Here is a 144179-nt window from a genome sequence, read left to right on the forward strand (position 1 = left end):
TGCTTTTAGAACCACATGGTGGTGACAGGCATGATATCTGTCGACATTCTGGCGAAAAAAATGAGTATGCTGTACCATGCACGACGTACGGAGGGACACACAAAGCGAAGAATGCGTCAACGTCAGAGTCGCATGATCTTTGGCAAAGGAGAGGGGATGAGTCTGCGAAGGGTCGGTTGATGCACCTGCTCATTCCCAATATTAGGGTGTGGCTTGAGAGAGGGGAGACCAAGTACCACATTACCCTGTTCCTCACAGGACAGGGAGCTTTCTATAGGCAGTATTTGCACTGTTTTGGGTTGGATAATTCTCCGATTTGTCCTAGATGGGGTGGTATCCTGGAGAATTCAGAGCATGTGATGCTTCACTGCCCAAAATTCGCAATGGAGTGAAGCAACCTAAACCGAGCGTTGGGCAGGAACATGAATCCGGAGAACTTACTTGTGGTGATGCTGACATCTGAGGAGAACTAACTTACGATTTGCTCCGTGAAAATACAGGAGGAGTCGCTGAAGAAGCAAAGAAGGAAGAAAGCTGAAAGGAGGAGAAGGACGGGTGCCTATGGACAAACCCACTCCCCGAAGTAATATCTAAACGGTTATCCCGCGGGACTAGGGCTGGAGAGACCGGGGATGGTTTTTAATCGGTGCGAATCCCACACGTGCCCACTCCGGCGTTTGTGCGGCGGAGCTGGAGCGAATTTGTCCTTCTAAGATTTTTCACCTCCGTATATGCGTAGAAAAAAGATACAAACCTAAATTGGTATTGCCAAATATATGGTAGTAATGATGCCATTCGAAAATAATATGAAATGAATGTTCAAATACATACTTAGGTATAGTACTTCCCATTGTTATATTTCAAAATTAACATAATTTGGTCGGTTGATTTCAAGTCAAAAGTCAGATATCGATTTAATTCATTTATTTGATTTCTGGACGACCTGCCAGACTCTATTTATTGAGGGGATTAAAACGGGCTTTTCATGGATCATTATATATTTTTGGGAATAAATTTGTTATTTATTCAAAAAGTAACAAATCCGAAATAAAACAGAAAACAATTAAAATATTTCCATCAAATTAGTTCAGTAATGAAAATAAAAAAAACTTTTCCTGGTCCCAGTAATTATTTTCAATGCATGTAATTAATACCCTCAGATAATGTTAAGTGCTTTTTAATTGCTGCTATTTGATTCCGTGGAATACCATTAAATTGATTTTATTTTATTGGAAAACAACAAATATACATTCAATTGTATAGAAATCTGGAAACTTTGTAGATAAATTATGTTTTGGAAATGCATTCAATAACAAAAACATCTCCCATCTATTCTGATTGAGTTTGCTAACAATGCACTGAAGGCAATTGACAGAATGTCCTTCACAACTAATTTAGTTGGAAAATATTGTGCTGATATCGTTGAATATCATTTTAAATTATCATCATTCGAGTAAATTGATTTTTGTCGAAATATGACCATCATTAGCTACAAAATGACTGCAACATAAAATCAAACTTGACTGTGAAAATGCTCATCCCTCTGGGAACATCCTCACCCGCATTGTCTGCACGTCTATACACCAAGTGGACGCACCATCATCTGTATGCAACAGTAGTTTGACAGGACCACAAAACCCCATTTGATCCCCATGCCATAAGTACATGCCATAGTGCATAAAACTGAACACATTTTGTTTTGTTACGTGCGGCCAACCGCAAGCGTTAATGTAAAATGTGTCAGACCACATAATATAGCGGCCATTTTTTCGGGCGTCCATATTCGCAACAAAAACCGTCTCTTCGTAAAATCTGGAATGATAGCCATGGCGGCGGACGGAGCCGGCCAGGTATTCAATAAACTGATTTAGTATTAGAATATGATGCCGCATATAAAATAATACAACCTATAAACATTGAATTTATTGCGTTTTAGGAGTGTACCCGTGTACCAGCCTTGACGAGGACAATATGATGATTTTTGATAGGACTTATAAATCACTCTGGCCTTTTTACAGCCCCCATGGCCACCGCTATCATGCCAAATTTCCAGAATTATTTGGGGACAAATTTCATAAATGGGACCACATGTGAAATTTATGATTGAAGTTATGACTCTTACAAAATGCTGTAAAAGTAGATACAGTTTCATGAAAATGTAAGATGCCGAAGTGAAAGGAGCATTGATGCTTTATGGGCCGGGCTCCTTTCAACGGAAATGAAGATATTTTGATAAAGCCATATTTTCGGCGGTTGCAAGGGAAGCTTAATGTCGGATGTAAATCAAGCAGAGGTTTTCGCCTTAAAAGCTAAACGACATTTAATTCTGTTAACAACATAGTAAAAGGCATTGGAGTGGGACCAAGCCATTTATTTTTATTATTATTTCAAATAGCCAATGAAATGACGAGTGGATTTGCTATTCATATCAGGTGATGATTTTTTATATGACTGTAAAATCCACCCTCGGTTGTGGTCGCTCAAAAAAATGGGGATTTTAACTGAGTTTAACATTGCACACGTGCGATGTATTCCTGAAATAAAAAGACTCGATCAAATTCCACAGGATTAAACTTTTCGTGAATTCAGAGCATCCTTTAATCGTTCGACGAACAACACTTAGAAAAATTGCTGAAAATTTATAAATTTCAAGGAACATCCTGCAAAAAGCAGTCTTTCATCACTGTTTATCACGTAGGCGGACGCGGGAGAATTTCTGTGGAAAGCTTGATATTTGCGGAGCAAACCCAAGGATAAAAACAAATACGTACTGAATCTTGATGCCTATGTTTTAAAATGTAGCGCACGAAAGGAAAATTTATGATATCAGTACCGTCATCGTTATCATCATCAGGTTGTTACAAAGCTCCCATTTTTACTCCTTTTTTCCATTTTATTTTTGCCTCCAATGTTTCGAACATTCCATCAAATGAGATTAGGTAGGATCGCGAGCCTTCACCGCGTTGTACACACTTCATAAGGTAGCAAGAACATGTAAGCAATAAATAAATATTTCATACGCACGATAAATCCATATTCGTAATAATGATGAGGATGTTTGCGCTTAAGGAGAGAAATTTATACTCTGACAGTGATTAAAGCGTTCTGCCGTATTTATGGATAAATATTTGCTCATGTTATGAATCATCCAGTTTGAAAACAGGTGAGAGTGATATCTAACTTAATGACAAGCCTCAGTGGGAAACTACATCCCAGTCCTCTACTCAGTTTTTTTTATTTTCCTTTTCCACCGTGGTCAGCCATTAGATACTTGGATAACCCATGCACATTTCTAACCACGAACGTCGTGCCTAGTGTTGACCGATTCAGTTTATTTTTAGCCTTGTGTAGGAGATAATAGTGTACATGTTACGGATATTTGAATGCACGAAAGCCAATATCCCTAAGTGGCTTCAAATTGTGAGAATAAACCTGGTAATTTCTGGATAGTTTGGAAAGTCAATTCAAGAAAAATAACTCATCTGCACAATAGTTGTCTGGACACGCTAAGTTGACCAATATTATTATGGTTTGTTTTCTGCCGCGTAACACACGCAACAAAATTATTTCCCTCTATTCCTTGACTAGCATTGTCGACAGTACCTCAGGGGTTTCTACCCTTAATTTGGACAGGTAGCCTGTGTCTGCTGTATGTGCTTTAAGAATACCTAAGCCTTTTGGCTGTACTTCCCACCCGTAAGAGACGGAATTTTCCACGCGAACCAGGTGCAAAATTTAGAAGATCCTACCGAGGGTACAACTCCAGCACCACAGCTCACTCGAGTTCAATGCCACCGTTGGGTACATTCCGAAGCATGTCTGGAGCATCGCTCAACCCCAAAGTATGTGTTCGCTTTCCTTTACATTGGATAAGGAAGTTGACTATCTTAATATAGGCGAGCTCTTCTCTACTTCGACTACAGTAATGGATAAGAGAATTGCCAGCAATAGCTGCCCGCCTTCTGAGAATCCTAAAAATATCATGGAGTCAACTTTTTCGATCGACTATTCAAAGATTGTAGACGACGCAACGAAAGATCTAGTATCAAGGTAAAATAACCCAATTTTATAACGAGCAAACGCAAAATCAAGTTAAAGAAAATACTTCCGTGGGGGCTCCGTTAGAGGAAACCCCCAGTCCTTAGCCTGCTGGAAATTTAACTATCAATCAAATAAAAGCAATCGTGCTGACAGACAATACTATATCCCAAAGCAACAGAACCTTCTGTAATGATGAGAAGAGGTCTCTCTACCGTCCAATTTTTATGCATGGCATCTCAGCATGCTATTTGGCAGACTCGTTAAAACTAAAATCTCGGGCGAGCGCAATGCTGACCACATTGCCTCCTAGTGTACCGTTACGGTCTTGAATGAAGTGCTCTAACATACTTCAAGGCCCTGATCCAACATGGATTGTTGCGCCAACGATTATTATTTCCGAGTTATCACAATCTCGGCAGATGCCGGATTTTACCTAATACTAGCACTAAGTGCCAAGCATTTAGGCTCGGACGATCCTACCTACTTAAAAACTAAAAGGGGCACTGGTGGTGGTGGCCGGTGGTAGGTCAGTGGGAGAATCCGTCGAGTACTCCCCGCAACATCGAGCACGTATGCAGAATGGTGTACTTCTGCATGGTTTGAACCAGACTGTGCGAAAGTCCCAGGACATCAAGGGAAGCCGTCAGGGATTTAGGTACAATACCTGTAGCTGACAATATTATGGTAACTACAACCACCCGCTCGAGACGCCAAATTTCTTTGATTTCCCGAGCCAATGGCTCATAGTTCACCTTCTTCTCCACGTATTTCCGTTCAATGTTGCTATTATGGGGGATAGCAACATCAATAATATACGCGGAGCGACCCGTCTTGTCAACTAACAGTACGTCAGGCTTGTTAAAACTATAAATAATCAAAATCACAACGCTGTAAGGTTTTCCTTGTATCCCCAATGAAGAGAGGAAGCCTACTCTTTTTCACCTTCCATTTCCTTGCAATTTTCGGTTGACGAAATACTTAATGAGATTAAGATACGAATTGGAACCAGCCAGTTTCTGTACTTGATCTCTCACCATAACATCATCATCAACGGCGCAACAACCGGTATCCGCTCTAGGCCTGCCTTAATAAGGAACTCCAGACATCCCGCTTTTGCGCCGAGGTCCACCAATTCGATATCCCTCTCGCGATCTCAGGCGTCCTGACCTACGCCATCGCTACATCTTAGGCAGGGTCTGCCTCGTTTTCTTTTTGTACCATAATATTGCCCTTATAGATTTTTCGAGTGGGATCATCCTCATCCATACGGATTAAGTAACTCGCCCACCGTAACCTATTGAGCCGGATTTTATCCACAACCGGACGGTCATGGTATCGCTCATAGATTTCGTCATTGTGTAGGCTACGTCCATCCTCATGTAGGGGTCCAAAAATTCTTCGGAGGATTCTTCTCTCGAACGCGGCCAAGAGTTCGCAATTCTTATTGCTAAGAACCCAAGTCTCCGAGGAATACAGCAATACAGAGCTTTAACCCTATGGTGAGACGTTTCGAGCGGAACAGTTTTTGTAAGCTGAAATAGGCTCTGTTGGCTGACAACAACCGTGCGCGGATTTCATCATAGTAGCTGTTATCGGTTGTGATTTTCGACCCTAGATAGGAGAAATTATCAACGGCCTCAAAGTTGTATTCTCCTATCTTTATTCTTCCCGTTTGACCAGTACGGTTTGATGTTGTTGATTGGTTGGTTTTCGGTGCTGACGTTTCCACCATATACTTTGTCTTGCCTTCATTGATGTGCAGCCCAAGATCTCGCGTCAGTCGCCTCCTGCTCGATCTGGATGAAGACAGTTTGTACGTCTCGGGTGGTTCTTTCCATGATGTCTCACCATATTGTCTCGCTTTAACAATATCACTCTCGGCCTACTCAGAATTACTTCCTCTTTGAAGCTAACGCACCTAAAGCAGCCGCAGTGGTAAGCTGACTTAAGACTGCCTTCTCTACCAGCCTATAAGATGATCGAGAGAGGAGGGGGGCGGGGCGGCAGGAGTTTTCTACTCCCAACGCTTTGCCTATGTTTCGGCGAAATGCGGGCGCTGTCCTCATTTTGTGCAATTCTGCGGGCCACACATTTTGAAAAAGCCTTCCCCGCTTGTCGTAATAGGCGACTAAAAAGAGTATGGGCAAGCAACCTGAAAATTTTGAAAGTTTATTGCTACCCAAACGTCAACAACACTTCAGATTGGGGTGACCTCATGCCGAAAGCCCATGACTAACGAAAGCAGACAGTGATTGGTTTCTGGAATTTGCACACTCTCCTCAATAACGGTAGCAAAAGTTTTCACAATGCTCGCTTTCTTCAACTCGTGCGGGAATTTCAACGATATTAGCTGCACATTCTGGATTAAGCGAAGTAAAATTGTGGGACTCTAGTAAGTACTTCTCTCTCCCTTGTGGCAATGTGCTTTTGTACTCTTAAAAATCAAGTGATAGTAGACCTGAACCTGGTGTCGAGTTGTTTAACATATGTCTGGCTACAAGGTTCCGGTCCAGGTTAGGTAGCATCACAATTGTGCAGTGCTGTGGACCATCGAAAACTTCCAATATGCTGAAGAAGGATGCCTTCTATGATCAAATACATGCATTTCAGGAGAGGCTTCCTAAAGGTAACATGCTCGGAGATGTAATGGGCACGCAGAGCCTTGGCGATTTTGACGATGATGATGGGAAGTTTGTGGCTTTCTGCAATTACCACCGCCTTATTATTGGTGCCACATTGTTTGAACACAGAACTTGCCATAAGGTTATTTGGGTTTCAATTGACAGACGCCGCACGACCAATCAGACCAACCACTTGACAATCAGAAGTAGATGTAGGAGTTGCCTCCTGGATGTGCATAACAAGAGAGGCGCTGATATCGGCCTCAAAAGGGATCACTATCTAAGGTTCGCTTACGTTTGCTTGTGTGTTGCGTCCGTCACTTCTTGCATGGTTGGAGAGCTGCGATCTCGCAAGTTCAACGTCGGCCACTTGTATGATCCAGCTGTCACTCGACAGTGGAAGAGGTATTTTCCCGATCGGAGGCAAATACACAAATGTGGAAATCCGGTATTTCCGCATTTCTGCCCATTTATCAGTATGTTACGATCCAGAGGCCGTGAAAATTTTCAATTTTCTTGGATTTTGTTGAGGCCCTTCGGCTACCGATTTTCCGCGATATCTCGTGTTCCCGGTTTCGCATCGTAAAATTTCTTACATTCCGTGAATCTGGGTCTCTTTGTCGTTCAAACAAAGTATCGCACGTGGAAATTCGGCGATTTGGCACTTTTGGCCACTTTTAAAAAATTTTACGATCTTGGGGTCGTGAAAACTTTCAATTTTCGTAGATTTGGTGAGGCCCTCCGGCCCTCAATTTTCCGCGATATCTCGCATTCCGGATTTGGTACAGTGAAAATTCTTCTATATCCTGAATCTGAGCAGTCTCTGAATTCGAACGAGGTATCGTAAGTGGAAATCCGGCGATATCACATTTTTGCTCATTTACAAAATTTTTTCCGACGGTCGTGGAAATTTTCAAATTTTGTAGATTTTGTTCAGGTCCTCCGGGCGGCGAATTTCCTCGATACCTCGTATTCCCGGTTTCGCATCGTAAAAGTTCGGTCATTCATTCTTCGATAACGAGCGAAATCCAGAGAAGTGTGCACCGTGACAAAAGAAAATCCTCTATTGCTAGCGGAAGATGCCGCACAAAGCAATGATGTCATAAGTTTGAACCGCATCACAAAAAAAATTTGCATGTGGTCGCAGGTCGACGGTCCTGTGAAGGACACTATGGTCCTTAACCTTACCACATCCGATGAAGTTCCTGCTCTTCAGGATATAATGGCTAGTCACCATATCGTACGCATAGGACTGTTCCTCCAAGCAGAAAAGAAATCATCTCGTCCATCAATGCACTCATGTGAAATAACGTTTATTTATCTCTCCACCTGCAGTCACTGCAGATATGTTACTTAAATTCGTACAGAAATTCACAAAATTCGAGACCTTCCTTAGAAAGTAGATGAAGGGGGTGGTCATTCTGATTCCGCAAAAAGGTACACGTTTTGAGTGTCAAAGAACATCTCGAAAGCTTGATCGGCAGAGAGCAGGGGAGCTCGGGATGCTCCTGCATTGACCACATCAACAGCCTACCCTGCTCCTCATTAATTTCCAAGAAGCTTCCGGCAGCGTGACCAGGGACTGCGGCTGGCACGCATTACCCAGGACGAACATCCCGAAGAAATTTATAGCTAAAATTCGAGCGAAATATGATGCACAAATTGTTACATGCTGCATCGAGGTTAAATCCTAAAGTAATTTCAAGTCCAAAGCGTAGTCCGTCAAGGTTGTATCTTGGCGCAGACATTTTTTTTTCTTGTAATTTTTTACTTCTTCTCTTCACCGGGTCGTGGTATCACACCCTCCCTATCTACCTTAATGGCCAGAGAATCGAAGTCTTTGATCAGTTTGTATATCCAAGAACCATGGCGGGGAGCTGCTATATGGGAGTTGTACATGGAAAGTGACCGTAACTGTCACCCGAAAGGTCACAACCTTCCAAGCATCGTATCATTTGATTACGCTAGCCTAATATAATTTTAAACGAGAATTTGAACAGCGCACAAGCATCGTTACGAGATGTGATCGGAAGGCGGAAGCGGGAGTAAATAGGTCACACATTAGGGAGGGGCGATAATTGCATTACTAGCTACGCCATGCAGTAAACCCACTCTCCAAGATACCCAAGTAGTGGGTAGCCCAAGAGAATTTGCCGCAGAAGAGTAGAGGAGGAGTGCAGACATTTTTAGAAGTCCGCGGATTTGGACCGAGGATGCTGCGAAGAAGGAATTTTCCCAATTTTACCGTCCCAACTGGGACTATGGTCAGTGCAAGATTCAAATATTCTACGAATACGGAAAGCTTATGTTAGGACACACTGCGTTAAGAAGCTTAGCTTTGGATATAACGAAAGAAGTCGATATCAAGGATAGATTCGTTTGAAAAGATGCTTGAAAAAAGATGCAATCCAAAAAGTTTTACTGTCCTACATCACAAATCCTAGCTTTGCCGCAACTTCAAGGGAAAAGGTCTCATTGCTGTAGATGCCGAAAAAATAAAGTAGTGTGCTCTTCCGGGAAAAAAACGACATCAATCAAATATGAGCATATGTATGTGTTCTGCTTAGAAAATCGATCAAAATTATTTCCAAAAGAAATTCTTACAGTTAAATTTGAACCATTACAACCGGTCCAAGACTTGCTCTCTCCGAGTGTAGAGAAGTGTAGAGAAGATCTATCACAGAAACTAATGCAGATACGAGCAGTTACATGAACTTTACAATGAAACGTGGAAAAATGGCGTATGAAACTCTTGAAAAGTATCTGTGGACATTTGAAAGCTTATATCCAGATAGATCTCGTCAAAACTCCAGTGAATGCATCTGGTCTGGATAGTATTGTCATAAATACTCGCCATTACCTAGTTCATACCTTCTGCACTTATATGCTGTGATTCAGATCACGGGCCGAAATCATACCGAACAACATACGGCATCCCACAGGGTTCCACCCTAGGTACACTTTTGTAGATGTTGAACTTGAACTGGATCCTAATATATGCTTTCCCAGTGTAGGCAAATGAACTGAAAAACACAACAAACAGAAGACAAATGTGGGCTGCCTATAATCCAAGCGCACTCTGAACATATCGCGTTTACCAAACAATATCTGACCAAGGGGTATATTCCGACAAAAGATTGACAACTTCTTCATGATCGGGCATATGCTTTCTGCCCGCTGATACCAGTTTTTTGAGAGTAAAGAATATGGCTGGGGCAAGAGAGATGGAAAGATTTCGAAAAAGATTCCTAGATGCATAAAATCATATGGGATATTTAGGGATGGATCATCCGATGTCACAGCGTCGCTTCTAACCGTTTGTCAGAAGTTACTATAGGACCTGAAACGTCAGCAAACACTGCACTGACAGATTCATTAGGCAATCGTTTTCAACAAGCTCAGGAAGAGGAAGTACATTAGATTGGTCTTTGAAGTAAACATTTAGAGAAATGAGACTACACTAACCTTCCATACCAGGGAGAGCATTGCGATAGTACATAACTGTTCAATGCCAAAATTTATAGATTAACCAATACAAGGTGCAACTGCTGGTGTTGCTATCTAACCATTACTGTACACTTTTTTTACGAATATAGTCATTTGAGGTATGAAATAAAAGTCCTCCGTTAGTGCTTTTCAATTCTGGCATCAGTTCTGACATTTAATGCAGAAGGGGGGGACGGGTTCACGGACACTTTCTCAGAACCTATCCAACAAACAAATCTGAAAAACTTCACAAAGCTGTGACTAGGCAGTGCCTAGGCTCCGAAATATAAAGCATAACCACCCACCAAGTTTGGTGCAAATCGCATAATTATTAACAAAGTTTTCCCTTCAGCGGAAATTTTAACATTGTTAATGTCACGCTAAAGTGAATATTCCGACATAATATGTGCACATACATTACGTGCTAGCTGCGAATGTCCACTAAAGTATTTTTATATAAGAAACACACAAAACCTTTCATACCTGGAGCGTCTAGCTTCCGGTTTTTCCGACTTGTTTCCTTTTATTTCAAGATCCCATATTCTCGGAGCCAATTAAAGTGGCATCTAAAAAGCTTAGGTATTTACCTCCTCTATTTTTGTCAACTGAATTTCATTCTATCGCGATTTTCAGCATAATACTGATTACAATTTTAGTCAAAGCTGGTTCGCATTCCATTGGCCAACAATAATATACTTATTTTGGGGGAAGACAAACAATCAAACAGAAAGTCACTAGCTTCATTCGTTGGTAATCCTTATCCCGCTTAGTATTCCTTCCCTAATAGTAAAGCATACCAAAAAACTCCACACAAAAAACGGCTTATTCTGCACTATTTTCAAACTCTCCAGGATAATAGAGCTGTTGCTAACGAAAAAAAGGAAGTGAAAAATGGTGAAAATGAAAAATTATGCAAATCAGCAACCATCTTCCTCATATCATTTACACTCATATCCATCTCCTGTTCCTATCCGAAATAACAAAATGATAGCACTCTTAAATAAATTTCGCAAAAGACGCTTAATGGACCGTAAAATCTCGATAAGGACCTCCTCGATAGGAATAACCTTGTTCGTTCGCATTCTGGCTGTAGCAAATGCTGCGGAATTTGCATAGAGCTCGTCAGGAAATCCATGGAAGCGTCAAGGTTATGTAGATTGTATAATACTCGTAACAGGAGCATTGCTTAATGGGGTGGTAGTGGCATTGTGTTTTGCACATTGAGTTGAAATGATAATCGTGTTTTGCAGTTATGAATTTTATGATGCATTCAGAGCTATCACGGTCTAGGCAAATGGTTGCGGTTTCTGACGAGGAGACGGAGTTCTGGATTTACTGAAAATATATTCTGGAATGTGGCCTTTATTACTTACCTGCAGCTGGTGATAGCTTTGTGACGACACCCCATCGAATTTTCCACTGAAAGAAGAAGAAATTATTCCGTTACTTTTAGGTATCTGCCTCTTGAAATCAAGGAAAGTCCTTAATATAAGAAGAAGGATTTTAAAATATTTTATGATTCAAAAAATTTCATAAGATTAAAATATTGCCGATGGTTGTTTTCGCCACAGTAAGATCTTAATAATGCTCATAATTTAACTAGATACTCATATTTAGGCCCCTTCAGGCCATAAACTCAACAGCATCCAATTTCATCCATGTTGGTTTTTTTCCAAATCAGATACTAATAGCAAAGGCTATGAAGAGCGTGAAAGACAAGACTTCCAAACATCGTGGATGTGTGGCGGAGCAATACCCTTTTGTAGGAGTGCGGGATGGACAATGTTTTAGAAATAATAGGGAGAATGTTGTTGTTTGTGCAGGTTAAAATTTTCGCACACGACCTAAAGGGGGTTGTGAGGTCTATCAGAGACCTATGTTCTATATCCACCAGCAACCCAAAGTGACATAGGAAGTCTGCCTTTAATATGTGGACACTGATTCGAAGGGCCTCAAAATTCCTAAGCAAGCCAGGACTCATATAAATCTGCCTGTAGCTGTAAGTTGAAATGGGCATAGAGTTTCTTGCTGCTAAGGCAACATTTTGATGGGTTTTCCAGACCTCTAAATCTAGCAAACTGCTACCGTCAATTACACCCAAAGTTACTCACCACCATGTCCTACTTAACGTCTTCCTGTCTGGTCATAGGACCATAGAATCGAGGGGTCTAAAAGCGCCCCAAGCATTGGAAACCACCAAGCAACAGGCAGTAGACGCTACACTTTTGCTATTCCCTCACCAGGATGCACCCCCAACGTGTTCTCCGATGTCTCCGATATCACAGTAGGCTCTGCTCCTCAGCAGATGGTGAACCAAAGCAGTTGAATCTCGCTCAAAGTGATTACTGCACCTACGACCGTGAATTACAAGACACGTACCTTAGCATTAAGTACATCTGTTTTCAGTCCTTCTGATTTCAGTCGGTTTTTTAGTAGGTTGAAGTAGTTTTTCAGAACCAAACTCACCGGCTCATCTTCCTCTATCTGCTCTGCTGACCTAAACCATATATTTCGGTCGTTATTCGTAAAGAAGTGTTTTGCTTGGTGCGTGATGTTACGTATACCGGCTTTCGGAACAAACCGGCTAGCTTCCAGAAAGTATTTGTAACCATCCATGAACAAAGACGCGAATTTTTGGATCAGAGAGTACATATATCACATACCAGAAGTATCAGGTCACCAGACATGCTGGGAAGAAAGTAAGAGTTTTCCTTAAGCCAACAGAGTGCTTCCGCAAGTATTATAATAATAATAATAATCGTTGGCGCAACAATCCATGTTGGATCAGGGCCTTGAAGTGTGTTAGAGCACTTCATTCAAGACCGTAACGGTACACTAGGAGGCAATGTGGTCAGCATTGCGCTCGCCCGAGATTATTACCCTGATTTGACTCAGGTACTCATTCACAGCTGAGTCGACTGGTGTCCGACGTCAAATCACGATACAAATTCCACTGCCACCAGCGAGATTTGAACCGCGACCTTCCGTACGACAGCCTTGTGCTCTAACCACTCAGCTATCCGGACACTCCGCAAGTATTGCTTCACCATAATTGATCGCTTTATGGGGTGGTCTGAGATGCGCAGTTATGTGCTGAAGCCCTCTGCCGAGAGTAGATTTCGCGCTTCGGTGTTCCCATCATCATAATAACCAGGGAGTGCAGTTCGAATCTGCTCTCTTCTCGGAGATCAGAAAGCGCCCCGGCAAAGAAAACATTTTTGATAGCTGCCCAATCGATAATCTCAGGTGGCATACTCAGGGTGTTTGCCGTCCGGTTAGCGTCAATCCATCGATCGAAGTCCTTATTTTGAATCAGAGTTTGCAATGGATGTTACATAAAAGTAGGGAAAAGTTCGTGAAAATTAGTGGGAATTGGAGATGTGTAATTAAAAAAGTCAAATTCGAGATGTGACTAAAATTAGGTGGGAGTAAGTTGCTCTCCATTTGATCCGGTTCAACATTAAGTGGATGTGGAACAAAAACCTAGCTTTAGCCCAGCTTGGCCTCAAACAATTGGCGGTTTAAACTTGGATATCATACGCACCCTTTCGTGTTTTTGCGATTGTATAAAGGAGCGTTTTCCACCTGCTGGTACTTTCAGTCATGCTGCGCTTCTCCCAGGGCAGAGAGGAGGCAGCGTCTGATGAGTTGCCTCTGCCTAGGACGAAACCATCAGCTTTTCTTTCTTTTTGTCTCCTTACCACATTTTTGGCGTTTAACTTTTAGAATTATAGAATGTAAGTACTAAGGATGTGAGCGACTAACTACCGAAACAAGAGTTATCCCTGATTAAAAAATAATCAGCTCATTTTATTTATCATCATGTTACGCACTCTTTTTTCTGCGATATTCAGCTTAACAGGCACTGATCATCGTCTGAGTTTTGAATGATGCTTAGTTCGATGACACACAACTCTTTCGATTCTGTCTGGGCGACTTATTTCCGGAAGCTGTGTCATGATGTAGGGTTCCTCCAGTAACTACCCTGATAATCGATATTGAACATTCTGCCATCTATCCTTTGAAGGTGAGATGAATTGTTGCATCTCGAAGACGTGCTGATGATCTACAAGAAATCCGCCGTGTGCTGCCCAAAGTATTGGTTGAGAAACTCCTGCTATTATAAATCTCGAAGTTAAATCTCGTCGAAAGCTGAGGTTGAAAATAAATTTGACGATTTCCTATGTATCGATTGGTACCCCATTGGATGCCAAAGGCTCGAATCGTATTTTTTACATAGTGTTTGGAATATAGAGCCTGGGTAAATGCACATATCGTGCCTCTCTTTGTAAAAACTGTATCTTGGTATATTACAGGAGTATAAACTGTGCCAATGCCTCAATCAATGCCGTGATAATCCCTCAACTAAATGCAATAAATTACCTATGCATGCCCTACGATAGACCACTAACATGGAAAAATATGAGCATAACTAAAACTACCATGAAACTTGCACAGCGGAGGCCACCCGTGAATCACCAGGACGAAAGCGCATCCTCCTGAAATTACCTTCGGGTATATGCTGTCAGAGCACCTTTACATTTCTCATAGTTGCAGATAACGTCCTGTAAGGCTTCATGACAAGAGCAGCTCTAAATTGGTACCTTGCAGACTCGAGGTCGTTCTCTCTCCTCGACTGCATAGGAACGACACTTCCGAACGGCTTAACAGAAATGAGCTTTGTGCGAAGGACCGTAATCAAACTTTTCCGCCAATTATATGCCATACCTGCTCATAACATAAACCGATACCAATACAAAATACCTGGAAATAGTGTCTGTTCACTGTGACCACTATGGCAACTCGTCCATCAAACTGCAGACGAAGCAGCGTCCGTCTCACGTTGAAAGGCACCATGACCATACACATTTTTGCATCGAAATAATTCAGTGCTAGCAAGGCATTGGGCAACATCCAAATTAACGTTCACGAAAGCCAATCTCGTCAAAACACGATGAGCAGACACAGAGGGCATGTCACTAACCCTCTAAATATGTCCCATGCAGAGCACAACCTTGACTGTAGACAACGTTTTACGGAAAGAGAAATTCAACCAAGCTACCATATCCAACCAGGATAAAGCCCATTTCAAGCCGAGAAACCACGATAGAGGTCCGGTAGACACACATTTGACGCATTCATATTTAACAGCTTTCGTTCAATCTAATCTTCCACTTAGATGTAATCTCTTCATCTCAATACTACTTAGAAGATCCATTTAAGCCCTTCCTTCATCTTGTAGGCTATATATATGGCTCTAGCTGTTTTGCTGCTTTTCACGACCCATCATATATATAAGCTTAGTTAGACGCATCCTGAACTCTATCAACTGGGAGTATATGTATATCCGTTGCGCAATGGTTATTCACAAATAGTGAACTTGCTGTTGATATTTTGAACATACTCTGTTTAACTAAGGCGTTGCTTCGCGGTGTAAATTGCCTTTCGGCATCTTGGCACCAGTTTTCTCCGTTGAAACTGCGACACTTTCTCTGACCATACGTTAACAATGTTCATGTACTAAGTAACCCCTTGCTGGAGCTTATATCGACTGTTCTCCTGAACAAGAATGAGGGGGTCGTGTGAGCAATGTTTTCAACCACCGAGTTAAGCTCACCCAACAGTTCATCGAGAAACAGTGTGAATATAAATTGACCTTAACTGTTGGAATATGGACAACAGTTGCACCATCTGTTCATCGACTTTAAAGCCGCCTATGATAGCATAGCCAGGGTAAAACTGTACACGGCCATGAGAGAATTCGGTATCCCGACGAAATTAATAAGACTGACTAGGCTGACCCTGACCAATGTGCGAGGCCAGATAAAAGCAGCAGGATCACTCTCAAGACCATTCGACATCAACAACGGTCTACGACAAGGGGATGCGCTATCATGCGTCCTCTTTAACCTGGCCCTCGAGAAAGTGATCCGTGATGCTGAGGTAAACGCAAGAGGTACGATCCTCTTCAAGTCCACCCAACTACTGGCCTATGCTGACGATATCGACATCATGGGAAGAACCACCCGAGACGTACAAACTGCCTTCATCCAGATCGAGCAGGCGGCAACTGGCGCGAGATCTTGGGCTGCACATCAATGAAGGCAAGATAAAATATATGGTGGTAACGTCAGCACCGAAGATGAATCAACCAACAACATCAAACCGCACTGGTCAAACACAAAGAAGAATAAGGATAGGAGAATACAACTTTGAGACCGTTGACAATTTCTCCTATCTAGGGTCGAAAATCACAACCGATAACAACTACGATGATGAAATCCGCGCACGGTTGTTGTCAGCCAACAGAGCCTATTTCAGCTTACAAAGACTGTTCCGCTCGAAACGTCTCACAACAGCGTCAAAGCTCTTACTGTACAAGACTATGATCTTGCCAGTCCTCATGTATTCCTCGGAAACTTAGGTTCTTAGCAAGAAAAATTGCGAACTCTTGGCCACGTTTCAGAGAAGAATCCTCCGAAGAATTTTTGGCCCCCTACATGAGGATGGACGATTCCGTAGCCTACACAATGACGAAATCTATGAGCGATACCATGACCGTCTGGTTGTGGATAAAATCCGGCTCAATAGGTTACGGTGGGCGGGTCACTTAATCCGTATAGATGAGGATGATCCCACCCGGAAAGTCTATAAGGGCAATATCTATGGTAGAAAAAGAAGACGAGGCAGACCCTGCCGAAGATGGAGCGATGGCTTAGGTCAGGTCGCCAGACAGCTTTTAGGGATATCGAATTGGTGGACTTCGGCGCAAAACTCGGATGTCTGGAGTTCCTTATTAAGGCAGGCCTAGACCGGATACCTGTTGTTGCGCCGTTGATGATGATGATATAAATATACCTGCGATAGATCTCTGTGACCAGCCGCATTCTTCTTCCACATACGCTCAGTGACATAGTGGCTTTTCTATGAATGATAATCCGTCCACAGAGCTAACTCCTGGCAGCCATACTCAGGAAGTTTCGAGCACACAGACTACCGAATATTTCAAGGACGTACAAGCTAACAAAACGGACATTAAAGTTTTTCACATCTAGAAAGGCCCTCGGATGTCCTGAAGTCCAATCTCCAAGATCTTATCGAAGGCTTGTAGAACATATATACGCTGTATTATCATAGCAATGGCTGAACCTAACCTCTCCCAGTTTGCTTCCGACCCCAGTATCTATTCCACGAGATTATGTATTCCGATGAATATTTAGTCGCCCAACCTTCTTTTTTCATCTACAAATGTGTTTCGCCTCTCGAGTATAGTAACGCATTGGTGATAGTTACCAGACTTATCCAAACTGAAAGGATGGAAATACTTCCTATAACCATCCGTAGCGAACTGTATCAGACAGTAATTGAATTCTATGGATTTACGACTTATCTCTCAGTACATGAGATCAGCGTGTGTGTCCAGCGGGGGTTTTCGCAATGATCTCAGAAGTTCGTAGCCGCCTCGATCACCGGATATTATTATTTTCCTGCGATTTGTAATGAAGATTGCCTCCGCCTTATCGTTCCCCAGGTCCAGTTTAACGATTCGTAACGACGATTTGATGGCATGAATAGTTTTGCTTCCAATAGTCCCAGGTCCGCGGGAAGCCTCGCAACTATAATCGCCGCGGTCGTGTCTGCAACTTATTTTTTCGGCCTGTTGCTTGCTTCATACCAAAGAAGCCTTTCCGTGATGCAACTCTCGATTAGCCGAGCTAAGTAGCCTGTAATATTCGTGGCGAGGATATCTTAATGCGAAGAACCAAAGACGGTGAAGACGCGTGACAAAAGAAAAAGTATCATAATCTGACTCTAACCTCCTTAGAAAAATGTAAAAGGTAATCAATCATGCAAGGATCCCTACTCAACAGGATTTGTTGAAGTTAAACAACTTGTTGTACCATCTACACTTTATCCGAACCCTGGTGTACTCCTCCTTGTGATCAGTTTGAAGACGATTCAGTAATTCGTCCTCGGAAGCTGTAAGTATACGCGTAGCCTCCGGTTTAATTATAGGTAAAGTCACATCAATATTGGCGAAACAATGTCACTTTACCCGTGACATTGCCAAAAAGCCATCTACCCACTCTTTATATGAGTGTTTCTAAACGGAATTCAGAACACCAGCAGGGGAGAGCTCCACCAATCTCGTGAGATACGAACCCAGAAACTTATAAGCCTCTACATGGGCAAGTTCATTTAATAGGTTCCCCGCATGATCCGTACACCGGACAATTTTCAGTGACTCAAAATAGGGGTGAGAAGCAAGGGCATGTACTTTCCCTGAGAGAATCTGTATTGATAACAACCTTCTCCTCCCCCATTTTGAAAGCCACCTTCATGGAGAGTAAAGTTCTGCCACCAAAACCGAACTAACATTCGAGGAAAGCGTGAGACCTGGATCCTGAAGGCAGCATCCGATGCCAGGATCAAAAAATCTCTAGATTTAAGACCATCGGCCAACCTACCACAAGAAGCCGCCACGTGGGCCCTGCCACAGGTTCCACCCAAATCACAAAACAAAAAGACCTGAACCTTACTTGAAATCACGGGAACTTCATTACAGTGTCGAGCCGGCTCCGGAATGACCTATAGATCAAGAATAGACCATTGGCCGGGGTTTGTACCACCAAATTGTAGGTTTTAGGATTCGTTTCCTTTTGAAGAAGAAGTTCTTCGGCCGTCAAAAAGGGCCTTCTGAAACGCAGCGGGGGCTCCTGTGCCAAAGCAAAAATCTGGTCCAAGGGGTGGTTTCATCAACCCCGGGCATCTTCTCAGAATACTTGTAGATATAGAGTTAATCTTGGTGCAGGAAAATGGAAATGTGACATTAAGCCTCACAGAGTCGCAAGATCCACCTTATCTTAGGCATTCTTCACATCCAACACTACAGCCAAAATCGGCTCACCCTTCGCTTTAGCTATCGAGATGTTCAGCAGAACATTATTAATGCAAGCAGACCTAGTTCCGCCTGCAAAATAGGCGTAAAAGTTGGCCGGCTGGACTTTGTATTCACCAATGAAATTATTGATACGAACCTTGATTATCGAATTTAATAGTTTGGCAGACACATTAATGAGGGCGATAGGGCGGTAACTCATCAAAAGTTCAGGGTCGTTAAGAGTTTTAGGGATGAGTACCATCCAAATAATAGACCAATCCTCAGGTGGAATCAAATTGCAAAAGATGAGGTTAAGCCCCTGTATCCAAAACGAAACGGCTTCCGGCGCCAACCAGCGTGCATATTGATAAGTGATTTTGTCAGCACCAGGGGCAGAGGCACGCTTGGGATTGAGCAAAACGGCAGCAAGCTCTGTTGGATACCTGAAGATATCAAAAAGAAAGGGGGGAAGGGTAGCTGTACTGCCCGGCTAAATAATCAAGATATTCCGAATTCTTCCTACGATCCCAAGCTGGGGGCCTATTACTAAGTTAGCCACGATTTCCGTTTATGGATTTCAAGAAGGATATAACATCTTTTGTCTCTGATAAATCAAACCAAATTTCACGCCAACACTTCCGTTTCGCGTTCACAACCACCATCTACAGTCGTTTGGCCTCCTCAAAAAGGAGACCTAGTCCTAAAACGCATATACGTGATTTGTTTTATTTCAAAGTAAAACCTAAGCTTAAGTGATTTTTGGCGGCGTGGTTAGTGCAAAGTCTAGTTCCATCAGCAATTTTCCTTTTCAAAAGGTTCGGAAGAGTGTGAATATCCTTATGTGGCGCTAAGTTGCTACCCTGCGCCTTTGACCTACTCGAATCAATATTGAATCTTGAAGAGACATTGAGCACCTGCGTAAAGATGCAGATGGGAGTCTGGTGACTATTAGATATTTTGTTCGTAATCGTATTCCACTGCCAACATTGACTGGTAGAATTAGCAAGAATAATGTCCAGAACCGAGTCCAATTGGGTTGACATTGATGGTGGGTGGTAAAAGTGGGCATACCATTACTAAGAAAGATAAATGAGGAATTGAGGACCGCAGCCTCTAGACATCTTCCTTTGCCATTGCTGAGGTATTCACGTAGATTGATGGATCTGGCATTACGACCCTCGTAATGAGAATATTGTTATATTTTTCAAAAAAAGTGAGGAACTTCCGAACACCCGTGTTGAAATTCCTGTTGAGGATACAGGGAAGGAGATAAACCGAAACAATCATAAAATTTGAAGAAAGATTAGGCATTTCTGCTATGACGATATCATAGTCCGAAACTTAGCTGACTTGGCGGAAGCTAATGGATTTACGGAAAGCCAAAATGACACCACCGTAGCTGGCCTCTCTAAACTTAGCTATAAGGTTCAATCCAGAGGTGAATTTGGAATGTCGAAGCTGTTGCATAATACTCTTTGTTTCATTTATTTGCCCTAAGGTTTTGAACGTTATACTGCAGTATTTGCCCCAACGCTACAGCGAGAGATTAGGTTATCATATTCTGAGTCAGTCTGATTGAGTGTCCTCACTATTTCAGCAACTTTACTCTTAGTCCTTGATCATCCAGTCTTATAACAGCTCCATTCAGCATTAGCAATATTTTGCTGATTTCCCTCTGGTATTTCGATACCACCCCTTATGGAGGGTTCTTATAAACAGGAGCGTGGTGAACTTTTACTAACAAAATAAAGACAAGGTGACCACTGACAGATCAAATCAAAGGATATGAATATGGACAATATCCCTGGAATAACATAACACCATATACCATACAGCTGGCTTTTCTATCTATTATTATTATTATTCGAGGGAAAGTCGCACCGCGTCCTTGAAGAACTATTGTGATCCTTTTACTGGTTATAGTGTACCTATTAATCATAGTATCTCAAGCAGGCCTATAACCGTTAGGAACTTTATTATGTTCCCTACTTCCAGATCTTTCAGCTTTGCATCTGGTGTTAAGTGTTCTCCCAGATGCCTTGATCTACTTTACACAAGTGCCGGACACTGTTCCAGGACGTGTATAGAGGTTTCGTCCTCCTCCTCACAAAACCTGCAGGCAGTGTTCGTAGATATCCCTAGCTTCCGTAGGTGATAGTTCAGCCGACAATGACCAGTGAGAATTCCCGCTATGATTCGGAGGTTCTTTTTGGTGAGGTTTAAGCAATCCTTTGTGCGTATGGGTTCGTATCCCCCAATAAGCATCCTGGACTGGTCCATCCCTGGTAGGCCCGCCCAGTATAGTTCAACCGTTCCTCTTCATTTCTTAGATTCATAGCCATGAAACCGTTTCCGATTCCACAGAAGTATTCTGGCCCGTGTAAAGACGTCCCTGCTCCTTTTCTCTACCTATTTCGATGTTCTAAATTCGTTTCGGGATGGGCCAGTAGTTGGAGCACAAGTATGTCGTAGTGGAAGATGGTAATTCAAATTTCACTGATGGCAGTTGGGTTTGTATGATGACTGGATGTCGGATACCAATTGACCCAGCTATGAATGAGTACCTGAATCAAATCTGGGTAATAATCACGGGCGAGGGCAATGCTGACCAGATTGTCTCCTTCAGCGTACAAGGATTATTCTTATTATTCTCCGCTGAGTTTAGGAGCACAAAAATCCTGACACTTTTTCAGAATATTGGGAAATAGCTCCCGGTAGACAATACTCATACAGACGCTAGACAGAGATGAGGTGTCATTTTATCTTACCTAGCAACTAGGAAACTTAGGCTCTCTAACACTGCACTGCTTCATCAGTTCAGCACGACCACCAGAGGCCACCGAAGAACCGAATCTCGGAAACAACCCGCGAAGCAGAGTACAAGTACTATCACATAATTGTATGTCTGAAATTAGCTTGTTGGGGGTCTACGATGCTGGCCTCTGCAACCTCTTTTAGTAACCAACAACTGCATCCTTCTCAACAGTTCACTTAGTTTCCCGGCTAGTGGTCAAATGCGTGACAATTCTTTATTTAAACTTTCAAGTGGTTGTCGAACTTTATAACCAAAATTTAATATTTATAATACTTTTGAACGTAAATTGCGGTAATTAAAAATTTAAAAAATAATCTATCTTTTATATTAACGTACGTAATTCCATTATATTGTTGCATCACAGTGTCAACTATGTTATTCTAAGGATCTTTTTTACCAACATAAAAATTATGCCCAGTTTCTAAGAAAGGGACGAAAATTGTCCAAATCAGAGGACAAACATCTTAAATGGCTTTACGGCTAGACTCATTTATAGACGCTCTCAATCTTCGATTATTTCGCTTCATAGACAATCTCTCTACTACCGTGAAGATACAACCACGCTTCCGTGAACACTATCTGGAGGAGACCACCCTGATTATCTATACAATGCAGCCTCGAAAAACATCTTTAATGAATGGAACAACATATTTTACCATTTCCCTGAAGCACTACATAATTGGTTTTCTCAAATTCAAAATCAAATATCTCATTCCACCCGAAGCGAGCGACAAACTGCCACCTTTCAGATACAAAATAATGGTTGCAGGTTGTCTACGTGCAAAGCATACAAAGAACAAAAAGTTACCCGAGAAGAAGTTCACCTTCATCTTTCTTCGTCACGACTTTCACTCATTCATCTATTCATCGGATCCCCCCATTGCTGAATTAAGAGGGTTTTTAAGCTATACGAGTACACGACAATATTAAATAAAGCGGATCTCCCGATTGTGTCAACCCTAATGAGAAGACAACAGACAGAAAGGACTGGAGGAGGACTCACCTCATACTATTGTGTGTCATGTAATTTTAAACATACGACAAAGATTACAAAAGAAAATGACTTCCACTTGACGTGACACGTCGTCTTGGGTAGGAATCCCTCAGCACAGTTACTCCCTCAGACAGGAAGATTTTAAACGTCGATATGGACTGCGGCGTTTATGGAGAAAGTGGACAGGCAATACGACAATGTTCAAGGGTGCACTGGTGTTCAAATTAAAGCAATTTGACGGATATTGTGCTGTCCAGGCGCACCCCTATTTTCCTTGTGATTGAGTCGCCACCCTAGTGGCAAGGGTAGGATGGAGTTTTCTGGCGGAGAGGGAAGTTGTCTCTGCATTAACAGAACATCTTTTGCCGGTTTTCGCAACTGGTGGAGCACTTTTGCAAGCACCGCATGTTTGGCGAAGTACTTTTCGGTTCGACCCTTGTTAGGAGTGCACGAGGTAGTAGAGACATGTATCAAATATTTTTGAAAATTCCGAAGTATCTAAATTTCAAGGATCTTTATATAGAGAAAAGGGGGTATGATGGGTTCATATTTTGTTAAGATTCTATGGTGTGACCTTTATTATATTAATAATAGATTAAAGCGGAAGTTTTATATAAAAGGACAATGCTGGTCAGGACAATATTTTATGAGCACTTTTGAATGCAACAATTGATTTCTCACCGTTCTGTAGTATTTGGTGGTTGTGGAGATAGTCCTGGCCGTATTAAAACCTGGAGATACATCTACGTTGAGAGGGATCCTTCTATAGCAAGCTCCTATCGATTGCTACTTAATATGAATTAGGGTTCCAGTAGTCTATCATGCACAAGTAATTTACCATGAATGCAACACCCAGGCCGCTATCTATTAAAGGACGAACGACATCCTCCATCCGATATGTTACCAATGAATGACTGACATTCTGACACATTTCAAAACTTTAATTACAATCTCAGTGATCCCCGGTTTTACCGTTTTTCCCTATCTAACAAAAGTTTTACATTATATGCACTCCATATACAATGTCATACGGACATATCTAGAGTGAAATGTGACAAGTGCCTACGCAATCTGTTTGCATTGGAGATTACTTCCAATCAAAGGGATGTTAATTCTATTTGGAAACTTTTCATTGGGGTGCTCACATTCAATAATATTATATACACACGCGTACCCACATTCATTCCAGGACCAAGCAATAGTCTCGTTATGGATGTCATTCGTAATTTGCATGTGATGTTATGGTTAAAATGAGCCCCTGCAACAACAACAGCGACTGGGACAACAGTGCCAGCAGGAGCGGTATACGATATATGACAAGTGTCTAGTTAGAGGTTTTTTGGTGAGTGTTTTTAATTAAATTTAATTGCTAGACTGTTTTCAGGAGGGTGCTTGGGTGACTTTATGGGGTTTTGATATTTTGCCTCCAAAGTAAATACCGGAGCGAAGTATGGAAGTGAGAGAGTAGATATCGGACTACATGCTCCTTCGCAAACTAAAAAGAATTCGTTTTTTCAAAACTCTAATTCAGAAAGAAACGCTTAAAAATCATATGACCGGAAAGATACCCTATTCAAACTATTTTACTTTCATCTCACTTTGCTTTGATTACGTGATAATTTATGGACGTAAGGGTTACATAATTTGAGAACTTTGGCTTCTTACTTATAGGGATACGTCTTTTATTATAGAAGGGTCGCCTCGTATAATATTTGACTTCAACAGACAAAGCTCAAATATTAAAAATCTTATACCTGCTCCGTGATCTTGCTCAAATTGTTGAACCTCTCTCCTTCTAGATAAAAATAAAGTAAAAACCGGTGTCACTTCATTGATATTTCAATAAGATAAGCAAAGCAGGGTAGGTGGGGATAATTGACCGCCCGGAGGATTTCAATTACAGCTGAGCCGATAAAAGGAGCAGAATTTAACCAACTTGAAGAACAACTGCTCTTTCACTAACCAGAGGTCTCTTTGTGATACCTAAAGGACTAGGTAATTGGACAAGAAGTGCCCAAGTGTCTATTTCTCTTCTCCACAATTTTAACAATGCGAATTATGAGGTACACCAAGTTTGGCGACATGGATTCAAATAGAACAGAGTACCCTGCTAACCACATTAGCCCTGTACGCGTTTGTAAACGTTTGGTCCTACAACTGCTGTAATCATTTAGCGCAGATGGCAAGCTTTCGCTATCTAGAATCAATGACTATCAGATAGTCATATTAGATTCAACTTTTCACAGTCGCCAGTGGGTTGCAGCCAGCTAGGAACTATCAAGAGCGGAGGCCCACCCTCCTAAGCAGTCCGTGGGCCCTTCTATATTTCCATGAACCAGAATCCAGAGGAGAGTGAGTTTGACAAGCTATTTAGATTACTAAACACATCTCTGCACCGCCCCACTGTTGTCACTGAGTAAAAGATCTTAACGGTGGTTTGGCTATCAGTTTGAATAACTACTTTATGCTTAGGGCCTGGATCATACTTCAAATATCCATCAAAATATCCGCCATGACATCCGAAATATATTGCTGCCACACCTCGGAATCGGATTGAACTTTCGGCTACGGCCATTTGTTTCTGACAATGATTTATGATTCGATCTTAGAATGTTCGAAAGGTTCTCAAAGGCAGTATTGGGGTTCCCCAGATGCTCCTTTGCTCCAACTTCAGCGAGAATTTGATCAATACAGCCTAGAAATTCTGGAGTTAAGCGAAATAAAATGGTGAGACAAGTCACTTCCACTTGCTGCATTATGCTGCCATATTCTGGCAAGTCTGCCCAAAGGGAGAAATGGGGTTACTGGCCACATTCCGAAGAGAAGTGAAACATAGAGAGCACCGTGACAAAAGGGAATTCATTAATGGACTGATCAGCAAAGCAGAAATTGTCGCAGATAGCAATGATTCCGGAAATGTACGCGGTATCAACAAAGAACTTGCTGGTGGTCACAAATCTTTCGATGGTTTCGTGGTGGTTCATTCATTATTTTAAGAGATTACTTTTGGGGAGTTCAACGTGAGTTCTCGTCATGTAAGTCTAACCCCACAGTCTTGAAACTAGGTTTACGTAATCCGATTGGGAATGCTCTTAGTTCCTGTGGTACTTAGCCTAGGATGTTGCTGTGGCGATTAAGCTTCGCTGACCTAACAGCGACTGCACGATACAGAGTATTTAATATAGAGAACCAGGGATTGAAGGCGAAGGAGTACATTGAAGGTATCTTTTAAGTGGCACTACAAAGCTATACCAGCAGCTGAATATTCGGTTCTTTGGATCGTATTAACCCTGGCTACACTCGATTTTTTTTTATGCGCCGGCTACCACACAATAAAATCACACTTTAGAATGGAACATGCTATTCATGTATTCTTAATCCTCAACTGTATGTTTACTGTCCAATTTAATTTAGGATCCAAGAGCTTCCGGGTGTAGCTTTACGTTAGAAAAAGTGATAATCTTTGCTCGGTTAGCCGTGTTTGGCGAAATTTGGGTACCCTTGGCTTGGTAGTAACAATTATCAGCTCCATTTTGGTTGAATTTATGCAGATTCAGGGTCTTACAGCTCATGTCTACATAATCGTACTCACAATAAAATCACCCCGGTTCTTCCCAGAGCACCGTAGAAAAAACGCCCCTTTGGGACGTGTCTTTCTCTCAGATCAGGTTGGATAATCCTGGTTCATAGAATGGATACCATCCTTTGCGTAAGACACCATTCAAATCCTACTTTCGTTAAGGTCCTCGCGATGAGTTTGGTACTCATATTATTGAATGCTTCCTCCATATCCAGCAGCTACTTTAAGGTATGTTGCTTGTAGTGTAACTATTTTGGGGAGGGCGGTCTCCCTGTAATTACTTTTGAGGTAGACTTGCTGGGATTTGAAGAAAGATGACCCCTTGATGACTATCCCTAAGTAGATGTTCAAGATGCGCCTACGGTCTTCAACATGGAGGAGGTTTGGCTAATTGGTCGAAAGTCTTCCGTGGTCTCATGGTCGCACCTCTCTTTTTTAGGTACGAAAACTACACGCTCCTTCAGAAGTGCAGTACATGTCGGAAGGAGATACATTTTCCTTAAATCTATACAAAACACGACATAATCCTTTCTTCTTCCTTCTAGAGCATGGCTGGCATTATGCCATCTGGGCCCGGAAATTTGTATGCAGGGAAGCTGATGATTACCGATTTGATATTCTCGAGAAACTGATGCTACATGTGGAGTTCTAATTCGCAGTCTTTCTCACCAGCAGGGAAGTGCGTCCGAACCAACATTCCAAGAGAAGGTTCTGCTCAAAAACCATCAAGAGTGCTAATACTTTCAACATTTTGACAATCCCCATTCAAGAACCGCTTTCTAGCAGAATTAATTGCGATTTATATCCCTTCGAGTAGGATCAATGTCTTTTTGTTGTATTTTGTCGGGCACGAGGCTCTAAGGACGATTTCATTATCTCCGCCGTTGCCACGACTTTTGACTCTACTGGACTTGTCTTGTAAATGCCACCACCGGGTCGGCAAATTGATAAATACACCAATTAAAACCCCCCCACCCCCCCACCCCCCCACCCAGTCGATACTTCTCAAGTCTCTAAAAGGGTAGACAGGTCTTGTAATTGTAGCGTATCGATACTTTCCATGCAGAAGGAAACCAGCAAGAGTGGTCTCTCCTCCCAGAAGAAGACCGCTAATTGGGTCGAGGTGCATGGCATGGTCTACTTGGTTAGGAGGACCGTTGTCCGCCTTGCCAGTCAGATCGGCGATCTTCATCTTTTACAACAGCAACTAAGTGGAGTTGACTGTGGTCATTATCCTCTCCTTTCGAGGATCGGAATAAATAGGCTGGGGATTCAAATAGACGACAAATACCAGTCCTCAAAAGTTTATACCCCAACATTCGTAGAAATGGACGCTTGAGCAGGCTATACTTTTGCGAAATGATGACATAGGTGCGTAGGTTAAAAATATGCTAAGAATAAGAAAAACCATTGGCACCAAACCAAGGTATCTGACACTTTCGATTGTAGTACGTCCACATGTTGGTTGTCGCGCATTGACGATGATGAAGAAGTTAATATTGGTTAAGCGGAGAGGAATGGTAAATGTACCTTCCTTCTAAGTCCTAGATTTTTTGATCCTATGGTTAGAATTGCTTCTGAAGAAAACATTTGCTGAACTAAAGTAGATTCTGAATTTGAAAGGGCAAGTTATGCATTTTAGCGGATAAATGATTTACTGGAGCAATGGAAATTATATCGTCTGCAATTGTTTTCTAAATAGCGCAAGTTTTAGGGACTGCAAGCAGTCGTCTTTGTTGACCGATCAGTCGTGGAAGCGGGGCCGAGGTCTCTGTTATTTTTATAAAATCGTTGAACGGACCTGACACAGCTTGCTGAAGAAGTGGATACTATATTTCAAGTGAAGGAGTTTACTATTATTGACAGAAGAATGTTGTTAACGGCCCAGAAAGGAGACATGGTATGAAGCCAGTTCACGTGGGATTGCCACCAGCACTTGCTTAAACTTAGTTAATTGAACGAAAAGTGTTAGCGTCATTATGTAACGATGACTTTATGTAAGATATCATTCAAAGAAAGAAAGAGAGGAAATGGCAAAATTTTTGGCTTTCAAACTAAAAGAAAAAATGAGGCGAAAAGGTGTGTTTGTTGGCCCGGAGTCGAAAAAGTTGGAAAAATTCGGAAAAAGTCTAATGATTTCTAGCAAAAAAATTAAAGCATTTGAAGCAACGCTCTCATGCACTCGAACATGCCATTCTGGGGGACATCGTGGTCAATAAATCTCAGTAAACTTTCAATGCGGATAAGATGCTACCTATAAATAAAATTCTAAAACACCTGAAGAATGCCAAGGTTGATACGAAAACTATTAGAAAAAACAGTGTTCTTCAGGCTTCTAATATGACTAATAAGGTAAGTAGAAAAGAGTGCAAGATCCTCTAAGAATTGAATCGAAATCACGTAGTTTATATACAGGCGAACTAGGGAAATGCCATTCAGATTGCCTTGCGGGAGTATGAAATACTGATTCGGGAATAATTCTAAAACTGCTAATTTCTAGAATGCTTAATAAAAGTTCACAATCCTAGAACCGATCTTATGAAACTTGGGAAAAAAGCCCTTAATAAAAAATATCTCTGCGACTGGTTAATAAATTCACAAACTTTCTGGGATCATGAAGCAAATGCTTCGTAAAAAGTGAGGAAGCAGTTCAATAGATAAGGTAGCGATCATCTTTGCAATGAGGTTACGGTCTCCTTTGATGTAAAGACCCTCTTTCCCAACAACCGAGCAAAAAGGACCGTATCCTCATCGAATATTGGTAGAAACCGAGAAAATAGTGGAGGAGTATTTAAAGTTAGCAACTGTTTATGTGAATGAATATTTTTCCACGTCTAGAGGAGACTTTTTGGTAAACACTCCCTCACTTCGTTCAAGAGACATTGACCTCTCCATCATTCAGTTTTTTCACCCTTCATGGACAAAATCGGTTTTCACGGCAAAGAGTGGTCAGTCTGCAATATGTCTCTCCTCGTCGACAGAGTCGAATCGGACAGGGTGACTTGAGAATAGGACGATTTACTTCATCTTAGCTATTCCAATAGAATAAGGTGATCAGTGGGATCCAAGGTTCCGGTTTATATCGTTCGCTGGTTCCTACAAGCGGCTCGTTTTTTTTGCTATTTCGTGGTGGAGTTCCTTGTTAGTGGCTTTATATTTTGCGGATATGAAGGGTTACCTGATCTTGGCCGTCACCGCGTATTGCTATCTGCCTGTAACCATTACTTCCCAAAATGACAATTGCATTTATCACCTCAATATGGGCGACCCGTAATGGAGTCGCCTGGCACGGGGACATCGTTAGCTTTTCTGATAAACATCACTCTTGGGCCAACTATTGATTTAACAAGGCTTCCTTACCTCTTTCTAGATAGCTTCGGAGAATTTAGTGAATGCCCACTTGAGGGAACATTGAGAAAAGCTGGACAATTTAGTAGATATTCTTTTGACATGAGGACGTTCAGAAAAGCGGTCCATACAGTTTGAAAGGAATGTACTGGTAATCAATAGCCGTGTAATCCTACAGTACCCTTTACCGCTGCACAACTGGCAGTATGGTCCCAATTACAAAGTTTATGTCAGAGATAGTGCAGCCAGGGCCTCGCAATGGCAGAATGCTACCAATATTTAGGGCAATGAGTCCCACTTTGGAAGCCATTTCACACTCAATCTCTCTGGGATCAAAGTTATCTCAAACTAGGACTATCCCTTTGATATTTCAGATCTTGTCCTTCAAAGTGCCAAACATTTCCAAAGAAGCTAGCATAAGTTGAAGTGTTTTCCGTTAGATAAACCCAGACGAAAACAACCTTTTGACCATGCCTCTATATATTTAAATATACTGTGCCAGATTTATCTGAACACTGCAATGTTCGGTCGCTACTTCAATTCTGTTAGCTGAGGAGCAACAAATCAACTCTTATTTCAAGTATTATATGTCCCATCGCTTCGTGAGAGCAACTGCTCAATGCGTACATTGGATTGCATGATGTGGATCATGTTGCACTTCTAACGAAAGTTGGTCCTTAAATCAGAAACGTGAGTCACATCGTTCTACCGTAAGCCATGTTTCCTATAGGGAAGTCAGCGTCCTTGCATAGGCCTTCAGTTTATGTGATTTGAAACACAAAATGCTTCTGTCCTCACCTTGGCACACCTCGGCAGAGCACTTGAAGCAAAAGATCAAAACAGCCCTTCATCGTCCAGTGGAATAGTTCACCGACTTGTTTTTCCACCTCGAAAGGTTCTTTCACTATTTCCCTGAAATTGCTGACTATAGTTACATTTTTCCTTTGGAGTTGACAGATAGCACTTCTACTCCTTGAAATTGGCCACAGCTGAGTGTGACGGCACCCTCCGCACTGCTTAGTAAAACTTGTTCTTCCTGTCGATCCTTGATCTAAGTTCGGGAATTATACTACCAGTTTGAGTCCGCCCTGATATATATGACTTCTACCCTATTCTCTTCCCATTTGGGGCTATTGTGAGTTTCTCGAAGGTAATTACTCCGGTTCTTTGATACCGCTGTTGTTGTTGCGCTCTGCATCAAATTTACTGTCGCGGGATTTTTACGCTGTATTATGCGCACTCAGCTGTGAATGAGTACCTGAATCAATTCAGAGTAATAATCCCGGGCGAGCGCAATGCTGACCACATTGCTTCATACAGTGTACTATAAGTATCCTGGAAATATCGTCATATGAGATAGTCTTGGGTTTCACGCCTGCCCAGACGTTGTTAATGATAGAGATGCACGAATCGCAAAAATCATCGAAGAACTAGTATTTTCATGCTGTTATATGATACCCACAAATTTCCTGGCAGGAACCAAGTAGTGCTTATTGCAGTGTGTTTTTCGGAACGTGTGGTCAAAAGCAAATACATGAAGTTAGGAGCTCTTCAAACTGAAAATTGTTCAGAGAATATTAGAATAGGCTACTCGAATGCCTGCGTAATTCAGGCTCAACTGGTTGTGACCAGCGAGTCGTTTAGATTGAAATGAAAAAAGAAGATTCATTCATAGGCCACCCCTCCGAAACAGGCTCACGGTGCACGATTATGAAGAGGAAAAGCCCTCAATGCCATAACTACACACGGAAAAATTCGTGGTGAATAAATCTAAGCAAAATTTCTGGAAGCATAAGGTGGTATTTCCAAATTCTTCATCCTCCATTTCCTGAGGATGCCTGGAAATTTGGGAACCCCAAAAAGCTGCGCCTCAGTTGCAGGGAGATATCGAATGCCGATGTTACAAACCGTGTGTCTTCCCGCTCAATCACAGCACTCGGGTCTTCAGACTTACGGGTCCACGCGCGCGGTCGAGCCATTATTTTTTTCTTTTATTTGCAGTTTTAGCAGGCGTGCTTTACTTGTTTTTCCAGTTCTGGTGCAGACCCGCGCATCGATTAAAGGAAACTCTCATTCAGAGACTGAAGTGGCCCAATTAAAGAGGCTTTAGTTTACCTACAAGATGATTTAACGAATGTTAACGGATCTCCGTGGCGATGGAGAAAGGCGGAAAGCAGAGAATAAAGTTAGTAAATGAGGATCTCTGCTGCCTGCTTATCAGCACCAACCTCAGAACCTTTCGACGAAAGAAAGAAATACTCTTAGCCAAAAATACATTGAACGGACAATTCTGGCTTGTGCCACAATGACCTTAACACTTCGTTTAGAACACCATGTAGTCTCTGTGGTTTTCTGTCTTCCACTTTTTTTACATTGGAGGATGAGTAGTCTGTAGTATATCCCTCCTAGTCGATAGCGTTGACGCAGCCTGAGTGGCATAGAAAAAGTGCCTGCAAGATTTTTTCCATGAAAGCTGCTTCCATGGATGCGCTCCTAGTTCTTATGCGACCAGCCCCACCCAAAACCCTGTGAGTTGCAGTAAACACCGCTCACTAGTTTCTGCCATCATCATGTTTTTTACCAAGCGATTTCGTAGCGAAGTTCCCCCTCGTGGAAATTGGCAATTTCTGTTATCCACCACGGTCCCTCGGATAGTGCGGTGGCCGAAGGGGTAGAGCGCCAGTTGTTATGGTGGTCTCGAATGTCAGTCATCATGACGGTCTCTATTCGTCTTGGGTTTATCTTACTGTTGTGAGCTTATCCTTGTACAGCGTTAAGTAGATGATAGTGAAACTGAAGCATAGTCCCACTGAAAAATTTAGGAAAAAAATAATGAGACAAAGAGACTGTGTGGATGTGTGGATGCTCCTTACTCCACTAAGGTGTGAATAGGAAATACCAAATTATTTGCCGATAAATTGGCGACTTCTTGAGGCAGGCTTGCATTTTAGATGCTGAGGCATCGCAAGCGCTATGATAAGTCTTTCAATAATGGATAATTTATTTACGTCCGTGTCTTTCAGGTGATATGTGTCTCTCGAAATAGCACCGGGAAATTTAGTAGATATTTTCTTAGATGAGAACATTGAGATTAGTTGGGAAATTTGAGATGTGTCGTCAACACACTTCATTGAAAATTATAGAGATCAATAGCTAGTACTAAGGTCTCCCAGACAATGGTCATGTCAAATGTAGTCTCCTTGCAGGAAGGGGTCGGAATACCAGAAGAGTACCTATATTTAAGACGATAGATCCCATCCTGTTGGCCATTTCCAAGATTAATATTCCTTAAGAACCTTATTGAGACGAACACTGCACTGCGTTCCGTATATTGGATCTTATCCTCAAGGGGCTGCGCTTTTTTCGGTAGGCGTATGCTCAATCAGTGTCAAGTAAACACTAAGGAAGGCCATTCCAGGATAATAATTTCGAAAAAAACCGTCTTCAGAGCCATACTCCCGTAGTGAAATAATCCCGACGCTGTTTGCTAAGGAGCAACCAGTTAGCTCTTCTATCTACGATTATACCATCTGTCCAATCAATTCGTTAGCGATTGCACCCCTGTGTATATTTGCCTCCAGGATTTGGATCATGCTGCTAGTCTTTTAATTTTTTGCAGTTCTTCTTTGAGAATCTGGTATTGCTTTGAACCAGAAACATGAACCACATCGTCTTTTCGTATACCATTTTCTTGTACAGAACTCAGTATTCTTGTAACGCAGAGGCCTTTGGGTCCAGTTTTGCGACACTTGTAATACAAGGTACAAAGTAGGCTTAGTCATAGAATACTACAGTAGTGTGCCTGCAGGCCAAACGCTTAAACCAGCAGATCAAAATCACATTTCTCTGTATTCTGTAGATAGTTTACCAGCTTTTTGTTTGCCTGAAATCGAGAAGTTGCAACGCTGTTTTCTCGGGGACGCTGAGTATTGCCACATGAGGTTGGCGACATCTGAAGGTGATGGCCTCCTAAACCTATTTCTGCAGTCGTAGTAATAGCTGCAGAAACCTCTTTCTCTTCTATAAAACAATCCCCCAGATGCCTTACTGCAGTAGTGCATGTCGGTTTGGGGCAGGAAACTACTCATTTTGTTTTCAAGGTGCTCTGGATTGCTTCGTAAAACGTTTTCTATTTGTCAGTCCTTGATCCAAGTTTCATATGAATACCACCGGTTAGAATCTACCGAATAGATATGTCTCTTTTGGTTTGGTACTAGTCCAGATTTCTTAAAAAAATTCCGCAAAACATCTCCCATCGTTCAGCTGGTGGAAAAATATCTTTGTGCGTGGTCCGTTGTTGTCGCATTTGGCTTCCGTTTCGCTGAGGTGGGTTCACTGCGCTACGCAGTATTTTTGGTCCTGCTTGCTTCATTTTTTTACCAGTTCACGGAATTCTTCTTGTAATATTCTCGGTAGGTATGCTTTTCCTCGACTTTCCTTTTTGGCGGTCCTCCAGGAGCTTCACTGGTATGTAAAAGGATCCAGGAGTTCTTTAATTTTTGTTATTTTTAACGTCTTCAGAGATGGGTAGGTAGGTAGATATCAGTGGCCGCTCCTAGGAGCCCAATCAGCTTTTTGGTGCGCTGTTTTGATGACACAAACTCCTAAAACCGTGACTGTTGTTATGGGAGTAGGAAGGCTGAGTCCAGCCGGCTCGGATCCTCATAGCCAGCCGGTAGCATTCACGAAGGAAAGTAGCTCGGAGTAGGTTTCTTAGTCAGCCAAAAAATGAAACCTGCTGTTATCGGCTTTGAAAACATAAGCGAACGGCTATGCACTCTGCGCTTGCGAGGCAAGTTCAGAAATATAAGCCTCATTGAGGTCCACGCCCCTACAGAGGAGACTGCAGAGTCGGAGAAGGATACCTTCTACGAGGCAGTAGAACGAACCCTCCAAGACTGTCCCACATAGGATACCAAAATCATACTTCCGGATTCAAAGGAGCAGGTATTCAGGCGATACGCTGGTTCCCATAGCTTGCACCAAAATACAAATGATAACGGACTGCGGATTATTCAATTAGCAGTGTCACACGAAATGGTTTTTGAAAGTACCTGGTTTGCGCGGAAAGCAGTCCACAACCATACGTAGGCCTCTCCAGACGGGACCACTTTCAACCAAATTGACCATGTGTGGATTGAACGCCGCCACCTCTCAGTCTTGATGAATGTCAGAACAAATAGGGGGCCAATATAGACTCGGATCACTATCTCGTTGGCATGGTTTTCCGAGCACGAATAACAACACCACCTAAAATCCCATCTGACAATCAGGTGAGAGTGAACACTGAAGCCATCCACAACACAACCCTCCGCGACACCTATAAGAGGGAAATGGATGCCGCAATAACTGCAGTCAACAGAATACCTGGAGATGAAGCATCAACAAATGATCTTCACAACCACCTGAGGAACGCTATCATTGATACGGCCACAAACATACTTGGCCCCAGCCGTAAAAGGAGTCGGAACGGCTGGTTTGACGATGAATGTAAGCTAGCAACGGAACGGAAGAATGCCACATACCGAATAATGTTGTATTCTCAAAGAACGCGAGCACGCGCAGAGGCTTATCACGAACTCCGTGGAGCGGAGAAATGACTTCACAGACGGAAAAGGGAAGCCTGGGATAACCAGCAAATTTGTGAACTCGAAAAGTACAAGGAGCAATCGCACCAGGCGCGGAAGTTTCACCAACAAGTCAGCAGGATGAGGCCTTATACACCTCGATGTTCATCCTGTCGAGACAAAGAGGGGAATCTGATTTCCGACAGAATGAGCATATTAGAGCGATGGGTTGAGTACTTTGATGAGCTACTGAACAACCAGAAAATCGGGGAGTTGGAGGTCCCGCCAACTGAAGACGACGAACAAATACTGCTACCACCAAGTTTAGGAGAAACAGTCTGTGCAATTCATCGGCTAAAAAATCATAAGTCGCCAGGAGCCGATGGAATTACAGCCGAATTGGTTAAATATGGAGGCGACCAGTTACGCCAAGTGGTTCATCAACTTGTGCTCAAGATATGGGACAGCGAATCAATGCTTCACGATTGGCAACTGGGCATTATCTGTCTCATACATAAAAAGGGAGATATCACACAGTGCAGCAATTATACGGGTATCACGTTGCTGAGTACCATCTATAAGATATTCTCCGCTATCTTACTAGGTCGGATAGCCCCTTTCGTCCAGAATATCGTTGGCCCATACCAAAGAGGCTTCACTCCAGGCAAATCAATAACAGACCAGATTTTCTCTCTGTGGCAAGTGATGGAAAAACTATTAGAATATGGAGATCAGTCGCACCATTGTCTCATTGACTTTGAAGCCACCTATGATAGCGTAGCCAGGGTACAAGTGTACGCGGTCATGAGGGAATTCGGTATCCCGACGAAATTGATAAGACTGATTAGGCTGGCCCTGACCAATATGCGAGGCCAGATAAAAGCAGCAAGATAACTCGGAAGACCATTCGACATCAACAACGGTCTACGACGAGGGGATGTCCTATCATGCGTCCTCTTTAAACTTGCCCGTGATGCTGAGGTAAATGCAAGAGGTACGATCTTCTTTAAGTCCATCCAACTACTGGCCTATGCTCACGATATCGACATCATGGGAAGAACCACCCGAGACGTACAAACTGCCTTCATCCAGATCGAGCAGGCGGCGATTGCCACGAGATCTTGGGCTGAATATCAATGAAGGCAAGACAAAATATATGGTGGGAACGTCAGCACCGAAAACGAACCAGCCACCGACATCAAACGGCACTGGCCAAACAAGAAGAATAAAGATAGGAGAACACAACTTTGAGACCGTTGATAATTTCTTCTATCTAGGGTCGAAAATCACAATCGATAACAGACACGATGTGAAATCCGCGCACGGTTCTTTTCAGCCAACAGAGCCTACTTCAGCTTACAAAAACTGTTCCGCTCGGAACATCTCACCATAGGGTCAAAGCTCTTACTGTACAAGGCTATGATCTTGCCAGTCCTCATGTATTCCTCGGAGACTTGGGTTCTTAACAAGAGGAATTGCGAACTCTTGGCCTCTTCGAGGGAAGTATCCTCCGAAGAATTTTTGGCCCCCTACATAAGGATGGACGATTCCGTAGCCTACATAACGACGAAATCTATGAGCGACACTATGATCGTCAGGTTGTGGATAAAATCCGGCTCAATAGTTTACGGTGGGTGGATCACTTAATCCCTGTGGATGAGGATGATCCCGCCCGGAAAGTCTGTAAAGGCAATATCTATGGTAGAAAAAGAAGACGAGGCAGACCTTATCTGAGATGGAACAATGGCGTAGGTCAGGAAGCCAAACAGCTTTTACGGGTATCGAATTGGTGGACCTCGACACAAAACCGGGATGTCTGGAGTTCCTTATTAAGGCAGGCGTAGACCGGATACCGGTTGTTGCGTCGTTGATGATGATGATGGTGATTTTACTAAACGATGGCGGTTCGTACTTGTCATGTGGTTTTCCTTCTTCTGCCTTCGTTTTCCGAATGAGGCCCATCCTCTCTTGTGGAATAACTTACACTGGCGCTGTTCTTTCTGACATCCTTTTTGGCGGCTTCTGCCTTGGCGCTCATCTTCCCTTTTCGGCTACCATAGCTAATTGTTGTACGGAAAATAGAAAATGCAGCATGGTAGAAAACAGGTCGAGACAATTTGAGGGAAAATTGAAAAGATCTTGGCAAAATTTTATTTCATTTGCACATATTTATGAATTTCAGGAACCAGTTGTTCCCTAGACGACGTGATCTTGGATGGGAAAGAGAAATGGGGCAAATGATTCCAGAAGTGTTGTATATGTGAAGCTATAACATAACCCTCGGCCAGAAAAGGGGATATTTTTTGTGTTTTATACATAATTTCTGAAGACTAGCTATTAAACTAACTCCCCAACTCAACAATGTCGAGAAAACTTATTTCTAGCAAGTTTTCCATGAACTCCATATCGCAGGATGTTAGTATGGTTCATTCCGATTTCTTTACCAACTTCTTTCTCCCTTATACATCTGACTCCTGCCTGGCAATCATCTATAAATCACAGCACTCCTTTGTGACCCACTAATTAATTTCCGAAATGAATTCATTCTCTGAATCTGCACCCGCAACTCTCATACATCTCTCTCTCATACATCAGCAAGTCGAAATATCTTCATGTTCTTATTAAGTCAATTCCATTTCCTAATATCTCCGCTGGCTTTGTCTTATTATTTTCCCTATCGTACGGACGAGAATATTTCCAATAAGCTTCTCCAGGAGCATCATCAAGTGCTGCACCCCTAAATCAAATATTTATTGACCTAATCAGGAAGATATGAGAGAAACCCGCTTTGACTTAGGACCCAGGACCAACTGACCGAACGTCAATTTCTCTTAAGATTCCCATTTGTTATTTGTGTACGTATTTAACAGCAATTTCATTCACCAGCACTTTCATTCTGATCCGTGATTCACCCTACGCAAAAAGATAAAACCCAACAAATTACAAACACAAGGCTTCGGGGCATGAAACAATATTCCTGACTTTCACTTTATACTTTTGGCCCCAACCGAACGGAAATTAAAGGCGGAAAAGGATAAAATTTTATTGTTAACACTCTTGTATAGGCGGAAAAGAAGAAAAGATGAGAGAAAGCAACGCTTAAGTACGGAAAAGGAGACTTTCGTCTGACACATAGCCAAAGAATCGCCTCCAGGCATTATCTTTTTTCAGTGGAATTGCCTGAACACGATAAAAATGAGAGAAAAAATTTGGATAGACTTTGGGATAGACCTAGGAGATGTGTTTATTTCGGCTTTATCCTCGACCGAGGCGAAATCCTGGTACTAGTCGGAGAGAAGTTCAAACGAATTTTGTCTCAAAGATGGGAAGATTTTTCTTTTTTTTTGTAAGATAAAGTACCTAAAATCGTTTTAAGGTTCCCCTTTTCAGCTGCTCCTTGGACCTTGTAGATAAAAGTCTATTGTTGTGCTCTTTTATTTGATCTTATGTGCTACATATTGAATATGGCACTATGTGTACAGTTTGAATTGAAAAAAGATTGTTAAGTCAAGCCATGATACGCACGATTTTTGCTGATCAGATACAAAATTTCCTCCCCCGTTTGGAGCTTAACATCAACCGAAATTAATTTTTTGTTAATTGAAGTTATTCCAGTTGAGAAGCTTTCTGTCTGAATTTATAAGGCTGACTATGCTCTGAAGTTTGTGATAGGGTTTTGACATATCCTAAAACTACTTTCTGCCAAAAGGAGATAGGAGCCTAAATTTTAATAAAAATTTGGGGGCCATTTCGATAACTTTCGACTTCAGAATTAAGCTCAAGTATTGGGTCTCGTATATATTGTGCTGTCTTGCATTTAAAATTGCGATTGTGTATTATTATCCTCCTTGAGATCCTTGGTCCAAAATCCACCTGTCACAATAGTGATAAGGCAAATTGTAATTGGAAAAGTAATAAACATAGACAAACGGGAAAAAGAATTCAGATTGCGACTCCTTGCTAAAAACTATAGTTTAAGAAAATTTCTAAAAAACATTCTAGTCACAGACTTTATCCCTTTCTACGTGCATATAAACAGAATATGTATATTCCTATGTCAAGTCCCGTTAACAAAATTTTGGGGATCCTTTTATCACGAAATATGTGCGAAGGACTCGTTTTGTGGAGTATTCGTGCTGAAATTGGTATTTTTCTCTTAACCTAAAGGCAACATTATTTATGTATGCATTTATATATACCCACATGTGGATATGAACATACATATATATGTGCATGCCTCCTATAAACGAGTGAGTATCCTGACATCCCAAATGTATTGTGCGTGCTAACCAGATAGGGATTTTATTGCATGAACTGTTAAAGTTAAACGTGCCCTAATCCTTTTAATGTTATCCTTTAACTGGAAATAAAGATGGAATTCTTTGTGGAAAGAGGGAAACCAGATTAAAATTATGTTTTGCAATGAAAAATGTTCATGAACTCTATAAAGCTTGTAATTTTTATTAAGCCTTGGGTGGTTGGGCTAGTTAAGCTCATGTAGACGGTGCTAGTTATAAAACGTTTATATTTACAGCCATACAGTACCCGGTTCGCTGCAGGCAAGATTGCGACAAAAATCCAGTGAATTAGAAATCCAATTATGGTGTACAAAATGCCTGAATTTTGTATTACCAATTTATTGGGACCATTGAAATAAAAGAGGTGTTCTGCGGAGTATTGTAGCTGCAGATAAAGTACAAGGACAGTCAAACACACGGTGTTAGAACAAATGAAACGAATTCGCAAAGAGTAACTAATCTGCCTTTTATCTTAAAAGTGTAGTCTGGAAATGAATACGGATAAATTAGCAGACATAATTAAAATAAAATCTGATTATTTCTGTACTGCTTTGGATGATTTATCCACTTTCATTATTTAGGACCCCCAGAAAAATTTCCGAAAAATTAGGCCTGAGTCACCTAAAAGTATACCCTAGCCGCCATCATCTCCGGTTTGGTCATACAGTCTCTGTATATTTTGCTGCGGGTATAGTGTTGTAAATGTTTCAAATTTCCCATTCCGTAGCGTGCAGATATCGGGTGGCTTTAAGTGGAAGTGGGAAGACAGGCTGTTTTATCCACAGCTATGGCTTGTTGAGTTGAGAACTTGATTCTACTTGATGCTTCACAACAATGGGCGCAATACGGAACCCTGAGGTATCTACAGAGCCAATATAGGCATTGCAAGTCGAATTCAAAATAAACGAAACCAAATTCAGAATTTCTTAACTAATTTCAGGCGTTTCCGAATTAACTTCAGACTTTTCCAAATCAATTTTAAAGTTTTCTATTTTAAATTAGGAATTTTGCATTTCAAATCCGGACTTTTCCATTTCAGATTCATATTTTTTTCGTCATTTTACTATCAAATTTTATACCAACTTTTTACCACTGGACAGAGGTGGCTGCGATTCTTTTATAAAAAATATAAAGCTTAGCTGCTCATCAATTTTTCTATCATTTAAATGAACGGTGATATTCGGCCCTGGGAAAATGTAATCCTCAGCAAAGATACTGCTTTTATTGCATGACCTCTAGATAACAAATTATGCACTTGTGACTGCAATTAGTTCCGCCGTTTCGTGTAAAACCTCCTTAAGGTCCGCTAACAATCGAGAGGACTTCCCAACTATTAAAAAGTTTAAATTGTAGCGTTCTTAATTACTTTCAGACACTTATCCGGAGTCGGGACCCATCTTAACATGCTGCTCCCAATCCCAGATAAAAGAAAGGGACCTGAAGTAAGTTACCTTACACTCTCCTTGGTAAAACAAAAGTAAAATGTTGGGATCAGGGAAAGAGATAAATAAAGTGTGGTAAAGTGAAGTATTCCACTAAGCCGACCTTTCTTGGTGGCAGGTTCCACGGCAAGCCGATCCAGCAAATGTATCCAATGTCGTTAAAAGCAAAGTTACCGCACTGAGATATCCTAAGCCTCGAAGAAATGCTAGGGAATTCCTCTCAGTCGTCGCGGCCGGACGGGCCCCGGTCCTGTCGAGAAATGGGCAAGAGTTCTTGACACACGAGCGGCGTCAGGACGTAAATAAATTTGGCCGAGGGAAACAAATACGTGTCTGGACGCTAAATATTGACATCATCATTGGAAAAACTTGCAGGAGCTTTTTGCAAAACTAGCATTGATATTTACGCCCTACAAGAAACCCGGTGGTCTGGTGTCAAAAACTACGACATAGACCGCATATGCGGTAAAAATGTCTATAAACTTCTCTATTTTGGTAGCCCACACACTAAATACGGCGTTGGCATTGCAATCTCAGAGGGTTCCCATGATGCCATTAAAGAAGTCAAAGGGATTGATGACCGGTTGATGAAGATAACCATTATATCAGCTGATAGCACTATTCAATTCTACACCGCGTACGCACCACAGACAGGTCGTCCTGATGCTGACAAAGATGCCTGCTGGTAACTTTTTAATGCAATCATCGGCAACGTGCCTGCTGGTGATTATATCTTCATTGCCGGCATCCTTAATGGCCATGTCGGTGCAGCCGACAGACAGTAACAAGTGAAATGGAGCAAAGGGATTTGGAGCACGCAATGAGGGTGGCGAGCATATAATCGATTTTGCGGACACACATGACCTTGTACTTATGAATACATGGTTCATCAAACGATTGTCTCATTTTGATACATTTTATAGCCGGAATAGTAAAACGCAAATCGACTATATTCCACAAGAGGCCGATATTTTGCCATAGTCACTGACTACAAAGCCGTTACCTATGAGATCATCACAAATCAACATCGAGCGTTGATAGCTATCTTGTGAATCAGGCCACCGGAAAACAGCATGAGGAACGCACTCCCCCGCCGTACGTTAAATGCTGACAATTTCGTGAGAACAAAGAGGAAATGATCTCATTTATGCGATTACCAACCATTACGAATGTGGAAGAATTGTGGAATCAAATTAATTAAATTTAAAGACACGATCCACAAATCGGCCTATGAAACCCTAAGGATCAGTAAGTTAGGTAAGTGGTTCAACAACCGGAATACTTGGCTTTGGAATGAGGACATTGGAATGAAGGTCCGTGAAAAGAAACGCCTCCACCACAAGTTTCTCGACGATAAAACGGTCGCCAATTGGCAAATTTAAAAGAATGCCAACCGCGAAGCAGAGAAAGCAGTCACTTTCACCCGAGCGGCCATTACAAAGATCTTTACGATAAACTCGACCATCGGGATGGTCGGTGATCAAAGGGTAGTATAGGTCCCGGGGCGAAACGTGGATTGGTACCCACGATGGAGCATAGAACCTGGGAAATGCCTGCTGAACCAACACCAACAGCTCTACTACCAAACCCTATCTTCACTTCCACGTGGTGACCGCTGGGAGCTCTTTCTTAACGAAAAGCTGCAGACGGAGAAGTATGAAGGCGAGTCTCCGGCGCCTAAAAACGGGACAAATTGTACCAACTGGTCCTCCAGGTTGGGGGTTGGGTAGGGCTGACAACCCTACACGGAAAACAACTTGTTACGAAGCCACAACAGGAGCCTCGGACAGGACGGATTTTAAAACGACGGACCCGGCAATGACAACGGAACAACGATTTGCGCATTTTCTCATGGAACGTGCGCTCCCTGTACAGAGATGAAGCTGACGAGCAGCTAGCAGATACCATGTCCCAATATAGGGCTGATATAACAGCGTTGCAAGAGATGCGATGGACAGGGACCGGTTTCCTGGAGAAGAGCCACTACACCATATATTATAGCGGTCATCCAGTAAACCATGTGCTCGGAGTAGGTTTCTTAGTCAGCCAAAAAATTAAACCTGCTGTTATCGGCTTTGAAAACATAAGCGAACGGCTATGCACTCTGCGCTTGCGAGGCAAGTTTAGAAATATAAGCCTCATAAACGTTCACGCCCCTACAGAGGAGACTGCAGAGTCGGAGAAGGATACCTTCCACGAGGCAGTAGAACGAACCCTCGAAGCCTGTCCCAGATATGATATCAAAATCATACTTGGGGATTTTAACAGCCAAGTAGGGAAGGAGCCCGTATTCAGGCGATACGTTGGCTCCCATAGCTTACACGAAAAAACAAATGATAACGGATTGCGGACTATTCAATTAGCAGCGTCACACGAAATGGTTGTTGGAAGTACCTGGTTTGCGCGGAAAGCGGTCCACAAACATACGTGGGCCTCTCCAGACGGGACCACTTTCAACCAAATTGACCACGTGTTGATCGAACGCCGCCACCTCTCAGCCTTGATGAATGTCAGAACATATAGGGGGGCCAATATAGACTCGGATCACTATCTCGTTGGCATGGTGCTCCGAGCTCGAATAACAATACCACCTAGAATCCCCTCTGACAATCACGTGAGAGTGAACACTGAAGCCATCCACAACACAACCCTCCGCGACACCTATAAGAGGGAAATGGATGCTGCAATAATCGCAGTCAACAGAGGACCTGGAGATGAAGCATCAACAAATGATCTTCACAATCACCTGAAGAACGTTATCATGGATACGGCCACAAACATACTTGGCCCCAGCCGCAAAAGGCGTCGGAACGGCTGGTTTGACGGAACGGAAGAATGTCGCATACCGAGTAATGTTGCATTCTCAAAGAACGCGGCACGCGCAGAGACTTATCACGAACTCCGTCGAGCAGAGAAGCGACTTCACAGACGGAAAAAGGAAGCCTGGGAGAATCAACAAGTCTGTGAGCTAGAAAAGTACAGGGAGCAACCGCACCAGGCGCCCAAGTTTTACCAAAAAGTCAGCAGGATGAAGCCTTATACACCTCGATGCTCATCCTGCCGAGACAAAGAGGGAAATCTGATTTCCGACAGAATGGGCATATTAGAGCGATGGGTTGAGTACTTTGATGAGCTACTGAACAACCAGAACATTGGCGAGTTGGAGGTCCCGCCAACTGAAGACAACGGGCAAATACTGCCACCACCAAGTTTAGGAGAAACGGTCCGTGCAATTCATCGGCTAAAAAATCATAAGTCGCCAGGAGCCGATGGAACTACAGCCGAATTAGTTAAATATGGAGGCGACCAGTTACACCAAGTTGTTCATCAACTTGTGCTCAAGGTATGGGACAGCGAATCAATGCCTGACGATTGGCAACGAGGCATTATCTGTCTCATACATAAAAAGGGAGATATCACACAGTGCAGCAATTATAGAGATATCACGTTGCTGAGTACCATCTATAAGATATTCTCCGCTATCTTACTAGGCCGGATAGCCCCATACGCCCAGAACATCATTGGCCCATACCAAAGAGGCTTCACTCCAGGCAAATCAGCAACAGATCAGATTTTCTCTCTGCGGCAAGCGATGGAAAAACTGTAGGAATATGGACAACAGTTGCACCATCTGTTCATCGACTTTAAAGCCGCCTATGATAGCATAGCCAGGGTAAAACTGTACACGGCCATGGGAGAATTCGGTATCCCGACGAAATTAATAAGACTGACTAGGCTGACCCTGACCAATGTGCGAGGCCAGATAAAAGCAGCAGGATCACTCTCAAGACCATTCGACATCAACAACGGTCTACGACAAGGGGATGCGCTATCATGCGTCCTCTTTAACCTGGCCCCCGAGAAAGTGATTCGTGATGCTGAGGTAAATGCAAGAGGTACGATCCTCTTCAAGTCCACCCAACTACTGGCCTATGCTGACGATATCGACATCATGGGAAGAACCACCCGAGACGTACAAACTGCCTTCATCCAGATCGACCAGGCGACCATCGAGACGAGATCTTGGGCTGCACGTCAATGAAGGCAAGACAAAATATATGGTGGCAACGTCAGCACCGAAGATGAATCAACCAACAACATCAAACCGCACTGGCCAAACACAAACACGAAGAAGAATAAGGATAGGAGAATACAACTTTGAGACCGTTGACAATTTCTCCTATCTAGGGTCGAAAATCACAACCGATAACAACTACGATGATGAAATCCCCGCACGGTTGTTGTCAGCCAACAGAGCCTATTTCAGCTGACAAAGACTGTTCCTCTCGAAACGTCTCAGCATAGGGTCAAAGCTCTTACTGTACAAGACTGTGATCTTGCCAGTCCTCATGTATTCCTCGGAAACTTGGGTTAATAGCAAGAAAAATTGCGAACTCTTGGCCGCGTTCGAGAGAAGAATCCTCTGAAGAATTTTTGGCCCCTTACCTGAGAATGGACGATTCCGTAGCCTACACAATAACGAAATCTATGAGCGATACCATGACCGTCCGGTTGTGGATAAAATCCGGCTCAATAGGTTACGGTGGGCGGGTCACTTAATCCGTATGGATGAGGATGATCCCACCCGGAAAGTCTAAAAGGGCAATATCTATGGTAGAAAAAGAAGACGAGGCAGACCCTGCCTAAGATGGAGCAATGGCGTAGGTCAGGACGCCAGACAGCTTTTAGGGATATCGAATTGGTGGACCTCGGCGCAAAACCGGGATGTCTCGAGTTCCTTATTAAGGCAGGCCTAGACCGGATACTGGTTGTTGCGCCGTTGATGATGATGATGATCCGGATGGCGAGAGAGATCTTTATCGACTTGTCAAAAGTCGACACGAGCGCACACGAACTATCGAACACTTCTGTTGCGTTAATGCCAGAAACGACACTTCGCTTATTGTTAAATGCGAGAATATTTCGAGCAGATTTCAACTGAAGAATTTGTTCATCCTCCTCTTCCACTATCATTGTCGACGTTTGGCGCAGTTCCACTTGTCAGCGCAACTCGGTGCTCAGAGGTGGCGGTGAGGAAGACGGGGCGGCTACCCTGTCGGCCAAACCAAAACCAAGTGACCGAGGAGAACCTCCGTAGTGGTGGCACCGGGAGACGCTGTACTCACTTTGGTTTGCCGGCCGTGATGCAGTAGGCGAATGCTCCAAAGGCCTAATTAGGGTGACCAGATCCGAGTCTGCCCGGGGACTCATCTGAAGTGGCAAATTGGTCACGAAACCTTACCAGGGGTATACTGGTACCATGGGAACCGGGAAAGCCCCTGGACTTTCATACTTCGGGTGAACTCCCGTTCTATGTGAGTACAGCTCGGTTATTTGCGGTTGGCCCCCCTAGTAGGAGTTTCATAGTGGTTGTGGTTGTGCCCAAGCGAGATGAGACCTTCGGGCGTCGGCGTGGTGTTGCGTTTCAACACGGGTGCCGTACTCCTTAGTTCGGTAGAGATTTCGGTAATTCTTGCATCCACCAGTATGAATGCTAAGCCATGCACTTGGTATAGACTGGTACCGTTGTTGCTTATCTCAGCGGGGCTCTGATTGTGGTCACAAAATCAATCCGTGTCTGAAGAGGACCGTAGGATTAAGTCTCCACGACAGGTACTTACGTTAAACACTATGGGCTCAACTGTCAGCGCAACTCAAGTCCAGGCAGCAATAAAACGAATGAAATCGGGAAAAGACACAGGACCTGACGACATCGCATCTGAGCTCTGGAAAGCGAAGAGCTGAGACCCAACAACAACAAACGATGATTTAGCAAGGTGGAACACCATCTGACTGGCAAGAAAGTACCACAGTTCCAATATGGGAAAAGAAAGGTAACCCAGCAGAATGTTCAAATTACCGTTCGATCTGGTTGCTATCCCATACCATGAAGATTTTTGAATGCATTCTTGGCAACCGTATTCGCGAAATCGTTGAAATAACCGTGAATCAAGTCTGATTTGTCAAAAATTAGTGAACTACTGACGCAACACATGCTGTGCGGTTACTCATGGAGCAACACCGTGAGAAGCATCGCCCTCTTTACATTGCATTCCTAGAGTTACAATGGCTGGATGGATCCAGAGAAAGCGTTTGACCGTATACCACATGAACTCATCTGGTATGCTCTACTACAACACCCAGTACCAGAAGAACTCATCCGCTGGATTAAATTGCTCTATCACGATCCGAAAAGTAACTTTCGATGTGTGGCGGGTGTATCAAAACCGCTTCGTACTGTTGTCGATATTCATTAAGGAAGAGTCCTTTCGCCACTCCTCTATTTTCTCGTTTTGGACACTGCCACACTTCATAATTCTTTTGAGAAAACCAGTCGAGTGGTAGACAGAGTGCGCAGCTCATTGAAAACGTAGGTCCGTAAATATAGCAAAATTAATTATTTCCATGCTCCGTTCTTAGGCAAACCTGGAAGTTCTCAGCCTTACATGTACTAGGGAGACCGTATGCTCATCAATGTCGTGGGAAACAACACCGATTACACTTTTCTTCACATGGAAGTTAGGATTTGGTTCATTAGCAACTATATCTAGATAAAGGAGCTCCCTTTTGGTAACAACTGCCCACTGCAAAAGAAATACTGAGGAGCATTGACAAAAGTGGACGTGCTGAAGACTGGATTCGTGTTCTCGTAAAAAAGTAGAAGAAGAAAACTGTTTCATAAATTGGCTCTAGAAATATATGGCTTAAAAGATAGATATAGTATGGTCTGCCCAATTCTAGAAGTATGTGGAATACCGTGCCATAAAAAGCTTGTGTGTTTGAGGTGGGGGGAGGCAAAGGCTCTGAGCACTCAGAGCTTAGTGGTTTATTGTACTCGACGCTACTAATGCCGTACATTTGTATTCCCACAGTTTATCAGAGTTTATAGTAACCATATATATCGGAGTAATACTCTAGGGTGTTATTAACGATCCAACAGGCAGGTGACATAGTCCCTTCTATTCTGCTGCGGAACTCCTCTCTCTGTATTTCATTAATGAGATTCCTAACTATAGTACTGCTGTGTAGCAGCACAGATTACACAAAGCGCTTCCCCTCTAACGTCCGATTATGATGGCTACCTCAGCGCCACAAGCTCACCACCCGAAGGTCGCAACCGTCAAGTTACTGCCTCTATCCGAGGTTACTTAATATTTCGGTAACATAAATTTTCGAAATTTGCACGTGGCTGGTCCACAGATTTCTATCATCACTTTTAGTCGCTTTTTCCTGGAAAGGAGGGGAGACTTTGAGTGTATTCTTAAGTTCCAACTCATATTTTCCCCTTCCAGTCGAATACTTCATTAAGGTACGGTATTTGTAACTTAACCGCTACTTGCCTAAAAGAAAATTAATACATTTCCCTAACGCTCTGCATGATTATCTCTGCACATTAACCTGACAATCATATTTTCGCCAACAATTACCGAGAATTCTTAAAAGATATATCAACGACTGCTTGACTGTTCACATTGACCTTCCTATAATTAGAGATCAACACGGCTTTTAGAACGCCAGTCCACTGCTACCAATCTACTAGACTTCGCCGACTTATTTGCCAAATCTTTAAATGCTCGGTAGGAACTGCATGTTATTTATCTGAATTTCTTCTAGCCCTTTGACCCTCTCTCTAAACTCGCCTCCTTTAACACCCTTTTGCCATTCACTAGATGACTCGCTTCTTACCCGTATATCCTTTACAGCAGTATTTATTTCGACGTTTGCATATACCGTTTGTTTTTAGCTCTATCTATCATACCAAAGGAGTCCATTCTGGGTCCATGTTCTTCATCTACGGCATTTCCTCTCTTCGAACTAACATACCCTGGTTCACTAGCGCTCCATGAGTTGGCAGTAAACATCATCAAAAGCCACTTGATGTTCTACAAGCGTACATTTTTTTCCACTCGTTCTGCTTGACCGCTCTTGCTTCGCACCTCAGCTCCTTTCTGGACCTCGGTATAACTTTGATGATAAGCTCCATTTTGACAGACACTGTGTTCGGACGTCACACTAAGCATCTCTTTTGACTTTAACTCTGTCCATCCCTCCTCAGCCCTCATCAGTTCCCTTTTGGAGCATCCTTCATTATTGCTCCTTGATCTGGTCCTGTTTCCCAAAGTGTGAAGATCCTGTCCTTGGCAAGGTTTGATGTAATTTCATCCGATCCCTCTTCTTTAAGAAGAGCTTCCCCTATATGGATTTTCGGAGTGTCCTTCATGGAGTTCGGACTTTATTTAGATTTTTTGATTTCCCGACTATGTGGAGGCTATAATGCATTATAGCTTGGACTGAAGTTTCATAGAACTTAGACTTAGGCCCTTTATTAGACCCTCCCTCTTACTATATTTTTAAATGTAGACTAAACGTACTACTTTCTTCTCCTTCTGCAGGCAGGATTTATTTGGAAGGAAATAAATGAATAAATAACACGAGATATGTACGTAATTAAAGATACAAATATCTTTTGTCATGAGCATGACCGTCAACAAAAATGTTTCCCAATTTGCCATACTGGAGTCGAATTATCAGGTCGAATCAAATCAAATGGCTATTTTGGCTCTCCGGAAAAATCTTTATTCTTAACTAGTAAATATTGATTTTATTTCCATCGCACTAGCAGAGCATGTTGGGCATTATTGTCTGGGATTAAGCTAATATTAGTCTCTGTCATCGATAAGGACGAAATGATCCTAACATAATGAGAGAATTCCCCTCACATCTCCAACATCGAACATATTATTCCAAGGAATCAATCAAAGTGCAACCAAAGGCCCTTGAGGGCACATGGGGTCTACATCTAATCTCCAAATAAAGGACGAATAAATTATACGAACCGCGCAAATTCCTGCCAAGATTTTCCAGACAGCCAGTATTTGAACTGAGCCGTGGCGGCCAAGGAACCTTCAAGATAGATATTACTCGGGACTTGAAACAATGTGCTCCCATCGTCGGAACGTACAATTAAAGAAATTAAATATTCACCCCTGCAGTAAGCCATAAATTCATTTAGTCAAATTTACAATGGCGCTGGATATCATCCTGGGTTCATGTATGTTAAAAGGAAGGTAGAACCAAGGAAGGAATATTTGTAATATATGCATATACCGCAAACAGGAGCAGGCTCTGCCTACGCGCGCCTTAGTTAGATGATGAGCCCTCGACAAAGGCCCTAAATTGTAGGCTGTTGGAATGTGATAGAATACAGATGACAGAGAGTCATTAAGGTTGATGACGATGACGACTCGTTATTATTGCATTCCTTTATTATTCCGAGATGTAATGAAAAAGACAAAGGAGCCCAAAGGTTCGCATTCAAGATGACGTGTATAATAGAAGTGGGCACATGTTTTGAATAAAATGAAATGTATCATGGGAAATATCGTGATGGGGAAAATCGATTGACTTCGTTGTTCCATTTTAAGAAAGGATGATTCGACTATATTTCGAGTATAGAGTTAGGGCTAGACAATAGTAGTACGAGGAGTGTATTGTTGTAGATGTTACGTCCTGCAAAGTTTGGGTATAACAGGATGAGAGTCATGGTTCGAAAATAGATTTTACTTCATTCCTCTTAGAAAAGAGACCCGGAAGAGACTTGTTATTAAAATAATTTAAATTTCGTTGGTTCAATTAACCAGCCCCAGGACTAATCAATTCAATTTAAGCCACGATTTTATTGCTGGCTTAACGATTTAATTCATTTTTTGCTCTCTCTCCAGCAAACACGGATTTCGATTAAAATCAATTTCTCGTTTACTGTAAACGAATTTAATTTGCTTTCCCATCCCCATGGAAAGTTACCCGGTTGAACGGTAGATTGGATGGGTGAAGCAATCCACTGAAAACTTCATATCTTGGAAGTTGGAAGCATTCCACATGACTTGGTCTTAAAAAGGAAACTACCATCGTTTATTTAAAAGGCCACCATTCTCGTGCGTTATTTATTTTCTCTCATTTTTCCCAGCATTTTCCTGGCATTTTATTTCCAGAGTTGCTTATAGTCCAAATATCGGGGTAGCATGTGTATGACGCTATTGTAAGAATATCTAATATGGTTAGTAGATTGTGTTCGGATAGAGAGCATAACCCTTCATCTTGCGCTTGGCCAGCAGCTGCGGTTTATAAATTCCAGGCACATTTTGAAAGGCTAACGATCAAACGATAGCTTCTAACAAATCGAAACTAAGCGCCATATCAGGGAAGTTTAGCAACAGCTAGCCAGGATACGCTAGCGTTCAGAAATGGGTCAGGACGTTTAAAATTCGACAGGGATATTCAATGAAAGGAAGACGGAATGGTTTATTTTTATGTAAGGTGGGAAGTAAGTCAATTTTATTGGAGCTTTGAGTAGGGTTGGAACTATTCAAGTAAACAAACAGAACGCTTACAGGCTGTTTTCGTCCTTTTACAAATTTTTGGAAAGGATACATCTGTAACAGATTATTGAAATGAAATACTGACGAGGCACATTGAATCACATTAAAGAGGTTTGTGAAAGTGCAAAAAACTGCTACCTTTTCCGCTCCCAAACTACCATCATAAGGACTCAAATTAGCTCCCGATATTGAAACATTTTCCCGTCACTTCCGACACCGGATCTGACTTTAAACTAGACAACGGGAAATGTGTGCCATTGTTTGAGTTACGAAGTGTTTCCTAGTGCAACTGTATTGAATGTGCATTCCCGAGGGATACTAAATAGAAAAGTTTGTTCCATTGCTAGACGAATCCACCGGAACGTGACCTGAGCTTGTTAGCTGATTGGCGTAATCACGAAACGAGTGAAAAGTTCCATTGGCACACTCAGCTCAAGTTGAATGCTTGTGCGGAATTTCATTCCATTGTTTTCCTGACTATCAGGATAAATAGAGTGTGCAATGTTGTTTAGAAGGACAGATACGGTGGAAATCAAGGAAGAATATCACATATGCTGGTGATGCCTTTTAAGGGTTGAAAGTTCAAATCCGTGCACTTACAGTAGATATTGCATCTACGTCGTATGACATTTCTGCAAGCCAAGGTAGGAATGAATTCCACATAACTATGAGCAAAGTGGAGGCTTCATAGGACCAATTATCCAATACGTTGTGTTCAAGAACATCAGTAAAAGCGTAAACATGTACATAGTTTGTTACTCTTCCTAGAAGGGAAAACCTTGACAATTTCAGTATCATATGTCAGCTTCACAAACGTATGTATAAACTTTCTGGTACTCATCTATTGATTTATTAACAATTTTCAACTCGCCCTCGTTTTCAGGACGTTGGACCATATAGGAGGTGGGCTGGGGCTGACAATCCTATTTGGGAAAACTACCTATCACAAAGTTACCGGAAGAGCCCTTGATTGGACTGACAACGGACCTGGGAAAGAAAAAGACCAAATGATTTGCGCATTTTTTCATAGAACGTGTGCTCGTTCTGCAGTATAGGAACTGCTAAGCCCCTGGACGACACCCTGTCCACCAAAAGACTGCTGTCATTGCGCTGCTAGAATTGCTCCGACCCAGGATCGGTTTACTAGAGAAGAGGGCATATACCGTATATTAAAAATGACTGCTGCTCAGTAAACCATCGGTTCTGAGTAGGTTTCCAATTCAGCCGAAAACTGAATCTTGTTGTTCTTGGCTTTGAAAACATAGATGAAAGCCTCAAGCTGCAGGAAACTGCTGAAGTAGAGAGGGATTCTTCACCATATCCCAGATATGAAATCAAAAACATAAGTGGTCGATATCTATTTTATCCGCGAACGAGGCATAGCTCAGTGGTTAGAGCACTAGGCTGTCATACGGAAGGTCGCGGTTCAAATCTCATTGGTGGCAGTGGAATTTGTATCGTGATTTGACGTCGGATACCAGTCGACTCAGCTGTGAATGAGTACCTGAGTCAAATCAGGGTAATAATCACGGGCGAGCGCAATGCTGACCACATTGCCTCCTAGTGTACCGTTACGGTCTTGAATGAAGTGCTCTAACACACTTCAAGGCCCTGATCCAATATGGATTGTTGCGCCAACGATTATTATTATTACCTGCCGTGAAGGCATAATCCCACGGTCCTCTTCGGACACGGATTGATTTTGGGACCACAATCAGAGCCCCGCAGTGCAAACACAGCGGTCCTGGTTTATACTGAGTGCAGGCTCAGCATTCATACCAGTGGATACGAGGCCTATCTAACACCTCTGCCGCAACTAAGGAGTACGTCACCTGAGTTGTACAGCGCAACTCCACGCTCGAGCTCCGAGAAGCTCTGCCCGCGATGTAAGCCAACCGCAAATAACCGGGCCGAGAACACATCCTCCAGGAATTCTCCTGGAGCATATGCTCTCAGAGGGCCATCCCGGTTCCCATGGTACCAGATAACCTCCGGTGAGGCTTCGTGGCAGAGCCACTTTAGATGAGTCCCTTGCAGACTCGGGTCTGATCGCTCTCCTCGAGTACGTGGGGACGGAACTCCCCAACGGGTGATCAAGTAGGGACAGAACCTAGATATGATCCGCGGCTCCCTCTGGCTTTAATGTACCAATAAGAACGGGTTAAGAATCATGCACCTTGCGATTGAATTCACCTTGTGAGTAGGGATTTAAAAATGCTCTCAAGTTCAGTTAGTTTAGTTTAGTGGGATGAGCCGCAACCCCAAGCACTCAGAGCTTTGTTAGGTCCATTGTACTATCCCCGGAAATCGCCTATTCATCGGCATCTCACTGACGGTGGTTCGGAGGCTTGAATCTGAGAACATTCTCCAGAGGTCGAGAATGCGCTGACTCTTCGTTGATGAAAACCTTACCAAGGTATTTTAGTCTGAGGTCGGAGGAGGCCGGCAGCTGCATACGAAGTGCAGGGCAGTCTCTTTTTCCTCCTCGCATTGACTGCATATGGCCTAGACCATCACTCCGAATTTATGCATATGGTACTAAGGGTAAGGGGCAGTGACTTCTTAAAGCCCTACTAGGGTGTTAATGTTAAATTAGCGTTCTGGGCTCCTTCACAAAGATTTTTGCCAGCCGGCGTTGGTTCAAATTTTTCCATTCGGCTGCGTCAATTCTTACCATTTATCCCTTCAGAGTAGACTTTTCAGGTGGACGCATGACCGTATGATTGGCCACGCGTTAGTTGCCTTTTACTTCAGCTCCATATTAATTGGGGATAAATTTAGAATTACTTCGAGTGCCACGATCGGGGTACTACTTATTGCCCCAGTAACACTTAGGCTACCGAGCCTTTGAATCAACGTCTGCAGCTTCCTGATTTTAGCAAAGTTCAGTCTCTGCCACCAGACTATGCATGCATAGATCAAAATTACATATATGTGTTGCATTCAGATGGCAGATCGTCCGCAAATGTTTGTGCTAGGACCTTTGTGTCCGTCAGGAGCCATAGCAAGGTGTCCACTATCAGCAGCCATAACAGAGGAGAGACAACCCTGTGAGTAACCCCTAAGACACCCTGTCTCAATAGACTTCTCTCCGACCAATATGCGGATCCACTCTAGCATGTGGGCCATTTCCTCATCGCTTTCTGTGTATCTCCCGCTCTGTAAACTTAGATAACCCAACGGCTGACAACGTTCTTTAACAAGGATCCGCTTTAGCGTAAGGTGTGAGGTTGCCTCAAGAGAGTTGTGGTCTTTAGAAAAGCATCTCCATGATGATCGTTTGGCCGACCTTATGCTCTTCTTTAGAGCTTTTTGAACCTCTTTACACTGAATCCAGCCAGCGGCTGAATTAAACTTTAAAGCTCATTTGAGAAGCACCCTTATCTTTCTCCTCTGTTTCGCCAATTCGAGTTCCGCAATGGTGTTTTATCCTTCTTTGGCATCATGAGTAGACAGCTGTCATCGAAAGTTTCTTTCAAGCTGATTGTGATCATCTGGGTTGTTTTCTTAATTCCTGCAATGGATTTGATGCGTTTTCCAGGCGTTGGTACTCGGGCGCTTACTTTTGATTGCCGAATCTTCATGAACAGCCTCGGATTCTAGAGGCGTGACGTATGACTCCTCCGAGCTTTCTGGACCAGTTGGTTTGGAACGTACTGGAAGACTAACTGTTCGGTCCGCTCGATGCTCTGCTTCTTTTAGCTTCTGCATTTGCTTCAATTCGTGAAAGCTCTGATCGGTCCGCTGTTTGTCTCCTCTGGATCATCCTAGATGACTGAGAAGAGTTCCCCCTGTTGGGAAACTTGGTGGTGCTCATAGAGAACGAAATGGTTCAAATCCCTCACTCCATTCTTAACAAAGTTTATCACTGACAGTTTCGATACCGAGGTTGGGTTCGATCCCGATGGTCAACTAATTCGTCTTCATCAAGACTTAGTAGCACGTTTCTCTCCTTTGTCTTCTTTTTGAAAAATTCGTTGAAAGTCATTACCCGTTCATGTGTCGTGGGCATGTGGAGCGAAGCAGTATGAGAGATTCATTCGGTCTCTATGACAGCTCACTTCGGGAGAGTACTTTTTTATTGCTACGTGTCAAAGTGTCTGAAGCCTTTGACTGGGGGTTTCCATATCATAACAGCTCTGACAATACCTTCCTCGGACATGGAGGCACGGTTTTGGCGACCGTTACGATAATGGTGGAAGGTTTGTGGATTTTAGCAGTTTACAGCGTCTCATCATTGGTGACGCATTGTTAGAGCACAGAGCTCGCCAAAAGGTCAGTTGGAATTCAACTGATCGACACCATACGAGCAACTAAATTGGGCACTTTGTGACGAACAGTAGATTTAGAAGTTGTCTTCTGAATGTGCATAAAAAGTGAGCCGCTGACTTTGGCCTGGGAAGAAATCACGGTTACGTTCGCTTGCATATTGCGTCCGATCATTTCACTGACCCTACAGTTACTGCAGATCCGCTTTTCCACTCGTGCGAATCCGAAACCTTTCTTAGATAGTGGAAAATCGAAAGAAAGGCACCTGTTTTGAGCGTGATAATTGGAAGGGTATCTGCGTGCTCCATACTCTTCCATAGTTAAAATAATCCTGAAAGGCGGCAAAGGACATTTCTGGAGCTCGATCGAAGAAAGCAGGTTGGTTTCCACTCCAGATTCCCCTACATTCACCACACCGACACCCTACGGATTATTTTGCGGCTTTTCATCGATTTCATGAAAGTTTTCGACAGTATGGACAGGGAGTGTTTCTAGAATGCTCTACGGAGGAGCGGCATTGCGGAGCAACTAAATACAATTAAAAGTGCGTTTTACCTCTACGCACTTTCCTAGAGGAATTTTAGGTTGAAAGTGGAGCCGCCTGGGTTGCATCGTGTCACCGATATTATTTCTTTTTATCATCGGTGACATTTTCATGCTGCCTTGTCCGAAGGACGTGAGGGAGTTCAATGAATGATGGTCTCTTTCCTCAAATACCTGGACTATGCTGATGACAACTGTTTGCTTTGTGGATTTGGAAAAAAACGGAGTAGAGTTGAATTGAAGAGAAATACCAACAAAACCAAAGTTCTCACTTCTACGGCTGTAATGACAAAATGGAATTGGTTGTTCACACAAAGGTAGGGAAGGACACTCTTCAGAAGCGCGGACGGTAATACCTTTTAACATAAGGCCGCAAAGGCCCCTAAATCCAGGAACTTCTGGAAGGCAATCACCTACAAGACACTAAGTCCCAAAGACAAGAAACAGCCAGCTCTTGAGGTAGACTTTAAGTAATCCAATTACTTTTTATTTTAATAATTTCTTTACCGTTAAGTAATTAACACCACTTCTCATTTCAACAATCCTTATAAATATTTAAGATATTTTTAAATTAACAATTCATATGTTATTTTCATTAATGTACACTTAACATTACTTTTTAATTCAACGAACTCAAAAAGACTTCTCTGTTCAATTCCCAACTTGATATCTTTAATTTGTGACAGGTCTCCTAAAACAAAATTATTCATCGCACACTTTTTTGAGATCTTCCACTCCCTTGGCGTGCCACGCAAAGTGGATAGATCCGCGCCATCTATTTGCTCGCACTCGCAACATTCGAAATAAATTTCGAATGCTGCGAATCCTGCCGCGCCACATCACTCCGCCCCCAGATGAAACCTAGGGGTTTCAGCGACTGATCCCCGAACTTCGTTCGCCGTTAATCCACAAAGCGGACACGACGTTGCTTCGGGGCGCACGCGGGTTTCAGTCTGGACAAAGAGACCGCCTTTTTGTGACCACCGATCTCGAGCTGGAAGAAATGTTCTCCCCGCTCGAGAACGCGGTACGGGCCCTCATATGGAGGCTGCAGCGGCTTCCGGACGGCATCCGTCCTGATCAGCACGTGCGTGCAAGTGTCCAGCTCCTTGGGCGAACAGGCAGGTATGGACGAGTGTCGAGTGGGTGGTGGCGCTTTGATGCGTCGGAGATTGTCTCTCAGCAGACGCACCAACCCCGACTCCGTGAGACCCGATCTCTTGTCGAAGACCGGATCGCTTGGGAGTCTCGGGTTCTCCCCGTAAACCAGCTCCGCGGGGCTGGCAGCAAACTCCTCTCGGCGGGTTGTTCGAAGGCCGAGTAGGACGAGAGGCAAGACTTGCGTCCAGGACGGGTCGTCGCGTGCCATAATGGCGGCTTTCAGCGTCCGGTGCCAACGTTCCAACATCCCATTGGATTGTGGGTGGTATGCCGTAGTCCGCTGGCGTTTAAAACCAAGGAGTTTGCCTAACTCGGAGAAAAGGGTGGACTCAAATTGCATTCCCTGGTCAGTGATGACCACTGCAGGGACGCCAAAGCGAGGTATCCACTCTCGACAGAGGGCTTCAGCACATGATTGCGCCGTGATGTCTTTCAGAGGTATTGCCTCAGGCCACCGCGTGAACCTGTCGATGATTGTGAGGCAATACTTATAACCGTGCGAGTCTCGCAAAGGCCCTATTATGTCGAGGTGTATGGTGTGGAAACGCTTGGTAGTGCGGGGGAATGAGCCCACTTCTTTCCTAACATGCCTGGAGACCTTACATTTTTGGCATGCGATGCACTCTCTGGCCCAGGAATTAATATCCTTATTCATGGAGGGCCAGAAGTATTTTCCGGTGACTAACCGGTTTGTTGTCCTGATGCCGGGGTGCGCCAAGTCGTGAACTGCGTGGAACACTTCCTTGCGAAATGTGGCCGGAATGTATGGCCGAGGTCCCTTTTCCGAGTCTTCGCAGCAGAGCGAGAGGTTTGAGCCGAAGATGGGCAACTCCCGAAATTTGTATTTGGGGTTGGACTTGAGGCTCTGAAGTGCTGCGTCATCCACTTGCGCCTTGGCAATAGCCGAGAAATCGAGTGAGGCGGGGATGTTAACTTCGGAGACACGAGACAAAGCGTCAGCAACAATGTTGTCCTTCCCGGACACGTGCTGGATGTCCGACGTAAACTGGCTTATGAAGCTCAGGTGTCGAAGCTGACGAGGGGACGCTTTGTCGGGCTTCTGTTTCAAAGCGAACGTGAGAGGCTTATGGTCCGTGAACACTGTGAACGGCCTGCCTTCTAGGGAGAAACGGAAGTATTTGATGGACAGGTATGCGGCGAGCAGTTCGCGATCGTAGGTGCTGTAGTTCCGTTGAGCGGGATTCAACTGCTTCGAGAAGAAGCTCAACGGCTGCCAAACTTGGTCCACCTTTTGGTGAAGGGCAGCACCTACTGCGTTGTCAGAGGCATCAACAAAAACGGCTAGGGGTGCATCTTGCAGAGGGAATGCCAAGAGCGTAGCGTCAGCCAGTTGTTGACGAGATTTGTCAAACGCGCAGATAGCCTCTTCAGACCACACGATCTCTCGTGTGTCCTTAGTTTTGGGGCCAGACAAGTACGCGTTCAAAATGGACTGGAGATGGGCGGCCTTGGGCAGGAAACGACGGTAGAAGTTCAGCATGCCCAAGAACCTCCTCAGCTCCCTCACTGCCTTTGGACGCGGGAAGCTTGATATCGCTTGCACCTTGTCTGGGTCGGGCTGTATTCCTTCAGGGGAAATGAAATGGCCGAGGAATCTCACCTGTTGTTGAAGGAATTTGCATTTCTCAACGTTTAGGACTAAACAGGCCTCAAGGAGACGTTGAAAAATGCACTCGAGATGGGCTAAGTGCTCAGACTCAGTGGTAGAAGCGACCAAAACATCATCCAAATATACGAAACAGAATTCGAGGTTTCGCAGGACTGAGTGAATGAACCTTTGAAAGGTTTGCGCCGCATTGCACAATCCGAAAGTCATTCGGGTGAACTCGAAGAGTCCAAAGGGTGTGCATATTGCCGTCTTTGGAATGTCTTCAGGAGCTACTGGAATTTGGTGATAAGCCTTGGTTAAGTCCAAGGTCGAAAAGATGCGGCAATTCGCGAGGTGATGCGCAAAGTCATGGATGAGTGGAATTGGATATCGGTCAGGAACAGTCTGTGCATTTAGTCTTCTGTAATCCCCACATGGGCGCCATTCGCCGTTTGGCTTAGGGACCATATGCAGTGGGGAAGACCAACAGCTGTTTGAGGGCCTGCAGATACCCTGTTGAACGAGTTGTTCAAACTCTTTCCGTGCAATTGCCAGTTTCTGAGATGGTAGAGGACGCACCTTCGAGAAGATCGGGGAACCAGTAGTGATAATGTGGTGCTGCACATTGTGCTTCACTGGTTTGGAGAGACTACAGTTGGTAGTAATCTGGCTGAACTTTTGGAGAAGTGCCCGAACACGAGAGTCGGTAATGTCTTCTAAAAGAACGGAAAGATTATTGCCTGGGTGAGATACCATATGTCCCGACGAATTAAGTTTGGTCGTGGAATCTATAAGAGACTTGTTTTGCAAGTCCACCAGCAATCCATAGTGACACAGGAAGTCTGCGCCTAGTATGGGGAAGCTGACATCCGCCAGGATGAAACGCCACGAAAACGTCCTACGCAAGCCAAGACTCACGTCCACTTGCCTATACCCGTACGTGTTTATGCGGGAGGAATTTGCTGCCGCAAGTTTGAGCGGTTGAGGGAAAAGTTGATGATGCTGGGGTACGGGAAGAACCGAAACCTCCGCACCCGTGTCGACGAGGTAGTTGCGCCTGCTGAGGGGGTCAAAAATAGTTAGGCGACGTGGTGCTGCGTTCTGGGTGGCCGCCGCCAAAACCCCCCGCGGACCTAGTTTTTTGCGGTAGAAGAGAATCTACACGGTAGCGTACATCTTGTCGCTTTATCCCCGAATCTGCGGTGGTACCAGCAAATCCCTGGGTCCGTGGACTGTCTTGACGACCTGCTACCTGATCGCCCTTTTCGGATGGCAGACCGCGAGCGTGCTCGCGATCTGGCGCCCGAACGCTGAGCGTCCAACGTCGCCCGCATCTCGGCCATACTGGCTGTTAATGCAGCAATCTCGCGCCTCAATTCACCCACCTCATCCGACGGTGGTTGAACGGCCGCCAAGGTTGGGCGTACGTACACCTCCTGAACCTGGTCGGCCGTCGCTGCCAGTTCCTCCAAGGAACCGGAGACGCAAGCGAGGATCGCCTGGGTGCCCTCCGGGAGCCGACGCAGCCAGAGCGACTTGATCAGGTCTTCGCCGATCTTACTCCCACCCAATTGCCTCATTTCACGAAGCAATTGGCTGGGAGTTCGATCACCTAAGGTTAAACCTGCCAGCAAGTGGTCTAATTTTGCCGACTCGCTTGCCGACAGGCGCCTGATCAACTCGCTCTTGAGCTGCACATACGATGTCGACTTCACCACGTCGGACACCAGAAGTATGGACTCTTCGTCCAGGCCGACCACCGCGTAGTTGAAGCGGGTCGCGTCCGATGTGATGCCGGACATTTGGAATTGTGCTTCCAAATGCACGAACCACAGTTCGGGGTTCCGCCGCCAAAACGGAGGAACGCGTACGGCGAGGGCGGTCACTTGCGGGTTCGATGGGCCCGCCGCGTCCCTATTGTCAAAAGACATCTTGTTTCACGAAAAGTACGAGATTGAAATGCAAACGCGGTGAGTTTATTCTGAAACGCGGTGAACTTTACACCGACACGGCAGGCCGCACCCACAAATGCACGCACGAAACGAGAAAAAACGAAGCGGACGCTATCCAGCGCAGACCAAAAACACCACCAATGAGAATGGAGGACTCGCGATGTTAAACACTTGCACGCCGTCTCTTGCAGCGATTTCAATTTTTTTATTATTATTTATACAAAAAGTTGGGACAAACTCATTACGCTTAAAGAAGAGTGAAAAATACATGCGTGCCACGCGAGCATTTTAAAGTAAAACTAAAGAGAATTTCCTCAGGTCGTTAAGTTGCAGCGGTTACATTTGGTATGTATTTCGTCGTGGGGTCTTCTTATTCCGATAGCCGAGTAATCTGATGGTGATGGTCCGACGTGTGTCGCGTAGTACACTGTGTAGAGAAGGTTTGTTGATGGGGATGATGATGTGCTTGAGTTTTTTAATTATATGACACCTCGTGCACAGCATTGAGGAATTGAGACTTCTGCATTTGGAGCATATCGATCTTCTCGATTTGTTCTTGGACGTAATCCACTTTCCGTTTGAAGTAGTCTTTGGAGTCTTGTAGAATTTGTAGGCCACGAAGGAGATGGCTAGCAGGCCAATGGTAAGGACGATTCCTCCGATGAACGAGGGTCCATCGAAGTGGCGGCAATTCGGAGGAGGCTTGACCGTGGTTGTTGTGCTGGGACTAGGAGGCGTCGTTGGGGTTCTTGGAATTGGCGTTGTTGAAGTTGAGGTGGTCGAAGTGCTAGATGAACTTGAGGTAGCTGAACTGGTGGTTGTGTTTTTGGGAAGTTCCGGGGTCACCAATTAAGTAATCCAATTACTTTTTATTTTAATAATTTCTTTACCGTTAAGTAATTAACACCACTTCTCATTTCAACAATCCTTATAAATATTTAAGATATTTTTAAATTAACAATTCATATGTTATTTTCATTAATGTACACTTAACATTACTTTTTAATTCAACGAACTCAAAAAGACTTCTCTGTTCAATTCCCAACTTGATATCTTTAATTTGTGACAGGTCTCCTAAAACAAAATTATTCATCGCACACTTTTTTGAGATCTTCCACTCCCTTGGCGTGCCACGCAAAGTGGATAGATCCGCGCCATCTATTTGCTCGCACTCGCAACATTCGAAATAAATTTCGAATGCTGCGAATCCTGCCGCGCCACAGACTACTGAGGATATTCTACAAGGTGGGAAGGGGAAAGAATACTTGCTTTTGGCGAAAGAGGTGAAGAACCAAAAACTTGAAAGATGAAGTCAAGTGCACGTGGAGCTTAGCCGGGAAAAACGTAGAGAAATCTTTTTTTAAATTTGACGGACCAAAATGAAATTATGAGCCGGAATAGCCTTCCACTGGTTGAATCGATCAGAATCTAGGAAATTTCGAGCCCCTCATTGGGCTATGAATCTAAGGAATGTTAGGCCAAATCGCTAGCAAACGTTTAGGCCCCACGTTGGGCGCCATTTTGCAATATGTGAAACGGTTATCATTTCCTTGCAGTAAAGGAAAAATTGAACATTTTTTCTTCTTTGTTTGAAATCTAAGAGCAAAGTGAGGATGTATTATCGAGGAGTAAATGGCCCAGCATTTAGCCGACTGCCACTGTATTTAATCAAAGATTCATCTCACCCGTCATTTCATTTTAGTCATCCCACAGTTTTTGATAGCATCAGCTCACTGACCAACAAAGAGATACTATTCAAGCATCTAGTCCGAAGTGAAACAATAAAGGTAATACTAGTGTTTCAGATCCTCATGTGGAGATGAAGGCCGCTGCTAGAGGATGTAGAACTTCAAGGAGGGGTAGGAATCAAAAACCTATAAGCAGTATACTTCGCAGCATAAAGGAATTAGAAGCAAGAAATGTAAACTCGAGGATCGATTTTGGTTTTTAGCACTACATTACGAAAGAATATCGAAGATTCCTATTTTGTTATAGAGAAGTGGAATATACATGGTTTCTCTCCGGTGGAAAAGGATATAGAAATCATGCATGTCAGGGCATGCAGGAAAGTTAGTTGTTAGTCACCAATGTAAATGCTAATTACTAATAATAGGTGAAGTTGGATTACATATCAAACGGCCTCTCAGATGTGGGAAAACATAGTGAAAGCAAAGAAACTTTTTTGTTCAACATGTCCGTCTAATAACCTACTTTGATATATAATTGGCTAAAACGATATTGTTGTAAATTAACACTGTAATAGCAATGGATGGAAGAGTGAACTTAATAAAAAAAATTGGCAGTTTCTGGAAGTCTATTATGACTATACGCTCTCAATTTTCGAGCCATTACCCCTAGTAACTTCAAAAAGTTTGATATCAATGATTTCACCGAAAATGAGTAGGGGTAATAAAAAAAGTAACAAAACTTCACAATAAATGTTACTTACCCGTTTGTTGTCCCGAAATTTCAACCAACCCGAAACAACTGTTTGATCAGGTTGTGGTTGCTCAGCAACATCGTCATCTGTTACAGCAAGTTTGTCTTCACAAGGACTAGGACTAGCACAAATACTACGCACAGGCGAAGCAAACACTCCCGGTTCTCCAATTACACTTTTCGCAGGACTACCAAAACCCGCGTAACTACTATGTTCAGTCGGTCGATGGATAGGTGAACTAAACACACCTGGTTCACCAAGAACACTTTTTGCAGGCGAACTAAACAAGTCTTTGCGTTTCGCTTTCGGGGTTGCGGAGCAATGACATTCCGGTCGTCCTGCTTTGAAATTGCTTCTCCCCGGGTGGCTTTTTCGCATGCAACTGCAATCTGACTCAACTCTTCGCCTCGGAGAGTCTGCCACATTTTCAGGTGATTTCAACGTGTTAGACCCATCTGTATGTCGTCGACTGCAATTGGGGCTATTTTGGTCAATGTGATTCCCGTGGGGGCATGAACATCCCAGGCTGGTGGTATTGCATTTTCGAGGAAAGATGGGTGATGGCTCAATTGAGCTACTACAATCATCGGAATCGATATGACGACGACCTGTTAGTGGCGAGGGTTTATCCCGAATGACACCCTCCAATTTGTCGAGGCGTCTGTGCGGCAATGGTGAATTGTGCGCGCTGTGACTACCCGATTTGAAGAGATTGTGGTGCAAGGAGTGTTCTAGCTTACGCCCTATATTCGGTGTGTTTTTACAAGACTCTGATGACTGTGGCAGGATAAAGCCTGGAGGAAGACATGGATGATCTTGGCAACGTCGCGGTGGTGAGGTGATCGGTGGTGCTGTTGGCTCAGACATTGTGATCTGGAAGGAAAAGATAGATTCCGTTTATTCATTATATATATATATATACCAAATCATGTATACCTGCATATATGCATGTGTATGACTAAGTAAACTTTCCAAAAGCACTCAACACTACGAATTAGATAAAATGGAAAGGAAATATCAGTCGAAAATTGATTGTGTGGAAATATTTTTCCGACGACATGAAAGTGGCCCCTTCTAAATACTAATGACTTACAACTATGCTTAACTTGGGTGACAAGGAGAGTTCCAATTTTCACGCTCAAAGGCTCTTTAGATTATTTAGTTAAATCGACGAATATCTAGTTTTTCTTACAATTTCTTGTTGAGCCAAGATCTAAAATGACTTCCTAGCATTTTTCAGTTAGCAAGGATAGTCCCTTAGTATAGGTGGGGTTAATTATATCAAACTATATACTATGATAATTATATTCTATGATTTCCTGGCGGCACCTAAGAATGGTTTCGTTTCAAATAACTTTATTAAAGATATTCATATTGAGTATGTTAAGGTTATTGGCAACTACTACGAGCAAGCGTTAGCTTTTTTGTAGAAGTGATTCTCATTTCTTCTCAAACCTTAAAGTATTTGCTAGGTGAATACCCTGTACAAGAGTTTCCCAACAACTCGGGTTACTTCCAAGCTGTAAAACCGGTTTAGGGGCGATGATGAAGGATTCCTCTCCTCCTTTCTGCAAATTTTAAACCACAAATGCGGATTTTTTCGACGCAGATTGTCTGTGGAACGCAGGTTCACGACGATATACTTTTCATGAAGAGGGAGGAAATACCATTGAAAGGGGCGAAGCGGCTAGTTTAATATTACCCACCTATGTGATGCTTCCCTTCCAAAGCTCTTGCCAATTTTTGATAGATTGTGCAGTAGCACATTTTTACTAGAGTTGTATGTACAGCACACAAAATCTGAGTTTTTGCCCAAATTGTTTTCACAAGCATGGCTTACAGCTTTGCCTACCAGAGTTAATTAGTCATCTGACACATAGTCCTCAAATGTTGTTGGTATAAATTTCAGGATTGTTTACAGATTGAAAGGGTATGTTAATATTATTATATTAACTTTTTTACATGATATGGTGATCGTATTATTTTGAGGGCTAGGTTTCATATGAAGACATAATTCTACTTTTTTTCCGGATTTTCCTGTTGGGTCGCCTTAGGACTAGAAGCGCCGAGATTTAATCCAACCGGAGGCAAACAGATTTGTATCGGAGGCTGGATCTCTATTATAAGCCAAATCCCGAGCAAACACATCACTAGCAACCTTGCTTCCGAGCGTACTGTAAGGGTTTAGAAATAAAGTACTGTCAGACGCTTCAAGGGCTTGTTTTTAAATTGCACCATCCACCATCACTGTAATGATTTTCTAAGAACACTTGCACTGTCCTTGGTGACCTCTTTCTCCTCGTTTCACAACCCATGGCAAAATTAAGACCTCGAAAAGTACTGGCCAATAACTTTCATCTGGTACCTCTACGACTTTGCTCAAAGAACGAAATTGTACTTCCACTTTTCGTGTATATGGGCAGCTTACCCCATCCCCACACTTTTCTCTGATAAGTTCAAACGAAATCATGTTTTTCTCTTTATGATTGGGATCTAAGTTTTTATATTTCCGCCACACGTATCAGTATGTGGAATCTTTGAAGAAAATGCATAATGGTTGACAAGCATAGCGACAGATATCCCTGCAAGAAATTAACAGATCTGCCATCACGCGCGCAACCATGGTGACGATTACGAGTGCACGCATGTATTCTTGGCAAGATGCTATATACTTCCAGTTCATGGTACAACATAGCTTGGGAACGAAACCTATCGCGTAGAGTCTGTGAACTACACTACCACCGGCTTTTTAGAGCGGGGAAGCAAACTGCCATGGTTTTTTAGTGTTACAATTAATATCGAAAAGGAGCCACTCGAAAGGGATACATCACTGCTGAGGGCTGAAAAAACCTCCTCCGTTCCCAGTCAGATTCATCAAAGTAGCATCAGCTCATCCTTGTGTTTTCATCCGGATCTTGAGGAGCTGCTCGCGCCAAAGTTTCATTAAGGATCATGATAAAATTACTCGATTCATCTTCGCGTCTTTCCACATTGCAGGAAGAACTCGCAAAAAGTATGAAGCAATATTGGGTATTCCAATTGTACCTCAAATTACTGCGGACGAATTTGTAGAGGTTCACAGGAAAATTAAGGCTTTCTTGCCAAAATGAAGACCTATTGGTTTATAAGTGTTTCTGAGCCGTCGTAAAATACTTTTATTCACTTAGAAGAGTAGAATTAAATGTTTTAGTCAAGTAGTGAAGACAATCTCCTCACAGGCAGAGAAAACATAGCCTTTTGTTCATCCCTTTTATTGAACATAGGGTATTCACAGAATTTCTTCTTTTAGATCATTATTTTAATCCTGTTTCATTTCATTAGACAGTATTCCAGTTTCATTACCATAACACTTGACGCTGTGGAGACGATGGGTCCACTCAAGCGGGATAAGCCCACAGAAGCCAAACCTTCGAGGGCAACCTGGCGGGGGGGGGGGGGGTCTGCTGAACATTGAAGCCGATGGGAAGCGACCAAAAGGCCTCGTAAAATAGAGGTGGATTGATACGTTAGATGTTGATTTGAGATACTCGAAGCCGGACCAAATCTATAACCTAAAAAATAGCGAATCTGATCCAAAAGAGTCTTCTCCGAAACTAGAAAAATTAAGGCTTTGGAAGAAGTAGAAGAAGGAGTGATAATATTTACTATAAGTGCCACCGGTGAAATGATACACGCCAGGAGTCGGGCGAGTGGAAATAAGTAGTAATACTCCAGCCGCGTGGGTTCCTACTAAAATTTGGGCGTGGAACGACTCAGTAGAACGTGAACAGTAGTATACAGTGTAGAATAAACACTCTGAACGCTCTATTATATCATGCCGTAATAGTGACAAAAGTGGAAAGCCAACAAAGTTGGAAAAAGATCGAAAAAATACTAAAACTGAACAGTTTACGTTTAGGAGTTTTTCGTGGGTGCGTCAGCCGTTTATAAACCCATTGACATAAAAAAAACTGCTAAAATGGGGGTTCTCCCCAGTGATAGTTTGGTCCGATGTCTCATTCTACGAAGCAATGGAAATCCATTTCTCTGAAAAAGGGGTGAAAACAAGTGCAACAGCTCATCGTGATTTGTTGGACAAAATGGTTCGGCCCTTTTCAGGAATCTTTGTTGAGGTGGAGTCCCACCAGGATTCATTCCTTCCCAGATTCTATTACAGAGGTAAGGTTCTCCTCTATGAGTCCCTTGGATTACGGGCTTTGGACCTAGTTGAAAGTGATCTTCTTCGAACTTAGGCAACCCAATTTTGATTCATTAAAGATGGCTATCGTCAGGGCGGGTGCAAACATCTCAAAAAACTGTTTAAGTGAATTTTATACTTAATAAGTTACATCGATGTCAATTCCGAGTCCATCCCTTCTTTTTAAATAAATGTTAGGGAAACTTGAAACTTTTTCATGAACGGCTCTAATTTCCGGCAGATTCTTTACAATCTCGATGCTTATAGAAACTTTACGACACAATAAAGACTTCATTTCTCGCCCAAAATAGGTGTAAGTGTGATTCATTAGAAATTAGAGTCATTGTAAATAGTTTGACGAAGGCATTTGCTTGTGATTTCAAGTCCTCCGACAATTTCATCAAAGGAAACCTACTTACTTTCTATTAGAAATACATACATCATGCTCTGCCCTGTATTATAACGGGCGCTGGGTATTATGGGGAGATGTTGAAATAAATCAGTACCATAACACAATCACATTTGGAATGAGAAAGTTCGCCATTAGTATTATGTTGCGTCCATTATTGAGAAGATGGAAAGGAGTTACCTTCGATATTGTATTCATGAGCTCCAAGTTAATTACAAGTCATTAGCTGAGAGTAGCCTGAACATTTAAGTCAGTGAGACATGGCTAATAAGCCGCCAGTGGTTTGAAAACCCCTTGATTCCACTGGGATCTAATCTGCGATTAGTCGAACGCGACATTTTCACCTCCATTACCGCGAGGCGTCGTTCATTATCTTTTATAGTTAGCCAACATTCAGAGCCATAGAAGGCGACGGGGCGAACGACACTATGATAAATTTAGGATTTGAGATCAATCATAAGTCGCCAGGAGCCGATGGAATTACAGCCGAATTGGTTAAATATGGAGGCGACCAGTTACACCAAGTGGTTCATCAACTTGTGCTGAAGGTATGGGACAGCGAATCAATGCCTGACGATTGGCAACGAGGCATTATCTGCCTCATGCATAAAAAGGGAGATATCACACAGTGCAGCAATTATAGAGGTATCACGTTGCTGAGTACCATCTATAAGATATTCTCCGCTATCTTGCTAGGCCGGATAGCCCCATACGCCCAGAACATCATTGACCCATACCAAAGAGGCTTCACTCCAGGCTAATCAGCTACAGATCAGATTTTCTCTCTGCGGGAAGCGATGGAAAAACTGTTGGAATATGGACAACAGTTGCATCATCTGTTCATCGACTTTAAAGCCGCCTATGATAGCATAGCCAGGGTCAAACTGTACACGGCAATGGGGGAATTTGGTATCCCGACGAAATTAATAAGACTGACTAGGCTGACACTGAGCAATGTGCGAGGCCAGATAAAAGCAGCAGGATCACTCTCAAGACCATTCGACATCAACAACGGTCTACGACAAGGGGATGCCCTATCATGCGTCCTCTTTAACCTGGCCCTCGAGAAAGTGATCCGTGATGCTGAGGTAAATGCAAGAGGTACGATTCTCTTCAAGTCCACCCAACTACTGGCCTATGCTGACGATATCGACATCATGGGAAGAACCACCCGAGACGTACAAACTGCCTTCATCCAGATCGAGCAGGCGACCATCGAGGCGAGATCTTGGGCTGCACATCAATGAAGGCAAGACAAAATATATGGTGGCAACGTCAGCACCGAAGACGAATCAACCAACAACATCAAACCGCACTGGTCAAACACAAACACGAAGAAGAGTAAGGATAGGAGAATACAACTTTGAGACCGTTGACAATTTCTCCTATCTAGGGTCGAAAATCACAACCGATAACAACTACGATGATGAAATCCGCGCACGGTTGTTGTCAGCGAATAGAGCCTATTTTAGCTTACAAAGACTGTTCCGCTCGAAACGTCTCACCATAGGCTCAAAGCTCTTATTGTACAAGACTATGATCTTGCCAGTCCTCATGTATTCCTCGGAAACTTGGGTTCTTAGCAAGAAAAATTGCGAACTCTTGGCCGCGTTCGAGAGAAGAATCCTCCGAAGAATTTTTGGCCCCCTACATGAGGATGGACGATTCCGTAGCCTACACAATGACGAAATCTATGATGCGATACCATGACCGTCTGGTTGTGGATAAAATCCGGCTCAATAGGTTACGGTGGGCGGGTCACTTAATCCGTATGGATGAGGATGATCCCACCCGGAAAGTCTATAAGGTCAATATCTATGGTAGAAAAAGAAGAGGAGGCAGACCCTGCCTAAAATGGAGCGATGGCGTAGGTCAGGACGCCAGACAGCTTTTAGGGATATCGAATTGGTGGACCTCGGCGTAAAACCGGGATGTCTGGAGTTCCTTATTAAGACAGGCCTAGACCGGATACCGGTTGTTGCGCCGTTGATGATGGTGATGATGATGAGATCAATGCGTCGATCACAAAAGATCGCCAGTTTTGGGTAGGTCATTCCCACTGATGAACCTTAATTCCCTCCAAACTGTTGAATTGGAGGTAACCGTCATCTGCGGTAGGTGGGAAGCTACTACTTATCCTTGCAAATAAAATAAAAATTATGCGAGTCACTATTCCTTTTTAAAGGTGAAAAAGACAAGAACCAATCAGACTTTCCGCAAGCAGGCAGCTCAGGCGATTTCTATAAATTTGTTGCAACTATCTACCGAAAAGAGTAAGAAGTTTGAACGATCAACAAGATGCAAAAGGAGAGGGTAATTTCCAGTACAATAGTTGAAGAGGGCATACATATATTTGAACGGTGATAAATCAAGCTACGTTAATTTAGCAACGAATTCTTGGGCTTCGTCGCGGTTTTACATTTAAAGCGTGGATAAAGCTACCACTCATAGTCAGGAATTTCGGAAAAATGCTTTGGATCTGGGATAAAGAAGACTGCCACCTAAAGTAGATACAATTGGGAAATGAAATTGTTCCTCGTTATTTTCTCGTGAATATCAATGATTATGCAATTTAATATTGACCATCGGCAGCCGCTGCTTTTTACGGATTGGGTGGTATTGTGTGGCGGTCAACGGGCAGTATAGGTGCCAGGGCGGAAACGTGGTACCTACGATGGAGCCTAAAACCTGATAAACGTCTGCTGAACCCATATCAAGAATTCCACTACCAAACTGTCTCGCTATCACCACATGATGTTCTCGGGGAGCTTCTTCTTACCGAGAAGCTGCAACCGTAAATATTACGCCTAAAAACGGGACAAATTGTACCAACTGGTCTTTAAGGTTGAAGGTTACGGGGGGCTTATAAGTCTCAGACTGGATGAATCTGACAACCAATGACCCGGCAACGATTTACGCATTTTCGCATTTTCTTATGGAACGCCTTAATGTGAGGCTAGCTGCAGTTGCAAAATGTAGTGTACGTCGCAGGACTAAATATGGATTGGTACACACGATAGAACATTGAACCTGGGAAGCCGTTGGTGGCCTCGAAGTGCTGATCTCTGGGAGTTCTTTCTTAATGAAAAACAGCACACGCAGAATGATAATGGTAAATTTCCCGCACCTAAAAACGGGACAAATTGCACCAAGTGGTCATCCAGGTTGGGACTTGGTTAGCGCTGAAAACCACAGTTACTGAGCTACGAAAGGAGCCTCGGATTGGATTGAAAATACAGCGATGAACCTGAATGAACCCAGAGAAGAGCCACTACACCATATATTATATAGGCCATCCGATAAAAACTGTGCGCGGAGTAGGTTTCCTAATCAGAAAAAGGTGAAACCTGCTGTTATCGGTTATCGAGGCAAGCTTCAAAATATAAGCCTCTTTGATGGTCATACCTCTGCAGAGCAGACTGCAGAAGTGTAGAAGGATACCTTTTATTAGGCAGAACAATGGGGGTATGGAGGCCTGTCTCAAGTATGGTATCAAAATCGTACTTGGAGATCCGTATTCAGCCGATACGTCGGATTCTAACCTAACATAAAAATACCAATGAAAAGAAACTGGTGATTATTCACTTAGTAGTGTCACAAGAAATGGTTGTTGGAGGTACATGGGCCTCTGCAGACACTTTCAACTGATTTGACCACGTGATAATTGAAGGCTGCCATCTCCCAAACTTGGTGAATGTCAGAACACATTTAAAATTTTATAGCCTACATAATAACGGAATCTATGAGCGTGCGCGACCGTCTGGTTGTGGATAAAATTCGGCTCAATAAGTTGCGGTGGGCGGATCATTTAATCCATATGGATAAGGATGATCCAGCCCGCAAAGTCTATAAGGGCAATATCTATGGTAGAAAAAGAAAACGAGACAGACTTTGCCTGAGATGGTATGATGGCGTAGGTCAGAACGCTAGACATCTTTTAGGGATATTGAATTGGTGCACCTCAGCACAAAACCGGGGCGCCTGGAGTTCCCTATTAAGACAGGCCTAGCCCGGATACCGGTTATTGCGCCGTCGATGATGATGAATATAGACGTGGATCACTATCTCGCTGGTATTGTGCTCCGCGTTCGAATAACAACACCGCCTAGTATCCCCTCTAATAATCAGGTGAGAATGAACACCGAAGCTATCTACACCGCAATCCTCCGTAACACATATAAGGGTGAAAGGGATGCTAAAATAACGGAAACTAGCAGAAGCACCCAAAATTACTTTCACAACCGCCTGAAAAATTTTATTATTGATACGACCACGAACAAACCTGACCCCAGTGGTACAAAAAGTCGGAACGGCTGGTTTGAATGTAGGCTAGCAACGCACCGAAAGTATGCTGCATATGGGGCAATGATACACTCTGAATGAACGCGGACACCCGCAGGAACCTATGACAAACTTACTTGAGTGAATTGAAGCGAATTCACAGGCAGAAAAAGGAAACCTAGAAGGACCAACAGGTCTATAGGCTCGAAAAGTAGAGGCAATATCTATGGTAGAAAAGGAAGATGTGCCAGACCCTTGCCCCAGATGGAACGATGGCGTGGATCAGGAGGCCAGATAACTTTTAGGGATATCGAATTGGTAGGCCTGGGCATAAAACTATAATGTGTGGAGTTCCTTTTAGAGGCAGGCTTAGACATAATAAATTTAATCATTATGGCTTCAATATGTTCTTTCAGGAAGGAATATTTTAAATTTTTAGCAAACAGCAACAACAAAACACAAAACCTCTCATATGCGAAGCGCCCAGCTTCTGGTTTCCCGATTTGTTTCCATCTACCTTGCAGCATTACAATTCCAGATAGGAAAAATAGCCCAATCTATTTTTTAACATCTTCATAAGTGCTGTACACTCAGGTTATATGCAAAGAATTTTCGGAGTTTTCGGGTCGCCAATCAGTACCCAATGCCTTTACTAAGATCTGTACGTGTATCTCAGCAGCAAGATTTCATTGAGTTTCACCCAGCCTATGTTATTAGAACAACCAATATGGACACAATGCCAAGGTGAAAGACAAGCACAAGCCCCATTGAATCTAAGTTGCATATTTAAACCCAAATTTCCATTTTTACAGCCAAGGAATATCCCACTTTATACGTCAGGCGCATTTTCGCATATTCACGAATAATTTAATAGCAATTTCCTGAAAATTGCACAAACATTCTTCAACAACATAAGCGCCCTTAATCATGTAAACGTCTAAACTTTTAACTAACAACTAAAGAACCTTCATGACGCTCTAATTAAATTGTAATTTTGAATCGCAACAAGGAAAAATCGCTTTCCCAGGAAGTCAAAGGAAACACTGCATGATTTACGAGAAACACTTCCGTCGTCCATGTCGTCTAACTTTTCCAAATATTTGGAACTCAAACAACACGTTCATGACGTTGTCGTCTGGGAGCTATCACTTCTTGTATGCAAGGTGCGAAACATACCTTCCCAGTTTTTAGCAGGTGAAGTGAAAAAAATTCAAAGGAAGAACAACAAGAGTGGTAGCTAGACAAGATTCGAAGAGGGAGTTTTCTTAAAAGCTTACGGTATGTCCTTCCTTAGAGAACGTGTTCCAAAAAAATGTTTGAAAGTCACACTTACAACAAGCGATTCCGCTGTGTCTAAAGGAAAAACTGAAGTTGGGATGTCTCATTCTCTTGTACGATGGCCATGTTTACGTTCATATTATGTCCCCAAAAACATTTCATGCTGAATTTGACGTAATTTAACAGCAACATAACCCCTCTACAATTTTCGCAGATACCGGTTATGTTCCTGCTTCAGGATCCTCCTCGTACTTAGCTGAAACGAATGCTCCTATTTCTTCCTTCCTGGCTCGCAATATGCTGCTAACAATGCTCCAGTTACACCAAGAGGAATGGGAGCATGGAAAAAAGTGTAAACATCACTGCAGCAAGGATAAACCATTCGTTTCTGTACGTTACAAGCAAAGGCTCTGACGATGGGCAAAAAAGGAGATAAAAACGAGAATGGTTAGTCCCAGTAAAAAAACTAGGTTGGAGGAGTTCCAGCTTAGAAATGTAGTCAAAAATGTCTACGCGAAATTTATGGAATTTATGCAATTCGATGCTAATGTTTCAGCTTTGTAGGGAAATTTCTCGGGGATGTTGAAATTCTACGATGAAAAAAGTGTATTGTGGTCACAAGGACTTCATCTGCGAGTAACTGAGCACTAAAACTTGTGGCGGATTATCCTCTTGCAGTTTAAATTTTACTGACACATGTAACATGTAGCGTCGTTTCCATGGGGCCCTGGAAATGTTTTGAATTTGAATAGAAATATTGTTTGAAATGGAAAGGGTAAAACTATTTCAGGACAGATGGCTGCCAAGCAGTTTTTGGGACATGTTCTTTATTATGTGAGTTTTTTGTGCTTTACACTTTTCATCCTTTCGTTTATGGACCTATTCCAGTACAGTTGGATTCTGAACTAGTTTTATTGTAAAACTACTACCAGCTACCTCCGTTGCAATTAAATTTGAATATTCCCAATTTCCCTAAATATTTTCATCGCCTCTTTTGAAATATTCAGAAAAAAACCCTACATGGAAAATCCCCACTGTCCTTTTTGTGAGCTGCTTAATTTCAATACCAACCAGAGATATTTGTTGCAGTTGAAATTGTTATCTGAAAACTCTTTTACACAAAAAGCTTAATGTGCCACTTTATTAAAATTTTATGATCAGCTCCGGTGAAATTTTCACATAAACCATAGCGAATCAGGGTTGCCAATAATTTTTCTGCAAACGAGTAAGATACGCCTGTATCTGAACAGTTTTGAAATGTGGCGATAACAGGAGAAGATTGTTTCGACTTCAGGCTGACAAATTCGCATCAAACATCAGATATATAAGAAGTTCGACAGAAATATTACCCCCGACCCCCAGAGTTTCTGTATCCAGGACTATTAAAGCCGAATGAACTCTTGTTGTCGAATCCCGGAATATATTGAGAGATAATAAAGTGCAAAATGCCTTGCAAACATGATCCACCATTGATTGTCTCATGTTCTGTAATGAAAGAAGAAGGAGCAGATCGTCAAAATAGGCCCATCAACGCCTAGCTACAGCTCACCCGTTAAAGAATTGCTTCCACATGCGGTTAAACGCCTCTGCGCTAATCCATTTTGGAGAGGGGGATATCACCAATTAGTGCGGAGATACAATAACAAACATGCTACAATAGAGGGTCAAATTTGCTGGTCTGGGGAACCTGTTTTGGCCTTCGACACTCTAAAAACATGTCCCTCCTCGGCTCTGTTCTTACACAGTTTTCTCTAAATGCTTTGTCATCCACTATTATGTTACGCAACATAGAGAGTAAAATGATGGGAGCGAGCCTGATGCAAAATAGGTAAGAAGTGTGAAGTGAAGTGTGAACCTTATTCAGGTTTATTGGAACTACACTGTCACTGAGCAGAAGTGTTTGGCAATTTTCGATTGTTCGTTGAAACTACAATATTCGAAATACTACGAGTAATCGATCATGCTCTGCTGAAATGGCTAATCAACCAGTCAAGCCTTCACGATAGGTTGGCCAAATGGGCATTGCAGCTTCAACAATTTTCATTCATTACAATATACAGAAAACAGCTACATTTTTAATATGCGAATTATTTGCCATTAACCGAGCTCGGTAGGGAAAGTTCTACCAACTTTCTGATCCGCAGAAATGCGACAGATTGATATACATTCAAACCAAAAGATTGAGACATGTTGCCATCTACACACTCCGCTTTTCGTCCAGGAGAGCACATATCGATTGGCCTCTTCCTATCACATTATTTGTAGGCAAAGAGAGTAGTTACGTCCTTTTACTAGGGCTGCATGCCTTGCATGATGCGAATCTATCTATTCAAAGCAACCAAATTTCAAGGCAGATGGTCAGAGGTATATCTACCAAAATCGCGAGGCACAGCGTGTATATTTCAGGAGTGGAATATCGTGTATAAGCTCTTCAATCCCAGAAGAGTAATACGATAGTATAATGTCAACCTGGGTCGCAAGTTAATTAAAGCAAGAATCATAAAAACTGTCAGAATGGTTCATTTCGAGTTCGAGGACATGAACGGCCGTAATCTGGGTGTCCCCTTGAAAAGCCTCTGTTCTCACTTATCGAGAATGTCTCTAAATCTCGGCTACTTTGCAATATCTGTGGCTTCTCGATCCTGAGACGTCATTTCTGGAACGGGTCCCGTGAGTCCAGTTCTCCTATAACATTCACCGATGTCACAACCCATTACTTAGTTTTTTCAACATTCTCACTACCCTAATTTCCTATTCATAATTTCCATTTCAGAATATCAACCAGCCGGGAAACCGGAAGCTCGGCGCTTCAGGTATGAAAGGTTTTGTTTATTTCCTTTCTAAAGACATTTGAGTGTGAATTTGTCCCATCAGTACGTAACACGCAATATACACATATATTATGTGAGAATATTCACTTTCGGGTGATATTTTGGCCTACTATAACTTTGTTAGTAATAGTGCAATTTCCACCAAACTTAGTAGAATCAAGCTCTATATTATAGCCTACATTTCTGCGTGGTGCTAGGATGAACTTACCAGTACTTCTGCAGCCAATTACTGAAAATTATAGTAATATAGGAGCCTAGCCGCTATATAGTGGCACTCCCTTAATTTTTTTCAGATTTTTGGGTTTGGCAGTTTCTGAGAATGGCCCCGTTAAATAAATGATCACTTTCTACCCTCCGTACTTGCCGACTTTCCAACAAATGTCAAAACTAAAACCAGCATCGGAAAGTACTAACCGAGACCTTTCATTTGATATCCCACATGACTATATTTGGTGAAAACAAATTTACACCCCCCTTTTGCATGTATGAAGACCCTCCTTAAATTCGACATAACAGGATGTAACTTATTATATGAGTCAGCATTCACAGTTCCCACCTTTCCACCAAATTTGGTGCCAATCGCTGCTACAGTCTCCGAGAAAAATGCGTGTGACAGACAAACAGACAGACAGACAGATGGAGCAGATGGACAGACAGACAGTAGCCGATTTTAATAAGGTTTTGTTTTGAGTGGGTAATGCCAGGCACATCATTGGATGACGAGCAGTTGGCGTCCAGCCAGGAGGCAGTAGCCGTTGAGAGCAGTAGACTCGGTGCCAGCCGTAGCACCGCTGTGCTAAAACCAACCGCAGGGACCTCCCGGAGCGAGGACTTGTGGCTTCCAGCCTGGAATCCACTGCCGTCAAACTGGGTGTAGTGAGTACCAGACATAGTACTCCTAACCTAAAACCCTCGACGTCGGGGGATCCCTCAAAAGTAAATAATAATAATAATCGTTGGCGCAACAATCCATGTTGGATCAGGGCCTTGAAGTGTGTTAGAGCACTTCATTCAAGACCGTAACGGTACACTAGGAGGCAATGTGGTCAGCATTGCGCTCGCCCGAGATTATTACCCTGATTTGACTCAGGTACTCATTCATAGGTGAGTCGACTGGTGTCCGACGTCAAATCACGATACAAATTCCACTACCACCAGCGAGATTTGAACCGCGACCTTCCGTACGACAGCCTTGCGCTCTAACCACTCAGCTATCCGGACACTCAAAAGTAAAAGCCGACAAAAAGCGAAGTTCCGCTGGTATCAAGAGGTTTTACCAGAAGACCTTCCACATTCTCAGCAAGATTGCCAAGAATAAGCAGGCCGGTACTGTCGACGAGCGGGATGATAAAGACATCAGTAAATACCAGGCGATTGTCGAGGAATTCAATAGCAAACGCTTGGCAGACGAGCAGAACATGAAGCCCATCGCTCTGAAACACAATCGATCTGAAGACGAGATCGAGCAAGACAACACGGAAGAGAGTGGGCATGAGCTCAGACGCTAAGGAACATCTGAAGAAAAGTGCGCAGCAATAGTCAGCCAACTGACCACGAACTGCGAAACTCTTCAGCGACGTGAACAAGAACCACTTTGGTGTGGGGCTGGCGGATGGTAATTCTCCTAGCGGGAAACTAGCGCCAGAGGTGCGGACCAGGGTTGAGGCTAGGCTTTGAGCATCTCCTGGACACCGAAGGCAAACACACGGGACTCATCCCCTGCTTTGATTCCTCTCAGGTAGTCCGTGAATTCCACGTTGTAGCTTGCGAGAACCAATTCTCTAAGGACTTTCTCGGTTTGTGAGTCGCTAAAATCAGCAATGCCTGGGAGGTTCCTTACGTTCCTTACGACGAGATTCTCAGGAGACCAGTCGCTCGCATCTGATTGCCGAAGATCCGCATGGATAAGGACAGGCTCGTCTAATTCCTGCGCTTTCAGGATTCCCATGGACGAATAGGTTGTTATCAAGAAGGAGGAACTCCAGACAGCCAATCTTCTCTACTCCATATAAACGAAGAGTGCGTGGAGGCACTGAAAAAGACTATGAAGTGCGTTTCGGAGTCAGGAATGCAAAGGTAAAAGTGTTCCGCTCTGCAAAACCGGACGACGACCTAGATCCAATCGACGCCGCCAACGACTTGTTGGAAGAGATGACGATCGACGCTCCGACGGGGACTGACGAACCCGCAGATAAATTTGCAGAACTCGAAGTGCGCATCGGCTAATCGTCTTATCTTCCTCCTAGTGGAGGATATCGATATCGCATTTATACAGGAACCCTGGGTCGGAGGCGACTGAATCATCACAGGGCTCCAAAGCAATTATTTAATTTATTCCACAGCATAGAAGACGCGGATCAGGACAGACTAGTGCATGTATTCTCGCGAGGAAGAGTCTGCACGTTTTTCTTTGTCCGGACCAGGGTTCCAGCAACTTAGCCGTGGTGAAGCTGGAGCCGGCGGGAGCAGAGAACGTGTATATTTCCTCGGCTTACAGCTGGGGCAGCTCGGAAATCAACGAGAGGGGTGAGTCATTCTTTGATTTTATTATTACTTCAAACCTATCGGTGTTCAACAAGGGTGTTACACCAACCTTCCATTTCCCCAGCTCGGAGAATTGTGACGGTTGGGAGGAGGTCCTTAATATCACTCAAATAACCGACAATGGGATTCTTATGGTGGAGGACTGGAGAGTATCTGACCATAGATCCTTCTCAGATCACAGTTGGATACTTTTCAGACTAGATCCCACCGCAGACGTCTCCAAACCCATCAGAGACCCCAAGAGGATTGATTGGAGAAAGTTTTGTCAAGTAATTAAGAACAAACTCTCCAGTGCGCAAATTGGTAAGATTGGCACGACAGACGAACTGGAGTAAAAGGTCGGGGCTCTGGAAAAGGCGTTCGATATCGTGCCCTACTAAGTATAGCAAAAAACACTACCCTCGCGGTCAAATGAAGATCTCTCCAGCCTCAGCAAGCTGATCAGAGAAATCTTCAACATCTGCCACAAGCATAAAAATTGGCAGCTATTCAAGGACGAAGGAAGAAGTACAAGTCGGCCATCAGGACCGCCAAGAGGCGGTCTTGGTTCGACTATTGTCAGGACATCGAAAGCACCAGTGAATCCGCGAGGTTCAGTAATATTCTGTCCAAGAAACTTAAGAACCCATCCTGGAGAGAATCTTCTGGTGAAACCTTGGAGCTGATGGTTCAAACGCACTTTCCCGCCAGCGAGGTGGACTGTGAATCAGAACCTTGATGGGAGGGTTTGCAGCCACCCCAGCTGTGCGAGACTATCAAACCGGTAATTACCGAGGATAAGATCATCATCATCAACGGCGCAACAACCGGTATCCGGTCTAGGCCTGCCTTAATAAGGAACTCCAGACATCCCGGTTTTGCGCCGAGGTCCACCAATTCGATATCCGTAAAAGCTGTCTGGCGTCCTGACACACGCCATCGCTCCATCTTAGGCTAGGTCTGCCGCGTCTCCTTTTTCTACCATAGATATTGCCCTCATAGACTTTCCGGGTGGAATCATCCTCATCATACGGATTAAGTGACCCGCCCACCGTAACATATTGAGCTGGATTTTATCCACAACCGGACGGTCATGGTATCGCTCATAGATTTCGTCATTGTGTAGGCTACGGAATCGTCCATCCTCATGTAGGGGGCCAAAAATTCTTCGGAGGATTCTTCTCTCGAACGCGGCCAAGAGTTCGCAATTTTTCTTGCTAAGAACCCAAGTTTCCGAGGAATACATGAGGACTGGCAAGATCATAGTCTTGTATAGTAAGAGCTTTGACCCTATGGTGAGACGTTTCGAGCGGAACAGTCTCTGTAAGCTGAAATAGGCTCTGTTGGCTGACAACAACCGTGCGCGGATTCCATCATCGTAGTTGTTATCGGTTGTGATTTTCGACCCTAGATAGGAGAAATTGTCAACGGTCTCAAAGTTGTATTCTCCTATCCTTACTCTTGTTCGTGTTTGTGTTTGACCAGTGCGGTTTGATGTTGTTGGTTGATTCGTTTTCGGTGCTGACGTTGCCACCATATATTTTGTCTTGCCTTCATTGATGTGCAGCCCAAGATCTCGCGCCGCCTGCTCGATCTGGATGAAGGCAGTTTGTACATCTCGGGTCGTTCTTCCCATGATGTCGATATCGTCAGCATAGGCCAGTAGTTGGGTGGACTTGAAGAGGATCGTACCTCTTGCATTTACCTCGGCATAACGGATCACTTTCTCGAGGGCCAGGTTAAAGAGGACGCATGATAGCGCATCCCCTTGTCGTAGACCGTTGTTGATGTCGAATGGTCTTGAGAGTGATCCTGCTGCTTTTATCTGGCCTCGCACATTGGTCAGTGCCAGCCTAGTCAGTCTTATTAATTTCGTCGGGATACCGAATTCTCTCATGGCCGTGTACAGTTTTACCCTGGCTATGCTATCATAGGCGACTTTAAAGTCGATGAACAGATGGTGCAACTGTGGTCCATATTCAAACAGTTTTTCCATCGCTTGCCGCAGAGGATAAGATCGCTGGGGTATAAACAGCTTCTACGCATATAAATCTGCATGCCCAAATGGCATAATGGCAGTCATGCTACAGGAGCAGCAGGAAAGGATTGCGCCATTGTCTTCGGGACGCGCACGAGTGGTTTTCGTACCTTAAGCAGGCAGGCGCGGTCATGAGTCCGGAAAGGACTTTCGGCCAATCAGCCTGACTTCTTTCGTACTGAAAAGCCTAGAGCGCGTCATGGACATTCACTTAAGGATAGTTATGGAGACAACGCTTTTCTTTAAGTCCCAGCATGCCTACCTCAAAGGAAAATCCACATAAACTGCCCTCCACAAGGTAATTGGCACGGATGAGCGGTCGCAGCAGTACAAGCAGTATACCCTAGCTGCCTTCTTGGATGTAGAGGGAGGGGGTTTAACAACGTTATTCCCAGCACCATCAAGGAGGGAGGGAGGGAGGATTAGAGGGGTATCCCACGCATTGGATTATATCCATGCTAAGTACTAGGATCCATGCTAAGTACTAGGATCTGGGGGGCAACCACTTGACCAGATCTGTGAACAGAGGCACGCCCCAGGGTGGCTCCATCTTGCCGGTACTCTGGTTAATAGTAATGGAAGAAATTTTACAAACATTCGATAGCAGCGGGGTGAAGGTGGTAGCGTATGCCAACGACTTAGTGATATTAGTATCAAGGATGTTTTCGTCCATTATGAGCGACATGGAGGAAGGATCGTTTGCGAAAGGTCTGCCTGTGGGGCGCAAGATGCAATTCAAAAGGCCTGTATAGTCATCTATGCCTGCAAGAGAACATTTGCAAAGAAATGGGATCTCCGGCCGAGGGTAGTTTCCTGGATGTACACCGCCGTAGCGCGTCCGACCCTATTCCACGGTGGCAGGCTTTACAATGGGATGAAGCATAATAGGATTCCAAGAATCGCGTGTTCAGGTGCTACTGGGGCTTTGCACTTCTGCCCGGTAGATGCTCTCAATGTACTCCTGCATCTCCTCCCCTTGACCTCCACATTAAATACACAGATAGAGTGCGATGCCGTCGGACTACGTGAGTACGGATGCTGAACAACGAAGTCCTATGGCCACAGGAACATCCTAGACGAAGTACCTCGAGAAATCTGGCCATTTCAACGGACTAAACTTCACGAGAAATTTTGCTGTGGATTTTCCAACCAAGGAAAAGTGAACGACCGGCGATGTGTTGCAAGGTTATGACTCAGTTTTCTTTACCGATGGATCACAGATCTGTGGAGTCAGCGTGGGGGTTTTCTTGAATACACACAGTGTATCCAAGTCATATGGTCTCCCAGGTTTTGCCAGTGTATTCCAAGCGGAAGTACAGGCGATATTGGAAGTCTGTAGATGGCTGGAGCGAGATTCGGGCCCCAAGGGTAACATAGCCATTCTGACCGACAGCCAAGTGGCAATTAAGGCCTTGTACTCAGCGACGACATCATCCAGGCTGGTGGGACAGTACACAGACGCACCGAACCATCTGGGCGGCAGAGAAAGAAGGGAAACCCTCTGCAATTGCCCAGCTACAGGTAGAGTCAGGCTACGGACACTGGGCAAACCATTCTTTCGGGACCTCAGAGAGATTTCTAGCTGCTGGCTCTGAAGATCTGAGCCAGCTGGACTCTGCCTCCCTGCACCTGTCTTAGGAATTTGTGACATCAAAACAGCGCACCGCAGCGCTAATTGGGCTCCTCGGAGCGGCCACTGGAAAAAGTCGGAACTATCACCAAAATTTTTTTCATATGGTAGATTAAGGGAAAGTGTCCCGTTAAGGGCCCTACTAGGGTTTTCATGGTAAGCCGCTCTAAAGCGCATTTTTCGCATGCAAGAATTCAAGTTTCTCGCTGCAATTTCACTCTTCAGAATAGACTAGACAGTGTACGAATGGATGCCAAAAACTAGCTCTGCCCCCATCATTGTGGACTCACACCCTTGGCGAGCAAGTCTGTCAGCTTCTTTCTGGCACCCACATCAGGAATATTTTGCTTAGTCGGTCAAGTTCAGCAGCATTTGCCTTTTTAGTAGGCTTGAGTGAAGTAGCAACTTAGCAATATACATATCCCTTGTGAGCAGGACCAATAGTCTTTCCTGTCCTTTTAGTAGAGAAGACGCTTAATAACGAACATAGGCGTGAGGAGATAGCGTAAAGATAATGAAGGCTAGTGTGCTAGCACCGAAGTGATAAAATGTTTAGGAACCAGTAGCTGCAATGGAAACTAAAAAAAAGTGAACCAAGAAGACTCAACAGCAATAAGTCATCAAATGGAGGAAATAAAGAAAGAAGAATGAGCACATAGAATAAAAATACAAACCAGTTATAGTAATGGCAAAAGTTAAACAGAATAAATGAAGCTTTTCTGAAGGTCTCTTCAACTGGAAACGTCAAAAACCATAAAGAAGCTCTTAAACATGAAAAGTTAAATTTATCGCCTAATTGCAAACGCCAATAAAGCCTTGTTGCCGTCGTTCCATTTTACGATAAGGATGTGAAATTTCAAAATATAAAGTTGACATAATCCTGAAATTGACAACACTACACCCATAACCACAATAACGAGAAACATCGCCTTCTGCTGAAATCAATTTAAGCAACAAAAATAATCGGCTTTCTCCAATGTCGCGTGATAGCTCCCGCCGACATAGACGTGCCTCCTTGGGATTCGAAATAACTGCGTCTGGTTTAATAGGAAGATGGTGTGGGAAGAGCGTCCCCCCGACAGGACATGGAGTAAGCCACTCAATGGAACGTTTTATTATATTCAGTGCTCGAAGATATTCAGGTCATTATATTATACTGTTTAGGCTACAACCACAAAGTTAATTGAAGCGAATAATTCGAAATCGATTAAAACAATGTCTGGCCAACTTGTATCTCGTTATAGTTGCTACTGTGGGGATCCTACGTGATAAGGTCTTGTCTTTCAAAAAGGGTTCCGAGCTCATAACACTTGCATAGCTTTTGAATAGTGTGGAAAATAGATATGCCGTGGAAAGACATGGAAAAGGCTCTATTGGTCTACTGTCGAGTGGGTTATTGATTGGGCAGCCTTACTGATCTATTTTAGTTGGTATCCTCGTAAAATGGGTGAATTATGTACAAGCTCTTTCCGCTTTGGCGTCGCTTTCGAAGTTATTAGGTCACTTGGTACTTTCAAAGAATTATTTTCACTACAAATAGAGGAATTTAGCAAGCTAACGGGAGGGTAATGTAGAAGAAAGTGCACTTTCTTTAACTATTACAGTACTTTGAAAAATTATCCGCAAGTGATGCGGTGGTTGCTACCTTCTGCAAAGATGAAAATATTGCTTTTTCTAGTCCAGTAAGAGAGAGCAATTTCTGGAATATAATGACTAGACAATAGCTTCTATGTATGCAATCTCAGTAGTTTCATTGACATGTGAGGATACCTATATATTGATCTATTCATTACAGTCCATTGACCTTTCCTTTCGGAGATTCTATCCAGTATATCTTAAGGTGCAAATTATGATAGGCAATGCTGCATTTCTATAGGATAATGGATAATCGATTTGTAATGCCATTAATCAAGGGTAAATAATAGGTGATTAACATATAGTGAGACCAACACGCTAGGAGTATTAGTAATTATATGGTCGGGCATTGAAAATAGTGACAACATCATTAGTACCATTTTACTCATTGGAATCCACGAGTTCAAAGGAGCTGAGTGGATGTGCCTAGAGCAACGTGGAACGAATGAGGAGCAGCTTAAACTACTCGAGAAATTATATGCGTAGATAGCTAAGATAGTTGTGTTTCACCCTTTCGACCTTGTAACCAGGGTTGAAATTTTTCGGTCATAGATGTTTTCGATTATCTTCGCGCTTATATAGTGATTATATAGGTTTGCTGCTTGTACAACATTACAAAATTGTCAGGATAATTTAACTCAGCAATAAAGTCGGTGATAAATGACAAAAAAGATTGTATGGATCCCCTAGCTCAACAAAAGAGTTAATAGGATAGCCAGTTGACGATTTCGTAACAAATTCGGATCATTTAGCTTAAGGACATGTACATATCTCTGGTAAGTTATCTCTAATAACCCTTAGAGTTGAATCTGAAAGTATAAAACGTCAATTACTGATGCTTTTCTAGAAGCATCACACAATGATTTGTCAAGGTTGTTGAACGTTCGTAAATCCTTTTAGACTCTGTGTATAATATGGTCCCATATTGCTTCATAACTTGCCCGAGTTTCAGTCCCTAATTAATAAATTTAGAAACGGACACTAGGGTGCCATCAACGTAATTATGGTTTGCGAACATGCTTCGACAAATGTCACTTTCAAGGTTTCACCCTATGATTATTAAAATCTCTTTGTTTGAAATGGTGAAATGCTGTTAACCGCGTGCTTTTTGCGGTAGATTCTATTGTATGTGTAATAGCTTTTGAGGCTTTTTTCCAGGTAGCTCTAGATAATCTGATTCTAGCCTACCTTAGTTTTGTTTTTGACTTCTGAATTACATATTTAAGACCTTTCCAAAATTCTTTAACAAACATTTGAAGAATGGAGCCTGAGGAAAACCCGCCTAAGAAAACTCCGGCTGGGAGCCTAAGAAATCCCAAGCAAGGAAAAAGGTGGCCAAAGCCAAACGGGTGGCAAATGGATCAAAAACTAGAATGGCTACTGATTCGCGTCTAATCCTCTGCACGAAGGAAGGTTTATCCTGACACTGTCTTGGAGGGCTTTGCTTCCAATCCAGTTTCTTAGGTTGCGCTCAGTGAGCCAACGACTGCTGCGGTGAATTCTGCGGTGGAGGATGCGTTTCCTGTCAATCCCCCAAAAACTAAAAAGGTTAATACCACTAATAGCTCTGAAATCTCTGTACTTGCCCCTAGCCTGAACACTGACAATGTCTCCTGTCAGGGGAGTATGCCTCCATCTTCGGAACCTGATTCGATGGAAGCTTCAAACTTGAACCCTCAAAATTAGGTGGACCAGACTCCTCGCAACCCCGAGGGAAAGTTATTCAGTCTTAGTGGAAAGAATTAAGATTGCATAAACAACAACTCTTAGCGTAAACTCATTTCAGTTACATCATGAAATCAAACTGCTTAATATTCATAACGTGGTCCACTCTGCACAGGTCAGTTTGAGGACTGTGAAAGTCCAAGATGATTGTTTGACATCCCTGGGTTTAAGAGTCTTTATAGCTTTCAGATGTGTCTACAGATACGGGATGATTAGAAACTTCCCCTTATGACATGCAGACGATTATCAATGCTGAATCTTCAGTAAAAATTGTTAATGCTGAGAGACTAGCTCGTAGAAGTCGTCAGCCGGTTGATGATAGAGTGCCTTCCTGGGGAACGATTTACCTGATCATATCTTTTCCGTCTACATGAGAGTCAATGTGCAATGTTTCAAGTGTGGTTGATCAGACCACATCACATCACAGTTTTGCAAGGCCGGAACCTACAGATGTCTTAATTATGCTGGAAAAAATTGCTGAGGGACCCGTGACGTCAAAAAATTCCTACTGTGCGGGGAGGTTTCTCACAACGTTAGGGATAAGAGATTCCCTAAATGGGTAGAATAGATCAAAAATCTATAAATTGCTTCGTTTACAAATATAATTGTTACAGAAGCTGTTCGGCAGTCAAACAATTATTATATTCCGCTGCAAAGTTCGGATAGCTATGATAGATTTTTCACCTCTCTTCCCAGTAAAGGGAGCTCCAGCACCAAAGCACCCCTCTGTAGTCTAATGGGGATATCGGAGGTTCAGCCAAGTATAGTAATGTTGTAACAAAGACAAGTCTGCGCTTCACTCAGCCGAGGGCTCCAGCAACAATACTTATCAATCTTTTCAAACTAACGCCTCTTGTCTATAAACGAAGTACCAAAGAGAAATTAGCAAAGCATTCCTAATGTTCAATGAATATAGGAGATTAGATTTTTGTCTGCTATTTGTAATCTACCCTAAAATTGACAGACACGGGGTAGCTTCCTCCAAATTACAATTTTTAGTTTTCAATGTAAATATATATTTCGGGGGCAACTAACCCCCTTCATCAGTACAAAGCTATTGAGCTATCATCTCAATGAATCTGTTATAAGATCAGATGATCAGGAACTTAAGAGCTAGGTCTTTGACATCGTGAAGACACTTATTCAAACCGATTTGGAATGTGATCCCCTAATTTCCGTTGGTAGCATTGGTGAAAATACTTCAGTATAATATTCAAAGCCTAAGGGCAAATAGAATATTATGCTAATAGCAACAACTTCGATATTCTTGCCCTGCAAGAAACTTATAGCATTAACAATTCTCCCTGCTCAAAGTCTATTTCGGGCTCTAATTTAATATCAAAGTTTAGGGAAGATAGCTATGGGGCGTCATTTTGGCGTCCCGCAAATCAATTCGTCAAGTCAACTATGTTTCAGCTTATGATATTGTCATAATTGAAACACTCAATCTTACTTCTTATTTCGTGATCGTGCCAGTCTACCTCGCTCCTAGTATCTTTAATAGGGAGTCCAACACGGCCTCTTCTAGACTCCTCATTTTTTGTGGGAAGTAAAATAATGTACTCATCACTCGTCTTAATCTTAGATTCAAACATCTGGGTGACTACCTCAGTAATGGCAAAGAGATGAGATTGGAGGCTGCTGTCCTCAACTCATCATTTAATTTTCTTAATAATGGGATGCCCACTTTTTCAGCCCACCGTCTATGCCTAATCAACTCACCGTCCACCGTCCACCGCGCCCAATCAACCCCGGAGCTTAAATTGTACTTTAAAAGGAAACAAATCGGGTATAAGCGGTTCAAAGCTAGATCCAGTACAGCAAATTTTCTCCTAGTTGAGGAAGCCAAACATCTGTGGAAAATGGTTGCTGATGACGCAAAGCGAAAGGGTTGGCGTGAACTTTGGTCTGACTTATCTGTGACTAGAGATGTCAAGTTCTTCTGGAAATCCATAAAGGGTTTTGATTATCGTGATTTTGTGGCTGTACAGTACAGCCCTCAGCAGCCTCTTCTCTTCTGGATATCCTTAAATATCCCACTGTTTTTCAGCCAAGAAGTTTTCCAACGCCTGAACGTCCAGATGTCTTAATTGTTCTAAAGAGAATTGCTCAGGAACCTGTACCGTCAAAAAATGCCTATTGTGTGGGGAAGTCTCTCACAACCCTAGGGATAGGAGATGCCCTAATGGGTATAATATATCAAAAATGTATAAACTGCTTCTCTCTAGAAGAGCTGATGGCTGCATTGCTAAGGCGCGAGTGCGCCTCCGTCCCTGGTACGGATATTATCACTTATCAACATGTACCCTAGTTGACACCGGAAACATTCTCTGCGCTGCTTTAGGAGCTTAACCTCATCTCATGCAGGTTGAATCCTCAAGAGGACTGGTCTATTATTCGGGTGATACCCATTCCAAAAATAATTACGAACCCAGACCTTTGGACCAGTTGCTGCCTATCGCCCACCATAATGTAATTCTCAAACTGCATGGCCAAGGTTCGTATCAATAATTTCATTGATAAATACAAAGTCTTGCCTGCTAATTGCAATGCCTAGTCGGCAGGCAAATCTACGTCTGCTTGCATCAATGATATGCTTTTATTCATTTCGATAGTAAAAGGTGAAGATTCGCAAGTGGTTGTGGTGCAGATGTAAAGAACGCTTGATATGGCTACCCTCAACGAAAAAATGTCACATTTCCACTTTCCTGCTGAGAGTGTGTTATGGATGCAATCGACGTCTGCAACTAGGTCTGGACAGTGTTGAAATGACAATGGCATTCCCAAGAATGCCTTTTAAGTCCAAACTCGTCTAATATCTACACAACATCCCTGCATAATAAATGCTCTGATAGCATTGAAACCTTTCAATAAGCGGACGATTTCCTCATTTTGACGACTGGAGATGATTGGTTGTCGACTTTCAAATATTTACAAAGCACGCAAATGCGTTTGTTGATGAATCCCGAAGATTGGGCCACCATCAACATAACCAAATCCCAATCTATATCTTCATGAGAAGCAGAGTAACACCCTAGCTCATTAAAATTAATAATCTTACTGTTACCCATGTCAAATCCATCATATTTTTAGGCAGGGAGGTAACGAGGACGAGTTCGGTCAGAGATCACTTGGACTCCATTATACTTAAAACCGTAAAAGCAGGTAGGTTTTCTTGGGGTCTCATATCCCGTCAGACCATCAGTCTTTATAAATCTGGGGTAAGGCCCATTATAGAGTATGCCGCTAAGTCCACTATGAATCCGCCAATAAATTTTGAAAGCAATCTCAACTCAATATCTGCTTGTATCCTGAGAAGATGCTTGGGGTTGATCAGAACCACCCCATTGCACCAGATTTTTGCTTTGGCCAACGAACCGCCTCTCCATTTCAGAAAGCCCCTCCTTGTAGCCAAAGAACTCCTTAAATAAAAGGAAAGAAATCCCAAAACCTAACATTTGGTGGTTCAGAACCCGGATACTGGGAATGTTTCGGAGCTTGTTTGACACTGTAATTCCCAATGTTATTCCCGCAACCTCTAATAAGATTCAGGTTATCCTGTCGTATAATTTAGGGGCCACCTGTGGCAGAGGCCAGGTAGCGGCAGCATTTGGCAGATCGGCTGCGTTCATGCGTGGTGGGTCTATCTGTGCAGTGGTTGATCCGGATGGGGCGCAAGTCTCACGTTTTTCCATGGATGTCAGATGAGTTTTGCCAGTTGAACCTTTTGCCGTGCGTCAGGTGGTGGTGGCTTACAGGACGGGTGAGGAAAATGTTGCCATCTTTACAGACTCTATCCATACCTATAAATTACTCATACAAATTACGCATCACCTAGTGGGCAAAATACTTGGTTCTGACCCCCTTTTTAAGTTTTTAAAAGTTCTATGGCGCCCTGTGCACGCAGGGCAACTATTAAATTAACTCGCTCACGGAAGTGGGCCAACTGAACTGAACTATCACTTCTCGGGTACCTCTTTCCTACAGCCTCCTAATTTTTAATTTCACATGCCCCAACTGATCATTCTAAATCGGAACTATCTATCAGGTTGTAATATCTGAATCATATATCAGGCTGTCTATAATGCCAGCAATAGCATAGCAACAGGCAAGCGTAATGAAATTAAGAAATTTTTATGAGGATTAAAAATCTTAAGCTGACGGTCCAAATGTCATAGATCGTCGGTCCAAATGTCGTAGATGTTGCTTGAAAAACAGGCCTCCTATGGACAAGCCTGACGATGGGGGGTGAAAATCAGGGACGAATTCCCCAGGTACGGAGTTTTCTCGGGGCTCGAACAGAAATTTTAATGAAAACAAAGAATTATAGGGAGCGCATAATTTTCAACCCAGTCCGCGATAAGTTTCACTGCGGGGATTTCGTCTCCGGCCGTGCCCGTCTAACCTTTAAAATTTAATTTTTTGGTCTGAACTTTAGATGATGGAAAGGCTAATATAAAAATTGTGAATGATCCTTTTAGTGGAAGGGAAGTTGGGCTGATCGGTCGAAAGCTTTTTGTGTCCGTAAAGGTGGGTTTCCGTGGTTTAGGAATAAATATCACCTTCAAATCACGGCAGATGGTTGGAATATTAGCATGCTCTGAGCATGCACGGTATTTCTTCTAAATATGTAGACTCAGAGCATCCATTCGAACTAGAAGACTTGTATCTGTGGAGCGAGTTACCCATTTTACTCGCTCCAGTAATACTACTTTGCATGCAAGATTCCCGTACCTCGTTTGAGGGCAGTATGCACCTGTCGACCTCGAGAAGAGATTTTGGATGCTGCCTGGGAAGTGCAATTCAAGCAAATGGTTTGCCGTTTCTTCATCGTTTTCTGTGCACCTCCCGCTCAGTAAACGTAAATAACCCAGCTTCTGGCTACAGTCTTTAACAAGGATCCATTTCAGCTTTGAGATTGCCTCAACAGGGTTCATCTCTTCGCAAAACCGTCTCCATGATGATAGTTTAGCCGATCTTATGATCGTCTTTAGAGCTTTCCGGTGTCTCTTTATATCGATTCCCGCCAGTGACTGACTCAAATTTCAGAGCGCGATTGAGAAGCATCCTTGTTGTTCTTCTCTGTTTTGCCAAATCCGAATTCCACGATGATGTTTTACCCTTCTTTGACATCTTGAATGGACAACTTTTTTCGAAAGCTGATCTGATGCTAGTTGTGATCATCTGGGTTATATTCTCAATTCCAGCAACGAATTTGATGCTCCCCCTGGGATTATGGCTCAGTGGCTCAATTCTGTTTTATACGTCGTCCAATCTGTCTTCCGAGGATTCCGAAATGGAGTGGCCAGAGGTGGATCATTACCTATTACGGGATCAACACGCCTGTGGTCCGAGAGTGTGACATTGTTTAATACTCTCCACTCCCCGACCAGAGCTCCAATGTCAGGGGTTGCCACCGCGATATCGATATCCTCTTGCCTGACTACGTTGAATTAAGCGAGTTTTAATCCAAATTAAGGATCTTCAGATCGGTTCCTACTAGATACTCTACTAGTTTCGGTACCCTTGCATTGATTCTGGAACTTCCCCAAGAGAAGGTGCTTAGCTGCTAGCCCAGTTACTTTCTGTTGCGGGTGTCCAACAGGCAATGCATAAATGCATTTAGCAAAAAAAAATGATGCGAGGATGTAATTGGTTAGCCTGTCACCAATCTCAACTAAGTTGTGATTTAGAATCTGAGTAGGAAAAATCAGAAATCCACCCCAGAACATTTCTCCTTTATTTACAAAAATGGTGCTATTCGAACTAACTAATACATCACCTTGTAAAGTCTCTATTATCATTTTCTCATAATAGCCTCACTCAATATTATCAAGGAACCACCACACATTTTCCATTTAACCATCCATCAGCTAATATTTCGCCTTATTAGAACTTCCATAAACCTGGAAAACCCGCAATTATTCTCCTAACTATACACAATTACGCACAATTACAGGTTATTACTACCTTTAAGGACAGATGTCAACGACATATAGAAGACCACCTGCTGGTAATCGCCGTTGCATTTGATAATTATCCTCAGGCAATCCTGGCTCCAAGCAGAGTCGAATAGGGACTCCAGTTTCTGTTTGTGACCTATTTAACTTAAGAATGGGGAATTTATTGATTATTGACTGAAATTGCCTCCGTTAATGGCTCTCCTCTACCAGCATTGTTTCTTATTGACTTTCCGCTCCTAATAGCAAGGACAATGTGGCCCATTCACCGTCAGTCTGCATTTCGAGGGGCATATTCGAATTGGGCGCACAGGTGTGGTGACAATGACTGTAGGACTTTTGATAAGGACTTCCAGTTAGTGCCTATTAGCAAGATTAGTAAAAGTCAATTGTCAGCTTCATTTTCGGTGCTGATTTATGAGATGTATTAGAATTGGTAACGGTGGCAGGGTTATTAAGCCAGTCATAAATAAGAGGCCTCAATTAGCGTGGATTCAATGGTTGGGCTGAAGGAATGTTACCGGGAAATTATGTTATAGATCATTGACAATAGCGATAAATAAAAATGGTGATTTTAGTGGACTTTGGAAATTGGGGACAATTAAAGGAAAGTAGGAAAATTTTCCAGAAATTCATATCTCAAAAGATGTTCTAGAGGTAAATGTAATAAATGATAAATACTTAGGCGAGGATTATGTTAGAAGTCTCTCTAGTATTTAATTCAAGGTTTTCCATATACCCTGTCATAGTAGGAAAACAACCCTGGCAAATCCCATATGTACATTATGCTAAGGGGTCCTTGAGCACTATATACTTCATCATCACATCATCCAAAAAGTTCAGCCTCCTTTTCGTCACTTTTACCTATTTGGATTTACGGATTTGTTCCTTGGCCTGTCGAATATATTATCTTAATTGAAAACAAACATGTTCTTAATATAAAATCCACTAGATTGTGATTACACGGCATTATCGCTGGAAAATGATGAATACCAAAAACACAGCATATTGGGAATGACTACCCGAGAGCCTGTGAGGGGAGTCGAATGTTCAATACTCAATAGACAGCAAAATGATATAACACACTTGGTTAAGTTTGTCAACTAGTTATACGGTTTTCAAAAGAATAAGCTCACATTATTAGTACTTTTCCAAGGATCAAGAAGAGTTTTCACAGCTCCCCTCTGTCCCATCGCATTCGTTTGCGAAGTACAAACAATCCCATCTTGACTTGAGGACAATATATCTGAAGTATTAATAAGAACTCTTTCTGGAATTACAAGGGCCATCGAAGCATTTCCACAAAACGGCCATTACTAACCTTGGTGACCAAACAACAATAACGGTTGGCAACGTGCAATTAAGAAACCATTGAGGGTCGAAAACAGAATTAGGTAAGTGTGCCAAAGAGCTAAGAAATTTTCGTAATTATAAATCTTTCTTGGGATTTTATGAAGTTCTAAGTAAAGTAGGTCAAAATGTTGGGAAAAGTTTAAGGCTTGGTAATGCTTAGATGCTCGTGTAACAAGTAAGTTAATGAGCTTAATAACTGTTTATATTATTTTGGGGATGAAAGTTTCTGCTTGTGAACCGAATAAGATGAGTTTATGTTGGAAACAGGTAATTTCGGTTGATTATCAATAAAGAAAAGGGAGCAGATGAGTCGAAAAACAACAACGAAGAAACATGATTTATTCTTCTCCCTGCTTTTCAATTAGGTTAACACACCAACAGTCTTATGGGACTTTTGCTGGTACTCAACGTAACAGTGTACGCACGTTCATGGATTATGCACTTCAAATCAGTTTCTTGAAAGGTCGAGATTGCCCATCTTTTTCAGAAAGACGACACTAAGATCTACAGTTTAGAAAGCAAGATCTTATTGAGATTGTTTATCGAAACTATTCGGGATTTCATCGGCGAAAGTTTTCAGGTGTACTCACTCATTCGTCACCACTTTCATCAAAAGAGATAAGCTGAATTTATGCAAATGACTTTAGATTTAAATAAGTAGCCAAGTAGCGAATAATTTAACATTAGGAAGCCCTGCCAAAGGGATCATCAATTTCTTTCCTACTGAACAGTTTATGTATCTGGCTAGCGTAATTCTCTGTGGAGCAGGATAAAATACCAAAAACGCCACTGTGACACGACACACATTTACCAGTAGGCCCAACTGCTCAAGGTCAAGTGAATTAAATAAACTTTGGGCGGACAGTCAACATGTCAGAAAAGCGTTCCCAATATCAGCAGGCAGGATTGACAAGCAGGTGAATGGGTGAATCTTTAGGGAAGCTTGAAAAAAACCTGGAATGGTATGTGTTTTAAAGTAAAAGTATTTTTCACAACTCCATGTTGAGATGCAAAACCCGTGTGTTTTCAAAAATGACATGTTTCAATCTCTCCCAGGAGAGCGAGCAACTGCTTCATTTAGATGCTGCAGTATTTCTTGCGGTAACAGAAAGAGAGCTACCAGATATGCTCAACAGGATAAAAGGTAAGAATGGAACAAATCTCAAAGTTAAAGCCTACAAACTGGCGTTAAACCTAAAACAGGTAGGTAGGATATTCCCGGTGTCACTGATGTCGGTAAACCCCTGACTTAAACATTGTTGTACAGGTCCATCTCTGCTTCTCTGGACACGGACTAATTATGCTAAGGCAGGTAATCTATAATAGATCGCTTTTCGTTTTTGAGAGCTTACCTTACCGGCAACCGATCATCCTCCTCTTTACTGGTAGATCGGTTTACAAGAAATCCATACACTCCTAAGTCGCTACTGCACTATAGGTAACATGCCTACCAGAAAGGCAAATTCGTGGGGACAGTACATTCGCAGTACATTCGCATTCATGCATATCGAAGGTTTCTTCAATTTTGCCTTATTCGCGGCAATTTGTGACCCACCAAGACAGTATGGAATCGATCCGCTGTTGATCATTTAGATCTTCACATGCTGGAATGAAAAAAAATCCACATGCTGGTCAGATAGAAATTTATTGAGGAAGAATGTCTTAGGGGCTGCCCATAGGGAGGGGTTCCTTCTCCTCTGTTATACATCCTGGTAACGAACAACTTGCTATGGCTCCTGAAGTGCACAAAGGTTTTCTCAGAAAAATTTGCCGTAATAATTAACGGCAAGTTTGCGGACACAGTTTGTGATCGCTTGAATGCAACTCTGCATTTAATCCACAGTTTATGCGCCTGCAACGGACTCACGGTGAATGCTAGGAGGGCTGGATTAGTTATGTTCAATAGGAACATCAGGTGGGGCAGCTACCCGCCACTCGCGTTCCAAGGAAATCTAGCTGGTACAAACAGTCAAGTTTTCAGGAATACATCTCAACCCCAAGCTAACGTTGGAACACCATATTCAGGAAAAATATCATAAATCCTGTAGACTTTCAGATGCCGGCCGATCATATGGTTCCAGATTCGTGATCAGCAAAAGAGAAGAATTCTCAATAAATGGTCGCAGGTCCTTCGGGATTACACACCTTTTAATCTTCACCGGCGGGTCAGCCATTGAAGAAAGATCGGGCGCTGGGGTGTTCTCGGAAAATTCCATTATGGAGTTGGCCCGACCTAGCGGAAAGGTGACCACCTCATCCCAGTCGAAGATATACAAATGCCACTTCATTGGCAGCAGAAGAATGGTTGCAACAAAATCTGTTCCGACAACAATGAGGCAAGCCAGGTGGTGTGGAGTTTATAGCGGAGTGATATTGTGATATCGGCCTTCCGGAGAGAACGCGACCATCCACGAGGCCGGTTAGGAAGAGCGGGGCTACTTCACACAGTAGCTGGTGCCTGCTCATTTTGACATTTCAGAAAGTTTGAGAGGTAATTGGATTAGAAAAACGAAAATAATTGTAAAAAGTTATCATTTCGTCTGTTGGTTGGTTCAATACCTTGTTCTTACTGTCTTTTCTGCAACCTTTATCGTTTTAACTAACTACATAACGCTAACATACTTTGAACGAATGAACAATTATTTTGGATGATGCGGCGATATTATGCGCACCTATGATAGGCCCAATACCCCGCATTGGCACCCAAACAACGCGAAAAGAAGGATGAAATCGTCAAGTTGGTGGTAACAAGGACGGTAACGATCAGAAGAATTTTGGTTGACCCAGAGACTGATTTCCAACATCAAAGATTATCTCACAATATCCATGAGCAAGGATAAGAGAAGGAACGTGGGTTGGAAGGTGTAGTGACTAGCGCAGGGTACCTACTACGGACAAAATTACAAAACATGACCCCAGAGAGAAAGCCGAAAAAAGGTGAATCTATAAAATACCCTTCCCGGAAGGTAGGATGATATACATAGGGCGAGCAAAGAGGTTAATTTATACCCAAGTTGCTGAACACGTAGGAGTCATGACTGCTACCCAAGAATGACGAAGCATCGTCTTTAATAATCGTTGGCACAACAATCTATATTGGATCAGGGCCTTGAAGTGTGTTAGAGCACTTCATTCAGGACCGTAACGGTACACTACAGAACACTGTAGGAGGCAATGTGGCCAGCATTACGTTCGCCCCAGATTATTACCCTGATTTCACTCAGGTACTCATTCACAGCTGAGTCGACTGGTATCCGACGTCAAATCACGATACAAATCCCACTGCCGCCAGCGAGATTTGAACCGCGACCTTCCGTACGACAGCCTTGTGCCCTAACCCCTCAGCTATCCGGACACAGCATCGTCTTATGAGATTAAATAGGAGAATAATTGCCCAATAAAAAGTTGAGCAATCTAATACGAAATACAGGGGTACTTCCCTCACCCTGTTCGATTCCCAATCCAAATTTACCAGATGAATGGAAACGAAGGTCTCTCAGAGACTCTCTAATAGATAGAATTTTAGTGCACCATATCACGCCTAAATGAAAACAAGCGAATATGAATTAGAGGCAGTGAGATGGCTCCTTTGAACGCAGCAAAATTTTCATGCTGAGTTTTTTTATTGCCTATACCTCTTAAAAAACTTTCAGGGTTTAAACGGGATATAACACCACCCTAGAGTAAGGACAAAAAGCACTTTTGGAAAGTCGATGGATTTCTTTCAGGAGACAATATCGCGTAGATTCGCATCTAGATCGAGAGAGCAAAGTAAACGCGGCTATTTAGGAAACGTAATATCAGAACTGAAAAAAGAAGGATACTAAGCAGAATTAAGCTTTCGTAGGTCCTCGTCAGGTGCCAGAGTCAACCCGACCATTCGTGCTGATGTTCTACACAATGATAGTAGGATCACTGAATCGAATATTTACTGTTAAATAGTGGAGGTTACACTACCTTTATAGGCTGAGATTCCTTAATTTCAACATTTTTCCTTCTCCCAAGAAATCGGAGAATCGATCCCACCTTTACTGTAATCTGGGACTTAAAGAGGCACTCATAATCTCGTAAGTAACAACCAAAAGGGATGACAATATGTGTGCCAGAAAGTTGCAAGTTTTTAGGCTTTATTGGTACCGAAGTGATGACGATGCCTTGAGTAGGGACTGGGCTCACGCCGAAGAAATCTGGCTATCGAAAACCGACTATGATTAATTTCCTGCCATCGCAAAAATAATAACTAAATGTTGGGAAGCAACATACTTCCACAGTTGTGGTCCATGGAACCCTCTTTCTCGGGCAAGCACCTAAGGAATCCCTCGTTTCTCAAACAAAAATCTAGTTTAACCTCGGTTGGCTTAGGTCTGAATTTAACAAGGCGGTTATAATTGATACACATGTCGTGTTTTTGAATCTATATAAGAGTCGAGCTACTTCCAGGGCAGAGGTGAGGCAGTATCTGATGAGTTGCCTCTGCTCTAGACAAAACCGCAAGTTATATAATATTATAGCTAAAATAATCTTGGAATGCATCAAAAAACATCGCGAAAGTTTGATTGATAGACAGCAAACTGGTTTCCACTTTGGAACCAGGAACAGTGCGCGGAGTTCAAATCTTTGTATACTTGCTCTTCGTAAATTTTGAGAAATCGTTCGATAATGTAAACAAGGAGTTTGTCTGGAATGCTCTGTGCAGAAGGGGTACTCTGGAGAAACCAATTGCTAATAATGGAGGTTGGATGGCGGATTTTACATGCTGCACCAAGGTAAAATTTCGGAAGATTTTGAATTCCAAGGCTGAGTCTGCAGGGTTTCATCTTGTAGCTGATATTATTTCTTCTTCTTCTTTCCTCATGTTTCGTTATCCTTAGGATGTGGGCGTATCATCGGATGCGACATATCATCGGAGTACGTTAATCTGATACCACTACAAACGATCGGTGCACAGGTAGGACATCCGCATACGATGTGATCGGAGGGCAGAAGTGATAGTGGATGGGCCACACCTTAAGGAGGGCGAGAATTGCATTGTTGGCTACGCGATGTAGTGCAATCTATCCTCCCAAGATGGCCGATAAATAGGTCGCCCCAAGAGTGCTTCGTGCAGAAGAGTAGAGAAAGAGTGCCAACATCTTGAGACTCACGCAGGGAGCTGAAGCACAATTCGGCTAACCGCTAGTGATGACTGGTGTGATTAACGCGCTGGCCACCATACGTAATAGGCAAACAGAAAAACAAGTAGATGGTAGGCAATCAAAAACCGATTTTAATAAGGTTTTGTTTTACACAACATACCACAACATACATACAGCCAAACAACCTACCAGACTGGACTGTTGAAGCATATCCTTTTCCCAAACAGATTGCTGGTTCGATCTTGTAAATCAACTTCATCAGACCTAAATGGTGGCAAATTTCCATCCAATTTCCATCAAATAGAGTAAGAAACAAGTCGGGAAACCGGAAGCTATACGCTTCAGGTATGAAAGGTTTTGTGTATTTCTTTTATAAAGAGATTTGGGTGTGCATTTGTCCCATTAGCATGTAGCACGTAAAATATGCATATATTATGTGAAAATAGCCACTTTCAAGTGATATTGACATTCATAGTCTTGAATTTGCAGAGGAGCACAGATTTGACCTAGTATAACTTTGTTAGTAATAGTGCGATTTTCACCAAATTTGGCAGGATCATGATCTATACTGCAGCCTACATTGCTGCATTTTGTGTTTCTAGGGTGAACTTAAGGGGGTTTTCCTGTCAATTACTAAAAATTATAGTAATACACTATTATTAACTTTATTTAAACAGGTATCGATATGGAGGGTATTTCGGAGCCTAGGCACCATATAGTGACAGCCCCCTGATTTTTTGCAGATTTTTCGGTTTGGTAGTTCCTGAGAATGGGTTCGTTAAAAAAATGACCACTTTCAACCCCCCGCACTCCCCACCTTTTCAGTAAAAGTCAAAACTAATACCGGCTTCGAAAAGTGCTAACCGAGACCTTTAATTTGGTATCCCACATGACTATATTTGATGAAAAAGAAATGTACACCCCCCTTTTGCATGTATGGGGACCCCCCTTAAATTCGTTGTAAGAGGATGTAACTCACTATATGCGTGAGCGTTCACAGTTCCCACCTTTCTACTAAATTTTGTGTCAATCGCTATAACCGTCTCCGAGAAAAATGCGTGTGACGGACAGACAGACAGACGGACAGACAGACGGACAGACAGACAGTAAACCGATTTTAATAAGGTTTTGTTTTACAAACAAAACTTTAAAAAACGCCAATCGGGCTTGATAATCGTTAAGAAATTCTCTGTATCAATCAGTTCCTTCCTGTCCACATTATTTAACTATTGCATGCTGAACTTCCATTTCACCATAAGTTGAAAGTGTGCTTAAATCATACCAATTAACAAGAGGGACGAATTTTTTTCCTCGCCAATAGCTACAAACAACAATAATCTGATCGAAAGACCGCTGCAATAGTCACCGTCATTGACATAAGGAAAGTTTTTGACTTGGTAAGGAAATACGGCCTCATTCATAAGTCAGCCAACACTTGCAACGAAGCCTCAGTAATTTAGTTCTTAGCTTTCTAGAGGAATGGGAATGGTAACTAAAATTTGAGAACCAACTGTCCTTGCCTTACACTAATGCAGCGTTATCATCATCAACGGCACAACAACCGGTATCCAGTCTAGGCCTGCCTTAGTGAGGAACTCCAGACAGCCCGGTTTTGCACCGATGCCCACCAATTCCATATCCCTAAAAGCTGTCAGCTGTCGTGACCTACGCCATCGCTCTATCTCCTCAGAGTGCCTCGTCTTTTTCTTCTACCATAGATATTGCCCTTATAGATTTTCCGGGCTGGATCATCCTCATCCATACGGATTATGTGACCCGTCCAGCCGGTCGCGGTATCGTTCATAGATTTCGTCCTTATGTAGACTACGGAATCGTCCATTCTCATGTAGGAATCTAAACATTCTTCAGAGGATTCATCACTCGAACACGGCCAAGTGTACAGTAAAAGGTTTGACCCTATGGTGAGACGTTTCGACCGAAACAGTTTTTGTAAGCTGAAATAGGCTCTGTTGGCTGCCAACAATCGTACGCGGATTTCATCGTCATAGCTGTTATTGGTTGTGATTTTTGACCTTAGATAGATGAACGGTCTCAAAGTTGTAGTTTTCTATCTGTATTGTTCTTGTTTGATCAGTGAGCTTCGATGTTGTTAGTATTTTGTTCTTTGGTGCTATGTTACCACCATGTACTTCGTCTAGCCTTAATTAATGTGCAGTCTGAGATCTCATGACACCCATTGAATCTGGATAAAGGTTGGCTGTATATCTCGGGTTGTTCTTTGCATACTGTCAATATCATGAGCGTATGCCAGTAGTTGGGTGGACTTAAAGAGAATGGTGTCTCTCGCATTGACACCTGCAACGTAAATTACTTTCTTCAGAGCCAGGTTGAAGAAGACGCATGATAGGGCTCTCCCTTGTCTTAGATCGTTGTTGATGTTGCATGGTCTCGAGAGTGATCCTGCTGCTATTATCTGGCCTTGCACGTTGGTCAAAATCAGTCTTATCCATTTCGTGTGGATACCAAATTCTCTTATGACCGCGAACAGTTACCTTATGCTAAGTCAATGAAAAGCAAGTGCAACGGATGGCATATTCAAGTAGGTTTTCCATCGCTTGCCGCAGAGAGGAAATCCACAAGCGACATAATATTTACCGTAGCTCACCCAAATTCATATTTTAACGGCGGTCTACCGAAATGTGATCAAGTGAAAACTGATCCCCTATTATCCTTAGAAAAATTAAATTGGCGCCGCAAATATTATATGCAGTTCCGGACGTCAGGAACTTGTACCTAACAATTCCTACTTTTACATCTCCACAACGAACCAGGTCATTTACATTGACCCCAATCTAGACTCAAATATCATATATATATGAATAAACCGACTGGATTAAAAATCAAGACTATTCCCTTTAAAACTTAATGCAACTACTAATAATCACTTTCAATCTGAAGGCAAGGCAGGTACTTGGCCAGTATACCAGCATATAACACTGGTACGAAGGTAAGTACTTCATGAAGCGTCAAAAACACCATGACTTTATACGCGGTGATAATTCCCGAGCGGTGTCATTCACTTGGATAGCTGACTCTCTGAGATTGAGATCAGCGGGACTATCTTTTTCACAGATAAGGTAGAATAGCCCTAAACGGATATCGCTACTTCCATGTCCACTCAAGTGAAATAGTTCATATCGACGTTAACCCGCGTTCTTATCTCAAATTTTCATCCCATTTCACTCCGACTCGCCAAATTCACTCCTCTGTTAACTTAAATGGACAATAGCGATTGGAGCTCTCTTAGTTATCTCCTTCAGGTGCCACACAATATTTGTCAACATTTGTGAAATATTATCAATTTATTTTCAAGTTGAATAACTTTAAATTAAATTAACTTTTACAGTTGCTATTAGGCTATACAGATGTTCGGCAATAACCCTTAGATAACCACGCCTACCAGTCAATGTTACCGAATGTGTTTTTGTTGCCTTTAGATCTTTCCAAAAAGCCTGAATTCCTTTTCCACGGTTCAGCGTCTTATGTTTCTCAGGTGACCCACTCTCCAGCCACTCTCAAATAGATGACTACATTGCATAATAAAGCCGCTAATGAACTTGTCACAAAGTATGACCTAGCCACTGCAATTGCCGTCCCTTATCAGCACGATGACCAGTATCTACTGTTGCGATATCTGCATTTCCAGATTCCAAATAAAAAGATGAAAGTTGATCTGAAGCTTTTGATGAATTGAGTAACATCAACTCGGTGTCCTCGTCAGAAGAAATAATGCTAGCCAGGCAAATTGATTGACAGCTATGATGTTCCGCCCATTTATGTAGATAGGAACCATCCATCCATTTCTTAAGTCAAATGTTCAGATCTGGTGTTCTGCAAGTTTCTCTTCAATGTTTATATTTTTCCTCGGCTGCTTTTATCTCTAGTCAGTAGTCAACCTAATTTCATCCAGAAAACCCCAGTTTTATAGTTCTGTTGAATATTCTCTAAGAAAAGATACTTTTATCATACATGTAAACCTAATTCCGAATGTACCTACATATCTGAAATGTATTCAAAACCCTTAATCCCTTGTATTTAAGAAGAAATTGGATAATCCCTGGTATCTTAACATTTTGAACCTAAGTCCTTCATAATATCCAAATCCTGCCTCCTAAAATACAACACATACGAGTGAACCCGTGAGAAACATCCTGAAAATATTATCATATTTCGACAAAGCTTAAATAATTTTACCACACACTCAAAATAATATCCTACCACCACAAACAGCAGATTATCATTAGACTTTAGCCCTTATTGCGTTATCAACGAGCCTCCAGACATATTATCCCTCAAAAGGAGCACATTTTAGTTGGAAATAAATGAAAATCCGAAAATCAAATTATATGGGTTTGTCTGCAAGCTCGGTGGATGGGATGTGCGGTATGAACAGCAGGTCTGGGTCTCGGGATTTGCCAGAACATCGCCATAAATTGGAAAATTATGGCAACCCCCAATCGGAACCCTAATTCATCATCGTAAATTATCCTTTGCAGATAGATATATTGAATTGAAATCATAATTACCAGAATCCGTAAGGAATTAAATATGATCGTCTTTGGAGTGGGGTCGACAAACTAACACGCATACACTAATGTATCTTGATTTCTTGGAAATGTTGAAAAGCAACTTATCAGAGGGTGTCCTCCTTTTCGGTGTCAGTATGAGCTGCACCCAGCCATTGTGTAAAATAGGGATTAGCTCCTCGCAAACGAAGTAGAAATTCACCTCCCATCTCATAAGGTGCCCTTTATTCTGCGTTACAAGCCAGGACGTTAGAAAGGACCTGACTAATTGAATCAAAGAAGCAGATCTATGCAATCAGTGGATATAAAATAAGATATTGTGTTCGCGAACAGAGAATAAAGGATTCAACTTTATCCTCGCATGTCCTTGCCGGCTGACGAGCGCTCGCCCTGTATTCACTCGTAACGCCAGTTACTTGCACTTTTATCGCTGTTCTCAGCGTATCACCTCCCACACCATCCGAAGTATAAAAGAAAGCCGCAACTTTATTGCACACACAATAACTATAAATTGGCATTTGTACTTCCAATTTATCTTCTCTCATGTACAATATCATCTAGGGGAGCGGTTTGCGCAATTGGGAACCGCAACTATACAACTGGATTAATTGAAATATGAGGGGTGAATGTGGATTGCAATCGTAATGAAATACGGGGTCCTGCGCTTCTAATTCTTAATGAGAAATTAGGGTTACTTTTTATTTAGAAGGTTGGATGTGAGGTTGCTTGAAGGAGAAGAGAAAGCATCAAAGGTTCTATTTTGCGATGTATTTGCTTAAGAATCTTAAGGGTTCATTTATTAAGTATAATATTATTTCTCCTTCCATTGGGTTGATTTCGAAAGCCGCCTTCATACCTATGAACTAGGATATCCACTTGATATTCAAGATGGCCTTGATTACATACCAAAACTTCTCCTCCTCGAAATCAGACTATATATCCCTTGAGAAAGTAACTGAGTTTGTTCGAAGCAAAAGAAATTCCATTATGTATCTCTTTGATTAATTATTTGTAGATATTTCCATCTTGCATCTGAATTTCCAATCTTTTTGGCACGTACCCTCAATTTTAGCATCAGCAATCCACTTGAACTTTCTTACAAAGTGACTTCGGGAAATTGACACCATTCACCTCGACGAAACCCATGCACGCCACCCCATTGCACCACCCCTACGCTGCTACAATCACCTCAATCTCCATTGTTTTTCAGTCTGCTTGCAACTTAATAAAATCTACGTATATGGAAGAGATACGGAATATGTAGTGCATCAAGACCATGAATCCGAATCAAGGGGATTATTCGACTTAAATCTTTATAAATGAGATTTAGTCAATGGCAAAGTTTCTGCGAAAATCGTATGGGGGTGAGTTGTGTGGGGTTATGGCTTCATTAGTGAAGTTGATAGTAGTGTACTTTCGAATGAATCCCATCGGCATGGAATTAATTCAACACTTACGGCACTCACATTTGTAGGGTTTCCATTGTCCATTGAGTGATGGAGGACAGTCAAAGGGAAACGGGAGGATGATGCAGATAGTGCAGACGACCTGAAGTAGAAAGTGGATAAATTGAGTCAAAACTTTATGGCCAGATGATAAGAGGATTAATTGAAGGATTGAGTATTGAACTTGAAAGTTAGGATTTTCGATTGTCTTGAGGGTGAATGTTGCGTTGGGAATGGATATCTTTGAATGCATATTGGAATGAAGAAAGTTTAAATTTGTCAAGTGAATTTCAATCCCATCCAAAGTTATCTGGTATTAAAGATAGTTTGGATAAACTCATAAATATCTAAAAAGAGATTCATATTCTGATTTCCAATTTAGTTTAAATTTTTGTCTCCAGATAGCGCAAGTGGTTAGAGCGCTGGACTGTCGTAGCGGAAGGTCGCGGTTCAAATTTTACTAGGAGCAGAGAGATTTATTATCGTGACTGTATGTCGGATGCCAGTCGACTCAACTATGAATGAGCTCCTGAGTCAAATCATGGTAAAAACCTTGGACGAGCGCAATGCTGACCACATTGCCTCCTACAGTGCACCATAGTGCTGTACTGTGCCCTTACGGTCTTGAATGAAGTGCTCTAACAAACTTCCAGGCCTTGAATTCGAATCGAGTTGACACAATCTCGACAGAAGCCGGATTTTACCTAATACTAGCACGAAATGCCAAGCATTTAGGCTCGGACGATCCTACCTACTTAAAAACTGGCGCTGGGGTGGTGGCTAGTGGTAGGTCAATGGGAGAATTCGACGAGAACTCCCCTCAATATCGAGCACCTATGTAGAATAGTGTACTTCTGCGTGCCTTGAACCCGACTGTGTGAGAGTGCCAGGATATCAAGGCAAGCCGTGAGACATTTAGGTACAATACCTGTAGCTGACAATATTATGGAAACTACGACCACCCGCTCGAGTTCACTTTCTTCTCCACGTATTTCCACTCAATGTTGCTGTTATGGGGGCTAGCAACATCAATAGTATAGGCGGAGCGACCCGTCTTATCAACTAACAGCACGTCACACTTGTTATGTAGAGCATGGCGATCAGCGAGAACTTGCCGGTCCCAATACGCGCTATAAGCAGAACTAGCAAGTATTGCTTGCGGCTCAAATCGGTAAACCGGACATGTTCCCATGATCAGCCTATGGTTGCATGCAAGGTTTTGATGAATCACCTTATATACGTCATTATGCCTGGTAATGTATTGCACCGATGCCGTAACAGTGCAGCCAGAAATGAGATGGTCCAACTCTGCACTGGTCGTTCTCCAGCCGTTGTTGCATGATGAGCTTTTTATAAGCTCGGGTGCCGACCGCGCCGTCCTGAATGGCACACATGTACCTCTCGGTCTCAGAAAAGAGCTCCCCAGCACACAGCCATCTGTTCGTCAAATTCAAATCGACAAATGGCTACCAAAGATAATTCATGTGTTTACCGTGCATTGCCTTCGACTTCCATTCAACGATCGCCCTTGGTCCGACTTCACCCCACTCAGAGGATTGAAAGATCGATGCTTCAGTTAAGTGGAGTCAGTCCACAGTGTGCCTTACAGATAGCCGTATGCAAGGGACTCGCCTGCTCCTTGCTGTAAAAATAAGGTCGTACAAGTCCACTTGGCGAAGATGTTGTTTCGCTACGTCGACCACGCCCCTACTTCCGATGTCAGGAGGCAGGTTCATCCGCTGCAGAGTTTGGATGATACATTCGGAATTTAGACATAGTTGCCCGTATCCGCCACTGGACGTTTTCCAGTTCGGTCTACCTCCACGGCAATATTCCGGATGCATAAACCTGTGAAGGGACAGCGAATATTCAATGCGTTTATTTTATTCTTCCCCGAGAGATGCGATTTCAGTACCAACTTTTCACGTCGCATGAATTTGGATAGCAGAGCAACCTTCATCACCAACTCAAGCATGGGTTCTTTACAGAATTACTAAGTATTTGCAGAAGTCTGTCTCGGTCATAGCTTCGGCTCGTGATAATCTTTACGGATGGCTTGGATTCGACACTTGTCTAATCCAAACTCCATCCGAATATCACCGCTAAACATGTCTACTGTTCGCGACAGACTTCTAAGATGGTCGTCAGTACCAGCATACAGCTTGATGTCACCTAAGTACATCTCTCGTCTCGTACATTAAGTGTATCAGTTGGCACTTAGTACGTAGGCCATACTTTATTGCAAAACCATGCCCTCCAGCATCATTTAGTAGCCATGAAAGGGGGTTCAGCGCCATTCAAAACCAAAAGGGACTCAAAGAATCCCCCCTGGTTCATCTCAGTATTCTTTCGCTTCCGTCACCGAAAACTGCAATGTCTGGACGCTCTGTTGAGATTCGTTGAGAAATCTGAAAAAGGTCCGGTGGACCCTCGCGTATGTTGCATTTTGGACACGCCTGACTTTCGAGTGACTTTCGCCATATCATCGTAACCAATTGTACATATATGACAAAAAGTTTCTGCTTTAGTGTGAATTCTAACTACGGATGTCTCACTGGGGACGGCATAGTTTCTGTAAACCCTCTGCACTTTATTTCTTACCCGTCTGCTGAAATTGCCAGTGCTGATCTGGATCAGTCTAGCAATCACCATCATCAACGGCGCAACAACCGGTATCCGGTCTACGCCTGCCTTAATAAGGAACTCCAGACATCCCGGTTTTGCGCCGAGGTCCACCAATTCGATATCCCTAAAAGCTATCTGGCGTCCTGACCTACGCCATCGCTCCATCTTAGGCAGGGTCTGCCTCGTCTTCTTTTTCTACCATAGATATTGACCTTATAGACTTTCCGGGCGGGATCATCCTCATCCATACGGATTAAGTGACCCGCCCACCGTAACCTATTGAGCCGGATTTTATCCACAACCGGACGGTCATGGTATCGCTCATAGATTTCGTCATTGTGTAGGCTACGGAATCGTCTATCCTCATGTAGGGGGCCAAAAATTCTTCGGAGGATTCTTCTCTCGAACGCGGCCAAGAGTTCGCAATTTTTCTTGCTAAGAACCAAAGTTTCCGAGGAATACATGAGGACTGGCAAGATCATAGTCTTGTACAGTAAGAGCTTTGACCCTATGGTGAGACGTTTCGAGCGGAACAGTCTATGTAAGCTGAAATAGGCTCTGTTGGCTGACAACAACCGTGCGCGGATTTCATCATCGTAGCTGTTATCGGTTGTGATTTTCGACCCTAGATAGGAGAAATTGTCAACGGTCTCAAAGTTGTATTCTCCTATCCTTATTCTTCTTCGTGTTTGTGTTTGACCTGTGCGGTTTGATGTTGTTGGTTGATTCGTCTTCGGTGCTGACGTTGCCACCATATATTTTGTCTTGCCTTCATTGATGTGCAGCCCAAGATCTCGCGCTGATCGCCGCCTGCTCGATCTGGATGAAGGCAGTTTGTACGTCTCGGGTGGTTCTTCCCATGATGTCGATATCGTCAGCATAGGTGAGTAGTTGGGTGAATTTGAAGAGGATCGTACCTCTTGCATTTACCTCAGCATCACGGATCACTTTCTCGAGGGCCAGGTTAAAGAGGACGCATGATAGGGCATCCCCTTGTCGTAGACCGTTGTTGATGTCGAATGGTCTTGAGAGTGATCCTGCTGTTTTTATCTGGCCTCGCACATTGGTCAGGGTCAGCCTAGTCAGTCTTATTTATTTCGTCGGGATACCGAATTCTCCCATGGCCGTGTACAGTTTTACCCTGGCTATGCTATCATAGGCGGCTTTAAAGTCGATGAACAGATGGTGCAACTGTTGTCCATATTCCAACAGTTTTTCCATCGCTTGCCGCAGAGAGAAAATCTGATCTGTCGCTGATTTGCCTGGAGTGAAGCCTCTTTGGTATGGGTCAATGATATTCTGGGCGCATGGGGCTATCCGGCCTAGCAAGATAGTGGGGAATATCTCTAACAATGTCCTGCCTAATTGGGTCCCGCCGACGTTCCAGAGGAATTTTTCATGGTGGATCTCTTCGGTCACTCAAACCAATAACACGAAAGCGAATCTTCTGACCGTGCAATCTGACAGCCGCAACTGCACCTCAATACACAAGTGATTGTAGTTGCAGCAACGACATATCAGCACATAGTTGAGATGAAATCTCAGCATTGATTTGAGATAGAATTCTCGGAGTTGCTGGAGATGCATAGAGCCTGGGAATACCTGGTCTATGCAAAGGACCCATTTCCGAGAATTCCATACACGCTCTTTGGAATTCGTCCCGAACCTTAGCGGAAACCTCAGCTGGACAGTGAAGAAGAGTGATTCGGCTAGTACTGAAACTGTTGCCTGCAGTTCAGCGTTGTGTTGCTGATGCCGTCGCCTCTGCCCCCATCGACTCTCAGTCACCAGTTTTCCTGATGACCTCAAGTCGAACACGCTGCCTGATGATGGCCGGGATTGTGTCGTTGCGAGTTATAAAGCGGTACTGGTCTGCGACTCGCTGTACGGTCGACGAATCTATGGTGCAACAAGGAGCGGTAAGATGTTGTACCCCGCCCTTATAATTGTTATAATTTAGTTTTCGTTGAATTTATCAAATCCAGATTCCAGGTAAGATTTTACCTAAAAAGCACCTAAAATTTAGATTCGCGCGATTGAGATAGAGAGGCTTCAAGGACACCAACAAAAAGTTCGATAGGTCGAAGCCTTTGTTTGATAAATGCTCATTGCTGCTTCTTGCTTGAAACTGAATTCAACGCAAGTAATGTCAGCTACTTCCCTGCCTTCAATATATTAAAGTAAACATACCCTCAGCCGATTTTGGATAATGCATTCGAAATTAGCAACTAGTTGCCGGTGATCCAAACAATCACTGTAATAATCAATTGACTGCAGCTTAAATGAAGACCACGAAAAAGGTTCTACGCCGTTCAAAAGCACAAAAAATCTTGCGTGAAATGTAGATATAAAGCGATTCAGTTAAGGGCCATCCTGGAATAGCAAATTCTGTTTAATAGTGTAATGCTGCTCTTTTTCATTGTTTGACCTATCCACTGTCACTTCCTTATTCTGATGATGAGACTGATGGGATTTAAACACATATTTGAAATTGTCTCAGGCTGGAGTATCCAGACAAAACGGTGCAGGCATGGGTCGATGAACGCCTCTAGCTTTCAACAACAAACGGCTTACTTCCATGTGCTGCCCCATAAAACTGGGAGAGGCAACTTTGATGTTAAACACCCTCAACTTCCTATGGACGCTGAGACAGTTGCATCTCAATATTTTAGACAAAAGAGGAAGCGGTTGTTAGTGCGTTGAGTGACATCGAGTTTAGACCCATTTTTGGCAGAAACAACCCCACTCGCATATGGTGCATAAATTGTTTAATGGCTTTGATATACAGTCCGATAATGCATATAGGAAGTGCTAGAACTGGTCAGACTGAGAATTCCGATTTTGTTGGCATTTACCTTCCGACCGAAGCACCTAGCCGCTTCCCGAAAGGTCATGTCCAGGTAAAAGTGCAAGCAGATGTTGTCAGCGAGCCCGACGAACTCCATTCCAGGCTTAAATTCCTCCAAGATTTTACCTTGATGCAGTGCCACACACTTTGCGTCAATAATAAGTATTAATTTCCGCCAGATGTTTTTCTTTGTATGATACCGCAATGCCCCGTTGAAGACGCCGAAAGCCCTTTTGGAGTTGATGAAAAGTGTGTAATGAACGTTCCTTAAACAATATCCGTACCCATCTCCAACCTCTTAGCAGAAACCCTGTTTTAGGGGTGAGAACGCCAGTATAAAACATGCTTCTCTAAATCTTTGTCCAGTTGCACTAAGTTGCGCGGCTTGCGAACCGTCTTGGTAAGAATGTGGAGAAGTAATCTCTGTACATCGGGGCTCAATCCACGACGTAACAATTTTTCAAACCTATCTTTCATTAAAAAATTCCCTAGTCTATCTACTAGCTGGTACACAGCGGCAGTGGTCTGTCCAGAACCGAGCGATTTTAATACCTTGGGTCAACGTTATCAGCCAATGGAGAACTGCGTTATGAAATTGCTTCACGCATTAACGCAGCCTAGATGAAGTGGCGTTCTAAAACTGGTGTTCTTTGTGATCGACGTATCAACGAACGTCTCAAATCTAAAATTTATCGCAATGTTGTCCGTCCTGTCGTTCTCTATGGTTCTGAGTGTTGGCCGACTATAAAAGACAATGAACGGCGTTTTGAGATAATGGAGACGCAGATGTTGCGTTGGACTAGTGGCGTGACACGTTTTGATCACATGCGAAATAAGGATATCCGCGATCGTTATGGGGTTGCACCGATCGTGGAAAAGTTGCGGGAGAGGCGTCTTCGATGGTATGGTCACGCAATTCGTGCTAACGAGAATTCACTTACCAAGATTGGTCTGAACATTGAAGTGGATGGTAAACAATCAAAAGGAAGGCCGAAACAACGGTGGCTTGATACACTGGATGGGGATTTAAAAGCCTCGAGGTTGCATCCAGATCAGGCATTGACTGGAAGAATTTAAATCACTCAGTTCTGGGCAGATCACTGTTGTTGGCAGTGATTGTGCCTGTTTCATGAGAATCGGTAGTCAAAAATTCAGTTTTGTTTAGATTCAATCTGAGACCGCGTTGCATGAAGCGATCATTCCATTTTTGGACAAGTTGCCCGAGATCCAAGATCGTTTTAGGTATTAGATGCTAGGAAAACATCATCTGCATAAAACAGTGTATAGGGCGCCGGACGTTGGATGTCCAGTGTGACGGTGTTCAGAAAAAGAACAAAGAGGAGTGGTGAAAGGGCGCTTCCTTGATGAACACCAACTTCAAACAATCGAAAGAAGAAATTATCATCTCACTTAAAGTTAGCGAATTCTGGCAGCCAGTCGCTTCCAGACGACAAGTTCTAGGACGAGCAGATATGTACTATCAAAATAAACGATTTAGTTTTTAGTTTTACAGGGCAGAGTGAGAATGAAACTGATGTATCTCTATTCGACAAACCAAAATGAAATTGCGAGGTTCACAATCAGCATGAGCATGAGCTTAAAATTCAAAGAAAGCGTCGCAAACATCACCCCTCATATTCCCGGGCCTGGTCAGAAGCGAGCGAATACATAGAGGCGGGATACTTCATCTGGTACTACCGCTTAGGTTCTGGCGGATCTGTATTGTCTGCTATCGCCACGTTTCTTTGGGTTTGCAATAGCTCTGCCCTCGTTATTAGCCCTAGCCAATCCGGATTGTTATTTTAAGCATACCCAACCCCTGCTTTCATTACAAGTCATTGTTGCATTCCTGTCACTAAGCTTCGCACTATTGCTCACAGCGATCAATAGAGCTCCCAGATCTTTACGTTCGTCAATCCACTTTCACGTTGTCATAGTCAAGCAGGTCTTGTGATTTCACTTTCTTGGCCCAGGCCAGAGATGAAGGTGTTATATTTTTTGCCGCTGTAACTATGTTTTTACAACAACAGGACTTGTTAGCACTGATGAAGGGAACAAGTGGTTCCCGAAAAATTGGGATTTGGAAGACCAATAAATAACAGTAGCGAATAGAAAAAAGCAAGTCTTAATTATTTCAAATAATCTAATCACTAAAAACACCGTAAAATTACACTTAGGTGGGGCATCATCTGAGGGATTGTCTCTACTCTGTTCGTCCTCATTTTTGAAACCATTTTTCTCATCGTATTCTTCCAATCTGACTGACGAAAATTTATTTGTTTGATGGTTATTTTTGATGGACAAACTGAAGCAATGGCTTGAAGAAAGTTCTGCTTGCACAGTATAAGGTGTTAATAGGACGTTAACCGAAGGTAGAATAGCATACCCCGAGGGCTGACTTGGCTTGACTACAAGGAGTGTAGCCTTCGGTATGCGGAATTCAAACTCATTAAACTTTTTCACTTTCATTTTAGACATTATCACTAGTTTTGGTGAAATCGTCAGGGTGGACCCTTTTCCGTTCCAACTTGTGGGGGCAAACATCAAGCCTTTTTTCATATCAAAATGACGTTAGTAGCGGAGAAGTTGATAAAAAGCGTTCTCAAAAGAGGAAGTAGTGGTTTTCAGCTAATAAACGGCGGCTGTCGATCACTGTGCAGTGTATGTCAGCCACAACACTACCGCACTCAAACTAACAACATTGCGACTTCTGAAAATGAGACGGAAAAGAAACTGCCGGGTGAAACTAAGGTCATCTAAGTGAAAATAATGAGTGGAAGGCTAGAAATTGTGACAGAAACTGAAGTCCACAGAGTCCTTTCCATACATAACATATGTTTCATTTCGGCGTTTTAGCTTACCTTGCATTAATTTAACCCTGTTTAGACTGAAGCCGGTAAAAGCAGATGACTTATAGACCCCGTAAAAAAACTAGAGCTTTAAAGCCCCTCATCATATTAAAACAAGCCACTCCAGAGGCAGGCTGTGATGCCGCAGCAAGCCGTCTTCTTTGAAAAAGATTAGAAATCAACGTACGACATGACTTATCCTTCTTATTTCATTATTAGTGTCAATCTATTTTTGTGTAAAAGGGTACTAATCGACAACTCTTTTCCTAGGCATTCGGACTTGAATCAAGATTCGCCTAACCTTATATAAAAGGCTAGATTGATATTCAGCATCTGCTACAAGCGTCGATATTGACACTGATATAGAGACTGTATGAAGATATATAGAAGGACCATTAGTACTGCCAAAATTTTGCCAGGTTGCATTACTGTCAAAATATTGGAAACTCCAGCAACTCTGCAGGTCTTTAACTACAAGTGAAATTCTGGAAAGATTCTTAAAAACTCGTTGAGTGCCTGGATAGAATTTATGACCAGGCTCTAGGGCATCTAATGCAGGCACATTTCACACATTCGAGAAAGTCTGTTAAACTCAGTATGAAGTTACATCACTCCATTCTTCAGGTGGCCAAAAAGTTCCTCGTCTGGACGTGAATTTTTCATTACGAAGACAGGCAAATGACATCAAGGATTGCAAAGAACCCTAGACCAATCATTATCATCATCAACGGCGCAACAACCGGTATGCGTTCTAGGCCTGCCTTAATAAGGAACTCTAGATATCCCGGTTTTGCGCCGAGGTCCACCAATTCGATATCCCTACAAGCTGTCTGAAGTCCTGACCTATGCCATCGCTCCATCTCAGGCAGGGTCTGCTTCGTCTTCGTCTTACAGACTTTTTGGGCTGAATCATCCCCCCTACAAACGGATTAAGTGACCCGCCCACCGTTACCTATTCAGCCGGATTTTAACCACAACCTGGCGGTCATGGTATCGCTCATAGATTTCGTCGTTATGTAGGCTACGGAATTGTCTATCCTCATGTAGGAGGCCAAAAATTCTTCGGAGGATTCTTCTCTCGAACGTGGCCAAGTGTTCGCAATTTTTCTTGCTAAGAATCCAAGTCTCCGAAGAATACATGAGGACCGGCAAGGTCATTGTCTTGTACAGTAAGAACTTTGATCCTATGGTGGGACGTAGTTGGGTGGATTTAAAGAGGTTCGTACCCCTTGCATCTACCTCAGCATCAGGGATCACCTTTTCCAGGACCAGGTTAAAGAGGGCGCAGGATAGGACATCTCCTTGTCGTAGACTGTTGTTGATGTCGAATGGTCTTGAGAGTGATCCTGCTGCTTTTATCTAGCCTCGCACATTGGTCAGGGTCAGCCTAGTCAATCTTCGTCGGGATATCGAATTCTCCCATGGTCGTGTACAGTTTTACCTTGGCTATGCTATCATAGGCCACTTCAAAGTCGGTGAAAAGATGGTGCAACTGATGTCCATTTCCAACAGTTTTTCCATCGCTTGCCGCAGAGAGAAAATCTGATCTATTGCTGGTTTGCTGGATTGAAGCCACTTTAGTAAGGGCCAATGATGAGACTAATCAGGTTCACCTTTTTCAAAACCCTAGAGCCCGTCCTTGGCAACTGTTTAAGGATGATTATGCAAAGATTATTTTTCAATAGGCATACCTGGCGGCAGTAGGATTTGGATCGTGATTTGACGTCAGATACCAGTCGACTCAGCTGTGAATGAGTACCTGAGTCAAATCTGGGTAATAATTTCGGGCGAGCGTAATGCTGATCACATTGCCTCCTACAGTGTACTGTAGTATACCGTTACGGTCTTGAATGAAGTGCTGTAACACACTTCAAGGCCCTGATCCAATATGGATTGTTGTGCCAACGATTATTATTATTATTACACCTCAGAGACAGCTTTTCAAGAATTAAAGAGCATGATTGAGCGACACACACGAACAAATGGAACACCGAAGCTGGGAGGAGCACTTAGCAATGCAAGCAATAAAGATACCCAAGATGCTCTAACCATAGTAGGGCTGAATGGGTGTCTCATCCCAAAGTTAGATAAACTAACGAAGAGGTGGCGTTGCATTGAATGCCTCCTTTCACGATTCCCTCATGGTAACTGCTTTCTATATCTAATTGGATGACTCTAGAGTTACCTCTATTTTAAACTAGATATGAAATCTTAATTTCTATTTAGATGTCTAGAGCAAAGTAGCTCAAGTGTCGGATTCTGTCCGAAAACGTATATAGAGGCTTCGTCACACTCCACACAGAACCTATAGAGAGTGCCCGTAGATATTCCTAGCTTCCCTAGGTGATAGTTTAGTCAGCAGTTACCAGTGAAAATTCCCACTATGATTCGGAGGTTCTTCTTCGTGAGGTTTAAGCAATCTTTTGTGGGCTTGGGATCATATCCTCCAATAAAAACCCCGGCCTGCTCCATTCTAGTCAGATTCACCCAGTATAGTTCTTTCAACCGTTCCTCTTCATTTTTTAATGTCATAGCCACGAACCCGTTTCCGATTCCGCAGAAGAGTTCTGGCCGGTGTAAAGGCGTCCCTGCTCCTTTCTTGGTTAGTACGTTCGCTGCCTCGTTGCCTACCAACCCAACATGGCTTGGGACCCAGAGTAACCAAACCTAATTCAACGAACCCAGCGCATTCAGTCTCTCAAGGCATTCCCATACCTATTTAGAGTTCATTTGCGTCTTGACCACTGCTTGGTTGTCAGTCAGGATAGCAATGTTCTGCCCCCTGTAGTTCCTTTGGAGATGAAAGGAGGCGCACCTGTCATGACATGTAACCTGATTGCCTAGTGAATCATGCCAACTTCGGCTGATATTCAAACAGCCATCAAAATCCTATTGCCGAAAGTTACATTCTCAAAATGGAGCCGGTGTAGGAACGAGTTGAACAATGTAGACAGTCAAATCAATGGTATTCCGACAGTCCTCGGCTGCTATGGTTTCCACTCCGCTAGCTACTGTAGGGAACGAACTATTACTCTTAATCAACTGTTGACTGCGATGGTCCAGGGTTTTAGCCTGTGCTAAACTGGGACAGATATCACCCTCCTACAATAAAATCTTAATATGAAAGTTTGTAACCTAGAGACCCTTATAAAGTTATGATTTCCGAACTCTAGCTAGAGCAAGGCAGCCGACCCTAGCTTAGCAGTTCTTTAGCGAGTTTAGGGAAACTTGTGACATCAGCGTGAGGGAGTTTACATCTTTTTGTGCGCTAAGTAGACTGAATGTGAGAATTAGAACTCAACAGATGCGATTCGACTTCCATTGCCTCCCGACAACTACCTTAATTTTACCGTTCCTCTGTTTCAAAAATCCTGAAGCTATGGCATCTTTCCGTTAAAATCTCGAAGATTTCATCCATTTTTAATGCAAAGATGACTACTTATGTGGTGTCTCCTATCCAAAGATAGCGGTTAGAACAATCTAAGAATGCACCAAAAAATACGTCATACAGGGTCTGGTTGACAAGGAACAGGTTGGTTTTCATTCTATATCCTTCTGTGTGGATCCCATTGTTATATCTACATCATTGTGGAGTGGTATTCAGAATTTCCGCCTACCCTTCATTGATCTAGAATGCTTTCAAGAGCATGAACAGACAATATATTTGGAACACCCTACGCAGTAGAGACGCTCAAGATAAGGCCTTAAGCCAGGTCGACGGGGAAACTCAAAGTTCAAAGCAGAGTACACCAGGATTGTATTCAGTCACCGATGCTTTTTCTTCTCGGCGTTTGTGGCGTCCTTCATACTACCTTTCCTGGTAACGTAGAGGGGTTTAATGGAACTCATCGCTTTTCATCAAATACCTTGATTGAACTAATGATGTCTCCTCGTTCAACGTATTTTTAGCACTAACCCCATTTCGCTGTTTTCTCTAAATATGCTAATGCAGCTGTCTCAAAACCAAAATCAAATTGATATTACCCCATATCAGGGTTTTGTCCTTTCTGTGTTGCTATATGAGAGTATCTCATGGAAACTGGCCTCACTGCTAGTCAAAAGCTCCAAGCATTCGTCAGCTAATGGCTACGTCATATCACTGTGATACTAAGGTTCCAAGCAATTTCCACAAATGAACTAGGTCACCGTACGGATCAGATAGTTTTGTACGTGTTAAGCAGAGGTCGGAAGTAACAATGGATAGGTCAGGTTACCCCTTGTATAGAGACCAAGTATTTTTGAATTACTGGCGAGTAGATTGCCGTAGCAACATTTACCGAAGAACAGTAGTGAAGTAATGTAGACTCACCACGAAGTTCAAGAAGGAGCTGAAAACATTCTTAGAAACCAGCGAAAATGGACTAATGAATGGTAGTCAATCCCATCTATATCTATGCACGTATATAATAAATATATGTGCATAATGTTTGAACCGGAGTACGTCAGTTTTGTAGAAAAAGCAAGGGCATCGTCTGCGACTTTAGAAGAATATCTGTGGCTGACAATACTGTTGAAAATACAACCTTCTTGCGCCTTCTTTAATCGCTCTACACCGTATATCTACAGATGCTAGCCAGCTTGACGTTCTTTCCATAAGAATTATTAACGGAAAAATATCTGTTTTTTGAAATCAGTGAATCATACTCAAAATTTACCATTTGCCCTTAATTCAGGAGAGATTCTTCTAGTTCCTCTTCCATCCGAAAAGGCAGTAGGCTACCCGGTTAGGTCAGTTTTTCGAAGAAACTACAAGGACACCTTACTAGAGTATATTTCTGAATGATAACACTTCAAGCAGTCATTAATATCACTCCACTCTCTTTCAAGTTATACACCATTTGTATTAGGGTCATTTTTGCTTTTCTACAAATTTTAGGGTATTTCACTTACATTTAAGAAATCCATTCATGTGGTACTTGGACTGTCTTATACGGTCTCGTGGGCCTAAAATGATTTAAACCTGACAAAAATGCTTTAAAATGCTTTAAGGGTTTAAATGAACACTGCAAATTCAAATCGAAGTACACTGTGGATTGCCTCATCATCCACAGCTGAAAGGATCATGAGTAAGTGCTTAGCAATGGATATTCGACCCAATTTAAGATGCGCTCGAATAAATATCTCTACCCCCGAAGGCCCTAATATCTAGATTTCAGATAAAGCCTATAAATTTGTATTCATTGCTCACCTTTAATCTACACTACTATCCAGCGATAAGTAAATATATCCTCTACGAACCCGCCACCTAATATTCCATAATCAACACATCCATGGATAACCACACAAGAATGATTTCAAATTGCTTTTAATCTCGGAACACTCTAAACACCACACGTTAGAACTCCTTCAGGAAAGCACACCAACACCACTTGTTACTGAACCGTAATAATTTTCCCTTTCTATTTTGGACACTTTTGTTAATCAGAAAAAAATCATATCACGCTCCACGTCGGACCACTTGTTTCATCATTCCACCTCTGCCAAACAGATGGTTGTGTATATTACTTCACGGAGGCCAACAAACTTTACTTAAGGAGATTAGTTTAACCCACAACTTGCCACTATATCCTTACATCACTCCCGTGAAGAAATTCATCAGAAAAACAAAAACGCCCGGAGTCGTACTCTAACCGTAATACTTTCCCAGCAAAAGGATCAAGCCGTAAATATTCGAAAACATCCACTTGAAAAAGATTGAACTGAGCTAAACTGAGCTTGCAAGAATCTTAATCCGCAATCCGATTGAATTTATCTCTATATCTATAGAAGAATTCCGTGCATTCTAGGATAAGATCTAGGAATCTGACCTTTACCTTTCCTCCCGGATTCTATCAGAAAGTCAGAGATATCGATATAGACAACGAGAAGATTCCCTATCAACACTATCGACTCATCACGGACCCTCAGATCTACAAAGCCCGAAGGATCCGAGAAAAATTTCTTAGCGACGTTAAAACACTTTTCCTTAAAACTCGTTTCCTATCTGTCCAGCCGGAAAATACCACGAAGAAAAATAGCTTCTTGCCGCTTCTGAATATTCGACGGTTCAAACCGTACTACAGGAAAACAACATTTTGAAGGCCGTGTTTCATCATATCTTCATCCGGTATCAGGATTCTCGTCCTGTCTTGCATTGCTAAACGAAAATCGAGGGAAAACTTACGGAGAAATTTCCCTGCAAACCATGCGCAATGTTCGCCAGACACTTTCTCTTTGAAAAATTTATTTCAAAATACAACAATACTTGGTTATTTTATACAGGGAAATCCTACCCCTCCGCAAGGGAAACTGGTGGAGGGTAATCAACCCGGAAAATCCGTTCATTCAATGTGTGTTCTGGCATTCCGGAAGCGTAGACGTTGTGTGCAGGAGCTATCCGGCTGCTTGCCTGCATAATGAAGCATAAACTATGTGATGCTGACATGTGCATTCGCCGGAAAAGCGCACGCGTCATCCTAGTAACCCCAACCGGCGTCTGATTTCCCAGTGGAAATCCTTGCCTGGGGTAGAATTCTGTCCGTGTTCTCTATTTTTGCTTATTTTAGCTGTCTGGATGGTAAGGATAGTGGCAGTCGCAGAATTTCTTCTGTTGTTTACACAAGTGTTTTGGGGGTTAGTCAATTGTCCAGTCAGACGGTTCGTCTAGGATACGAATAGCTGTTTGGATAGGAGCTTTTTTATGGAAAATGAAAGATAGTTTCTGACTTTCTGAATGGCGCTTTTTGAACCCTTATGGAGACTTGCATCGTCAAATTTTCAATTCGGAAAAAGGAAGGAATGTCGAAATGAGTATTCAGTTTTTGGAAATAACTGATCAATATTTGTAAAGCGTTCTTTACAATTAAGTTATTTTTCGAAAGAATGAATGCCCCTTAATTCGGGAATTTATACAGGATTCTAACACTTCCGCCTCTTAATGAATTTTTATAAAATTTCATGTTCAAGCCGGAAACTTTCACAACCCGTAGGAATGAATAAATAAGCAAAAAGGGAATGGCTTGAAAATGAATGGAGCAGAACTACATGGTTGGATTACCTGTATCTGTGACCACAGGTGATAGTGGGGTCCTCAGTTCGAACAGTCACTTCCAAATGTTCTTAGTGAATCTGAACTGAACTGAATTGTTAAATCCTTTGAATTTCCAAGAATTAATTCTTAGAAAGATTTGTGCGAAAAGTAATAAACGAAGATCGAATTCTCGAAAATTACGGGATTACAGTGTCCTTCGTTGTGCAAAATTTATTTATCAACATCCCCACAAGGTTTCGGACCGTGGACAATTTGAAGAGCAAGAATATATACAAACAAATATTTGGGCATTGTAATGAGGGTCCATTGTCATCTGCCATGGCAGATATCGTAATCTTGACAAACCCAGCAGACCATTTCTTCTACCTGGTTGCTTCGCCGGCCTCGCTGCTGTCAACCTGTCGTCAACAGGTTGTCGAGCCACTCAGGCAGGTGAGTTTCGCTAATCTGGTAGAATCGAGGCGAAACTCCGCTAAGCAGCTCCACATTACAGCGCCTTCACGCTACCCCACCCCCAGCTGATACTGGTTTTCAGCGATAAAACTTAACTCCTGGCCCGTTAATTGTAGGAGCGCAGATCAAATCTCGCGCGCCGTGCGCCTTTTTTCTTCGAGAACTCAGCCTCGGGGATAAAAGGCTTTAGTCTGGACATGGAGAAGTTCTTTGGCCTGCCGTGGACGTGAAGCCTAAAGAAGTGCTCCCCCTGTTTAACACTTCATAAGGGGCCTCATATGGTGTTTGCAAGGATTTCCGGGAAGCATCCACGCGAACCAAGACGTGTGTGCAAACGTCCAGGTCCTTGGAGTTGTAAGTCTTCATCGAAGAATGACGGGATGGCGGGGATGATTTTAATTTGGCCACGACTCCCTAGAGCAAACTCAAAAGCCCAGTGGTGAAAGGGCTGACATGGTATCGAACGCCGGGTCGCTGGCGAGTCTCAGATTTTCCTCGCATACTCACTCGGCGGAGATGGCGGCAAACTTTTTATGGTAGGCTGTACGTAGGCCAAGTAAAATGAAAGGCAGGACTTGCGACCACAAAGAGTCATTGAATACCATTATAGCGGCCTTCAGTGTCCTATACCAGCATTCCAGCATCCCATTTGATTACGAGTGGTACACAGGCGTTCGATGACGGTCGAAGCCCAGGAACTTGCCTAACTTCGAAAACAGACTAGACTGGAACTGCATTCGCTAGTCAGTAATGATTTCGGCTCCAAAGAGTGGGATCCATTCCCGACAAAGGGCCTCGGCGCACGATTGTGCGGAAATGTCGGGCAGAAGGATTGCTTCACGCCACTGCGTGAAACTATCAATGATTGTGAGGCGATGAATCATTGCGAATCTTGCAAGAAGCCAACAATGCCGATGTGGATCATGTGAAAGGAGTGGAGTTATTCATTGAGGGCCAGAAATATTTGCTTGTGACCAATCGATTCTTTGTTCGAATGTCAGTATGCGCAAGATCGTGTACTGCATGGAATACTTCCTTTCGAAAAGCGGCCGGAATATACGTCCTAAGTCCCTTTTCAGAGGACTTGCAGGGTATTTCGGAGGTTGAGCCGAAGAGGGGAAACTCCCAAAATTTGTATTTGGAGTTATCCCTGAGGCTCTGAAGCATTGCGTCATCCGTCTGTGCCTCGGCGATCAAAATTGACCGCGGCTGGGATTTTAACCTCTAAAACAGGTGGCAAAGCGTCTGCAACTACATTGCCTTTGGCGGATGGATATCCGAAGTAAACTGGCTTATGAAGTTTAGATGCCAGAGTTAGCGAGGGGACTCTTTGTTGAACTTCTGCTTAAAAGCGAAGGTAAGGCTCGTGCGGTCCGTGAACAGTGTGAACGGCCTGCTTTCTAGGGAGTGCCGCAAGTACGTTATTGCCCTGTACACGGCTAATAGGTCACGAGCATAGGTGCTGTTGACCTGTATTCAATTTCTTAGAAAAGAAGCTCAACGACTGCCAGATCTGGTTTATCTTTTGGTGAAGGACTGCACCTACCGCGAGGTCTGAGGCATCGACGAATACGGCTAGGAATGCACTTGATTGAGCAAATCACTGGAGTGTAGCGTCCGCCAAACGCCTGGGCGGCCTCACTAGACCACGCAATCACGCACGAGTCTTTGGTCTTGGGTCCAGATAAGTAGGTATGGAAGATCGCTTGATGTTGAGCGGCTTTGGGCAAGAAACGTGGATAGAAGTTTAACATGCCCAAAAACCTTCGTAGATCCTTGACCGTTTTAGGCTGTAAAAAGTCTATGATGGCCTGAATCTTATCGGAACCCAGTTGAATTCCCTCAAGGGAAATCATGAGGACTATCAACTTAACCTACTGATGAAGGAATTTGCATTTTTTAACGTTAAGCGCGACACTGGTCTGAAGGAGACGTTGAAAAATGCGTTCAAGATGCTCCAAATGCTCAGAATCTGAAGAAGAGACGATCAAAACGTCATCCGAATACACGAAACAAAACTTATGGTTTTGCAGTACAGAGTAGATGACGCACTGCACAGACCACTAGCCATCCGTGCGAACGCAATGAGTCCGAAAGGTGTGCATATTGCCATCTTCGGGATATTTTCCGAAGCTACAGGGACGATACGCCTTAGCTAAGTCCTAGGTGGTGAAAACACGGAAGTTATCGAGATTGTGCACAAATTCGTGAATGAGTGGAATGGGATAGCGATCTGGTCTGAGCATTCAGAAGTCTGTAATCACCACATGGTCTCCATTCGCTGTTGGACTTTGAGAAGACCATCAACTATTTGATGGTCTGCAAGTATCCTGTTTTAAAAGTGTTTCGAATTCTTTCTTAGCAACAGCGAGCTTCTGGAATGGTAGTGGACGCACCTTTGAGAAGATGTGAGAGCCAGTAGACGGATTTGGTACTGTACATCATGCTTAGCTTGCTGCCAGAGACTACTTTCGGTAGTTATATTGCTGTATTTTTGAAGAAGCGCGCGAATGCGAGGAGCGGCTACTTTTTCAAAAATGACTGAAAGGCTGACAGTAAAGCAGCAAGTTTCCTGAAGAACTGAGCCTATAAGAGATATATTCTGGAGATCCATTAGCAATCCATACTGGCCTGGAAAGCCTGAACCTAATATGGGACTTTGTTATAGAGGATATCAGTCCAGCTTTGCTGACTCACTTGCTTATATTCGCTTGATGAGAGTGCCTTTTAATTTCTAGTAGGAACACTCTTCTTGAACATTGGCGGCGAGTCCAATCGACTCCTCATCCAGGCTGACGCCCGTGAGTGCGAACTGTGCCTCCAGGCGCAACAGGCGCAACCAGGCTTACGGGTTACGTCGCCAAAACAGTGGCACTAGTACCGCCACTGGGGCCATGGGGATGCAGAGGCGCTGGAGGTGTCTGCCACGTTTTTATCAAACGACATCTGCGAAACGATAGAGATTACTTGGAAAGACAGACAGAAATTATCTGGAGCAACTTGTCCCAAAATGGAATGATCGCCTCATGTAACACAGTTTCAGACTGAAGTTTTGACCATCGATCCACATGAAACGAGTACAATCACTGTCAGCGGCAGTGACTACGGCAACTGAGCGATCTAAATACCTCGGGTCAATGCTATCAGCTAATGGAGAACTGTGCTACGAAGTTACTTCACGCATTAACGTAGCCTGGATGAAGTGGCGTTCGACAACTGGTGTTCTTTATGATCAACGAACGTCTCAAATCTAAAATTTTCCGGAATGCCATTTCGTCCTATCGCTCTCTATGGTTCTGAGTGTTGGCCAGCTATAAAAGACAATGAACGGCGTGACAAGTTTTGATCACATCCGAAATGAGGATATCCGCTATTGTTATTTGGTTGCACCGATCGTAGAGAAACTACGAGAGAGGCGTCTTCGATAGTGTGGACACGTAATGAGAATTCACTTGTCAAGATTGGCCGGAACATCGAAGCCGATGGTAAACGATCAAATGGCCGGTCGAAACAATGATGGCTTGTTACCCTGAATGGGGATTTAAAAGCCTCGCGATTGCATCCAGATCATCCATAGCATTTAATAGAGGCCAATGGCGAAACCAATCATGACGAGCTGACCTCGCTTGTGAACGGGACAAACTCTGAAGAAATGGACGTCGCATTCACTGTCGTTTGAGAGTATCTCCACATTCACAGCTTTCGATCGTATGGATCAGTTTTTATATTCCGGAATCAGACCAGTCGCGTCCACATAACTAGCTCGTCCATGCTCTCCGAGTTACGGACCGAGGTAAAGATTCTGCCGCGGAAGATTTGGCGGCAGTCACCTCTTTAGAGCTTAAAATTTGCTTCTCGCTTCCGTTTCCAGAAGATTTAGACAATAATACCGTAGTCACGCCAATCAGAGTCGAGCATCCTATTTTTCCCGGCTGGTAGGCCCTAAATTCTGGTTTTGAATGGAATTGGAGAGCTTGCATTCCACCGGTCCATTCCTGAAGTAGATGACCCTTTTGAAAATCGCATCTGGACATCGAATAGTTTGGTCAGTGTTACAAGTGGACGGGAACTCTATGACTTCTTACCAGTTGAAGATTTCACATTCATGTTTCAAGGATGATTGGTGTAACAGATAACCTAACCATATCAAGTTGTTATCCAAAAAGAGCTGACAAAGTCTTGGTCGAACATATAACAATAAAGTGGAACTAATAACATATCTTCATTGCCAGTATATTGTTCAATTACAAGGCCTGCAGTAAAACCAGTTTCCAGTGCTTAATGGTTGGTAATCTTCGCTACCTATGGCCGCCAAATACCAAATTCTCAGTATTGGACAAGTTCCAAAATGACAAGTCGAACAGTCAAAGAGGGGTACAAGCTACTTGGTAAATTTTTAGAATTGATGAATCACTGTGCCAAGAACCGGCGAGGTATGCATATTTGCTGAGTTATACTTCGTATGGCAAAGTCAATAATACCCATCAATTTGGACTGTGTTCTGGTTTTATAGTGCGATCTGCTTACAACGACAAGAGTTTCTTGCGCTAATTTCACAAAACTTCTTATCCTTCCCAAACTTAGTCAATAATCTATTAATATATGCACTTTGTCACGCTCCGCAACAGGCACCACCCAATCTAATACCATTTATTTCTAACCACACTACCCTCTTGATCCATCGTCAATCATCCGCAGCAAACCTACTAATCAGAACATTATTCTGACCATAATTAATAGCCGCATTTATCATAATAATTACATTCAGACATTACTTTGCCAATTACACGCTGCTTTGCCGCAATTTTTTAAATTGTCAACACTTATGGGGGCTTATTCGCAGCAGAAACAAAACAGCGCGCATAATTCCTTTTCCCTAATTACATCTAACAACGCAACCTTGTGCACTAGGACTAAGTACGTTTCACTACAATAATCGTGGCATTCACATACCTACGTACATACTTATGAATGACTGTTAACCGTTTGTGTGGCGCATAAGCTTAATTTCATTGTTTCAGGACACGCCGCAAGGATAGCGTGGTAAGTACAGCGCATATATCGGGTTCGCAAGTGGACAGCGGAAAGTAAAAGTAATTAAAATGCATGTTGACTGCAGCAAAGTGGTTGCAAGCGAAAAAAGGATGCGTTCCCTGTTCTAAGAATCTGAAATATTTCATTATTTACTGTGATAAAAGCTGCAAGGATGCACATTACGTCCGTAAAATATAGCATAGGCGATATATAATAACGCATGCCCGTATATGGGAAAATATACAACATATATGTATACGAGTATATTATAGTTCTCTTTGGATCCATATTGATAATTGAAATATAAACTAGCCAAAAAGCCCTCCCCTTTTAGATTTTGGCGATATCCTTCGTCTTTGGTCAATAATTTCCTTGAAGCTCTTTAACCGTCTATAGTATGGGAAGCTATTATAGGACAACGCATGAGGACCCACAGGGTTTACCGTGAGTACCTGCCGTGTTGGAATAATCCCACGGTCCTCTTCGAAAAAAAACTGATTTGGTTTATACTGAGTGCAGGCTGAGAATTTATACCAGTAGATGCGGGGTGCGGCCTCGAGTACTACAGCGCAACTCCCGCGTTGGAACTCACAGAGGTTTTCCCGCCTTATGGACACAACTACACCCACCATGAACTCCCACAATGGGACTACCCGTCATTAACCGGTCTAAAAATACAACTCCTGGAATGGTCCTGAACCATATGTTCTCAGAGGATCATCTCGATGCCTCTGGTACTAGATAACCTTGGATGAGGCTTCGGCCAAGAGTCACTTCAGATGAGTCCCTTCCAGGCTCGAGTCTGATCGCCTTTTTCGAGTACGGGGGGACATATGGGACAGTGCAGAAAATTAGGTTCCAATTTCTAACTTCAAATCAAGTAAAGCATATTTGGAAGCGGAATGTTTCTAAGGATCCGCGAACGTTAAGTTATACTTGGTCACTTTATATTTCTCCCATCACGAAGGTGAGCATATAATACTACTGCATTCTATTCCTGGTTCTAAAAGAAGCACATAGATAAACAGGAGGATCTATTTCCTCGACGATGATGCGAACCCAATGCAACAGTTTGAGAGATTAATGCGACTCAACCTCGACTTTCGCGTTCAACATTAACCAAATGGTGTAAGTGATATAGCCGTAAAGGTAAAGGCAAATCTTCAGAAGCTGCCTATTCCCCGACGATGTTTAACTCCATATGATTCACAACCATGTCAAATTTTTGAATCGATATATTTGGAGGCAACACACCTACAGCTGCTTTCAGACACACTGCTCCGCAAGGTGGAGGTCAGACAGCATCACAAGAGTTGCTTTAGCGCGAATGACGAAAATAGCTATGTTAAGCTATGCTATTTAGTTCCTATAATCTCTGGATGAAACTATGCTCAAGGACACTTCGAAAAGCCTCAACTCCTCCACAATTTCAATATAAACATTCCATTCCATTACTATCCACAGAATTTCCTATTCCGAATTCTTATTACTAGTACATGTACTCCGAATACCGATACAGCCTAGGAATTTAGGCTTTGGTGGGCACACGGTTCATATTTATGACTGCATAAAGTTGTCATTTTCGTTTGACAGGAAGCCCTTACACAAGTATTTTACCTTCAGAATGAAGTGTTTTTCCAAACAGAAAGGACAGTAATACTAATGATTGACAGGCTTGACAGACTCCAATATTCATTATGTCCGAGGGTTACTTCTGATTATATTGTTGAGCCTGCAGAGAGGGTAAACATATGTATTAAACAATTAAAACCATTCTTTTTTTTGCGGAAACTCTTAGATTCCCATTATTTTGGAACGACTATTTGAAGACCATCTGAAAGAAGTTAATGAAATAATTCTACAGGAAAACCAAGTCAATTGATAGTTTTGTCATATTCAATTGAAGTAGACCCTGTGTAAAATCAGGCAGCATTGACGTTGCAGGACTCCATTTATTCAACCTGCGCCGAGATGATAGAGACTAATCAAAACAAATGGCCATATTCTTTGCTAGACGCACCCCAATACTAGTCCTTAATAAGTTCAGCACAGTCCCCTTAAGGAGCTATTAATAAAATCACGTCTAGCTTCGGGTTCATCGTCTTCCTATACTATCAGGACCAGTTCTTCAATCCGGATGAGAATTCCACTGTCAGATCATTCGGCGCGACTGCAACCTAAATGGTAGATACAGCTCCTGGCTGCTTTTGCTAGTATCTGGGATATACAACTGCCTGATTTAACCATGGATCCACTGCCTTTAACAGCACCTGACTTCATAGACTCCAGATGACATTAACCCATCCATCAGATTCAAACCGTACCAGATCAATTTCTTCAAAAACCTGTGTATGAAACGATATCATAGGTAGTACACTTTGTTAGTACTCTAGAACACTCCAGAAAATATGCAATTAACTCGTGCCGATAAATACCTCCATTTAGGGAAACTCTACCCTCTCAGGCGACATCTTTCAAAAAATCCTTTGCCTAAAAACGTGAAAATGGTCCTAAGCCTGCTTTGGACAGGGGTTTCAGACGAAGTTTCAGTCTGAATGACTATAAGCCGCCGAAGCGTCCCATGGAGTCGATTAGGAAAGTGCAATAACTTTATGATCCTGCAGATGATTCACTGAGAAAGCTTTCACCATATCCGGCAGTTACGCGCATCCATAAGATGAGAAGAAGGGGAAATTCAAGGTTCCGTCGTCTGCCTTGGTGACTGGGTAGGGCTCATGGAAGGGAAAATACTGCGACGAAAACGCTTATCGTGCGGTAGTCCTGTGTCTTGTCATCATGTAACCAGGAACATGGCTCTACTTGTTGCAGTTGTTTCGTCATAATCTATGAGGATCAGTTCAATAGGTTCATGTTGGCAGAAAGGAAATGGGTGCAGCGAATGACCCTTGTTCCATCAAAAATGTGTCAAGTGTTTCCCGCATTACGCGCATGGCCGTGGAACGCATTGCAAAGGAGTACTGCGTTATTATTCGTAGCGACACATTCGATATATTCCCAGCCATTATCAGAGAGCATATTTGACCTGGAGTCATCATGATTGCTGGTGATCAAGAATCAAACATTGTTCAAAGTTTAAGTACTCTTTAGAATACTCTTCTTCACCATCAGGCTAAATTCTCCGTTGAGGACTTTGAATAGACCAGGTGCATTTCCAGCAACTTCGAGAATTCTATCTCGATAATAACAAGATGGCATCTTGACTTTGCGGTGATATGATCCTAGTGCAACTACAAACAGTACAGGTTTTGGTAATGGAGGCAAAAGGGACTTGGGGTAGAATTTGTGATTGTCCGCGTAGCATGGTGAATGAATTATCACCGAAAACACTCTCCATGCCACTATACCGAGCATGGATTTTGCAGATGTTACCAATAACAAGGTTTAACGAACCATAAAAAGCTCGAAGAACTAGATGGACCCAGCTCTGGGTGACGAATTTTTGATATAAAGAGTTCACCAGTATCCACGGTCGGTTCACACATACCACAAATCAGACCGTTAGTCAGCCGGAAGCACTTTCCCACTTCCTCAGTGCGGGGGTATCTACCTTATTCCTAAGAAGTACATGGTGCAGGACCCCGAAGACACACGAAATGATGATAATGATAACTTGCTAGCCAACCCTCTACAAGTTCATAACGTTCATTGTTAGTGGAAGGGTCAATGGGGTCTCATGACATCGAAGGCAGGGAGATCAACGGCATTGTGTCCAAGGACTAGAAGAGATGCTGAATTGAATCAAGGAGTTGCAAAGACCACTCATTATGAACGCGGTAGTTATAGAATAGGCAACAGGAGGCCAAAAAAATTCTTTAGTTGTTATATCGATTGTGCCAAAGTTTTGAAAGCGTCCCGCAATTTGCCTAATCGATATCCTAGGTATGTATCGTATCAATTCGACAGTCATGGATGGGTGGCATTCTTGTCAGCTCATTTATCTCTGCTAATGCCCATACGGGGAGGCATTTTCCCAGGGAGATTCGTGGAGTTCTTATTGGGTTGGTATGGAATTGATAACCAAGTTTTGAAGTCTGTTGCGGATAGTTAAAATCTTTAGGGAAATACCGTTCCCAAGCCATCCGAAAAGGTCATAACAAGCCACATACTAGACCTAGGATTGGTGATATCCTCACCTAAGCTATGAAGCAGACAGATTTCTCCAAGTACCTAAGGCAGCAACATGTGAAGCTGGTGTCGAAATCGTATCACTTGGAAAAGAATAAAATAGTCACACTCAATGCATTAGCTACCTGTTCCCTGGTATATGCATTCAGAATATTACCGTCAACGAAGACCAATCTAGAAAACGTCCAGCAGCGTATACCGGATACTATGTTCAAATTCCGAATACATTACCGAAATTCTGTCGTAGAGCGGATGAACCCGCCTCTTGACGTAACCGTTGTGGCATAACGTCCATGCTAAGTCGACTCGTTATTTTTACAGAAAGTAGCAGCAGCCAGAGACTTTCCTTGCATGCAGCCTATTTGTACTGCATATTTTGGGCTGATTTTAAACTGAATTTTTGACGACCGATCCCCATGAAACAGGCACAATCACTGTCAGCTGCAGTGATCTGCCCAGAACTGACTGATTCAAATACTTTGGGTTAACGCTATCAGCCAATGGAGAACTATGTTATGAAATAGTTTCACGCATTAAGGCAACCTGAATGAAGTGGCGTTCCACAACTGGTGTTCTTTGTGATCGACGTATCAATGAACGTCTCAAATCTAAAATTTACCGCAATGCCATCCGTCCTGTCGTCTTCTATGGTTCTGAGTGTTGGCCGACCATAAAAGACAATGAACGGCGTCTTGCGGTAATGGAGACGAAGATGTTTCGTTAGACTAGTGGCGTCACACGTTTAAATCACATCCAAAATGAGGATATCCGGGATCGTTACGAGCCTGCACCGATCGTGGAAAAATTGCGGGAGAGGCGTCTTGAATGGTATGGTCACGCAATTCGTGCCAACGAAAATTCACTTGCCCAGATTGGTCTGAACATCGAAGTCGATGGTAAACGACCAAAAGGCAGACCTAAACAACGGTGGCTTGATACGCTGGATGGAGATTTGAAAACTTCGAGATTGCACCCAGATCAGGCAATCGATAGAGCCAAATGGCGAAGCCGATCACGACGAGCCGACCCCGCTTGTGAACGGGACAAAGGCTGATGAAAAAGAAGAAAAGAAGAAGATTGTGGACTGATTTTACTTAACATGAAGGACCAATCTTTCAATCCTCTGAGTTGGGTGAAGTCAAACCAAGAGAGTATCGATGAAAACAAGTGTATTGTCGAATAGATGGCTGTGCGGTATGGAGTTCTTTGATGAGACGGAGCAATTTAGTTTAGATATTCGGTATGTAGATTGACGTATCAGAACCTCGTATACAAGCATGGGCTTACTATGGAAATATATCCGATTTATGATATAAACCACAGACAGTTTTCGATAGGTCTACTTACAGCATATTTTAATTGATCACCGCACTCCAGACAACAAGCCTGTTGAGCTGTTGACATTGAGCCGAAATACATGGAGAGGATGGTGAAGTATGACCCACGAACTCGGAAAACCAAGGAAATTTGGATATTCGGGAGGTAGTTGTGTTTTTTTAACAGTGGAGGGGGCTTTCGCAAAACCTGGTTGGTGATCGTTGGCGGACTCTCAGAATTACCTTACACTGGCACCAGATTCCCGTTGTTCGACCTAATAGGTAGGATCTTCCGAGCCTAACTGCTTGACACTTGCTGCTTGTGTTATGTAGAATCCGGCATCAGCTGAAATAGTGACAATTCGCAAAAGACAATAATTGTTGGTGCCACAATCCAATTGGATCCACCCTCTGAAGAGTGTTAGAGCACTTTATTTAAAATCATAGCCATACACTAGGAGGTAATATAGCCAAGAGCCAGGAGAGTTCGTGGCCAGTCGCTATATGGAACCGCGTTCAAATATTCTTGCGGCCATACCAATAATAATGTTAATGCAAATTTTTTATGCTGGATCTCCAGAGCATTTGATAGCTATGCTTCTGGATTCACTCTTAGCGGATTTTCAGGCAGAGTCAAGGTGATCTCGCTGTTCGAGCCGGGAATACCATCCCAACGAGTAATTGATCAGAGCCTATATTGGTCCCTATTTGTTCTGAGATTGATCAAAGCGAAGGCGTGGTGGCATTCGATTAAAACATGGTCACAAGTTGTCTTGTCTGAAGAGACCACGTCTGTTTACGGGTTCCTTTCCACGTAAACCAAACTTCCCGTTGGATGATCCATAATGTGGTGTCATTGGTACACTTACACAAACTATGCGTATCAATATACCACTGAATGGGGGCTCCTTCCCCATTTGGATCTTGAAGTCTTTAGGTATCATTTCCCCAGCTCCCGAAGAATACTCTACGCCCGAGAACAATAATAATTTCTTCACTTACACACTTCCCTCCGAAAAGGCAAACCGTCTTATCCTCTCAAGCCTTGATTCTTCCTTCTCTGCTCAACAACTCATTGACGAACTGGAGGCGCGTTCATCGTTATCAGCGTTGTACCTTTCGTCACGACCTAGGCGAAGACAGTGAATATTCAGTTGCACCCCTGATCATATTTGACTCGAAATTCTCAGACGAAGATATCATCCTATTACCAACCCAACTTTCACACGCCCATTTGTTTAATTCACACGCTATCCCTCCAGTCCCACCCAGCAAACCACATTAGCGTATCGAAACCCGATCTCTTGGAATTCACCACGAAATGGTGAGAATTTCTGCAGATTCACCGTAATCGTTGATATCTTAGCTTCCATTAATTGACGTTTTCATCTTCGAGTTGTCGAATGAGCTAACAGATACAATTTTGAGTTATTCCTTGACGAACGCAAGCCCAAGATAGTGCTCCTGTGCTAAAGCAAGTTGCGCTCTAAATACAAACCAAAATGTCCCAATTTGAAATTTCCATACTGACCGACTGCAATCCACTTCTCGCTCCATTGGTGGTATACAGCCATTCTTAGCGTTGGGAAATTCCTGTTTTCTCAATAATTTCCACCCACCAACAGCTTCAAATCGCTCACCTCTTTTCAAACCCAATCGCCTTCGATTTCGATTGCTACCGTTTACTGTCCCGACCAGTTCCTCGATACTCGACCCCCTTGACAACCATCGATTTCACTTCTTCTGCGCATCGTTACCAAGGGCGCAAAGTAAAGTCTGGTACCCAATAGTAGGTAGAGACCGCACCGGCACCAGGGCCACTAGCCCTGGTTTGATACGGGGTCGGAACGGAGTGTGAAAACACTCCAGCGTTTTGTAATCGACGCTCATCTAAGCAAACATTTTTCAAGCAAATACGAAATAGAAACTCATTAAATGGATCCTCGACGATATCAAATAAAAATACTCGACAGGTTAATCCACCAACGAATTTTCAACTTATATACCAACTACTTACATAAACACCTCTTCCACATCGAATTGATCCTTGGTAAGTTCAGGAAAATCAGAAAACTTTTCCAACGAATCAATTTCCCGACTTCAATCAATCGCATCCAAACCACACAGAACCTTTCCACTCATCCCGTTAATCAGCCGGATCACCGGGAGAATAGATCTCCCATTCATTTTGTCATAACCAACATCTTCACGGTACTGATCGTGAAGCTTAGAAACAAGGAATCGGTTGGCCCCGATGAAATCCCATTCATATTCCTTAAAAAATATCCTGCAAGTATATTCAACTTCCTTTCCTGATTATCAACCACTGCCACTTCAACGCCCATTTCACTACTGATTGGAAGAGTGATCCCATAAAACAGGTCTATCACCTTTCTTCTCCGCCTACCCACAGAAATTCATCTCGGCTGCCTGAATCTCTGCATATTTAACCTTCAGAGTAAACTTGATAGAGGATGATCTAATGTCAAATGCTAGCTCTGGTCTCACCATTGAGGAGTCAGGCCTGACCCAGTCCACCAGTCCTCTCACTAGCAGAGATTTTCGAGTGTCACACATCTTTTTTTTTGTAGAGGTGGAAATCTTCAAAAGACACTGGTCTGGACACACCAGCCTGTGGGATTTTTACCCACTAAAACCACCCCCGACTCCCTCCCTGCCCCGCGGAACCACCATAAGTTATTACATCACGGGGCGGAGTCAGCTCACTCTAGCTTAATCCCATTTCTTCTATACGCGGTGCACGTGACCGCGCTTTTCTCCTTTCCTCTGCCTTTCGCAGTTTATCTTGAATAGATGCGATCATGGAGTTGACCGCATCCCAATTCTGTCGATATGCTAGCATTTTCGGCACCAGATTTTCTGGTACCAGCACCTCTCTTAGAGTCTCCTCTAGGTTGCTCCTTCCTTCCATAAATCTCGGACAGTGGAAGAATACATGCTCTGGGTCCTCTGGGACTCCATCACAATTTGGACAGTCGGCTGAGGCCTCTAATTTAAACCTGTGAAGGTATTGGAGATATCCTCCATGTCCCGTGAGAAACTGGGTGAGATTATAGTTAATCTCACCGTGTCGTCTCTCCAACCACTCCTTGATGGCAGGAATGAGCCTGTGAGTCCACCGCCCTTTCCCGAGTGTTCCCACCGCTATTGCCATCTGTTTATGGATCTCTCCCTCTCAGCGTTCTTCGTCTGCAATAAGGAAGAGATTGACTTCGCATGGTATATATTCGCATCTCATCTGCCAAGATGTCAATCGGCATGATTACAGAGATGACGAATGCTGCATCATCTGAAACAGTCCTGAAGGCACAGCATACCCTCAGAGCTGTCCTCCTGTAGACTGCATTCAGTTTGCTAGTATTAACTGACATCCGCAACGCCTAGCTCCAAACTGGCGTCACAAAGAGCACTGCGGCGTTCTCCCCAAGTGAGTCCTTCACGCGAGTGCGAAAGTCATCAGCCTTGCCCACGCTGGATCTTTTCAGCTCGAACATGAGATGAAAGAGATCCCCTTTCTGGGTTCTTCGGATTCGATTCACATTTCCGCTCAGATCTTTTAGGTCGGGATCCGCTTTGACCTTTCTGAGTATCTCCGCGTAGGATAGATTGCCGTTACTGGAGATAACAATAGCATCTGGACGGGTTCGCACTTTTCCTTTTCCGTTCGCCTTTTTGCTCGTAACCTTAGTCCATCCATCGTTTCCGTTCGTCTTGGACTTCGCAACGCTAATCGAGTTTCCTAGATTCGCTGTACGTTGTCTTCCTTCTGAGCTGTTGGTGTTGGTTTTCAGAATGTCCTGTCCGCCTTTTTTTCTCTTAGACGCCCGCTAATTATTTAAAGGATGCCCCTCTTTTTCACGTACTCGTTTATTTCGCCGGGATTCGATGGTAGTACGGTTAGGCGTGGCTTGGGTCGCTTGTGATACTGTTGGCACAGCGGGTTCGGCGTATCCTTAGCATTCTCCATCTGTGATGTATTATAGAGGACTCTAATAGCCCTCACCATATTCTTTATGGCTTGGTGCACGTTGTGTTTGTCCTTAATAAACTCAGACAGCTAAACTATTTTTGCCCCAAGCTGGGTGAAGGGTAATTCCTCCGGATCGGGGCTCTGCTCCCTTGCCTGTTCTTTATCCTTCATCATCTTTGGCATTGGTGGAGATCTCAAAGTTGATGAGCTTCTTTTGAATGGATCCCTTCCTTGTTCCTGGAGGAACTCCTGCTGTCGAGCATGTTGTTGTCACGGTTTTTGTTGTCCTAAAAGCTGCTTTTAGTTCATCTTTGTTTGCTTTTGGTATTGGTGTCCTCGGTAAGGTCGTACTTCGCTTGAACACCCCCTTCTCCAGATTCAGATCACTTGTAGCATTATATGCCAAGGTGGCCAAGTTATCCACCATCGAGGCACTGCGGTCGAGGGATATCGACGACCGGGAGCCCGCATGCTTACTCCCAAAAGCCGCCGGTACTGGGGTTCCGAGCCCTTCCACCGTAAGTTTCCTCCTTCTCTCGTCTTCCATGGTGGTTTTATGTTCTGGGTATCCTTCCCATAGCCATTTTGGTCCGCACACCAGAGGTGAGCAAACACTAGCCCATGCACAGTCAGAAAAGGAAAGTGCATGAACACATATTTACACATCAGTAGGTATGCCCCATTCCGCCAGCTTTTTTTTTTTTTTGAGGAGGTGGAAATCTTCAAAAGACACTGGCCTGGAGACGCCAGCGTGTGGGATTCTTACCCACTAAAACCATCCCCGACTCCCTCCAAGCCCCGTGGAACCACCGTACGGTATTACATCACGGGGCGGAGTCAGCTCATTTTAGCTTGGTCCCTTTTCGTCTCTACGCGCCGTATGTAACCGCGCTTTTCTGATCTCCTCTGCCTTTCGCAGTTTGCTCTGGATAGATACGAGCATGGAGTTGATCGCATCCCAGTCCTCCTGACATGTTAGCATTCTTCCCCTAGGTTCCTCCTTTCTTCCACAAACCTTGGACAGTCGAAGAATAGATGCTCTGGGTCCTCTGGGACTCCATCGCAGTTTTGACAGTCGGGTTAGGTATCCAGTTTAAACCTGAACAGGTACTGGCGATATCCTCCATGCCCCGTGAGAAACTGAGTAAGATTATAATTAATCTCACCGTGCCGTCTCTCCAACCCAATCCGCCAGCTGGGGTCGCGCCTGATGGCCACTCCTCACAGGGAGTGAAACACTGACTCACTCAGTCAGTGAAGTTTGAACGGTAACCTGCACTATCATATGTTGGGAACGGAACCAAGAACCAGTCATATTCGAGCTTTCACCTAAGAGCTGACAATGAACGGCCTATAGGTTTATTCACGTTTTGGAGATGGTGGTCATGCTCTGGATTAACAATGTGGCAGCGGAAAGAAATGAAGCCTTTCAGCGGGGCTTAACTCTCGCTTGAAAACCGAAGATGATTCAGAGTTGCCTTCACAGTAACCTTTCCTACCACCGGGCTCGAAAGTGACGCCTTTTATCTATCTTGTTCAACCTACAATCCGTCTAACTTCTATATATGGACTTCAGTTGGACCAAAAGTAAATACCTATGGTATGAAGTTCAAGTTCAAGTTCCATATGAATTTCCCTGCACAGATGCTTCTCAGTGTTGACGCAAGGATCTTTAAGCCCCTTCTGGCAGCTTTAAAAGACTTGAAACTGTGTACAAACTATGTTAATCCTTATGTCCTTCCTGTGCATAGATATGCATGTTCCTATAAATCTGCTGAGGCTCCTTACAACGAATGGGGAACCCAGATAAAACGGGTGGCTTTTGCATAAAAGTCATGATTTATGTATTTTAGATGCTTTTTCAACATTGTTTTTGAGAATACGAAGTGTACTTGAGAACTTCCTTCATAATATTCCCCTCGAAATGTCTTCCCTAAAAAAGAAATCTACTGGCGTAAGACATAAGTAAACTCATCGTAAAATACTTATCCGGAAAAAAGCCGAAAATAGGTTACTGAATATTCAAATCACATTCACCTCAATTAAAACTTCTATTTTATATCCGCTACTTGGAATCTAATTAAAATTTATAATTGCACCCATCTGATATGCCCACTTGCAAGCCACCAGTAGATTTCCAAAGAAACCATTAATCCACACGTTTTATTACTTACCATGAAAGCCATTGTCAAATATTTCTGTTTTCCTTACGAGGAACCCAGAAGATGGCCAAGGCTGGCGAATTTTATTCAAATACTTTTTACACGCCTTCCTCGTTTATTTTCAGTCAATGAATATTGAGGGGATGGTAGCCAACAACAGCCCCATTAATTACCTTTTGTACAGGTGGAATCTGAATTAGGTTTACCGCAGCTATGTAGGGTAATAAATTAGGTACGCCTTCGGCTGCCTTCCATTCGCTCAGGAGCTTTTGCCATATCGACTAGTCTAGCTTGAAATGAGGACGACGCAAAAAGGTAGAAAGCTATGGACTTTTCCCTGCTATAAAAATAGACTTTTAAAGCTACGTTCCTAGGAATTTAGCAGAATTAGTAAGTAGGTAACTGTATTTAACTGCCAGGTAGTGTGTGCTGCGATTCCCAGAAACAGGACACCAGGATTCTTTCTCAAAATATTTTGTTTATTTTACGTTGGGTTCTATGTTTGAATATTTCCTTTTTCAATTCAATTTGGCGGCTAGACGTCGGAGGTACCCACTTGAACTTCATTTTCGCTTAACTTTATAATTTCTTTTAGAAAAGTAGGAAATGGATTCAAAACGTTTTATGCGTTTCCAAATAAAATATATTCCCCCAAATAGAAAACCATTAGATGTTCTTATTTGAGGTGCTGGATGGTCTGATGGCAGTTATATTGGGTATGAGGCGATCAGATCCTTAACCATTAGGGGCAGCTCCGAGTGTTTCCTGGTATTTGTGAATTACCACGAAAGAACATAATGAATAGTGCACCAGTACTTTCCCAGGGACTTTGAGGATAATTTTAGTCAGTCAGACTCCAACTAAGTTAATGATAGTTACCTCTACCTGAAGTTGAACCGTGCACTATGATTCGAATAACTCGATCATGAAAGTTTTTACTTATTTATGATTTATGATTGTTATAATTCTTAGTCGAAACAGGAGCTCTGCAGCCAAAACCCTTCTTCAAATTGATTTTTAAGTAATAAAATTCGGTGATAAAATCAAGCTTTAATGAACTCTCTTCGAACATTAAACTCTGCAATAAATTGACCCATTCAGTAAAGACTCCTCAATTCGTCTAAGCCCTTCAATGCCAAAGACAGACGGAAAAATATAAAACGCAGGAAAGCATGTTAAATGCTGCTTTTAGAAGTAGTAATCCGGCCAAGACTCAGAGGAACTACCTACCTTTCAAGCAGGTTGGAGCAAAAACAATTGTTTTGTCTGAGTTCATCAAGGACAAGCACAACGTGCACTAAGCTATTAGGAACATGGAGTGAACCATTCATCATTATCAACGGCGCAACAACCGGTATCCGGTCTAGGCCTGCCTTAATAAGGAACTCTAGACATCCCGGTTTTGCGCGAGGTCCACCAATTCGACATCCCCTTAAAGCTGTCTGGCATCCTAACCTAGGCCATTGCTCCATCTTAGGGAAGGTCTGCTTCGTCCTCTTTTTCTATCATACATATATATACCCTTATATCCTTTCCGGGCTGGATCACCCTCATCCAGACAGATTAAGTGACCCGCTCACCGTAACCTATTCAGCCGGATTTTATCCACAACCTGGCGGTCATGGTATCGCTCCTAGATTTCGTCGTTATGTAGGCTACGGAATCGTCCATCCTTATGTAGGGGGCCAATAATTCTGCGGAGGAATCTTCCCTCGAACGCGGCCAAGAGTTCGCAGTTTTGTTTGCTAAGAACCCAAGTCTCCGAGGAATACAGGAGAACTGGCAAGATCATTGACTTGTACAGTAAGAGCTTTGACCCTATCGTCATAGCTGTTATCGGTTGTGATTTTCGACCCTAGATAGGAGAAATGTTCATCGATCTGGGGTGGAAAGAGGAAAAGTCGAAACCTTCCATTCTAACAGTGTCACAGACGACCCAAGTGTCACCCAACCGTAGTGTTAACGATCTGCCAATAAAGAAAAGGGTCCGGGAGAAAGAGGGTGATCTTTAAGCGAATCAGCAGGCGCCTAAGAAGGGAAAACTACACAAACAGTTCCGAGGAACTTAACTAAAAGCACGGAAAGTAAAAAGCCTGTGCCCCAAGTGCAAGCGTCATCAATTGAAGGAAAGCCTAAAGGGAACAAAAATAATGGATGGACGAAGGCCGTTAATGGAAAAGCAAAAGTGCAAATTCTACCAAAGGAATAGAATTCCTGTAAGGGCAATTTGTCTTACGCGGAGTTTCGAAAAAAGGTAAAATCAGACCCCAATCTAAAAGGACTGGGTGGAAATGTCATGAAGATCCAAGCTAAAAAATCGACGGCTGTCGCACCCAAGTGAAGAACTGGCTTAGGAGAATATCACAGTTCAAGCCCAAAAGCATAAGATCTATATACAGTACAAGGATCTTGGCCAAGTGACATCCAGAGAAGAAATATGCATTGCTTTAAAAGATCAACTTAAGTTGGAGGAGCTGAAAGAAGAATCCATTATGAACTTGAGAAAAGCCTATTGTAATTCTCAAACGGCTATAATGCCGGAGGCAGCGCAGAAATTATTGTTGAATTGGATGGGTTGTCTGCCGCCTGACAGGAGGTTTCGTTAAAGAAGTGATTAAAGTACCTCATGTCTGGATCCTTTGCGAAGGCATGCACTAGCGGCATTGATCGATCCGATCGATGCAGAAAGTGTGGGCAAAAAGGACGTACTGGCAAGAAGTGCAATAAGGACCCGAAATGATTATTGTACGAAGGAATGGAAGGAGGGGATAACCGACATATTGCCGGATACCTAAAGCCGAGAAGGGCATCTGGTCTGTAAAAGCATTGGAGGAGGGAAGCTTCTTGGAAGTGTGGATAGGACAATTTACTAAGGCAGGCGATACCACGGAGAAAGCTCTCCTTGCTATACAATGCACATGACACATCCATGCTTAGGAGGTGCTCATTCCTCAGTAGAAGACACAACTGCTAGCAGAATAGCCACCTCAAGCTTGCGATTCAGCGGAGCAAGAGGGAATGCTTTAAGGAGCTCTGCTCGGAAACGGATATAAATCTCTGGGAGAGTGCCTATAGAATTGCGTAATGGGACGGTTGAAAGGACGATCATCCTCACAAATCACATGCCCTCTTGTTGAAAATCATCCAGGAGTTATTTAACCAGTAAGAGGGGGCCCTTACACATTTCAGAAATCTCTGAATTTGGACGGCGATCCTTGCAGTGATCACACAGTGTTGGGGAGTAGAATAGGTGATAACAAAGCTCGGGACCTGGATTACATACCGAACAGAGCCGTTAAGCTCGTCGTAAAATGCAGACCGGAGATATTCGCTGAATTCTTCGAAGCGAGCATATCCGAAGGGATATTTCTTATTGCATGGTAGCGGCAGAAGCTTCTGCCTAAGGCTACTAAAACTCCAGGTGAACTATCCTCTTATAAACCCATGTGTTTTCTAGACACTATGAAGTGGGTAATTTACAGCAGACTATTCTCGAACGTCCATCAACCGTCAAAATGGTTACTGGCTTGACCGAAAATTAAATTCACGGAAAGGGCAATATCAGCAAATATTGCGTATTGGTGACCCTCGACGTGAAGAATGCATTTAATTCGGCCAATTGGAAAGTAACTGGCCACAAATGGTGTTCCCACCTATCTCGCAACTATTGTCGATAGCTACCTGCGAGAACGAACGCTCTGGTGTGACACCGATGATGGACCCAAGGAGTACGTTTTCTCCGCGGGTGTGAAAATACACTCGAATTAGAATCGGCAATTACATCGTCACTTCTAAGCCGACTATCTAATACCTGGGCCTGATGATAGATACAAAGTTATGTTTTAAACAACGCGTGTAATATGATTGTGAGAAGGGATCCACGACCAGTACGGCACGAATAATGCGAACGTGGGAGGATCACGGTATACTTACAGGTTACTCATTGTCAGCGTGGTGAGTTCGATCTAACTCCGCCACGCTACTAACATAGTATGCTGGTCCCAAGCTCAGGTAAAAGAGGAGATTTTGCGGGAACATACTTTCTACCATCCTCAATAAAACAAAAATGAAATACTGAGATCAGGAAAAGAGATTAATAAAGCATAATTGGAGTTATTGCGCTCAGCAACAAATCGGATGGCCTGGTGCCAAAAGCTGCGATATTGAACGCTAACGCGATAAAAATGGCTATAAACTTCTCTATTTTGATAGCCCACACACTCAATACGGTGTTGGCATTGTCATCTCAGAGGGTTTCCGTGATGCCATTAAAGAAGTCGAACGAATTGATGATCGGTTGATGAAGCTCACCATTATATCAGCTGATCCCACTATTCACTTCTCCACCGCATACGCACCACAGACAGGTCGACCTCATGCCGAGAAAGATGCCTTCTGGCAACTTCTCGATTAAAAAAATTGTCATGTGCCTGTTGACGACTATATCATCATTTTCGGCGACCTTAATGGTCATGTGGGTGAAAAGGCAGACGGTAACAGGTGCCATAGGGGAAAGGGGTTTGGAGCGCGCAATAATGGTGATTTTGTTGTACTTATGAATACATGGTTCATCAAATGATTGTCTCATCTTCCTACATTTAATAGTGCGAACGGTAAAACGCAAATTGACTATATTGCCATAAGACGCCAACATTTTACTACCGTCACTGATTGCAAAGCCGTTCCCTATAAGATCACCGCACCTAAACATCGTTGAGGTTGCATTAATGGCAAGAACGGTACTTTGCTTACCAACCATTGAGCCGCGACGGATAGATGGTGAGAATGCTTCGAGCAGATTTCAACTGAAGAATTCTTTCATTCTTCACTTCCACAATCATGGCCGACATTTGGAGCAGTTCCACCTGTCAGCGCAACTGGTGCTCAGAGGTGGCGATGAGGAAGACGGGGCGGCAACCCTGTCGGCCAAACCAAAACCAAGTGGCCGAGGAGGACCTCCATAGTGGTGGCACTGGAAAATGCTGTACTCACTTTGGCTTGCCAGCAGTGATGCAGCAGACGATGTTCCAAAGCCCTAATCAGGGCGATCAGACCCGAGTATACACGGGGGCACATCGGTGGCAAATTGGTCACGAAACCTCACCAGGGTACACTGGTATCATGGGGACCGAGATAGCCCCTGGACTCTCATACTTCGGGCGAACTCCCGTTGTATGTGAGTACAGCTCGGTTATTTGCGGTTGGCCCCCTAGTGGGAGTTTCATGGGGGTTGTTGGTTATGCTCAAACGAGATGAGACCTTCCGGCCTCAGTGTGGTGTTGTGTTTCAACACGGGTCGGGTACTCCTTAGTTCGGTAGAGATTTAGGTATGTCTTGCATCCACCAGTATGAATGCTAAGCCATGCACTTGGAATAGACTAGTACCTTTGTTGCTTGTCACAGCGGGGCTCTGAGTGTGGTCACAAAATCAATCCGTGTCCGCAGAGGACCGTGGGATTAAGTCTCCACGACAGGTACCCACATAAAACACACAAGGACTCACTGTCAGCGCAACTGAAGTCGAGGAGGCAATAAAACGAATGAAATCGAGGAAAGCAACAGGACCTGACGACATAGCATTTGAGCTTTGGAAAGCGAAGAGCTGGGACCCAACACTGTGGCTTAGTGAATTCTTTAATCGAGTTCTTCAGGAAGGTAGAACAGCATCTGACTGGCAAGAAAGTACTACAATTCCAATAGGGGAAAAGAAAGGTAGTCTAACGGATGATCAAATTAGCGTCCGATCCGGTTACTTTCCCACACCACCAAGATTTTGCAACGCATTCTTGACAACCGTATTCGTGAAATCGTTGAAATCGTGATTCAAGCCGGATTTGTCAAAAACTGCGGAACTACTGATGCAATACTTTATATTGCGCTTGACCGTGTGAACTCATCTCCTATGTTTTACGACAACACTGCCAGAAGAACTCGCGCAATGGGTTCAATTGCTCTACCATAATCCGAAAAGTAAAGTTCGAAGTGTGGCGGGTGTATCAAAACCGCTTCATGTTGGCATTCATCAAGGAAGCGCCCTCTCACCACTCCTTTTCGTTTTTGTTATAAACACCGTCCCACCGAACATCCAACGTCCAGCGCCCTGCACACTGATTTATGCAGATGATGTTTTTCTAGCATCTAATACCAAAAATTATCTCGAGCAACTTGTCCACAAATGGAATGATCGCCTCATGAACACGGTCTCAGATTGAATCTGAATAAAACTGAATTGGCAGTTGTAACACTGCACTTCCTCCATTGGGGCGAAGTTTGCAAAGGCAATGTTTTGATGAAGGATACACTTCTCCTTGAAAACTTCACTTAGTTCTTGGGATGACTCAAAGTTAGCTACAAAAAGATCAGATTGAGATTTGAGAGGGAGCGAGGAATTCTCCGTATGCATGGTCTTATCTTCTTTGCTCACAAAACTTGGAGCCGAGGGAACTTTCTAAAACGGGTGCTCTGATGTGAGTGCGGGCAGAATTTCTTCCGTCCCCTCGTGGACACCGTGGATTATTATGGACTCACTGAGGGACTCTTGCGGTGGCACTAAGCCCTTACTTTTTAGAATAAACGAAGAAATTTTGACATTATTTCGGATCCGCAAAAACGAGGGTTCTATCACCGCTCGTGTTTTAGGATCGTTTTTTGGCCCTTGTCCTCCAATGATTCCAGTAGCTGCGTGACATTAATAGTATATACGGCGATTGCAGAAACTGTGCCCTTTTTGAGCCTTAAGGCACTAGCAGAGGAGACACTGACACTCGGTGCTTGAGAAGCGCTTATACTTTTAGCATTCATCTGTTGCTTTTTGGGCTTTCTACGCCGAAAAACGAAGTTCAGCGGGTATTTTTGTTGCTCCTCGTGGATGACCTCAAGGAACATCTTTCTGCTTTGGGTACTTGCTCCGTCTTCTGTTTTCGTCTTCTTCGGTAATTTTGAGAATTGATCGACACACAATGCCTAAAATTTTGTTGATGAGTCACGATATCCGGCGACAGTCTGGCGGCAATACAAAACTCTCTTGGTTAAGCACAGATGCTGGTAAGTGGTAGTCCATTTTCTTCGAGCCTGAAAGAAAGAACAACTTCTGTCTACGGCAGCCAGATGCAGAGTGATCATATAAAGCGTCCCTTTCGAATTCCCATTTAGTTTTGAACTGCGACCGTATATCCAGTTGATCGTACTGCCGGCAATAACATTACAATATTGGCAAAAAAATAAATGTAAACAAAAAACCCCGTAAGGACGAGGATGGTATTATTCTGTACCTTTTTTGAGAAAAAATCCTTGCCTGCAATTTCACACAGGAGGGACTTTAAATTGGTATGT

General features: G+C 43.1%; 1 protein-coding gene across 1 annotated transcript; it reads right to left on the reverse strand.

Moving 5' to 3' along the window:
* Positions 1 to 11477: 11477 nt before the first annotated feature.
* On the reverse strand, positions 11478 to 118736 carry LOC119655151. Its single transcript, XM_038060889.1, has 3 exons — positions 117904 to 118736; positions 63436 to 64299; positions 11478 to 11567 (listed from the first exon to the last, which is right to left on the reverse strand). The coding sequence occupies exons 2-3, from the start codon at positions 64291 to 64293 to the stop codon at positions 11514 to 11516; spliced, it is 912 nt and encodes a 303-aa protein (XP_037916817.1). The 5' UTR covers positions 64294 to 64299; positions 117904 to 118736; the 3' UTR covers positions 11478 to 11513.
* Between the last annotated feature and the right edge of the window lie 25443 nt (positions 118737 to 144179).

Source organism: Hermetia illucens, chromosome 4, assembly GCF_905115235.1.
Source record: "Hermetia illucens chromosome 4, iHerIll2.2.curated.20191125, whole genome shotgun sequence".
In the NCBI taxonomy this organism is placed as follows: Eukaryota; Metazoa; Arthropoda; class Insecta; order Diptera; family Stratiomyidae; genus Hermetia; species Hermetia illucens.

What these genes read in the sequence shown, in the direction of transcription:
- LOC119655151 (XM_038060889.1), bottom strand. Translation starts at nt 64,293, where the DNA reads ATGTCTGAGCCAACAGCACCACCGATCACCTCACCACCGCGACGTTGC. An exon ending in AATTTCGGGACAACAAACGG is followed by an intron (nt 11,568 to 63,435) that starts GTAAGTAACATT and finishes TTCTTCTTTCAG; the next exon opens with TGGAAAATTCGATGGGGTGT.